Raw genomic sequence first — 144,179 nt, forward strand, 5'->3', positions numbered from 1 at the left:
TGTTGTCATTGGAAATATTTTGAAGAATTTGGCGGATTTTATAGCGGAGGCGAATCGTTTGAGGGTGATTGTTCTGGAGAAGGAGAGAGCGAGACAGCAGCGCATCAGGCATCGTAGACGACGTTTGTGGATCCACCCCATCACAGCCAAGAGAATGACGCGTGGGGTCTATTCTACACTCTGCATGGACCTTCGACGAAACCCGGATACATTTTTTGGATATGTTAGGATGAAAATGGAGAATTTTGATTACTTGGTGGAGCGCATTGCACACCTCATAAGAAAAGCGGACACCTATTGCCGCTTCTCTGTTTCACCCGCAGAGCGTCTGATGGTGACTTTAAGGTAAGCCACATTTATTGGATATGCTCGCATCAGAGCACACTTTCACTGCAATCTTGTTGGTGGTAGTTTGTATCTCCAAGTGTTATAGGTCAGTTTTGGTATGTAATGCTGTGATTTAAAACTAATTTATTGTTTTTTAATTCCCCACAGATTTCTTGCAACTGGAGAATCCCTTTCGTCACTGCATTTCCAGTACAGACTCGGGATTTCCACCATATCTGGAATTGTGAAGTACACATGCCGTGCACTGTGGGACTCCTTAGCTGAAGAGTTTTTACCAGAGCCCACAACAGAGAGGTGGATTGAAATTGCTGACAAGTTTCAACAGATATGTCAGTTTCCAAACTGCTTGGGTGCTGTGGACGGGAAACATATCCGCATTGTAAAGCCAGCTGGATCGGGATCGGAATATTTCAATTACAAGAAATATTTTTCAATTGTCCTCATGGCCATCGCTGACGCGGAATACAAATTTATTGCGGTTGATATTGGGGCCTATGGCCGCTCCAATGACTCTCAAGTTTTCAAACTGTCTGCCATGGGGCGTAAACTGTATGGAAACACCTTCCAGTTCCCACCACCTAGACCGCTGCCGCAAACATCTGGTCCACCTATGCCATTTGTCTGTGTAGGGGATGAAGCCTTCCAGCTGTCAGAACACCTTTTGAAACCGTACTCTAGCAGAGGATTGACAAGACCAAAACGCATTTTTAATTACCGCCTCACAAGAGCAAGAAGAATGGTTGAATGTACCTTTGGTATTCTGACAGCCAAATGGCGGGTCCTATTGACTGCGATCAACCTCAAGACAGAAACTTTGGACGAGGTGATCAAAGCGTGCGTGGTACTCCACAATTTTGTTATCTGCAAGGAACCCATTTCCATTGAGGACACCTCTGAAGAAACCACCTTGCAAGATTACCATGACATTACCACTAGAAGTTCTGTGACGGTTTCAGTAATGAGGGACAATTTTGCACTATACTTTATGTCACCTCAAGGCAGAGTACACTGGCGGGATGACAGAGTGTGAAAGATTTGTGCCCTAACCAAACTTGTGTACCTTCTGGACCAACAGTATATACCTTTGCCAACCAAAGTTGGCTATCTTGTCATGGTCTTACTATTTTTAGCTTTAGGCCACAGGTGTGTACCTGGTTGTGTTTTATGCAAAGTATTTCACCTTTTAACAAAAGTTGTGTACATTGTTAGGAAATCACCAACAATAAACACAACTTTTTAGGTGAAATACTTTGCTTCAAACACAACCAGGAACACAACTGTGGCAAAAAGCTAAAATTTACCCACAGTTATATACCTGGTTTTGAATACCTTTTTACCTTTGAAATACCCTGTATTTAACCTTTTTTTTAAACATAGTTCGCCGCAGAAAGAAATGACAGACAACCATTGTGAAACGATAATTTAACTTTTATTTAAATTTTTTGTTTTTTTTTTGTAAAATGTTTTTAAAGTGCAAAAAACTTTTTTAATAAAGGTTTTAAACCCAATGGGCATTTTTATTAAAAAACACACATTACAAATCTGTGTAGTGTGGGGTGGAAATACTGCTGGAGGGGCTGCGGGACACTTCGACACTGGGTGTGTGGAGAGAAGACTGGGATCGTGGTGGGGAAGGAACAGTTTGAGGTGAAGGTGTGGAAAAAGCTACAGAATGGGTGGACATGTGGGAGGCAGAAGAGGTGGTGGGCGGTGGAGTGGAGGGTTGGGCAGGGACTGTAGGAGCAGATGATGTTGATGGAAAGTTGTATGGGGAAGGAGTTTGGTACGGGGAAGGAGTTTGGTACGGGGCAGGTTGCTGGAAGTGGGGAGATGTCTGGTACTGGGGAGGTTGCTGGTATGTAATAGGAGGGGGAGGATGGAAAGTGGCTGGAGGGGGTGCAGATGTAATAGGAGGGGGAGGATGGAAAGTGGCTGGAGGGGGTGCAGATGTAATAGGAGGGGGAGGATGGAAAGTGGCTGGAGGGGGTGCAGGTGGAGGAACTACAGTGGTGGGAGGTGGAGGTTGGGAGGTAACCTGCTGTAGAGCACCGTGGCACGAATGCATTACATGCATCTGCTGGGTTGGAGATAGTGTTGCCATGCGCTCCACAACAGACCTGAAAAAGGTGTGGTTTGGCGAAGATCTTGCTTCTGAATGCATGGTTTGCAGAAGTGTCTTCACCTCCAGAATGCTGGAGTTGATCTGCTGAAAGCCTGCGGAGATTTGCTCTGACAAGACTTTTAGACAGTTCTGGAAAGATGCATTCAGATGCAAGAACTCTTGCGCATAACTCTTTTCCTGACCCCTCTGCCGCTGTCGCCCAGTACCCGCAGGTGTACTAGAGGTGGCAGGAGCAGAAGGGTGGGGTAAAGGGAAAGCGATCTCCTCACCAGCAGCTTCATGTAATGTAGGCGGCCACGATGCTCCTGTGCTGGTGGATGGGACAGATGGGTCGAATGTGTGGGAAGGCTGGGAAGGTGCAGATGTACCGGGGCGGTCGAAGTGTCCCTCGGTGCCGGTCTCCTCAGGGATCGCCTCAGAAGGGTCCAATCGTGCAGGCTCCCGAGTGCTGCTCACCGTGCTGTGGAATAAAGAGAAAAAAAAACAATTAAAATAGTGACATGGTATGGCCCTGGCTGAAAAAAAAAAGTTACATCTAAACATTTTTTTGTCACATGTGGTGTGTAATATTTACCTTCTGTTGAGCATTGTCTCCCGGAGGAACAACAGGGCTTGTGCGTACTTGTACTTGCTCCTGCGTCCTCCAGATCCACTCGGGGCCCGCATCTCTTTATTGAACTCCTTCTTGAAACGATCCCTCACAGACCGCCACTGATTCACAATTCTGTTCCCTGAAACGAGAAAGGAGTGGTTAGTATACAACATCAGTGTTTCACAAACTCCAGTCCTCATGGTCCCCAGGGGTCATGTTTTCAGGATTTCCATAGTAAATAGAAATCCTGAACACATGATCCGTGGGGACCACGAGGACTGGAGTTCGGGAAACACTGGTTTACATCAAGCAACCGGTACTGTATATACTTACGCTCTTTAATCTGGGCCCGAACATCGAGGTCCTCCCAGCGGCCCACAAGGAGCGAACAGATTTCCTCCCAGAGTCGTCTGGTAACGATAAGGTCAGCGTGGCGGCGGTCAGCCATATTCCAGAGCGGCTCCCTTTCTCTGATGAGATCGATGAGGTGGTCCACATCGAGTCCTCCATCCTCACCGTCAGAGTCGGGAGAACGCTGTGAAGGCTGTTAAAGAAAAAGACAAAAATAACATAATTAGCCTCCACAAAAGAAATGAAATAAAAAGTGCAAAAAAACAAAGCAAAAATATTTATACTTACACGCTGTGACCGCCGCGTTGCTGTCGCCGACGACCCTGGGAGGCACTGCGAGGACCTCTTGGCCGAGCACCAGATTGGGAAGACTAGAGAAGAAAACAAAAAATGTTATGTCTTTGGATGTAGGCATTTGTTTGCTGTGTGTGGTCTGCAGAACATTGTTTTCTATGTGTTGTGTGTAGTGTGATGTTGTGTTTCTGCGTTTGATGCAAAAAACTTACCAATTGTGAGCCCACTCCAGGTGTCTGTCCACCCCTTCCTTCTTCTTCTGGGAGCTCCTCTTCATCTTGTGATTCCTGTTTTGAAATAAAAGGCAATGAATAGACATATATTACAGAGATGATGGATTTTGGAAATAAAAACTTACCGTCAAACGCTGACTATGCGAGGGAGGGCTCCCAGAAGAAGATGTGCTGTCCTGTTGATGGCCAGACTCCATGGCTGTGGGTATTGCTGCTGCTGCTGTTGCTGCTGCCAGTGATGCCATTTCTGCTGCTGCTGCTGCATCTCTTTGGCGGCTGTTGAATAAAGAGAAACAAAGGGCCAATGAATATCTTGATATTCCATGGCCCTAGTTTGGAGGAATGGGGGATTTGATAATTACCGTCTCTCATCTGCTGCTGGACTCCCCTCCTCAGCATGTTCCATTTGCTGCTCCATTTGGGGTGGTGGTGGTGCTGATGGTGCTGCAGTGGTCTCCTGCCTTCTCCTGCTGCGCTTGTTTGCTTTCTTGGGTGGCATGTTGGGTGTGGCTGTGTGTCCCACTGTCTTGCTTTTATATATGTCTTGTGGGCAGAGCTACTGAGCATGCTCAGACCAAAAAAACCGGATCAGGCCCCCGGATCCGGCTTTCGCCGGATCAGGCGCATTGCGGCGCTCATAGGCTTTCATTGTGTGAAAAAGCCGGACGCGCCGGATCCGGAGTGTCCGGCTTTTTCGCCGGAGACAAAAAACGTTACAGTAGCCGTTTTTTCCAGACGCCGGATCGCGACACATTGCCGGATCCGGCGAAAACCGGATGAAACGCATGGCCATCCGGCGCGATCCGGCGCAAATGCAAGTCAATGGGGGGGAAACCGGATCCGGCATTGCATTTCGCCGGATCCGGTTTCTGTCAAAAGCGCCGGATCGCGCCTGACGGCGAAAACCTGATGTGTGAAAGAGGCCTAACAGTAGTTGCCAGTAGAGTTGAGCGACTTTTGGTTTTTTAGGGTCGCGTTTCGTTTCGTGAAACCCGACTTTTCCAAAAGTCGGGTCGAGCAAGATCGTCCGATTATAGGGAAAAGTCGGGGTCGTCCCGAAACACGAAACCCAATGTAAGTCAATGGGGAATAAAAGTCGGCAGTGAGAGGAGGACAGGAAACACACCTACAGTGCCCATTTGAATGCCAAAAGCATCAATTCTTCTTACTTAAGCTTGTCAACCTTAATTAACTTCATAATACAAGTTACGCACTGAAAAATGGGGGTTATTTGGCTAAAGTTGTGGGGGGGGGGGGGGGGCTGGCTGCAGGTTTTCATGTGCCCTGGGCGAAAGAGCGCCCCTTTAACACATACCACAACTCATCATGCTCCGATACGGCAGATAAATAGCGGTATAGTACAATGAAAAATACCTCACTTTTTACATCTCATGACGAGGCCCATCTATTTCTCCATACAGAATCATTGGTCCCATATAATGTTTGAAACAGTATATGATGAGCTCCACATAATGCTACAGTATATGTTGGTCCCCATGGATGAAGCTCCACTGTCTTATGGGCCCAAATAATGCTCCAAACATAATGGGCCCCATTTCTAATGCTCTAGTGTATAATGGGCCCTGTAAATGCTGCTCCAGTGTCTGATGTCCACCTTTGGAATGTTCCAGTGTATGGTGGGCCCCATCTATCATTCTCCAGAGTATAGTGCTCCCCAAAAATTGCTGTCCCAACATTGCAAACAATCAAATAAGTCTCCTCGCTAGGGAATCCCTGTACTTGTCTGGACAGGTGCTGTAGCTTGCTTAACAGCTCGCCAGCCGTTCTCACGCCCAGTATGGATTGCACGTGATTGCACAAAGGTTAGAAAGGGTACCGTATCCCTGGATAACATGTATGGATAGCGTACACATTCAAAATATATGTCTCAGGAGGCAGGCTCAGACGGTGTCAGGCACAGTATGGATTGCACGTGATTGCACAAAGGTTAGAAAGGGTACCGTATCCCCGGATAACATGTATGGATAGCGTACACATTCAAAATATATGTCTCAGGAGGCAGGCTCAGACGGTGTTAGGCCCAGTATGGATTGCACATGATTGCACAAAGGTTAGAAAGGGTACCGTATCCCCGGATAACATGTATGGATAGCGTACACATTCAAAATACATGTCTCAGGAGGCAGGCTCAGACGGTGTTAGGCCCAGTATGGATTGCACGTGATTGCACAAAGGTTAGAAAGGGTACCGTATCCCTGGATAACATGTATGGATAGCGTACACATTCAAAATATATGTCTCAGGAGGCAGGCTCAGACGGTGTCAGGCACAGTATGGATTGCACGTGATTGCACAAAGGTTAGAAAGGGTACCGTATCCCCGGATAACATGTATGGATAGCGTACACATTCAAAATATATGTCTCAGGAGGCAGGCTCAGATGGTGTTAGGCCCAGTATGGATTGCACGTGATTGCACAAAGGTTAGAAAGGGTACCGTATCCCCGGATAACATGTATGGATAGCGTACACATTCAAAATATATGTATCAGGAGGCAGGCTCAGACGGTGTTAGGCCCAGTATGGATTGCACGTGATTGCACAAAGGTTAGAAAGGGTACCGTATCCCCGGATAACATGTATGGATAGCGTACACATTCAAAATATATGTCTCAGTAGGCAGGCTCAGACGGTGTTAGGCCCAGTATGGATTGCACGTGATTGCACAAAGGTTAGAAAGGGTACCGTATCCCTGGATAACATGTATGGATAGCGTACACATTCAAAATATATGTCTCAGGAGGCAGGCTCAGACGGTGTCAGGCCCAGTATGGATTGCACGTGATTGCACAAAGGTTAGAAAGGGTACTGTATCCCTGGATAACATGTATGGATAGCGTACACATTCAAAATATATGTCTCAGGAGGCAGGCTCAGACGGTGTCAGGCACAGTATGGATTGCACGTGATTGCACAAAGGTTAGAAAGGGTACCGTATCCCCGGATAACATGTATGGATAGCGTACACATTCAAAATATATGTCTCAGGAGGCAGGCTCAGGCGGTGTTAGGCCCAGTATGGATTGCACGTGATTGCACAAAGGTTAGAAAGGGTACCGTATCCCCGGATAACATGTATGGATAGCATACACATTCAAAATATATGTCTCAGGAGGCAGGCTCAGACGGTGTTAGGCCCAGTATGGATTGCACGTGATTGCACAAAGGTTAGAAAGGGTACCGTATCCCCGGATAACATGTATGGATAGCATACACATTCAAAATATATGTCTCAGGAGGCAGGCTCAGACGGTGTTAGGCCCAGTATGGATTGCACGTGATTGCACAAAGGTTAGAAAGGGTACCGTATCCCTGGATAACATGTATGGATAGCGTACACATTCAAAATATATGTCTCAGGAGGCAGGCTCAGACGGTGTCAGGCCCAGTATGGATTGCACGTGATTGCACAAAGGTTAGAAAGGGTACCGTATCCCTGGATAACATGTATGGATAGCGTACACATTCAAAATATATGTCTCAGGAGGCAGGCTCAGACGGTGTCAGGCACAGTATGGATTGCACGTGATTGCACAAAGGTTAGAAAGGGTACCGTATCCCCGGATAACATGTATGGATAGCGTACACATTCAAAATATATGTCTCAGGAGGCAGGCTCAGACGGTGTCAGGCACAGTATGGATTTGACGGCCCAGATTACACAGCGGAGGAGCAGGGAGAGGTAAAGATTGCAAATGCTGGGGCCCTGCCCAAGCAAGGGGGGCCCACTCGTGGGCGTCGGTACTGGCACTGGGCCCCTGATAGTACAGCGGTGTGTCTGACGGCGGGTGTGCACCACCACCGTCAGAGACACTTGATTGCACTATGAGGGACCCTGTGCCAGTGCCCGCGCCCAAGAGTCGGCCTACCCACCTGTCCAGGGCAACGGCACTCGCACGGTGTCGTGCGGTAGGTGGTGACCCCGGCCATGGGGGGGGAGGCAACACAGTTAGGGAGTTTTAGAAAGTGGCATATGTTGATGTTGGACATTCAGCTGATGCAAAAGGCGAAATAGGTGAAGTACCAGGAAGAGGTGGACCAAAGCAAGCCATTTTTTCTGTCACCCTATGTGTCATCAGGGGAAGGTGGGACAAAATCCTTGGAAACCCATGCGTGGTTCATTTTAATGAAGGTTAGATCATCCACATTTTGGGTTGACAGACGGGTCCTTTTTTCTGTCAGGATTGATCCAGCTGCACTGAAGACTCTTTCCGATAGCACACTTGCAGCTGGGCAAGCAAGCTCCTGTAAGGCATATTGGGCCAATTCAGGCCAGGTGTCCAGTTTAGCAGCCCAATAGTCAAAGGGGAATGACCTGTGTGGGAGAACATCGATATGGGAGGAAAAGTAGTTTGTAACCATAGTTGACAACTGCTGTCTCCTGTCACTTTCCATCGATGCAGTATTACCAGTTGTGTGAGCGGTATTTGAAAAATCAGTCCACAACATTGTCATGAAACCCCTGTCACCAATGCCACTTCTGCTGTGTGCACCACGAACACCTCTGCCAAGCTGCCCCCGGCCCGTACGGCTCGTGTGAGAACCATCATCGCTGCTGTGTGCTGGGAATGCCTCAAGCAACCGATTTACCAGAGTTGCTTGTTTATTAGCCAATATTAGGTCAAGGTTCTCCTGTGGCATGATGTTTTGTAATTTGCCTTTATAGCGTGGATCCAGGATGCTGGCCAACCAGTAGTCGTCATCGTTCATCATTTTGGCAATGCGGGGGTCCCTTTTTAGGATCCGCAAGGCATAATCTGACATGTGGGCCAATGTTCCCGGTGTCAATGATGCACTGCGAGTGCTGGGTGGAGGAGCACTTTCTGGCAAATCCACATCCCTCCAGTCACGCACAAACCCAGTAACAGACCTTGCCACGCCAACATTTTCACTTGCCCCACGAGATGCATCCTCCTCCCCTAAGTAATCATCCCCATCATCCTCCTCCTCCTCCTCTTCTTCCTCCACCTCGTCCAGGATAGGTCCCTGAGCAGACAATGGCTGAATGTCATCAAGGATTCCCTCCTCCTCTTCCTCCTCATCAACATTGGCTGCAGACGCCTGCTCCTTAAGGTGCGTCAAAGTTTGCATGAGCAGATGCATAAGTGGGATGCTCATGCTTAGGATGGCGTCGTCTGCGCTTACCAGCCGTGTGCATTCCTCAAAACACTGAAGGACTTTACAAAGGTCTTTCAGCTTCGACCACTGCACGCCTGTCAACTCCATGTCTGCTCTCAAAGTGCCTGGCCGTGTATCCTCCCACAAATGCATTATGGCCTGCCTCTGCTCGCACAGCCGCTCCACCATGTGCAGGGTGGAGTTCCACCTTGTTGCAATGTCGATAATGAGGCGGTGGTTGGGAAGGTGGAGCAATCGCTGCAGCTTCTGCATACGAACGGAGTGTACAGGCGACCGGCGGATGTGCGCGCACAGTCTTCGCACCTTCTGGAGCAGGGCTGTTAACTCCGGATAATTTTTGAGGAAGCACTGCACCACCAGGTTCAAGGTGTGAGCCAAGCAAGGTATGTGGCTGAGTTTTGAAAGGGCTATGGCTGCCACAAAATTAAGGCCGTTATCACTAACTACCTTGCCTGCCTCAAGATGTACACTGCCCAGCCATGACTCAGTTTGTCGCTTCAAGTACTCGGCCAGCACCTCGGCGGTGTGTCTGTCGCCCAAACACATCATCTGCAACACAGCCTGCTGACGCTTTCCACTAGCTGCTCGATAGGGAGACACATCGTGTGCAACAGTGGCAGCTGCAGATGTAGTGCTCGTACGACTGCGCTCTGTGGACGAGCTTTCGCTTCTGGAGGAGGAGGAGGAGGAGGAGGGTCGAACGCCTACAGCCAACTGTTTCCTATACCGTGGGCTAGGCAGCACTGTCCCACCACCGCTGTCCCCTGTGGACCCTGCATCCACCACATTAACCCAGTGCGCAGTGATGGACACGTAACGGCCCTGGCCATGCCGACTGGACCATGCATCAGTTGTGAGGTGCACCTTTCCGCTCACTGACTGCTTGAGTGCATGGACAATGCGGTCTTTCACATGATGGTGGAGGGCTGGTATGGCTTTACGAGAGAAGAAGTGGCGACTGGGTAGGTCATAGCGTGGTACTGCATAGGCCATGAGTTCGCGGAAAGCTGTGCTTTCCACCAACCGAAAGGGCATCATCTCAAACGAGATTAGTTTGGCAATGTGGGCGTTCAAACCCAGTGTACGCGGATGAGAGACTGAGTACTTTCTTGACCTACTCATAGTGTCTGGGAGGGTGAGCTGGACTTGAGAGCTGCATATGGTGGAAGTAGCGGTGGACATGGCGGACTGAGAGAGGGTTGATGATGGTGATGGAGTTGGTGTTCTTTCTGATGGCCTAGAATCAGTCTTTCATTGATATAACAGTGGGATTCCCTGACTGCTGTGGTCTTGCAACGACACCTCAACATTTGCTGCTGTGCTAACCGGTGGGCTTACAGTGGGGGAAAACAATGTAGCGTTGCTGACTACCTTCGTTGTGATCAGTTGCACATGTGGCACTTGAGGTTTGGTGTTGTGTCCACGCTTGCAAGTGCATGCTGGTTAAATGTCTAAGCATGCAACTGGTATTCAAATTTTTCAGATTTTTCCCTCGGCTAAAGGTCTTTGCGCACTTCTTACAGATAACCTTGGCCTGATCATGAGGATTTTGTTCAAAAAAGTGCCACACTGCACTCTTCCTACTTTGGCAGACATTTTGCGGCCTAGCACGCTGTGATCTTTTGACCCTCTGGACAAGCTGTCCAGCAACTCTTTTGATGTTTGGAACCTGTCTTTGGAGTGCTCCGGGCCTGCCAGATAACAGCTGTTGCGATGTCGATGTCTGCTGTGGATGCTCCTCATCTGAGCTATTGGAAGCAGCACCCTCTTCCCCCAATGGATGCCAATCTGGGTCAACAACTGGGTCATCCATCACCTCCTCTTCTATGTCATGTGCACCTTTCTCTGTGTCACCGTGTATGGTGGTATAGTGTGCGGGAAGGGGCACCTGAGTCTCATCAGGGTCAAAATCTGGCTCTGTACACTGCGAGGACAATGTAGTGCTCTGAGTGAATGTACCAGCAGAATCATCCATCAGCAGCTGTGCATCAGTGCACTCCATGTCAGATTCATCTTGGCCTGGGTAATTCACCATTTGACTTGATAATCCAGGCATGGTATGTGAAAACAGCTCCATGGAGTAATCAGTAGTATGGCCTGCGTCATCCTTCAATCTTGGTTGGGGTGAAGGACACAAGGAAAGGTGTGGTTCATGAACATGAGCCTCCAATGACGACTCAGTGCTTTTACTTTTTACAACTGAAGAAGAGGAGGCGATAGAGCTGGAGGCTGAGTCAGCAATGTAAGACAAAACTTTTTCCTGATGCTCTGCCTTTAAAAGCGGTTTGCCAACTCCTAGAAAACTAAGCATTCAAGGCCTTATGTAGCCAGACGATGACGCAGGGTCAGCACCTCCTGCATTCGGTCCTATTTTGCTCTTGCCACTACCATCAGATCCACCACCAACACCATCATTACCAGCTGCCAACCCCCGCCCAATTCCACGGCCTCTTCCACCAGCCTTCCTCATTTTTGGTAGAAATGTAGACAAAATCCAACAAACTATATAGTAATGTAAAACAAGGTACAAGGTGTCTATAGGACAGGGGAGATTTAGAATTTCTGCACACACTTGTGGACAGTGGACACTTTTGGATTGTGTGAGGCCCACTGATATCTGAGCGCTATGTGACAGGCTCGATGGCACAGCTGCCTGTGACCAAAGTGACGAGAGGATAATGGAGATTTTGAATCTCTGCGCACACTTTTGGACACTGGACACTTGTGGATTGTGTGAGGCCCACTGATATCTGAGCGCTATGTGACACGCTCGATGGCACAGCTGCCTGTGACCAAAGTGACGAGAGGATAATGGAGATTTTGAATCTCTGCGCACACTTTTGGACACTGGACACTTGTGGATTGTGTGAGGTCCACTGATATCTGAGCGCTATGTGACAGGCTCGATGGCACAGCTGCCTGTGACCAAAGTGACGAGAGGATAATGGAGATTTTGAATCTCTGCGCACACTTTTGGACACTGGACACTTGTGGATTGTGTGAGGCCCACTGATATCTGAGCGCTATGTGACAGGCTCGATGGCACAGCTGCCTGTGACCAAAGTGACGAGAGGATAATGGAGATTTTGAATCTCTGCGCACACTTTTGGACACTAGACACTTGTGGATTGTGTGAGGCCCACTGATATCTGAGCGCTATGTGACACGCTCGATGGCACAGCTGCCTGTGACCAAAGTGACGAGAGGATAATGGAGATTTTGAATCTCTGCGCACACTTTTGGACACTGGACACTTGTGGATTGTGTGAGGCCCACTGATATCTGAGCGCTATGTGACACGCTCGATGGCACAGCTGCCTGTGACCAAAGTGACGAGAGGATAATGGAGATTTTGAATCTCTGCGCACACTTTTGGACACTGGACACTTGTGGATTGTGTGAGGCCCACTGATATCTGAGCGCTATGTGACACGCTCGATGGCACAGCTGCCTGTGACCAAAGTGACGAGAGGATAATGGAGATTTTGAATCTCTGCGCACACTTTTGGACACTGGACACTTGTGGATTGTGTGAGGCCCACTGATATCTGAGCGCTATGTGACAGGCTCGATGGCACAGCTGTGACAAAAGTGACTAGAGGATAAGGGAGATTGGATTGCTTTTAAAAAAGCAGTTTGCGGAGCAGTGGGTAAACAGCAATGCCAGTGTGTCAGGAAGCCTTAAAAGGCAGCCCAACAACCAACACCACTGATACACCACAATATAGCCTCCCCTTGCACTGCACACACAGTGACTTGTGTGTTATGCAGGCCAAATCGCTAGCAGCAGAAGCAGTTTTTTTGTCTTCTTCCCTGCCTAACGCTCTCCCTACAGAATCAGCAGCAACCTCTCCCTATACTAAGATCGGCAGAAGTAAGATGGCGGTCGGCGTGCACGCCCTTTTATACCCCCTGTGACGCCCACCAAAGCAAGCCAATCACTTGCATGCCCTTCTGAAAGATGGTGGTGACCCGTGCCTAGGTCATCACGTTGCCCACAGTGTCCGTGGATCCTGATTGGCTGAAAAAGAGCGCAAAACAAACTTTTGAAACGCGACTTTGGCGCGTAAGTCGCCGACCTCGTGGCCGACCTCATCCTAGGGTCGGGTTTCGTTTCATGAAACCCGACTTTGCCAAAAGTCGGCGACTTTTGAATTTTTTCGACCCGTTTCGCTCAACTCTAGTTGCCAGTAATGGTCAGTCTTTACCACAAGTGGGATGTTTAAAAATTACTGTTAAAGTGGGGAGGGTGGAGTTAAAATCTTAAGGTCTGATAGTTGTGGATATTGATCGACGAGAATGTAATCCCATGATGACTCTTGGTACAAATGTAATTGAAAATTGTCTTTCCGAGGTTATTGTCTTGTTGCAACAGGTGGATGACTGCTGGTTCCAGTGAACAAGGAGTCCTGCAGAAGGAGATCAAGGCCCTGATGCAAAGACAGCAGGTAGAACTCTCTGGCGGAGTGAGTGATGCTCTTTCCCCATTGCCCCATTCCCCAGATGTGAAATGTTGATTTGGTGTCGGGCAGCTATAGGTCTCAGAGGAAAGGATTACCAGGCATTGGTAGAGCCAGTATACTCTGATAGCAGGCCCACTGTCCTGACAGCCAGAGAGGTGGTTGATGTACGTAAAGGGAGAGTGCCTGTACGCCTTTTGAATTGTGGGGAGGAGGCCACAATGCCTCGGTATGCCACAGTTGCTAAGCTGCTCACTGTCAGTAATAATGCAATGCAGGCAGCAGAGCCCTTGGTCTCATCCGAGCAGGTGGAGGACAATGGCTCTGTAAAGCAGCTGGAGCAGTGGTGCCAATGGCATGTGTGGAAAGATGAACCAGGTGGTGATTGACCTGCTGAAGACCTTGCCTTTGGAGGAGAGGAATCTGTGACCAGAAAAGTTGCCAGATCTGGTAGACCTCTACAACCACATTCCTGTGAATTCCACCAACTGTACTCCAGCCTACCTAATGAGAGCGAGGCCGGGCAAACTGCCTATTGATTTGTATATGGGAGTCCTTACTGTTGTGAGTTCATTTTCCCCTTCACCATTGAGGTCTGATGAACTCCCTCTTCTGGTGAAGGAAGGTAGTGAGGCTGATTACCAAGCACCTGGGCAGGATGATGATGACTGGGTGACGGGAATTACTGACTAGATATAAGGCAGCCGACGCCCTTCTGCCTTGCTGGTGACCTCTCTGAGGGATTCTAGGAGACCAGTCTGATTCCTGCTCCTCAAAAGCTAAGTTTTCTGCTCTACTTTTTGCATTTGTGTTTTGGTTTTGTTTTGCATTGTTTTCCTTGATTTCTGCCATTCCCTGCTGGGGTGAGTTGAATTCCTTTTTGCTCTGTCTTCAGAAAATATAAACTGATATAGTCTTTTTGAAGTCTAGCGTCTTCAGGGCTTTTTTCCCTATCAGCTGTTGGCTCTTGTTTTGCTAGGGTTTTGGCGGATTACAGACAGCAGCTTTTCTATCCTGTCCTGTCTAGTTAGCTTGGGCCCCATCATTTGCTCAGCCTATCTTTCTATCTGTGTGAGTGTTTTTTCATCTTGCTTCACCGTCATTATATGTTGGGGGCTGCCTATTGCTTTGGGGTCTGCTCTGGGGCAGTTTAGATTTCCCTTTCTGTCTTTAGGCTATGTAGTTCTCCGGCTGTGATCGAGGGGTCTAGGGCACCGTAGGAAACCCCCACGGCTACTGCTAGTTGTTGTTGATAAGTTCAGGGGTCTGCAATCCGATAGCTGCCAACTTCTCTGGTTTTCTGGACTTAGCTAGTATTTCTGTTTTTGCCTCCTACGGTGACTCATTCATAACAGAATCACCAGCCATACCGCAGATCCTAGGGTACTCAATAGAAGGAAAAAATTGAAAAAAAAAAAAAGTGTGTATATTTTTTCCTCTATATCTCTGAGGCAGTAGGGGGAATTTTTTTTTCTCTCAATGGAGATAAAGCAATTGTCTGATCGTGTGGAGCAGCTCGCTGCGGAAGTGCGGGGAATTTCCGCCTACCTTGCTCATTCACATGCTGCTGAACCAAAGATCCCTACTCCTGATGTGTTTTTTGGGGATCAGTCTAAATTTTTGAATTTCAAAAATAATTGTAAATAATTTTTTGCCTTGAAGCCTAACTCGTGAGGGAGCTCTGCACAGCAGGTTAAAATTGTCATCTCTTTGCTGCGTGGCGATCCCCAGTATTGGGCGTTTTCTTTGAAACCAGATTATCCTATTCTTACTAATGTGAATGCATTTTTTCAAGCCTTGGGGTTGTTGTATGACAAACCTAATGCTATTGATCAGGCTGAAAAGACCCTGTTGGCATTGCGCCAGGGTCGAGATTCTGCAGAATTGTACTGTCAAAAATTCCGAAAGTGGGCGGTCCTTACTACCTGGAATGATAATGCCTTGGCAGCTCTCTTTCGGAAGGGTTTGTCAGAAGCCGTAAAGATACTATGGTGGGATTTCATGTTCCCTCTGGTCTTGACGATTCTATGTCATTAGCCATTCAGGTTGATCGACGTTTACGTGAACGCAGGACTGCACGAGAGGTGTTGCCACCTGTTGAACAAATGTCTGAACCTATGCAATGTGATAGAGTTTTGTCCAGGGAGCAACGTCAGGTGTTCAGAAGGCGTAATAAGCTGTGTTTTTTTTGTGGAGATGCCTTGCATATTATTTCTGTCTGTCCTAAACCAGAGAAACGTTTTGCACACACGTTTTCTGTGGGTGGTGTTCAACCTAAGTTTCTTCTGGCAATTACTCTGATCTGCTCCCTGTCCACATTTTCCGCCAAGGCTTTTGTGGATTCGGGAGCAGCCCTGAACCTAATGGACTTGGATTATGCTAAACGTTGTGGATTTCCTATGACACCTCTGCGGACGCCTATCCCTTTGAGGGGGATTGATGCTACTCCTTTGGCGAAAAATAAACCTCAGTTTTGGACCCAGGTGGTAATGCGGGTCGCCCCAGACCATAAAGAAAATTGCAGATTTTTGGTGTTGCATAATTTGCATGATACCATTGTTCTGGGGTTTCCCTGGTTGCAAATTCATAATCCAGTTTTGGATTGGAAATCTGCGTCTGTGGTGAGTTGGGGTTGTCGGTGTGCCCTTAGTGAGGCTCCGTTTTTTTCCACCTCTCCTCAGTCGCATGATGTTCCTGACTATTTGGTGGATTTTTATGATGTATTTAGTGAGAATGAGTCTGCATCTTTGCATCCTCATAGGAGTTATGACTGTGCAATTGAACTGAGCCCGGGGTGTAAATTTCCCAAGGGTCCGCTCTTCAATTTATCTGTACCTGAGCACGAGGCTATGCGATCCTATATTAAGGAGTCGTTGGAGAAGGGTCATATTAGACCATCCTCTTCACCCTTAGGTGCTGGGTTTTTTTTCGTGGCCAAAAAGGATGGTTCATTAAGGCCTTGTATTGATTATCCTGCCGTCAACAAAATTACTATTAAATATCAGTATCCGTTACCCCTGATTTCGGATCTATTTTCCAGAGTTAAAGGTGCTTGCTGGTTTACCAAGCTTGACCTCAGGGGGGCGTATAATCTTATCCGCATTAAGCATGTGGATGAATGGAAGATGGCGATTAATACTCCGGAGGGACATTTTGAGTACCTGGTGATGCCTTTTGGGCTCACTAATGCCCCTTCTGTCTTCCAGTGCTTCATGAACGATATTTTCCGAGACTTTGTGGATAAATTTTTGATTATCTATCTGGATGATACTTTGATCTTCTCCAAGGATTGGGATTCTCATGTGGAACATGTTCGGACTGTGTTCCGGATCTTGAGGGAGAATTCCCTGTATGTCAAAGGAGCGAAATGCATTTTTGGAGTACAGAGGATTTCTTTTTTGGGATTTATTTTGTCTCCGTCAACTATTGAAATGGACCCGGTCAAGGTACAGGCCATTTATGATTGGGTTCAGCCCACTTCTTTGAAGGCCCTCCAGAAGTTTTTGGGTTTTGCTAATTTTTATCGGAAATTTATAGCAAAATTTTCTAGTATTGCCAAGCCATTGACTGATCTGACTAAGAAGGGTGCTGATGCGTTGAATTGGTCTCCGGAGGCTGTTTCTTCCTTTCAGGAGCTGAAGCGAAGATTCACTTCTGCCCCGGTTTTGTGGCAACCTGATGTCTCACTCCCGTTCCAGGTAGAGGTGGACGCTTCTGAGATTGGTGCAGGAGCTGTTTTGTCCGAAAAGGATCCTGTAACATCTAAAATGAATCCCTGTGCTTTCTTTTCCCGAAAGTTCTCTCCATCTGAACGTAACTATGATGTGGGGAATCGGGAACTGTTAGTTATGAAATGGGCATTTGAGGAGTGGAGACATTGGTTTGAGGGAGCTAAACATCAAGTCGTGGTCCTCACTGACCACAAGAATTTGATTTACCTGGAGTCGGCCAAACGCTTGAACCCTAGGCAGGCTAGGTGGGCCTTGTTTTTTACGCGTTTTGATTTTGTGGTCTCTTTTCTTCCTGGCACTAAGAATGTCAAGGCTGATGCTCTCTCTAGGAGCTTCTTTGCTGATTCTCCTGTGGTGACCAAGCCTGCTACCATCTTAGGCGAAGGGGTAGTTCTTTTTGCCATCTCGCCCGATTTGAGACGTGCTCTGGAAGAGTTCCAGGAGGACAAACCTGAGCGTTGTCCCAGTGGAAAGTTGTATGTTCCTGACCAGTGGAAGAAGAGAGTGATGTCTGAAGTTCATTGCTTCCAGGTATTTTTGGTACTAGAGATCTGTCGAGTCGGTCTTTTTGGTGGCCCGCCTTGTCTCGTGATGTCAGGAATTTTGTGCAGTCCTGTGGGACTTGCTCCTGTTAAATATTAATAATCCGTTAATTTCTTATAAGACCCAGTTCTGTACATTGCTTTAGCTTACACGACATAGGCTATTTTTAAGCTTGGCTCATGGTAGAAAGACAGCTCCATATATGTAGAGACCATGTGCTTTAGGAGACGTATATAATTCATGGCTAACTGTAGAGGGCGCCTCTTCTTCCCTCACCATCATGAAAGACAGACGCAAGATGACATAACTCAACAGCTGGTATGTTACTTTAGTACGAAGAAGTCGAACAGAGAGACAGACGCCATTTGCCATGTGGGTTCCCGGAGAGAAAGAAGAATACATGCTGCTTTGCTATGAATAATGGACAATATCTCACCTCTTTTTATTCACCTGTTTTTCTGTAATAACCTTTCTTTGATGGAAGAATCCAAATAAACCACTATATTTTTATCTGGTAACTAGTCCTGAGTATTTTACAGGATATGCATTATTTTACATTGGAGAGCCAGCCAGATCTGAATTTTTGTACTTTTTTTGCGGATTTCCCTCAACTTGCACACACGGGGGATTGGACTTTGCTAACGTCAAATCATATGTGCAAGTTATCGCGAATTCCACTACTTACAAGAATCACATAGAACCTAGAAGTAAGAAGTACCAGATAGATTGAGAAGTACTACAAGTGCCAAAAGTACCAGACGTAAGCCAGACGTGTGAAGACAGGAACCCAGCGTTGTCCATCAAAGGAGCTGAGACATTTCAAGGTAAGATAAAATGGATGTCATTAATTGTCTTGCTAAGCAGAGTAAATTGAAATTTAAGTCTGTAGACAATTCTAATTCAGAAGTTTTATGGTTAAGTTTATATGCCGAGTGTGAACTCGAGAATCAGAGGTTAGATTCTAAGTTTTTCAATAGAGAAAGAGAGAGATTAAAAAATATTCTACAGATGGTAGATATATTTCATAGATCTGTGTCAGAGAAATCTAAAAATGATTGTGTAGAGGATAGTGATATTCCCGAGATTCACTGTAATGTGGAGAAACAGTTACAAGTAGCAGTCATTGAAGGTGACCTTGCAGACGTGGAACAAGATGGAGACGTAGGAGGAGACTTCAGAACTGACGTAGAGGACGTACAAGGGAAAGACGTACCACTAAAAATAGAAGACTCACAGGCCCAAATCCGAAGTAGCGTGAGGAGGAATTTGATAAAGATATGCCAAATAATTCCTGCTTATGACAACAAAATAGATGTTTATAGAAACTCTGAGATCTTTGAAAGTTGTACTGATAACTTTGATTTATCTAACGAGGAGAAGAATCAGTTGTTCAAAATGTGGATCCCTGTAAATTTTGCAAGGAGATTGTCTTTAAAGTTATCTGGTGAAACACATGAGAATTTAACTGATAAGGACAGATTAAAAATTCTCATTTTTTGTTCATCAAATGAAAATCATCCAGATATTGATATTCTTCAAAAATTAAGGATTGGTCGGAAGGAATGTATTTTTACGTTCATGTCCATATATGAACGTTTGTATAGAATGCTGAGTGAGAATGTCAAAACACCGTCCCTCATAAGGAGTTTTGTAAGCAAATTTTGGTTTCTAAATCCTGCATCTCGTGTTATTGCGTCACAAAAAGATTCTTTGTTTGAATGTGCGCAATCCCTCGATTTTGCCAGAAAACACGAGAATCATGAAAGGAAAGTAAATTGTGCTAATTTTGGAAAGACAGGCAGGGTAAAATCTTATCAGAAGCCTGTATTAGCAAAACCTTCTAAAATGAGTTTTCCCCAAAATCAAATCTACGAAGAAAGAAAAAGAAAATCACATGTTTGTTATAAACCATATGGAATGATGCAAAAGAACACCGAAAAGACACAAATTGAATTAAGAAAAATGATGAGTTTTGATTTTCTTTCTGTAACAAAGATGGCCGAATTTAACAGACAGAAACAGGTGGTGAGTGACATCATGGCCTGTAAACTGAATACTCTGCTCCAAGAATCTATCAGCTTTAAAATGGCAAGAACCTTTCAGGATATTTTTTGCAGAGAAATAAGTATGGGTGTAGGAATTGGTTAGAAAAAGTAATATATATTGTGTAACAGTGTTATACAATTAGTGAGTTATAGAGTATAATCCTGTAGTTTTATGGTTTGTGGATATATACATAGTCATACAGTATATATATAGAGTGTTTGTAGAAGTAGAAATAGTAGAACTGTATTTTTTAATGAAAATTAAAATCTACATCAGTAATAATATTTAGAATATGAATATGATATTAACCTTATTTTTTATGTTTCCTTAGAATTTTCATTTCAAAGCAGGACTTAATCGAGAAAAATTCTCTTCCAAGGATTTATGCCTTTATTTACACAGGATGTTGCAATAATTGCATGATTTTATATATATCTAACCCTTAAAAGGAAATAACTAATTGCTTTTTAAAATGTTCTGGGTGTGTGTTTTTTTTTTACTGCATGGTTTGAATGACAACCACAGCAGGGGAATTTGAACCTTGTTCTAATAATACAAGTATACCAGTATACTATGTCCCTGTTCCTTAGGAAAAGAATTTTAAAGGGGGAATATTCAAAGAAATATTAAGAGACTAAATTGAAATAGTTTACAATGCATTGATAATTAGGATAATTTGGGTTAAAATACGTGTATTAAACTTAATATGTGACACAGTCTGAGTGACAGTGACTGAGTGTATGAGCAGCTGCTGAGCGAGTAATGTGATACGTTTGTGAGACCTCAGGATCCTGAATGCATGAGAGAAAAAAAAAAAAAACCCCAAAGCTTTTATCTTTAGGAAATTAGAATATTAAGATACATAATGAAATATTATCTATACAAACATATATTTCTATAGTAATTATTATTTCTTGATTTAGTTAATTGTGGATAAGTGCAATCGCACAACAAAATAGAAAATAGTTTAGGAAGAAAATCTATTCTTTCCTTATCAGCTTTAGCTCTTTTAAACAGGCACCAGCACAGAGCCTGGTATTCACCAGCTGCATCTGGGAATAGTGGACCTTCCTTCTCTGTCCAAGTGTGTTACATTTAAATTAATTTTTCCAAAGGATAATTTTATGATATTCAAATTAATTTTGATGGTTACACATCTTCAGACAAATAATGGTATAAGCAAGTATAAATTCACATAATTTATACATTAATTATTTTTAATTTTGGTTTTGATAAATGAATTATTTCATGAAACAATATTTTTTGGTATTAAGGGAGAAATATGTTTTTTATCCTGACTACATAATCACATTTGATTAATACTTCTTCACACATTTTAATAGGAAAAAATATTAATAAGGTACAATGGTATAAGTATTGGGTATAATAACAAGTATTATAAAGAGTCATTTCTTTACACTAAGAGGAATTATATGCAAAGTTGCATGATTTGAATATTTTGATAACACAAGTTTATGACAATTATGAAATAATCCAGATCATGGAAATATTAAGGGTATATGTTACTGAAGACATAACTACTCTGCATCAACATAAAGGCCTTATTCTTATTCTTATTTTTCATTCTTATTTTTCATTATTTTTAATTCTTTCACCAATATTTAGTAAAGTAATATCTACTGAGAATATTGCTTCATTAAATATAGCAAACATATAGTTCTATTACTAAGGAAAATGTTTCACTTCTGAGTTATATGCAACAATTCTTTTATTCATTCATTCGCTCACTCATATATTCTTATTTTGGTTCATGGCTATACATTCCTACATATTATTAGTATAATAAATATATTCCTTATTAATAAAGATGAAAACACTGGTTACATAAAACACAGTGACACCTATGGGTTGAAAAAGGTAATTACACCTATGACATAAAAATGTTCTATCACATGAAAAAAATGGATAATAATGTATTATCACTTATTATTGGTTTATTATTTCAAATATTGAAATCCATATACAGTACAAATTCTGATAATAATTATATGGATATTACTGATTGCTATGGTACGCTGTGATATTATGGGATAGGGAAATTACCAGATTTGGTATAGAATAGGGAATGAAGACTTCAAGCAAGATACTGAAATTATGTTAATAAAGACTTTTCACATTTCTAAACTTCATTGATTTTTATCAGTTGCAAGAAGAAGAATGCCGCGATCCAGAAGTCTCAGAAGGTAACAAAGCTATGATTACTGAGTAATAGACTGTGTTAATTACAAATGCAGTATCCACCACTGACAGTCACAAGTGCAGTATCCACCACTGACAGTCACAAGTGCAGTATCCACCACCGACAGTCACAATTAAAGTGTCTAACCTGACAACCAGAGGACGATGATCCTATGATGCTGAGATGAACGGTGTTATCACGTTCTTATCAAGTTCCAGAGGTTTTCAATCACCTGAAAAGCTTCGATGAAAGCTGGTGAACAATGAAGGTAATTATCAGGAAGCTACAACCCTGACATATGTCCTGTGCATTAGGACAAGGACTGGTTATGGTGCTATGTTTAGCAAGGAAGAGTCATTTTAACCCTTGCTTTGCTGACCAAAGACGTCACACCTGTTCAAAGACCAGTACCGATGGAGGATTCCAGAATATCCAAGGCGAGCCAATGTAAGCCCAGGTTTTTAAAGATAACACTGCACAGATATTAAAGCTGCATAGACTTTGTTTTCGTATTAACATTTGAAATTATGGACTTTGATTTGATACACAACACATCTATATGCTATAAGAAAACTGTATTTTTAAAAGAACCAAGAAGAAGACAGAAGACATCAAAATGAAGACCAGATGACATCAGATGATGATGACTGGACCTGAGATGCTTCAATTTAGACTTAGGGAAGTATAATTATACATATTTTATATGAATATTGTTCACGGCTTACCATAACATGAATTCACATCAATTATGTCATTGAGCACTTATAACGGTAATCTAATATTATTATTATTATTATTATTATTATTATTGATATTAAATTATTTTGTCAAAGAAGAAGAAAAGAAGAAAGAAGATCTTGTTATATTTGAGGGTTCCAATTAATGTCTGTCTCCCTCAAAAGGGGGAATTGTTAAATATTAATAATCCGTTAATTTCTTATAAGACCCAGTTCTGTACATTGCTTTAGCTTACACGACATAGGCTATTTTTAAGCTTGGCTCATGGTAGAAAGACAGCTCCATATATGTAGAGACCATGTGCTTTAGGAGACGTATATAATTCATGGCTAACTGTAGAGGGCGCCTCTTCTTCCCTCACCATCATGAAAGACAGACGCAAGATGACATAACTCAACAGCTGGTATGTTACTTTAGTACGAAGAAGTCGAACAGAGAGACAGACGCCATTTGCCATGTGGGTTCCCGGAGAGAAAGAAGAATACATGCTGCTTTGCTATGAATAATGGACAATATCTCACCTCTTTTTATTCACCTGTTTTTCTGTAATAACCTTTCTTTGATGGAAGAATCCAAATAAACCACTATATTTTTATCTGGTAACTAGTCCTGAGTATTTTACAGGATATGCATTATTTTACAGCTCCCGGTCTAAACCTTGTTCTCGCTCTAGTGGGTTGTTGATGCCTTTGCCGGTTCCCAGGAGGCCATGGACCCATATTTCAATGGATTTCATCTCTGATATGCCTGTCTCTCAGAGAATGACTGTTATTTGGGTGATTTGTGATAGGTTCTCTAAGATGGTTCATCTTGTACCACTCCCTAAGTTGCCATCTTCCTCTGAGTTGGTGCCCCTGTTTTTGCAACAGGTGGTTCGCTTGCACGGGATTCCTGAGAACATTGTATATGACAGAGGAGTTCAGTTTGTGTCTAGATTTTGGAGGACTTTCTGTTCCAAGCTGGGAATTCAGTTGTCCTTCTCCTCTGCTTTTCATCCTCAGACCAATGGGCAGACGGAGAGAACAAACCAGACCTTGGAGTCATATTTGAGATGTTTTATTTCCGCTGATCAGCATGATTGGGTTTCATTTTTGCCCTTGGCCGAATTTGCTTTAAATAATAGAGCTAATTCTGCCACTTTGATGTCACCTTTTTTTTGTAACTTTGGGTTTCATCCTCGATTTTCTTTAGGGCAGGTGGAGCCTTCTGCCTGCCCAGGTGTTGACACTGTGGTGGAGAGAATGCACCAGATCTGGGACCAAGTGGTGGATAAGTTATCTCTCTCCCAGGAAAAGGCCAGCGGTTTTCCAACCGACATAGGACCATTGGTCCCCAGTTTAAGGTTGGTGATATGGTTTGGTTATCATCAAAAAATATCGCTATGAAGGTGGCTTCTCCTAAGTTTAAGCCTAGATTTATTGGACCTTACAAGATTTTGGAGATTATTAATCCAGTCTCTTTTCGTTTGGCTCTTCCTGTTACATTTAAAATCCATAATGTGTTTCATAAGTCCTTGTTGAAGAGGTTTGTTGAACCAGTTGTTCCTGGGGTGGCACCTCCGGACCCTGTATTAGTTGAAGGTAACATGGAATATGAGGTAGAGAAGATACTGGATTCCCGTCTGGCTAGACGGAGACTCCAGTATTTGGTTAAGTGGAAGGGTTATGGTCAGGAGGATAATTCCTGGGTCTCTGCCTCTGATATTCATGCCAAAAGATTGGTGCGTGCCTTTCATCGGGCTCACCCTGATCGCCCTGGTAGCATGAATGAGGGTTCAGTGACTCCTCCTCAAGGGGGAGGTACTGTTGTGAGTTCATTTTCCCCTTCACCATTGAGGTCTGATGAACTCCCTCTTCTGGTGAAGGAAGGTAGTGAGGCTGATTACCAACCACCTGGGCAGGATGATGATGACTGGGTTACGGGAATTACTGACTGGATAGAAGGCAGCCGATGCCCTTCTGCCTTGCTGGTGATCTCTCTGAGGGATTCTAGGAGACCAATCTGATTCCTGCTCCTCAAAAGCTAAGTTTTCTGCTCTACTTTTTGCATTTGTGTTTTGGTTTTGTTTTGCATTGTTTTCCTTGATTTCTGCCATTCCCTGCTGGGGTGAGCTGAATTCCTTTTTGCTCTGTCTTCAGAAAATACCTGACTACTGATATAGTCTTTTTGAAGCCTAGCGTCTTCAGGGCTTTTTTCCCTATCAGCTGTTGGCTCTTGTTTTGCTAGGGTTTTGGCGGATTACAGACAGCAGCTTTTCTATCCTGTCCTGCCTAGTTAGCTTGGGCCCTATCATTTGCTCAGCCTATCTTTCTATCTGTGTGAGTGTTTTTTCATCTTGCTTCACCGTCATTATATGTTGGGGGCTGCCTATTGCTTTGGGGTCTGCTCTGGGGCAGTTTAGATTTCCCTTTATGTCTTTAGGCTATGTAGTTCTCCGGCTGTGATCGAGGGGTCTAGGGGACTGTAGGAACCCCCCATGGCTACTGCTAGTTGTTGTTGATAGGTTCAGGGGTCTGCAATCCGATAGCTGCCAACTTCTCTGGTTTTCTGGACTTAGCTAGTATTTCTGTTTTTGCCTCCTACGGTGACTCAATCATAACACCTTCCACCCGAGGGGACGTCACCAGATGCTGACTGGGACACAGAGAGGCAGCAACAGTACCGTAGAGTACAAGAGTGTGTGGAAAAGAGCAGGAGAGGGTGTTGATCCGGAACAAGTGACCCTGGGGAAGACTGGAACACCGATGGGAGAAGACCCAGCATCGAGTGACACACTGAGTCGTTCTGACGGGCCGGTATTTGAAGTTAGGCTGAACGAGTAGAAGGAGTGCCTACCCGGGTAGTTCACCGTAGTATGTTGCAGCCCTGCCAGTCCCAAGGACCCAAGGAAGGAAAAGAAGCACCGCCTATCACCAATGCTCCCACTTCGACATTTCTTGACTTTGACAAAGAAGAAATGATGGGTTAGCCCCCAGACTTTAACAGTTCACTGTTTACCGCGCCCAAGGAAGTGAGCACTGAGGTGCCAATGCTTGAAGCGACAGAAACGGCAGACTCATTGCCTTCCATCAGTCAACCTGGATCACGCCGATCGGAGCGAACAACAGCTGGAGTGCCCCCCACCCGTTATGAACAAGATCAATTCATCTGGCAACGAATCACTCAAGGAGTGAAAGAATGCAAACATCTAGTGAAGGAGTTCTCACTCTTGGAATGGCGAGTTAAAGGAGAACAGGGGTGTAAGGAAGAAGACCGGGCTGTGGGTGACAATGAGACACTGGGTCCGGAACTGCCGATGCCGCATCCAGTATTGCGGGGGGGGGAGAACCCATGACCTGGAGAGGAGCGTGGTAAGCAAGGGGAGGAGAGAGGGTTTAGCGCGGGATAAAGTAAAGAGATCCCACCGGAGAAAAGGGAGAGCAGGCACCTGCTGCGCACCGTGGGGAGTTAGACCGTGCGGTAGTGAGTGTGATAGAACGCAGAGCAGAGACCCAGGACGGGCACCGCGTGAAGCATTGCGGAGCGGGTACACAGACGGGTGCCACGTGAAGCATTGCGGTGCGGGCATCCAGATACCGGCGGATGTGCAGGGAAGCACACGCCGTGTAGAAACTTGCAGAGAGCTTCACTCTTCTGCTCCGCAGTTCAATGAATTAGGGGCAAAACCATAGACTGAGAGCTGACGCCAGAAGCAGGACCGTGAGTTGGGCAGGGAAGTCTGAAGATGCAGCACCGACCTCCGCCGGCATCCCATCACTCAGACTGCAAGTGAGTAAAGGAAAGCGAAGTCACGATAAGTTGAACCTGATAAAAAAGGATTGTTGAGTTCAATAACCATTGCACTGTTTAAAGGAAACCTGTCACCCCCCCAGGGTGTTTTTAAGGCTGCATTCTGTGAAGGTGGCTCTTATGTTTCTGATCACTAGTAACACTGAAATATTGGCTTATAAAAATTGCGCCCCATATTTGCATTGAGTCCCATAGGTATGGTGTCTCCCCCTGTAATAGCCGTCTCCCAGCAGTCCATCACCCCCCTCTTGCGTCTGTGCGCCGCCTGTATTGCTGTTACATGCTCGGCGCCTGCGCGGTGCCAAAAGTTCTCGGGCATGCGCAGTGCGCGCTGCCAGGGTACTGACATCAAGCTATCGCGACTGAGTGTTGCGGAAGCCCCAGATCCCGCCCCGCAGTGTGTTATGATGTATTCACACTCCAGGGCTGGGAATCTGGCACCTGCGCAGTGAGCATCTGAAGCTGCACCTGCCCCCAGCTATAATGAACTGCGTGTGAACTCAGCTGCCAGGTCAGCTCATCAGATGCTACCGAGGGAGGAAAGAGAAAGAGGAGGAGGGAGATGGGGGCAGGCGCAGCTATAGATGGTCACTGCGGGGTGGGATCTAGGGCCTCCGCAACACGCAAGCGCGATAGCCTGATTTCAGTTCCCGGGCAGCGCGCACTGCGCATGCCCGAGAGCTGTTGGCACAGTGCAGGCGTCGGGCATGTAACAGCAACACAGGTGGCGGTGCACAGATGCAAGAGGGGGATGATGGACGGCTGGGAGGTGGCTGATACAGGTGGAGAAACCATACCTATGGGACTCAATACAGGTATGGGGAGCAAGTTATAAAAGTCAATATTTTGGCGTTACTAGGGATCAGAAACATAAGAGCCACCTTCACAGAATACAGCCTTAGTGCTATTGAAGGTGACTCTTTTACTTAAAAACGCCCTGGGGGAGGGGGGGAGGTGACAGGTTCCCTTTAACTTGTTTTCCCCTCCCTGATATCTGCCTGAGAGGAGTTCATTGTTGTTGATTAAGTAAATAATAGATAATCCCTGCTTAATTTCCTTTTTTTCACAAATAAACAAAAGTTATATTGAAGAAATTTCACCACTAACATGAAGTACAATATATCATGAAAAAAGACTCTTTCAAAATCAGTGGGATACGTTGAAGTGTTCAGGAGCTATAGCCTCATAAAATGACACTGGTCAGAATTGTAAAAATTGGCCTGGTCATTAAGTACCAAATTGACTCTGTCACTAAGGGGTTAAAAAAAATCGGATACTATACACTTAGCATTTGTTCTTTATGGATACATTGTAGTTCTGTAACATAGGAAAATGTAAAATGGTCTTGTACATTATTAATAGCCACTTTTGTAAAAAATAGATTACACATAGATAATAAGCCAGAAATTTTTTTACTGAGTTTTCTAGATGGGACTCTTACAATTTTTTATACTCCTGTGTGACCATGGCACTACTTTAATCCATAACCAAGACTATTATTTAGCTATAGATATGACTGTATACACAAGCAGATAGAAGTAATAATGGATGCCTGCTAATGACAGATTATATGCTCCGATATTAGAATGCTTGATGTAAGACATTGCTGCAGATATGCGGTACCAGTTGAGTTGCTCATTTAGCTTGTTCAGTGCAGTATGGGAAGTCCTCAATACATTTTCCATGTAGGTCAATTATGATAAAGTCAAGCAAACAGTTCAAGGTAATGACAAAGGTAATTGGTTTTTAATGAGAGGTTTTATTATAGGAATATAGGTGAACAGCTTGTTTGTACCTTGTTTTTCACCAAGAACAAGTCATACTTGATACTTCTTGTAAATAGAGATGAGCGAACTTTTTAAGGCTCAGTTCAGCGAACTCCCCGATGTTCGCCAAACAGTTCGTCAACCATACCTGAACCCCATTGAATTCAATGGGAAGCAAAACCAAACACATTGACGACACCTTAAGGGGGGCCGAAAAGCTTCACAAACAGCTCAAATTAGGGGCAAACACCAGGAAAAGTGGCATCAATTGACCAAGAGTACAAATAGTATAATTCAGCAGCATGGCTGTATGGGACAGGGCTTGGACCAGCATTTCTAGCCAAAACATTGATCAGTGACAGGTGGAGGCCTGGTGCTGTGAAAAGCCTGCCAAATTCAGGCAATACACAAAAGGAGACCTAACTTGGAGTCCAAACATTTAAAAAAATTAGAAGTAGACCCGAAGAAAAGTGGCATTAATTGACCCACAGTATAAATTTGATAATGGCACAGCAGCAGTCAGCCATGGGCCATTCATGAGTTATCAGGGTCTCAGCCAGCATTTAGAGCTTTGAATTTAAGCTTAAACTAAGACGAGGTGGGTGAGGGTCAGGTATAAGCTTGCTGTGCTAGGAGCCCTGATACCTTATGCAACAGCTCAAGCTGTTTTTCTGCTCAGCCACACTCCACACTCAGGTGCCACAGACATCTGTTTTGTAGAAAAATATAAGGATAGGAACACAGACTGATAATCAATTCACCCACAGTAGAAATTTGATAATGGCACAGCAGCAGTCAGCCATGGGCCGTGCATAAGGTAGCAGGGTCTGGTCCAGCATTTACAACTTTGAATTTAAGTTTAAATTAAGATGAGGTGGGTGAGGGACCGGTATAGGCCTGCTGTGCTGGGAGCCCTGATACCTCATGCAACAGCTCAAACTGCTTTTTTGCTCACAAATTTCAGCTTAGTAGACCACGAATGTTAGAAAAATTTAATGATAGTAACAAAGGTAGTTGACTGAAAGTAAGTGCAGGCCTGCCGGTCTGGGAGCCCTACTGCTACAGGCAACATACATGAATCAGACCCAACTAGGAGTGAGAGCGTTTCCAAAAAATTGTAACACGCCACTAAGGTGGCATAAATTTCCCAAGAGTACAAATAGTACGTATAATGGGCCTCTGGCACCCCTTTCACTACAGGCAACCCACCAGATGAAGACCCAACTTGGTGTCTCCATCACCTCCCACGGACAACAGAGAGAGGATCATTATCCTTTTCATCTCTTGACTGTTGCAAGCCCATCACCTCTTCCTCCTACCTTTGTTCCTGCACCTTCAGTAACAGCTTGTTTGGTACTATGTGCCCCCCTCGATTGCTGTAATCAACCCTTCCATGGCAACCACCTGTGCAACGACATTCCGGAACTTAGAGATATTGTTATCCCTTCTGCATCCTCCTCTGCTTCCACCTCTTCCTCAGGGACTAACAACTCCTCCCATAAACTATTCATTGTGTGCTCCAGCATGTAAATGACCAGAATAGTGAGGCCGATGACGCCATCATCAGCGCTAACCATGTCTATAGCCATTTTCAAACTGTGCAGAAGGGTGCAGAGGTCCTTCATCTGTGCCCACTCTGCAAGTGTGATTTGCACCATGTCCAAACTGTGTTGGCCCAGGTTATGCAAAAGAACATACTGCACCAGGGCTGGTCGTCGCTGACACAGCCGCTGCAATATGTGTAGAATAGAATTCCACTTTGTTGACACATCGCATATCAATCAGTTAACCGGTAGGCCGAAAGACCTCTATAGTGATGCAACTCAATGACCTGTGGGGTGCAAATGGTGGAAGTGAGCACACAGCGACAGTGCTTTCTGCAGCAGCGCATCCAGGCTGGGATAGTGGCGAAGAAATTGCTCTTCCACCAGGTTGAGAAAGTGAGAAATGCAAGGCATGTGTGTGAGGTTGCTCTGGCGTAAGGCTGCCACCAGGTTCATATCATTATCACACATGGCCTTCCCTGGCTCCAGGTTCAGTGGAGACATCCATTGCTCAAACTCGGCCTAGATAGCTGTCCACAACTTTTGAGCTGTATAACTGCAATCTCCAAGGAATATTAATTTGTACACTGCCTGATTGCGGTCAGACCAGCCTGTGCAGTATGGAGGTGAGGAGGATTCTCTCTGCACTGTTGTAAAGCATGTCTCATTAGGAGAGTGGTTGAAGGCACAGATGGAGGCCCTAGAGGTGGAGGAGCCATAAGCAGTGAAGGAACTGTTAGATACAGAGGGTTGTCCAGCAAGCCTTGGGAATTCAAAGATTTGTGGAGCAGCCCCTTAACTGCCTGCTCGCAAAGTCATCAGAGTAACCCAGTGCCCAGGGAGCGAAATGTAGCACCTCTACCCATGTTTTCTCATCCAGGTGTCATTGGTGAAATGCTTCCTGGTAGACAGATTTTTTCAAGGAAATGGGTGATGTTGTCTGCAATATGATGGTGTAGAGCAGGTATAGCTTTCTTAGAGAAGTAATGGCAACTGGACTGAGACGGCCATCAGCTTTCAGAAACCATCTGTATCCACAAGGCAGAAAAGCAGCATTTCCGTGGCTAACAGATGGTGAAAACAATAATACTAGAACAGATATTATAGTTATACAGACCACCATCAAATTAGAGACCCTATACCTTTAATATGCCTAATGTATTACGAAAATTATTCAGAATTGAGAGTCCTCAGTGGTTGATACCTTTTAATGGCTAACTGAAAAGATGGTAACACATTGCAAGCTTTCGAGACTACTCAGGTCTCTTCTTCAGGCTAGACTAATACAAAATCTGAAGAGTCACATATTTATGCACAATACAACACAGAAAAAATGCAATGGATAAGACAAGTGACGTGAAGCAGAACTATCAATATGGGAGAGGGAGAAACATAAATATTGGACCAGTACATAGATAAGGAGTCCGGATGTTTTATAGTCCTCTGATTGGGGTCTCCTAATGTGTTGTGATGCCCCCACCAGGTCTTGAAAGCAAATTCCTTAATTGATGTAAAAAGACATAAATCCATGTGACACATTCATTCCAGCACTGAGAGTGTCAAAGGTCATCATAAATTTATACTCCCAAACACGTCTCTCTCTCTGAGAAGTTACCTTTCAATACCAGTAATTTCATATCCATGTTGCTGTGATCAGGGATACAAAAATGTTTTGCCACAGGTAGATCCATTCTTTTATCTGATATTACGGACACTCCATAAATACTTTCAAAACACCAAAAAACAGAGTAATGGTCCATTTACAAATTGTTACAAAGTTTATTAAAAAAAAAAAAAAACTTCGATAAAAACCAGGTACATAATCATAGTCCCCCCGAGGGAGATAATATGGGTAAGGAGTTTTTTATTTTATAAAATGTTGTAACTATTTTTAAATGGACCCTTACTCTGTTTGTTTGGAGTTTGAATTAGATTGGAGATGGTGGTGTTCAAGCTCTTAGCTTTGGCATGTGTAGGAGGAAACAGCATTCTTTATGTAATCTCAACTGTAGGACCAAGAGCTGGCTGTTGTGCTGAGAGGGTGGAGTAGGGTGAACAGGGCAAACTTCTGGACTGTGACAGAGGTGCAGGTGGAGATGTTATGGTGGATTGAGAAAGATGTGTTGTGCTCGGTGAAACAAAAACAACAGGCATCTCCACTTCCATAACAGCGGACAGGCTCTCACTCACCGTGACTGTAAGGGGTAAAAAAAATTAAAAATAATCAAAGTTCTGCAGCCAGCGATCTGTGTGATAACACTTGCCACGATGAAGGAGGAGGAACCAGCAGCAGATATGGTTGATAGGCTGGCCTGTGATTGGTGAGGCCCGCTAGTCAACATTTTAGCGCAGTGAGATTTTCAGACCAATGCATGTTGATCATACATGTGCCGGTTCATGCATGTAGTGGTCAAATTATTGGAATGTTTGACTTTAAGGCAGAGGGGTCTCAAACTCGGCAGAGTAAATGGGCCGCACATAAAAAAATTTAAGCTGGCGGGCCGCATTCTTTTCAAACTTAATACAGTACCTCGTACACACACGGCTCTGCTCCATCCACCTCGTACACATACGGCTCCGCTCCGTCTAACTTGTACACACACTGCTCCGCTCCGTACACTTCATAAACACACGGCTTCGCTCCGCACACCTCGTACACACACGGCTCCTCTCCATACACCCTGCTCTGTACACCTCATACACATGCGGCTCTGCTCCGTACACCTTGTACACACGCAGCTGCACTCCGTACACTTCATACACACACGGCTCTGCTACTTCCACCTTGTAAACCCCTCCTGACTCCACACAAACTTAACTTTATCCAGCACCATGACAACCAGCACAGACAGCAGCGTCCTTTATACACTGAGGCCCCTGATCATGTGACCCCTGACCTCATCCCAGGTCCTGTGCACACAGAACAGCCATCGCGCACTCCTGAATGCGCACTTTCTACCTGTCTCAGGGAGTGATACATGTGGTGTACCGCAGATGCCTGCCTCAGGGGCTGCATGCGGCCCGCATGTTTGAGACCTCTGCTCTAAGGAGTCATTTTTTGCAAAGTTGGCAGATAACGTGAGGTGGGTCATCCTTTGCAGTCTCTAAAAAGGCCCAGGCTGAGCAACCCTTGCCGCCCCTGCAAACTGCACACTTGTGACCGATGCTTGCCACAGCTAGAGTTGTAAATGAGGATGCAGAGCTTGTTGAGGTTACATCACTCTGTGTCTGTGGCAAGCCACGACATAACCTCCGCCTCATCTGCTGAGCTAGTCAGGTGCATTCCTCTGGGTTCACAGGTCATCGCCCTGAGAGTCATCCTTCTCTTCTTGCCCTGACAGCACAGTACAGTCCGCATATGCCTCAGGTATCGGAGTCTCATCAGGATAACCTCCAACCCTGGGGCTTTATGTCTGGTTATGAGGGCCTGTATACTGCTCGGACCCTACTTCGTCCAGCCCCAGATCAACCAGGAAAAAGTTTTAGACATCGGTGCAGATGGTTTCTTCCTCTGGATTCTGTGAATCTTTGGAGCAGACCTCTAATGTCCATAAAATAGAATGTGTGAATAGCTCTCTAGGCTCGACCATTTGTGGTTCCCCATGGTAAGTTTGGCAAATGGAAAGCAGTGACGTGGGGTGAAGCAAGGGTAATTGGGGTGCCACATCTGAGGATTGTATGGTGTGTGATGTTAAGGTGGAGGAAGAGGAGGAGAGGTCACTTGATGCAGCAATTACCATCCACTGGAGCACATGCTCTTTCTAGCCCTCCAAGGTGTACAGCTGTGCAGCTGCCAAAGAAAGGGAGTCGAGTAGCTCGTCCAGTAACAGATGTTGTCAGTTGTCTTTGGATAAGATAAGACAGTGTTTGTTTAGTACAGCTTTCAGTAACATTAACACGTAACCCACATTTATGTTAAACACCAAGACTATCCCCCCTTCCACCACAACCTCACTTTTTCCCCCACTCATGTTGGATGTACCCTCCCCTCTTTTAACCAGCTGTTTCACAACCCTAGGCCCAGACCTGTCAGTCATCTGTCACTAAATTAATGATCAATATTTATTTTCTGAGATATTGTTGTGCAGGCACACTATAAGGGTATGTGCACACGGTGCGGATTCTGCTGCGGTTCCGCAGCGTTTCTGCACCTGCGGGTCCGCAGCAGATTCTGCTGCGTTGTACAGTAGCTTTATTTCCTATGGAAATAAAAAAAAAGCTGTGCACATGCTGCGGTTTTTTCCGCGCGGTTTTGCTGCGGTTTACAAACCGCCGCATGTCAATTGTTTGGTGCAGAAACGCTGTAGTTTTACACCTCATCCATTTTGATGGATTTACCTGCGGTTTTCTCTACAAGATCCACACACCCAAAAAACTACGTGTGCACATAGCCTTAGCCCAAGTGATTTTGATGAGGAAATGTGTCCTAGTGCTTGTATCCTAATATTAGCCCAAACATGATTTGGAAATGTGACCTCCTGACTGCAACACAGTATTAGCCCAAACGATTTGGATTAGGAAACGTGGATTCCTGCCTACAAAACACCATTAGCACAAACTCGCTAAATGCTTGAAGGTCAATTCCACATAGGTAGGATCCTGTCCTATTTATATGACAACTTGCAGCAGCAGTCTCTCTGTGCTGTTACACTGAGAAAATAGCATCAGCGAAACAACATGTCTGCTTTTTATATGGAGAGGGACATTCGTCAGGCAGTGACAGAAGCCCTTGTGTCTGAACGTTGTGAATGGTTTCTGTGCCCCGATTGGCTGCCGGAATCTAAACACATTAAGTTAATTAAAAAATAAATTACATTTGCCACTCCTCTGACCTCTACCCCACCACCTCCCCTCATTATCACGTCCCCCCGCGCATCATACTGCTCCACTATACTAGCCGAACACCTAACAAAAGCATTAGCGGAAACACTATTTACTAAATTGTGCCCAAGTTTTGCTGACTTTAAGGGAAAATGCTCAGGAATCTGAACACAAATCTGAATTAGCTATGTTTGTGCCGAATTGAGATTGGCGACTAAGTTTGCTCATTTCTAGGCAGCTTTTCTTTGGGTGCATGAAGAAGTGCATGGAGCAGGTTCAGGGTCATCATAAAAGAGCCATTAGTCAGTTCATGGCCTGGTTATTTTGCCACCTTTCTAACCAGGCACATTCTGGGTGTTTCGTATGTGATTTTTAAAAGATTTTATAATTTGTTATTCTTTGGATATTACAATTTTTTCTATCATGAGCCACGGCCTTAGTTTTTATATTCCTTGTTTCTTTTTTCTGACATCAAGGGGAAAATACATAAGGAAAAAAAATTGTCAGTTTACAGCTACGAAGAACCACTAAACAAATTTTAAATTGCGTTCCACTTCCTGTAGAAAGTGTATTAAATTTGTCAGACATTTTTTTCGATGGGCGACAGGGCTACACCCAGAAACCACATGTGAAGTGCTACTGCTTTGAATCTACATACACAAGCACTGAACAGAGATTGAGAAAGTAAACATGGTAGAATAGACTCTCTGGGAAGTCTGGCTGTGTCTGACAGCCAAGTCCACACTCCATCAGCTACCTGATCCCTTTAAAGCTGCTTACTAGTGATGTGCACAAGTGCTCATTACTTGTGTTTGCCTAGGGTGCTTGAGTATGCCTGTGTTTGTCAGGCAGTCCCTGCATGTTTTATGGCCATCTAATAGCAGCGAAACATGCGGCTGTGGGGACTCAAACTCGTTACTCGAACTCGTTGCTCGGTTCATACCCGAATGCCCTACGCAAACTTAAGTAACTAGCACTTGCACTCATTACCACTGCTTACAATTCATTGACGTTTTACAACATCAGTAGGAGGTAAAATGTGCACTGCCTGAACAAATAAAGTATATGGGCCATCCAGAAGTAATTAAACTGTGTGTGACTAAGAGGATTCTTTAGGGGCAATATTATTTGTGCCAAGGCACAAAAAAAATGACTTGGCAGGATTAGGGGTCTGGTTTATTTATATAAAAAATATATTTGCAACACCACAGTGTCCCTCTCATGTCCTGCGGAGTTGGGAGCCATGCCTGAGGCCTTCGGGACAGCACAGTTCTTCTTAACATAGAAAACTAAATGATTAATTTCTTTACTAATTTCAAGTTGCTAATCGACAAAATCTGTAAATTCCTAACTTTACTAGCACAGGAATGACAAGGTCACATTGTTCGTATTGAAGAGCTACATAGAACTGTCAAGAAAATTACCAAGAAAATTTACTCAGGGCTTTGAGTAATAATGGCTCAATAACGATTAGTAATAATGACTCAAAACCGGTCACAAAAATATATTTCACATACCTTAGAAGAAATATGAGCATGTGCATATGCACAAATGAAAACTCCATAATGCTGTAATCAAAGACCATGAGGGCAACTGTTTTCTTTCTCCTCAGTCTGACAAACGGAATATAAGAAACATCCTTAAACCAAACTTAAAAAACATCGTAACATTAACATAGTTATTAAGGTTGAAGGAAGACTTTAAGTCCATCTAGTTCAACCCATATCCTATCCTAACCTGCCCTAACATGTTGATCCAGAAGAAGGCAAAAAAAAACCCATGTGGCAAACAGTAAGCTTCACATTGGGGAAAAAAATTCCTTCCCGACTCCACATACGGCAATCAGACTAGCCCCCTGGATCAATGCAATATTAACCCCTTCACTACCAAGGGTGGTTTGCACGTTAACTACCGGGCCAATTTTTACAATTCTGACCACTGTACCTTTATGAGGTCATAACTCTGGAACGCTTCTATGGATCCCGGTGATTCTGACATTGTTTTCTCGTGACATATTGTACTTCATGTTAGTGGTAAAATTGCATTCAAATAACTTGCGTTTATTTGTGAAAAAAACGGAAATTTGGCGAAAATTTTGAAAATTTCGCAATTTTCCAACTTTGAATTTTTATGCCCTTAAATCACAGCGATACGGCACACAAAAAACTTAATACATAACATTTCCCACATGTTTACTTTACATCAGCACAGTTTTGGAACCAAAATTTTTTTTTGTTAGGAAGTTATAAGGGTTAAAAATTGACCAGCGATTTCTCATTTTTGCAACACCATTTTATTTTTAGGGACCACTTCACATTTGAAGCCACTTTGAGGGGTCTATATGATAGAAAATACCCAAAAGTGACACCATTCTAAAAACTGCACCCCTTAAGGTGCTTAAAACCACATTCAAGAAGTTTATTAACCCTTTAGGTGCGTCACAGGAATTTTTAGAATATTAAAAAAAAAATGAACATTTAACTTTTTTTCACAAAAAAAATACTTCAGGTTCAATTTTCTTTATTTTACCAAGGGTAACAGGAGAAATTGAACTGCAAGACTTATTGTGCAATTTGTCCTGAGTACGCTGATACCTGATATGTGGGGGGGAACCACTGTTTCGGCGCATGGCAGAGCTCAGAATGGAAGGAGCGCCGTTTGACTTTTTCAATGCAAAATTGGCTGGAATTCAGATCGGACGCCATGTCACGTTTGGCGAGCCCCTGATGTACCTAAACAGTGGAAACCCCCCCAAGTGACCCCATTTTGGAAACTAGACCCCCCAAGGAACTTATCTAGATATGTGGTGAGAACTTTGAACCCACAAGGGCTTCACAGAAGTTTATAACGTACAGCGGTACAATTAAAAAATCATATTTTTTCCACAAAAATGATCTTTTCACCCCCAATTTTTATTTTTCCAAGGGTAACAGGACCCTAAAAGTTATTGTGTAATTTGTCCTGAGTACGCTGATACCCCATATGTGGGTGTAAATGACTATTTGGGCGCATAGCAGAGCTCGGAAGGGAAGCAGCGCCATTTGACGTTTTTGGCTAGAATTGAGATCGGACACCATGTCGCGTTTGGAAAACCCCTGATGTACCAAAACAGTGGAAACCCCCCACAAATGACACCATTTTGGAATCTAGACCCCCCAAGGAACTTATCTAGATGTGTGGTGAGAACTTTGAACCCCCAAGGGCTTCACAGAAGTTTATAACGTACAGCAGTACAATTAAAAAATCATATTTTTTCCACAAAAATGATCTTTTCACCCTCAATTCTTATTTTTCCAAAAGTAACAGGACCCTAAAAGATATTGTGCAATTTATCCTGAGTACGCTGATACCCCACATGTGGGGGTAAACCACTATTTGGGCGTATGGCAGAGCTCGGAAGGGAAGCAGCGCCATTTGACGTTTTTGGCTGGAATTGAGATCGGACACCATGTCGCGTTAGGAAAGCCCCTGATGTACCAAAACAGTAGAAACCCCCCACATATGACACCATTTTGGAAACTAGACCCCCCAAGGAACTTATCTAGATGTGTGGTGAGCACTTTGAACCCCCCAGTGCTTCACTGAAGTTTATAACGTCCGGGCGTGAAAATAAAAAAATCGTATTTTTTCCACAAACATGATCTTTTAGTCCCCATTTTTTTATTTTCCCAAGGGTAACAGGAGAAATTGGACCCCAAAAGTTGTTGTCCAATTTGTCCTGAGTACGCTGTTACCTCATATGTGGGAGAAAACTACTGTATGGGCACACGTCGGGGCTCGGAAGGGAAGTAGTGACGTTTTGGAATGCAGACTTTGATGGAATGGTCTGCGGGTGTCATGTTGCGTTTGGAGAGCCCCTGATGTACCTAAATAGTGGAAACCCCCCACAAGTGACCCCATTTTGGAAACTAGACCCCCTAATGAACTTATCTAGATGTGTGGTGAGCACTTTGAACCCCCCAGTGCTTCACAGAAGTTTATAACGACCGGGCGTGAAAATAAAAATATCGTATTTTTTCAACAAACATCATCTTTTAGTCCCCATTTTTTTTATTTTCCCAAGGGTAACAGGAGAAATTGGACCCCAAAAGTTGTTGTCCAATTTGTCCTGAGTACGCTGATACCTCATATGTGGGAGAAAACTACTGTATGGGCACACGTCGGGGCTCGGAAGGGAAGTAGTGACGTTTTGGAATGCAGACTTTGATGGATTGGTATGCGGGTGTCATATGCGTTTGGAGAGCCCCTAATGTACCTAAACTATTGAAACTCCCCACAAGTGACCCCATTTTGGAAACTAGACCCCCCACCGAGCTTATCTAGATGTGTGGAGAGCACTTTGAACCCCCAAGTGCTTCACAGAAGTTTATAACGCCTGGGCGTGAAAATAAAAAAAACATTTTTTTCCGCAAAATTATATTTTTGCCCCCAAGTTTTTATTTTCCTAAGGGTAACAGGAGAAATTGGACCCCAAAAGTTGTTTTGTAATTTGTCCTGAGTAGGCTGATACCCTACATGTGGGGGTAAAACACTGTTTGGGCACATGGCAGAGCTTGGAAGGGAAGGAGCACCATTTGACTTTTTCAACGCAGAATTGGCTGGAATTGAGATCAGACGCCATGTTGCCTTTGGAGAGCACCTGATGTGCCCAAACAGTGGAAACCCCCAATTATAACTCCAACCCGAACCTCAACACACCCCTAACCCTAATCTGAGCCCTAGCCCTAACCCTAGCCCTAACCCTAGCCCTAACCCTAACCCTAACCCTAGCCCTAACCCTAGCCCTAACCCTAGCCCTAACCCTAACCCTACCCTAACCCTAACCCTAGCGGGAAAATGGAAATAAATACATTTTCTTTTAGTTTTATTATTTTTCCCTAACTAAGGGGGTGATAACGGGGGGTTTGATTTACGATTTATGGCGGCTTTTATGTTTGGCGGCTGTCGCACGCTAAAAGACGCTTTTTATTGTAAAAATAGTTTTTGCATCACCACATATTGTGAGCTATAATTTTTCCGTATTTTGACCCACCGAGTCATGTGAGGTCTTATTTTTTGCGGGACGAGTTGACGTTTTTATTGGTACCATTTTCGGGCACGTGACATTTTTTGGTCGCTTTTTATTCCGATTTTTGGGACGCAGAATGAACAAAAACCAGCGTTTCATGAATTTCTTTTGGGGGGGTGCGTTTACACCGTTCCGCGTGCGGTAAAATTGATAAAGCAGTTTTATTCTTCGGGTCAGTATGATTACAGCGATGCCTCATTTATGTCGTTTTTTTATGTTTTGTCGGTTTTTTGCAATGAAAACTATTTTATATAAAAAATAATTATTTTTGTATCGCTTTATTCTGCGAGCTATAACTTTTTTATTTTTTTGCGGATGATGCTGTATGGTGGATCGTTTTTTGCGGGACAAGATGACGTTTTCAGCGGTACCATGCATATTTATATGCGTCTTTTTGATCGCACGTTATTGCACTTTTTGTTCGGTGGTATGATAATAAATCATTATTTTTTGCTTCGTTTTTTATTTTTATTTTTTAAGGGGTTCGCTAAAGGGGTTAACTAATGGGACAGTTTTATAGGGCAGGTCATTACGGACGCGGCGATACCAAATATGTGTACTTTTATTGTTTTTGTTTTTTTTTATTTTGAAAAAATGGATTTATTGGGGAATATTTTTTTTTTTTTTACTGATTTATTTAGCGATTTTTTTTAAATTATTTTTAACACTTTTTTTTTTTTTTTTTACACTTTATTACCTTGTCCCAGGTGGGACATCGCTGTCCTGTGACAGATCGCTGATCTGTCACATCACAGATCACTGTGACAGATCAGCGATGTCACAGGCACTGCTGCAGACTTCCTCATGCCTGCGCTTTGCAGGCACTGAGGAAGCCAGCTTCCTCAGGCCCCCGTCGCCATCTTGGATCCGGGGGCCTGTAGGGAAAGAGCCCCCCGCAGCAGCGCTGCACATTGCGCTGCCGTGGGGGGCTCAGGGAAGCACGGAGGGAGCCCCCTCCCTGCCGATGCTTCCCTTTAACCCCCGGTACACCGCGATCGCGTTTGATCGCGGTGTGCAAGGGGTTAACGTGTCGGGGGCGGTCCGTGACAGCCCCTGACACATTGTGCCGGGTGTCAGCTATGATAATTAGCTGACACTCGGCCGCGATCAGCGGCGCTCACCACGTGGGCGCCACTGATCGCGATGACGTAATATTCCGTCCATGGTAATTAGGTCCATGGTCACATGGACGGAATATTACGTCAATTGTAGGTAAGGGGTTAAGGAAACTAGTGTATATACCCTGTAATATTATACTTTTCAAGACAAGCATCCAGTCCCTTCTTAAACTTTAGTAGGGAATCACTCATTACAACATCATATGGCAGAGAGTTCCATAGTCTCACTGCTCTTACAGTAAAGAATCCACTGGAGCCATAGGCGGAGGAGGACATGACTTGGGGATGGGTGGACCTTTACTCCTGCAGCTTTTTTGGTATAGTGGTGTAGATTTTTAAGCAAGAGGGATGTTGCTTTCAGAGGAAGAAGCCCAGTATGTCTGTGCCTGGGGGTTACTGTGAGGAGGGTGGGGCTTATATAGAGCAGGAAATCTGTGTCTCTTCCCTCTTTCTTGGACAGGATGAACAGGAGGAAGCATGTCTGCAGTTTCAGGGAGTATAATACTGGGGTTATCACCTCACACGACAGATGATAGGAGCACATTCACCTCAGACATCATGTACTAGTGTAGTATCCGCTCCTACATTATGTATGGGATTAAGATTACCTCAGCAATTCATGCAGCTGCCGTGTCCCTCATGTGCATGCTACATTTTCCTCACAGACTGTGAGACAACTTCCATGTGACCTCCCTGCAGACATGGTTCATATACTACTCTGCATTCACCTCAGACATTGTGTAGTGTGTACTAGGGTAGTATCCGCTCCTACATCATATCTGGGATCAAGATTACCTCAGAAATTCATGTAGCTGCCATGTTCCCTCACTTATTGCAGAGGCAGCTTTTGTGTGACCTCCCTGCAGACATTTCTGATATACCACATTACTGCAGTATTATACAGAGTCTTCATGAGTTCTGGGTTTATGTTTGATAGGACAGAGCAGGGACACATACAGCGTCTGCCATTACTATGGTGGAGCTGAGCAGTCACATGTATTAGAGACACTGGTGAGAGGGGCAGTCGGGGGATGGTATATGTATGATGATGAAAGGCTGCACTTCATGTCAGTGCACTGTATACTGACTGCTGTGTGCAGATTACCCCCCCATCCCAGTTATGGAGTCTGATGATATGTATGTGACCTCATCTCTGTTACATACACTGGATCTGCACACCCAGCCTCACAGTAACAGGTTACTCACTATATGTGGTATATGTGTAAAGGCTCTATTCCTGTGCTGTATACATGATATCACTCCTCACTCTGCTATATACGGATCATGCTGGGTATAGACATCCTGTGTCTCCAGGTTATTTTCCTGGCTGTACATATAACCTGGACATGACTTCCAGCTTAGTGCTTGATTTCTGTAGCTATTGCTGCCTTTATTCCTCCCCCTCGTATGTTGCATGATCAGAGTATACCTACCAAGAGCTTATTTTATATTACCTAAGATGGTGGATAGAACAGGCCTGAATGGATTATGTCTTATCATGTGTAAAATAAATAATCGGGGAGTAACTCGGCACATTTGAGTGGGCACTAATAACTCAGCACATGGCGGGCAGTGAGTGGGCACTAATAACTCAGCACATGGCGGGCAGTGAGTGGGCACTAATAACTCAGCACATGGCGGGCAGTGAGTGGGCACTCCTATTGTGATGCTGCACATTGCTCTGGAGGACACATCATGGGCCCAGTTTTCTGCCCTGTCTCTCGTCTATTGTAATTGTATGTAGTAGAGTGACTGACAGGGATACAGAACTTGCAGTTTTCTATCACACACCTATGGCTGCAGGCAGCTTATATTGGACCTACAGTACATATTTCTTACCATTTATGCGCAGCTGGTGATTAGAGTCTGTAACTGCTGTAGAGGAGCAGGCGGCTTCTCATTTATTGTTACAGCATATAACACAGCATTGCCCATCTCTGTCTATTTCTGGACCTTACGATGGGATATTTTCCATTATTAACCTGTTGTATACCTTGGTTGTAAATCTGCATGGTTTTCACCCTCATTTATCCCACATTTTGTGTGGTTGGAGGGGTCCTTGAAGTTGGTTAAATATGGTCTGGGGGATCCATTTGGATATGGTTTCCTCCTTTTTGAATTCAATATGGTTCTGGATCTGGTGAAAGGTGTAGGGGAGTTTCGGCAAGGGTTTGTCGGATCCCCAGGAAATTCAAGTGAACATTGGAACCCTTGTGGTTATGGTGCTCCCGAGCTGGTGGGGTAACTGCTGGGAGTAATTGTTGGTACATTTTATGTTCACTTTATGTTTGGTAATCACCAGATTTTTGGGAGCTTCAAGGACTCCTACCAGCGTGTTATTTATGCTTTGATGTTTTATTGTGTGTTTGTTTTAATAAAGGTGTGAATAATAATTATATTAAAAAAAAAAAAAAAAAAGGGATCAGTGTATACCCACCAAGTGCTTATTTTATATTACTTAAGATGGCGGATAGCACAGGCCTGAGTGGATTACCTGGAGCCTGGTGGTTGGGGGGGTCCTTGAAGTTGGTTAGAAATTGGTCTGGGGGATCCATTGGGATATGGACTCCTCTTTTTGGAAGTTAATATGGTTCTGGACCTGGTGAAAGGTGGAGGGGAGTTTCGGCAAGTTTGTCGGATCCCCAGGAAATTCAAGTGAACATTGGAACCCTTGTTGCTATGGTGCTCCCGATCTAGTGGGGTAACGGCTGGGAGTAATTGTTGGTACATTTTATGTTTGGTAATCATCAGATTTGGGAACTTCAAGGACTCCCCCCAGCGTGTTAATGTTATTTATGCTTTGACGTTTATTTTATGTTTATTTTAATAAGAACATGAATTTAAAATTAAAAAAACAAAACAAAAAAAAACAGTTATTTGTTTTCCTTTTAGTGGGTCCTTGGAAGTTATTTATAAATTGGTCAGTAGGGGTAACCATATTAAGTATGGACCGCTGGGGTGGGGTTCTTGGAGTTGACTCTGGATCAGCAAAAAGGAATTGGAAGTTAAAATTCTGGATCTGGCTTTTGGTTACGGCTCTGGACGGGGTGTAACCCGGGAGCTTTTGGTGGTTGGACTTCCTGGAACGGGATGTTTGGTGCCCTCGAGCTGGTGGTTTACGGCTGAGGGTAACGTGGATTTTTAAGTTCTTGTGTTTTTGCCAAATATTTAGCCAGAATTTTGAGGGCTCCAAGAACCCTCCCCTCATGTCGTATAAGATTGTGTATTTAATACTTGTTGTAAATGTTTATGTTATTTGTTAATAAACTGGCCGCTGACCCCCCCTGGGTATGGAAGGGTAACCATTTCAGGTATGGCACCCTGGTTTTGAGGGGTAATCATCTCAGGTATGGCCCCCTGGTGTGGAGGCTAACCATCTCGTGTATGGCCCCCTGGTATGGAGGGGTGACCATCACGGTATGGCCCCCTGCTCTCCACAAGCATTTATATTTTATAGGACCCCGTTAGGGTAAAGTCCCTGGGGTCATGGCAATCATATTTTGCATGCCTACAGAAGAAATTGGCTCCTCTGAGCCAGGAACAGCGGCTGGAGGGGAGAAGAGAACAAGGTTGTCATCTGGACAATGCAGTTATCTAGTGCATGAAACTGAAGAGCAATGTACCTAATCTGTGTGCCCTTGAGTCAGTGGGAGTGACTAAGGGTAAAGTAATCAAGTGCATTAACATTAAGGGCAATATGCCTATTCCTGATGCCCTTGAGCTGGTGGGAGTGGCTAAGGGTATAATCAATTGCTTTAACACAAAGGGCAGTATGCCTATTCCCAATGCCTTTGACCCAGTTGGAGAGGTCAACAGTAAATGTTATCAAGCGCATGAAAAACAATTACCGTAACAATGGCGTGGCAGTTTTATTAATAATGCCTTTGTAGACTTTTTCTGCTTTAGGTTTATTTAAATTACTACTTCCAGATATTCTGAACGTTATTTTATGGTCGGTTATAATGTTGTTATATTGTGTATAGTTTTTAATTACTCCCTATTTATAATATCTTTCTATTGATATGTTCATCACTTTTCGGGTAGTGATAGTAAGTGGGTTTAAGAAATTTTACTGCACAGCTACTGTAAATAATGGTGGTTTCAAGAACTAAAATTGTGATTTGGTGAATTGTTAGAGCTGGCTACAATACGTGCGGTATAATAGTTTTTTGAGGTATGACAGATGTCATTATACAGGTTTTCAGATTGTGGCTACGACCTTAATTATGGTTTACTTTCCACATTCCCCATTATGGGATCCTCATTGCAGGATGTTTAGCAACTGCTATTTTGCTGCAGTTACCGTATTATCAATCATAACTTGGTAGCATGGCATTGATAAAAATTAATCTGTCGGAGCTCTGGAATTTTAATTTTATTACTTGTGTGCACACACTTTCCATAGCATGTAGAAATGGTTGATGGCTTTGTTAGGCATGGTTGATGGGGGTCGAGTCCATTTAAGGTGTCAAATGGCCTCTCTTGGTGGCGGTTTATGAGTCAGGTGGAAGTTGCAGGCAAGTTAAGGTGGACTCATTTTAACTAATAGAGGATGTAAAACCTCATGGTGGTGAACAGGCTCGGCTTTGGTGGCCAGCCTCAAGGACGTTGTAATGGTAACGTCAATCAGGGGCGGGCACAGTGGTTAAGCACAGGAGTGAGGATAATAGGGTCATTGGTGCCCTGAAAGTTTACTGGCTCTGCTTGAATGGCAAGCCAGTGCGTGCCGCCCCTTTATGGCTGTCTGTCCTGGTTCGGTATGTCAGACAGCTGGGGATATCACAGTACTTGTGAATCCCAATGTACTAGCACTTCACCTCACTCCTACTGTGATTGTTTTAATCCTGTGATTTAAATAAAGCTGTGGCCATTTTGACAACCAAAATAATGTGTTGTGTATTTATTCTAGTGCCTAGGTTTACTGTAGTTATGGTGGTTTTAAGATGGAGTGGGGGTCCGTCCCATATCCATAAGTCAAGAATCCGCGTCTGTGAGTATGTTTAAACCTTCTTTCCTGCAGACGTAGAGGATGCCCCTGTCACAGGTCTAAGAGTAAAAAGATCATTAGAAAGGTCTTGGTATTGTCCCCGCATATATTTATACATTGTATAAAGATCATCCCTAAGCCTTCGATTCTCCAAACTAAATAACCCCAAGTGTAATAACCTGTCTTGGTATTGCAGACTCCCTAGTTCCCTAATAGCCTTGGTCGCTCTTCTCTTCACCCGCTCCAGTTCAGCTATGTCTTTCTTATACACCAGAGACTAGAACTAAGTGTGGTCGCACTAGTGACTTACAGTTGTGGCCAAAAGTATTGACACCCCTGCAATTCTGTCAGATAATACTCAGTTTCTTCCTGAAAATGATTGCAAACAAATTCTTTGGTATTATCTTCATTAATTTGTCTTAAATGAAAAAACACAAAAGAGAATGAAGCAAAACATGGATGATTTCACACAAAACTCCAAAAATGGGCCAGACAAAAGTATTGTCACCCTCAGCCTAATACTTGGTTGCACAATCTTTAGCCAAAGCAACTGCAGCCAACCGCTTCCGGTAACCATCAATGAGTTTCTTACAATGCTCTGCTGGAATTTTAGACCATTCTTCTTTGGCAAACTGCTCCAGGTCCCTGATATTAGAAGCGTGCCTTCTCCAAACTGCCAATTTTAGATCTCTCCACAGGTGTTCTATGGGATTCAGGTCTGGACTCATTGCTGGCCACCTTAGAAGTCTCCAGTGCTTTCTCTCAAACCATTTTCTAGTGCTTTTTGAAGTGTGTTTTGGGTCATTGTCCTGCTGGAAGACCCATGACCTCTGAGGGATACCCAGCTTTCTCACACTGGGCCCTACATTATGCTACAAAATTTGTTGGTAGTCTTCAGACTTCATAATGCCATGCACACGGTCAAGCAGTCAGGTGCCAGAGGCAGCAAAGCAACCCCAAAACATCAGGTAAACTACGCCATGTTTGACTGTAGGGACTGTTTTTTTTCTTTGAATGCCTCTTTTTTTCTCCTGTAAACTCTATGTTGATACCTTTGTCCAAAAAGCTCTACTTTTGTCTCATCTGCCCAGAGAACATTCTTCCAAAATGTTTTAGGCTTTTTCAGGTAAGTTTTGGCAAACTCCAGCCTGGCTTTTTTATGTCTCGGGGTAAGAAGTGGGGTCTTCCTGGGTCTCCTACCATACAAGTCCCTTTTCATTCAGACGCCGACAGATACAACAGTGTCAACCCGTACTATCTATACAGCAGTAAGTGAGGTTAAAAAATAACTTTTAATATATAACTTAAAAGCTCCAAAATAATGTCACCAATAGTGATTAAAAGGATGCCATTTGATGGGTAATCCCTAGAAAAAGATGGGAACCACCCAACCGCATCAATCAGACAGCAGACAGCATTTATAGTGGAAGGATCCATGTTTTGAGCTTTAGCACTATGGCACTTTGCAACAAGTTAGTCCCCTGAAGAGTTACTTGGATGAAACGCGTTGACATGATACATTAGCAACATTTTATATCCTGATTGATGCGGTTGGGTGGTTCCCATCTTTTTCTAGGGATTACCCATCAAATGGCATCCTTGTAATCACTATTGGTGACATTATTTTGGAGCTTTTAAGTTATATATTAAAAGTTATTTTTTAACCTCACTTACTGCTGTATAGATATATTAAGTTTTGGGGTGAGATATGTGTGTCATTTTTGACAAAAATTGGCATTCTTTTGCTGTATTTCTTGACACTGTTGTACCCTCGGACTGCAGGGCAGCTTGAACTTGTTTGGAGGTTAGTCGATTTTCTTTATCCAACATCCGCACAATCTTGCGTTGAAATCTCTTGTCAATTTTTCTTTTCCTTCCACATCTAGGGAGGTTAGCCACAGTGCCATGGGCTTTAAACTTCTTGATGACACTGCGCACGGTAGACACAGGAACATTCAGGTCTTTGGAGATGGACTTGTAGCCTTGAGATTGCTCATGCTTCCTCACAATTTGGTTTCTCAAGTCCTCAGACAGTTCTTTGGTCTTCTTTCTTTACTCCATGCTCAATGTGGTACACACAAGGACACAGGACAGAGGATGAGTCAACTTTAATCCATGTCAACTGGCTGCAAGTGTGATTTAGTTATTGCCAACACCTGTTAGGTGCCACAGGTAAGTTACAGGTGCTGTTAATTACACAAATTAGAGAAGCATCACATGATTTTTCGAACAGTGTCAATACTTTTGTCCACCCTCTTTTTCATGTTTGGTGTGGAATTATATCCAATTTGGCCTTAGGACAATTCTTTGTGTTTTTTCATTTAAGACAAATTAAATGAAGATAATAATACCAAAGAATGTGTTTGCAATCATTTTCAGGAAGAAACTGAGTATTCTCTGACAAAATTGCAGGGGTGTCAATACTTTTGGCCACAACTGTATATAGAGGTAAATTTATGTTCTCCTCATGAGCATCTATGCCTCTTTTAATGCATCCCATTATTTTAATTTGCCTTTGCAGCAGCCGTCTGACACTGGCCACTAAATGTGAGTTTGTCGACCACCCATACACCCAGGTCTTTTTCAGTGACTGTTTTGCCCAGTGTTTTACAATTAAGCACATAATTATACATCATCTTTGTTCTACCCAAGTGCATGACCTTACATTTATCCCCATTAAAGCTCATTTCCCATTTATCAGCCAAAGCTTCTAGTTTACATAAATCCTCCTGTAATACATAATTGTCCTCCTCTGTAATGAATACCCTGCCGCGTTTAGGGTCATCTGAAAATATTGAAATTATACTCTCTATGCCCCCTACAAGGTCATTAATAAATATGTTAAAAAGAAGCGGGCCCAATACCGACTCCTGTGGTATCCCACTGCTAACCGTGACCCAGTCCGAGTGTGCTCCATTCATAACCACCCTTTGTTTCCTATCCCTGAGCCAGCTCTTAACCCACCTACACATATTTTCCCCTATCCCCCATTGATCTCATTTTACGCATCAACCTTTTGTGTGGCACCGTATCAAAAGCTTTCGAAAAGTCCATGTACACTACGTCCACTGCATTCCCTTGGTCCAGTCCAGAAGTTACCTCTTCATAAAAGCTTATCAGATTAGTCTGACAGGAACGGTTCCTCGTAAACAAACAAACAAAAAAAAAAATCAAAAGATTTGTATTGAACACTAATAGTTAAGCTCATTTTAAAGCTGAACATCATATTCTTACATGCTCTGATGATACTGTAGAAATCTGCACATCTAATATTAAAAGTGAACCTGTCGCCATGTTTGACCGATATAAGTTGCAGACATTGCCTTTCAGGGCTTATCTACAGCATTCTATAATGCTGTAGATAAGCACCCAATCCGACCTGAAAGATAAGTTATTTTTCTTATTATACTCACCTGCGTGGCGGTCCGATGAATGTCGCAGGTCCGGTGCCTCCCATCTTCTTGCGATGCTGCCTTCCTGCTTGCTTCAAAGCTCCCCGGCATCGCGCTCCTGCGCAAGCGTACTTATCTGTCATGTTGAGGGCAGAGCAAAGTACTGCAGTGCGCAGGCGCTGGGCCTCTCTGACCTTTCCCGACACCTGCGCACTGCAGTACTTTGCTCTGCCCTCAACATGACAGATAAGTACGCCTGCGCAGGAGTGCGATGCTGGAGAGCCATGAAGCAAGCAGGAGGGCAGTGATCATAAGAAGATGGGAGGCACCGGACCCAGACCTGTGCCACCAATCGGACCGGACCGCCCCCCCGGGTGAGTATAATAAGTTATTTTTCTTATCTTTCAGGTCGGATCGGGGGCTTATCTACAGCATTATAGAATGCTGTAGATAAGCCCTGAAAGGTGGTGGCCGTATCTTATATCGGCCAAAACTGCTGACAGGTTCCCTTTAAAAGGGAGGAACGAGGCCACGTAAGGACAAACTTTTTGGACTTGAAATAATGGGTGAAACATTGAATGCTGCAGATGTACGCAAGATGGCATAGGGCTTTAAACCTCCAACAATTTAAATAAAGTATATCCCATAGTAAAATGCCTCCGACTAACAGCTCACTGTGCATTCCTACACCCTTCCCTCGGATCAGACTGTGAAGAGGGAAGAAAGCACCCAAGTCATCAGGAAGGACAGAACACAAAAGCTGTATTATGTTAGAGTCTAGCTAGAGAGGAAAGCACACTTTTAAGAGGGGGGAGCCAGATAGACTCTGTATTTCAAGAGTGAAGGAAAGTTTCTTCTCCTGACTTTACAAGGGCAAATTACACCCTACTCATCATCAGTGTCTGTAAGCACAAGGATGAAAAGATCTATTATGGGCTGAAATCAGTGCAAGGATTAGGCAGTGCTCCTACATGCCATCTAATGCAAATGACAGAGTTGGGACCGAGGCATCAAATCCAGCATGAATTACAGGGAGAGACAGACCCACATGAGAATAGTAAAAATATGAGCAGACAAAAACTGCATTTCAGGGTGTCTAAAAACAAATAAGGGTGACAAAAACATCTGTGCAAATTGTCTGTGACTTGTTGTAACGTGACCATTTTAGAGCTGTGATTTTCCTGTAAATAAAACAGCCAATTGGCAAACACGTCACGTGCGATTTGCATTGAAGCCTATGGCAAGCATGTCACATAGGACTTATGACAGCAACAGAAAATGCAATCCATCTGGAAACATTGGCGATTGTGTTGCAGTATGTCACAACTAGCAATGAGCGAACGTGCACAGATAAGGTGTTATCCAAGCATGCTCAAGTGCTAACCGAGCATCTTTGGCGTTGTTGAAAAATGTGTTTAAGACCCTGAGGCTGCATGTCTCACTGCTGTTCGACAGTCACAACACATGGATGGATTACTTGTTTGTTAGGCAATCCCTGTATGTGTTGTGGCTGTCGAACAACAGTGAGTCATGCAAGAGCGGGAACTCGAACATATTAATCGAGCATGCCAAAGTCACTCAGCACCCGAGCATGCTCTGATAACATCTTATCTGAGCACATTTGCTCATATCTAGGCACAACGCAATCCTAATATTCAATGTGACGTGCTGTGTAATGCTAGTCTAAAAAGAGGTGAGGATTGCAGGCTGAAATTTAATGCAAGCTCTTTTTTCCTTTTTAAATGGTGTCCCAATCATCAGCTGCAAGCTACAGTCCCAGGTCCAAAAGGTCCTTTGACACATGACACGTTGAGAATGATTGACTGCTCATTGAAATAGCTAGGCCAGTTACTTCTCTGTCAGTGTAGAGGTTGCTGCCCTCATTTGCTCTGATTTTAATATCTTACCTGGCCTATACATTACATCAGTTCCAATAAGTGCACGTTTATCCTGCATTGCTGGGGAACGTCCGGTGTAAACAGTGGCAAAAGCTAATATATATATATTTTGTATACACAGCTCTGGCAAAAATTAAGGGACCACTTGCAAATGTTCAGTTTGTCTGATTTTTCTCTTTATAGGTATATTTGAGTAAAATGTAAATTGTTCTTTCAATCTACAAACATTTGACATGTCTCCGAATTTTCAAGTAATATATGTTTTTCTTTTCTGAAAAGGAGAAGAGGTCAGAATTCAAAAATAAACAGTGCTTCCAGTCCTCAAATAATGCTTAAAAACAAGCTCAAAATCATTTAGAAACAATAATACTAATGTTTTAACTCAGGAAGAGTTCAGAAATCAATATTTTGTGGAATAACCATGATTTTTAAAAACAGCTTTCATGGGTCTTGGCATGCTTTCCACCAGTCTTTCACACCGCTTCTGGCGCAGAAATGTAAGTAGTTCTTCTTTGTTTGATGACTTGTGACTATACATCATCATCTTGATTACAATCCAGGAGGTTTTCAATGGGGTTCAGGTCTGGAGAATGGGCTGCCCATGACAGTGATTTGATGTGGTGGTCTCTTAATTTTTGCCAGGCCTAAGGTGGGCCAAAGGAGTAGCCATTGTGGCATACATTTGGAAGGTTTGCACACTATAAGGGTATGTGCACATGGGGCGGATTCTGCTGTGGTTACGCAGCGTTTCTGCACCTGCGGGTCCGCAGCAGATTCTGCTGTGTTGTACAGTACCTTTATTTCCAATGGAAATAAAAAAACGCTGTGCACATGCTGCGGATTTTTCCGCGCGGTTTTGCTGCGGTTTACAATCCGCAGCATGTCAATTGTTTGGTGCAGAAACGCTGCAGTTTTACACCTCATCCATTATGTCCTGCTGGTTTACCTGCGGTTTTCTCTACAAAATCCGCACACCTAAAAAACTACGTGTGCACATAGCCTTAATCTCAATGTATTGACAAATGTAATTTATAATGGTTTGCAATACAAAACACACACTTTTGTATAACAACGGAATTGTATTAGTGACATACTGTATGCAATGCAACGACGTAGCATAGCTTTACATATGTCAGCTTTACGTTCTGTGGTTAAGTTGGACAGAATGCAAAAAGGTGAGAATATCAAAAACAAGACGATATTGCACAATTCATATAATATAATAAGAAATACAAAATGGGAAACTAAAAAAGCCATTTCATCTGCTTTACTTCAGAAAAAAACTAAAAAAGATAAATTTCTGTTCACAATAACCATTAATTTCCCATCTGGAAAATCTTCGTCCTTGACATTTCTCCCCCAATAGAGTAGTTGAGGGTAACACTTAAATGCCTCGGGTTGTTTTCTGAAGGTGACATTTTGATGTCCCCCTTAACCTGTGTGTCCTGCTCTACTTGAACCTCTTCATCCAGGTACAGGATCGTTTGCTTCCAATGCGTTTCTTCACCATATGGCGACGTAGACAAGATGATGCCGCTTTCTCCTGGAAACTCAACTGAAAACCATATGGCAAATCCATGCATTACAGAGGACCCGAAGCAGCAGAATGTGAAGGAACCGGTAATGTTGCTAATATCATCCAGGGTGGCGCTGCTAAGATCTAGAGAGGCAAAATTCACAGGGTGCGAGAGGACATTCTCCAGGTACACCGAACACACGGTCATATCGTTACCCATGATACATTTCTTGGCAAAAGATTGGACACAAGTCATATCCACTCCATACATGTCCTTCACATCACTCCAAAAGTCCAAGCGGCTCTCCACGGTGGCGTCATTAATAGGGGCGATGAACATATTAGCGCAGTAGGGGAAAATGAGCCCTCCCGGCTTCAGCCATTTATCCCGGGCAAACAAAACGGAGCTGAGCATCGATTCATACATGAGACCATACCCCATCCATTCGCTAACAATGGCGTCCACCTGTCCGGGTATTTCGGCGGATTCCACCGCACTGTTGATCACTTCGATTTGGTCCTCCAGCTTGTTTTCTTTCACCACCTCGCGTGCCAGCTGCGACACCGCGCTGGCTTCCACAGCGTACACTTTACTAGCCCCAGCCTGGGCACAGAAAATACTCAGGATGCCAGTGCCGGCACCCACGTCCAGTACAGTTTTGCCAAGGAAGGTGTTACGATTGCGTGCGATAGCCACCCTATAGGCATGTGTGCGCACGGTGTCTGACAGCATTTCCTCATGGACAGTGATGTCCGAGTAACACTGGAAGTACTCATTGTCTTGCTCGGTCCTGTCATATCTTCTCTTTTTGGAGAATGCCATGCTTGCTGCCTGCAGCTGTGTGTGGTCACGGGGTGGCTATGAGAGGAGAGTGTGTGGCCACTTCCTGGTGGATGTTATTGGCTGCCAGCGGCTTCCTGCCCACCCCCTCCTGTTTTGCTTTCACTTTGCTCTCCAGCACATGTGCTTTTGTCATTTGATTCTCCTCTTCTCCCAGCTGCTGCTTTCACCCCTCCCTCCCCACTCCTCATGCAGAGAAATTTGGATTGTTTTTCCGCACAGCTGTTACCCTGGATCTGCAGAGATTCCTACGAATCATGCGGAATCTTGTTCGCCTCCACTGACCTAAGGAAAAATACATTTACAAGTGAACTCATTGCAGATGTTAGCACTCGGATACATGTGAACTGTTTCCATCTCATCTAAATGCTTGTTCTACGGCAGAGTACAGATAGAAAACAAATACCGCTCTGGCAAAAATTAAGAGACCACTTCCAAATGTTCAGTTTGTCTGATTTTTCTCTTTGTAGATATATTTTTGAGTAAAATGTAAATTGTTCTTTTTGTCTATAAACTTCTGACAACATGTCTCCGAATTTCAAAGCAATACATTTTGTATTTTTTTCTGACAAAAATAAAAAATAACAGTGCTTTCAGACCTCAAATAATGCAAAGAAAACAAGTTCAGAATCATTTAGAAACAACAATACTAATGTTTTAACTCAGGAAGAGTTCAGAAATCAATATTTTGTGGAATAACATGATTTTTAATCACAGCTTTCATGCGTCTTGGTATGTTTTCCACCAGTCTTTCACACTGCTTCTGGCGCAAAAAACGTTAGCAGTTCTTCTTTGTTTGATGGCTTGTGACTATCCATCATCCTCTTGATTACATTCCAGAGGTTTTCAATGGGGTTCAGGTCTGGAGATTGGGCTGCCCATGACAGGGATTTGATGTGGTGGTCTCTTAATTATTGTCAGGACTGTATATAGACTTAGCAGGGCTGAATTTGTCACACTTCTTTGGCTCTAGTAATGTTATCGGCTTACACGCAGTCCTATGTAAAACTGTCATTAACAGTGTACTTTGGATATCATGTTAAAGCCAAATGACTAATGCCATACCGTTTCTTTTGTAAAGGTTATACGTGAGGATTCATATGCAATCTCAGGAGACAGAAGGGGCCCCTGTACAAGGATAATTATAGGCCAATAGTTCATCATATTGCAGCACTTCACCTGGAGCTAGGTGTGGGCCCCACTTACCTCGTGGGTCCCTCTGCGGCTGCACCAATGGTATGTACGACCTACTGGCAGACACAAAGAAAGTCCCTTTTGCAAGAAAAGTATTTGGGCCCTTTGCAGTCCACTAATGCAAATTTCCACTTACTTTGGAGGTGGAAATGGACCCTCTTACCTCTTAGGTCCCTGATCTATCCATTTCCATTGGAAATACTGTATACCAGCATATCATAGTCTGTGATATTGCCAGCATTTGATAGTACAGAAAATCCAGTACTTTCACTACCGGAGATTTCTTTGATTTTTCGTTTTCCGCTCCTCTTCTTTCCAGAGCCATAACATTATTTTTCTGTCTATATGGCCATATGAGGGCTTATTTTTTGCGCGACGCGTTGTACTTTTAAGTTACATCATTGGTTTTACTATGTCTTGTACTCGAAAACGGGAAAAAAATTCCAAGTGCGGTGAAATTGCAAAAAAAGTGCAATCCCACACTTGTTTTTTGCTTGGCTTTTTTGCTAGGTTCACCAGATGCTAAATCTTACCTGCAATTGTGATTCTCCAGGTCATTACGAGTTCATAAACACCAAATATGTCTATGTCCTCTTTTATCTGAGTGGTGAAAAAAAATTCCAAAGTTTGCTAACAAAAATAAAAATCTTTTTTTTCGTGATCTGTGGTCAGGTGAGGGCTTATTTTTTCCGTGCCGGGCTGACGTTTTTAATGATACCACGTTTGTGCAGATAAGTTCTTTTGATCGCCCGTTATTGCATTTTAATGCAATGTCATGGTGACAAAAAAACGTAATTCTGGCGTTTTGAATTTTTTTCTCGCTATGCCAATTAGCGATTGTGTTAATGCTTTTTCCTATTGATAGAACGGGCGATTCTGAACGCGGCGATACCTAATATGTGTATGTGGGATTTTTTTTACCATTTTATTTTGATTGGGGTGAAAAGGGGGGCGATTTGAACTTTTAGGTTTTTATTTTTATACATTATTTATTTTTTTTTTTTTACTTTTGGCATGCTTCAATAGCCTCCATAGGAGGCTAGAAGCATGCGCAACCCGATCGGCTCTGCTACATATGGGCGATGAGCAGATCGCCCATATGTAGCAAATTTACTCCTGTGCTTTCAGCGCCGACCACCGGGTGGTGCTGAAAGCCATATGCCTGGAGCAACCAGAGGTCTCAGAGACCTCTGGTTGTCCAGGCAACATGACGCCGACCCCCGATCACATGACGGGGGGTCAGCAATGAGGTCATTTCCGGCATGGCGGCTGGAAATGCTATTTAAATGCCCGCTGTCAGCTTTGACAGCGGGATTTAACTAGTTAATAGGCGCGGGCGGACGGCGATTCCACTCACGCCTATTGCGGGCACATGTCAGCTGTTCATAACAGCTGACATGTTGCGGCTTTGAGGTGGGCTCACCGCCGGAGCCCACCTCAAAGCGGGGGACCTTACCGATGACGTACTATTCCGTCATCGGTAAGGAAGGGGTTAAAAGGAAATCTGTTATAAGATTTTTGCCACCTAGTCTGATAACAGCATATTGTAGAGGCAGAGGCCCTGATTCCAGTGATATGTCACTCACTGGGCTGCTTGCTGTAGTTGTGATAAAATCACTGTTTTACCAGCAGGAAATTATTACCAGAGGATTAGTAAAAGTGCTGCAATTAAGTCCTCCATATTCATGAGCTCTATATAACCCCGCTCCCACCACTGAGACAGGTTTTTACTTATGCACAGTGCACACAGAAAGCTGCCAAACTGTGGTGTGGGTGGAGTTATACAGATCTCAGCATGCAGAGAACTGGTGAATCTGCAGCAGATAAAACTGACTTTATATAAAAAAAAAAAAAAAAAAAAAAAAAAAAAAAATGCAGAAAACAGCACAATAACTGACACATTGCTGGACTCAGGGTCTCTGCCCCTGCATCATGTTGCTCTCAGAGAGAGATTGAAAACAACTGGTAACAGATTCTCTTTAAACCTACAATATAACGTGACATTTAACAATTAGTAATTGGCAGATTTAACTAGTAAATAAATTGCAGCAATAAATGTTGCAGACACATACTTCTGTACCACATGTCAGGTAACAAGTAATGCAAAGGATCACATTACGAACAGGTGGTAAGGCGCTAAATTCACAAATAAAAAAATGATCCAATTCTCATTTAGAATTTTTCACCTGTATTGTCAGCCATATGGTATCCATTTTTATACAATTAGCAGGTTTGAAAATTTGCAAGAACAAATACAGTTTTCCATGTTAAAGAACTGCAAAAAAACCAAAACAAAACTGGATGTTGGGCGGATGAGTCATGTGGGATCTGTTTTTTTTTCATTCCCACTGATTTAAATTAGTGTGCCTCATTCAAAAAATGCACAAGACTAGTGCATGCTGCAAATTTGTTTCATAGACATGTGGTCTATTTGAAAAAAATAACGATCATCTGAACATTGAATAACACCGTTCTAACTGCCATCAGTTTTTCACAATCACCCCTCGTGCCGAAAATACAGTTGCGTGAACGAAGCCGTATGCATTTTCTTACCTACCCTACAGATTTTGATTCTTCATAATATGTACATACCACACCATAGACAAATATAAACCTCACACAAAGGCATCAGTCACTGTATATTATATGCAATAATGCCAGCACTATCCATAATAAGGCACAACACTGGTGCAGTCTGGCCAAGATCCAGATTGCCCTCATTATAATCCACCGATGGATCCCACAGATACCAGATTTGAGCTGATGTTACCTAGGCCACAACCCATTTGAGAACATTTAGGGTGTGTAAGGGGCTGACATTGCTATGGACAGCAGAGACACGCTGACCCTTTAAGAGACAGCACCCCTTGGCTGATGCGATGGTACATTCAATTCTATCCTTCAAAAGACTGCTTTGGTTTGCTCTTTCAGCTATGGAGAGAGGAGGGGCTGTTTTTCCAGTGAGTGTTTGGAGCTGGGAGTCTGCAGGAGACTGACGTGAGGAGAAAAACGTGCAGCTTAGAACTGACTGAATCTGTGGGATTGTGTATACCCTTCTGGGGATAACGAAGGTGGTTTTCCTGTGTTACTGTGAGGAGCCACAAAGATCTACAAGGAAGGAATCAGAAGAGGAAGTTCACCGTTTCTAGGAGCAGGTTCAGAATCTTCACACAAGGATAAGACCACCTTGCACAGAGCTGCCAGAGAGGACATTGCATCATCTTGCAGAGAACTGCAGGGGGCCCCCAGGAAGGAACTGAGACACCAACTATACCGTGAGTGTTAACCCCATGTGCGCTCATGTTTAGGGCTTAAGATAGGCTGCAACAGACAGAGCACGGTAGCCGTGCGGCCGAAGTAGCAGCGGCCAGTCAGGCTACAGTTAGAGTAGCAGCATACTGTACTTTATTGTATTGTTTTGCCTTTTGGAGAAAATACACTGATCTGTAATAGTTGGTGCACCGTGCCATTTGTACGGCCCAGCTAGAGAATATCACTTTTGTAAATTGTTTTATGTCATTTCATACCCCTGTTTACACTTTCCTAACACTGAATTCCTTGCCTGTAAATAAACTAACCCTTTGTTGTTTGCACCTCATCTTGTGTACCGTAGTCTCCCTGCATTGTGGTGGTCCCCCGGCCATCGCTTCAAGTGTGCGCACACACTGTGGAATCTGCTGCGGAATTTTCTGTGTGGATTTGTCTAAATCCGCAGGTCAAAAGACCTGCGGTTTATCTGTGGATTTTCTGCGGACTAGCCTGCGGTTTGACACCTGTCATGGAGCAGGTGCCAAACCGCTGTGGAATCTGCACAAAGAAGTGACATGCTACGAATTTAAAACTGCAGCAAAATGGCGTGGAAAATTCAGCAACGTGTGCACTGCGTTTTTCATTTTGCATTGCCTTAAATGGTATTGTACACGGCAGCAGAAACTGCTGCGGATCCGCAGGGCCAAATCCGCTACGAATCCGCAGCATGTGCACACACCCTTATAAAGGCTGCTGCTGCTGCTTGGTACCTAGCAGCTAGATGCGAGGCCTGCAAAGCTCTTTCAAATAAAGGAGATGTAGGCTTCTTCATATTACACCATTTGTCTGAATCAATGTCTGGCTTTGACTCAAAAACAGTCAGGAAAATTTACCATGACAGTAATTTTTTGGTTTGTAATTTGTCATTTTTTAACCCCTTCACCCCCAAGGGTGGTTTGCACGTTCATGACCGGGCCAATTTTTACAATTCTGACCACTGTACCTTTATGAGGTCATAACTCTGGAACGCTTCCATGGATCCCGGTGATTCTGACATTGTTTTCTCGTGACATATTGTACTTCATGTTAGTGGTAAAATTTCATTGAAATAACTTGCGTTTATTTGTGAAAAAAATGGAAATTTGGCAAAAATTTTGAAAATTTCGCAATTTTCCAACTTTGAATTTTTATGCCCTTAAATCACAGAGATACGGCACACAAAAAACTTGATAAGTAACATTTCCCACATGTTTACTTTACATCAGCACAATTTTGGAACCAAAATTTTTTTTTGTTAGGAAGTTATAAGGGTTAAAAGTTGACCAGCGATTTCTCATTTTTACAACACCATTTTATTTTTAGGACCACATCACATTTGAAGCCACTTTGAGGGGTCTATATGGTAGAAAATACCCAAAAGTGACACCATTCTAAAAACTGAACCCCTTAAGGTGCTCAAAACCACATTCAAGAAGTTTATTAACCCATTAGGTGCGTCACAGGAATTTTTTTGAATATTTAAAAAGAAATGAACATCTAACTTTTTTTCACAAAAAAAATACTTCAGGTTCAATTTTTTTTATTTTACCAAGGGTAACAGGAGAAATTGGACTGCAAAAGTTATTGTGCAATTTGTCCTGAGTACGCTGATACCTGATATGTGGGGGGGAACGACTGTTTCGGCGCATGGCAGAGCTCAGAATGGAAGGAGCGCCGTTTGACTTTTTCAATGCAAAATTGGCTGGAATTCAGATCGGACGCCATGTCACGTTTGGAGAGTCCCTGATGTACCTAAACAGTGGAAACCCCCTACAAGTGACCCCATTTTGGAAACTAGACCCCCCAAGGAACTTATCTAGATATGTGGTGAGAACTTTGAACCCACAAGGGCTTTACAGAAGTTTATAACGTACAGCGGTACAATTAAAAAAATCATTTTTTCCACAAAAATGATCTTTTCACCCCAATTTTTATTTTCCCAAGGGTAACAGGACCCTAAAAGTTATTGTGCAATTTGTCCTGAGTACGCTGATACCCCACATGTGGGGGTAAACCACTATTTGGGCGCATGGCAGAGCTCGGAAGGGAAGCAGTGCCATTTGACGTTTTTGGCTGGAATTGAGATCGGACACCATGTCGCGTTTGGAAAACTCCTGCTGTACCAAAACAGTGGAAACCCCCCACAAATGACACCATTTTGGAAACTAGACCCCCTAAGGAACTTATCTAGATGTGTGGTGAGCACTTTGACCCCCCCAGTGCTTCACAGAAGTTTATAATGCCAGGGCATGAAAATAAAAAAATCGTATTTTTTCCAGAAACATGATCAATTAGTCCCCAATTTTTTCATTTTCCCAAGGGTAACAGGTGAAATTGGACCCCCAAAAGTTGTTGTCCAATTTGGCCTGAGTACGCTGACACCCCATATGTGGGAGAAAACTACTGTATGGACACACGTTGGGGCTCGGAAGGGAAGCAGTGACGTTTTGGAATGCAGACTTTGATGGAATGGTCTGCGGGTGTCATGTGCGTTTGGAGAGCCCCTGATGTACCTAAACTATTGAAATTCCCCACAAGTGACCCCATTTTGGACACTAGACCCCCCACGGAACTTATCTAGATGTGTGGTGAGCACTTTGAACCCCCAAGTGCTTCACAGAAGTTTATAACACTCGGACGTGAAAATAAAAAAATCATTATTTTCCACAAAAATGATATTTTTGCCCCCAATTTTTTATTTTCCTAAGGGTAACAGGAGAAATTGGACCCCAAAAATTGTTTTGCAATTTGTCCTGAGTAGGCTGATACCCTAAATGTGGGGGTAAAACACTGTTTGGGCGCATGGCAGAGCTTGGAAGGGAAGGAGCACCATTTGACTTTTTCAACTCAGAATTGGCTGGAATTGAGATCAGATGCCATGTTGCATTTGGAGAGCCCCTGATGTGCCCAAACAGTGGAAACCCCCAATTATAACTCCAACCCTAACCCCAACACACCCCTAACCCTAATCTGAGCCCTAACCCTAGCCCTAGCCCTAACCCTAGCCCTGACCCTAGCCCTAAGGCTGTGTGCACACGCTGCGGATTTTGCTGCGGTTCCGCAGCGGTTTTGGCTGCTGCGGACCCGCAGCAGTTTCTGCTGCGGTGTACAGTACCATGATTCCCTATGGGAATCAAAAACCGCAGTGCAGACGGTGCGGAGTTTTCCGCGTGGATTATCTGCGGTTTTCAATCCGCAGAAAGAATTGACATGTCAATTCTTTCTGCGGATTCTCCTGCGGTTTGCCATCTCCTCTATTGAGGAGATGAAAAACCGCAGAGCAATCCGCAGGTAAAACCGCAGGTCTTTTGACCTGCGGTTTCACCTGCGGATTTTACAAAATCCGCGCGGATGAATCCGCACCTACTCCGCAGCGTGTGCACACAGCCTTACCCTAACGGGAAAATGGAGATAAATACTTTTTTTTTAGTTTTATTATTTTTCCCTAACTAAGGGGGTGATAACGGGGGGTTTGACTTACTATTTATGGCGGTTTTTATGTTTGGCGACTGTCACACGCTAAAAGACGCTTTTTATTGTAAAATAGTTTTTGCATCACCACATTTTGAGAGCTATAATTTTTCCGTCTTTTGACCCACTGAGTCATGTGAGGTCTTATTTTTTGCGGGACGAGTTGACGTTTTTATTGGTACCATTTTCGGGCACGTGAAATTTTTTGATCGCTTTTTATTCCGATTTTTGGGACGCAGAATGAAGAAAAACCAGCGTTTCATGAATTTCTTTTGGGGGGGTGCGTTTACACCGTTCCGCGTGCGGTAAAATTGATAAAGCGGTTTTATTCTTCGGGTCAGTACGGTTACAGCGATTCCTCATTTAGGTCGTTTTTTCATGTTTTTGTCAGTTTTATGCAATGAAAACTATTTTATATAAAAAATAATTTTTGCATCGCTTTATTCTGCGAGCTATAACTTTTTTATTTTTTCGCTGATGATGCTGTGTAGCGGCTTGTTTTTTGCGGGACAAGATGACGTTTTCAGCGGTACCATGGATATTTATATGCGTCTTTTTGATCGCGCGTTATTACACATTTTGTTTGGCGGTATGATAATAAATCATCATTTTTTGCTTCGTTTTTTATTTTTATTTTTTAAGGGGTTCGCTAAAAGGGTTAACTAATGGGACAGTTTTATAGGGCGGGTCATTACGGACGCGGCGATACCTAATATGTGTACTTGTATTGTTTTTTTTTTTATTATTTCCAAAAAATGGATTTGAGGGAATATTTTTTTTTTTTTTTTTTCTAATTTATTTGGCGATTTTTTTAAATTTATTTTTAAATTTTTTTTTTACATTTTTTTTTACTTTATTACATAGTCCCAGGTGGGACATCACTGTCCTGTGACAGTTCGCTGATCTGTCACATCACAGATCACTGTGACAGATCAGCAATCTGTCACAGGCATTGAAGAAGACTTCCTCTTGCCTGCGCTTTGCAGGCACTGAGGAAGCCAGCTTCCTCAGGTCCCCGAAGGCCCCCGTCGCCATCTTGGATCCGGGGGCCTGGAAGATAGGAGCCCCCGGCAGCAGCGCTGCACATTGCGCTGCCGTGGGGGGCTCAGGGAAGCACGGAGGGAGCCCCCTCCCTCCCGATGCTTCCCTTTAACTCCCGGTACACCGCGATCATGTTTGATCGCGGTGTGCAAGGGGTTAACGTGTCGGGGGCGGTCCGTGACTGCCCCTGACACATAGTGCCGGGTGTCAGCTGTGATAATCAGCTGACACCCGGCCGCGATCAGCGGCGCTCACCACGTGGGCGCCGCTGATCGCGGTAGACGTACTATCCCGTCCACGGTCATACGGGCCCGGGTACCGTGGACGGGATAGTACGTCGGATGTCAGGAAGGGGTTAAAGTTTCTTGATAAACAAAGTTAGGGAGAGCAGTAGAACGGGAAGTTGCTGGTAATTTAAGCAAAATGTGTGTGTCACAACTTCTGTAGATACAAGTTGTCAAGAAGCTGCAATGGTGGTCTGTCCTTTCCATGGACCTATAGACTTGTATGGGTAATTTTGATCCGTATCTCCAATCAAAAATGGACATGTCTCCGAGATTTTTTTGTGGACATCTGGACCACAGAAAAACACTTGCTTGAATAGCACCATAGGCTTTGGTATTCTGTCCATAAAAATCACATCACATCTGATTGAGGCATAAATGTTACTCACAATTAGCAGTTTTGTGCTTTCCCACCAATATCCATTTTTTAGAGAGGAAAAGGTCTGCCGTAGTCCACCGAATGCAACGTAGTCCAGCAAATGGAAATCTGAAAAAAAAAATACAAAACACAGAGAAATAAAAACAAATTACCGTATTTTTCGCTTTATAAGACGCTCCGGATTATAAGACGCACCCCAAATTTTGAGGAGAAAAATAGGAAAAAAACTTTATTTTTAATAAAATGGTGGTGCATCTTATAATCCATGCGTCTTATTGCTTACCAGGGGTGGTGATGGAGGAGGCCGGAGTGGAACATTGCTGCTGGGATGAGGGGGTGTTTTGATGTGCAGCGTGCCGCTGCCGGTGTCTGTTACTGCCGCCGCCGTAATTCACACCTCTATTAAAAAAAAAAAAAGTTCCTACTCTGGTTCAACATACTCCAAGCCAATACTCTTTGTAAAGACTATGGGCCCTTGTTCTGAGGCTCCATAGTCTAGTCACACTGCGCGAGACCCAACAATTCTGATGAGCGGAGGACTTCGCTGGATTCGCTTGGACTACAGCGGACTGTGTCGGATTAATTTTTTCTTCAATAAAAATCTTGTATCACAATGACCCGGAGAATAAAGTCGACTAAGCACTTATACCGCATGAGGAGCGGCGTAAAAAATAAAACAATTACTTCACCTACTGTTGGTTTGTTCAGTCTGCCTCCCAAAGATCGCAGTAAGGCTTGGCTCTCATTTATCCAGCGCTTACCCCTGGGATTCCATGTAAATCTCTGAAATACGCAATTCAGACAGAACCCCCGTGGATGATTTCCTACAATGAGGCAAATTGAGGCACTGTGGACGCCATCTGTCCCGTGATCTGGTGGTGTTCGCCTTTTTAGGCGAGCAGAAAATTGCGGTTTGCCACCGTTTTGCGCTCCTCTGAAAAGAAGGACACCACTGAACAGAGTAACTCTGCTGCCTCATTATAGAGAATGGATCCCACAGGGGTTTCATCTGAATCTTGTCATTCGGAAAGCGCCAGATAATAGAATTAGGCTTATCGGTAATTCGGTTTCTAGAAACCTTCCACAACAGCATAGGAGGAAGTAGTCTCCATGCCCTAATGGGGGACAGGAAGCATGAGAGGTTAAAAAGGTCCCTCCCTCCTCCCTCTCACCAGTGACTTACAACTGATTACCATAGCACCGGTTACCTTTAAGATTCTCAGAATTTGTCCAAGAATACAGGGAGGGAAATAGTGGTGTCGTGGAAGGTTTCTAGAAACCGAATTACCGGTAAGCCTAATTCGATTTTCTCTAGCAACCTTCCACGACAGCATAGGAGGCATAACAACCTATACTGCACTGGGGGGGGGACAACGGCCTGAAGAACTTTTCGGCCAAAGACTAGATCCCTGTTGGATACAAGGTCTAATCTATAGTGTCTAGTAAAGGTATGTAAGGAGGACCAGGTTGCTGCCCTACAAATCTGCTCTGAAGATGCGCCTGCCCTCTCAGCACATGACGTAGAGGTAGATCGTGTTGAATGCGCCTTGATTCCAGCAGGGGGAGTGATGTTTTGCATCAGGTAAGCTTCAGAGATAGCCCTTCTAATCCAATTGCCAATGGTGTTCTTCCCCACTTTCTTCCCTCTGTTTGGGCCAGAGGTATGGATAAATAGGTTGTGTTCGACTCTATAGGGTTTGGTACACTCCAGGTAGTGGAGAACTATACGTCTTACATCCAGCGTATGAAACACCTCCTCTTTGGGGTTTGCTGGGTTCTGACAAAATGACGGAAGGATTATATTCTGTGACCTATGGAAGTCGGACACTACCTTCGGCAGAAAAGATGGGTCAAGAGAGAGAACTATGGAATCATCTCTAACAGTTAGGTAGGGTTCCCTAACTGAGAGCGCCTGGAGCTCTCCTACTTGCCTTGCTGAAGTTATTGCTACAAGGAAGGCCACTTTACAGGTGAGGAGCTGAGAAGTGCAGGATGACAAGGGCTCAAAGGGAGATTGAGTGAGTCCCGTAAGCACCACATTCAAGTCCCATGTTGGGACCGCTATTAGTTTCTTTGGATGAAGTCTAGTGGCTGATGTCATGAATCTTCTTATCCACCTGTGGTTGGCCAAGTCACAGTCGAACATAGAACTTAATGCTGACACTTGTACTTTCAATGTGGTAGGTTTTAGACCTAGTTCTAGCCCCCTCAGCAAGAAATCCAGGATACGAGAAATGTTAGGCATCTCTGGGTCAGGCCAGTCTGGTAGACACCACGAAGAGAACCAAATCCATATTTTATTATATATAGTGATAGTGACCGGTTTTTGGGATTTCTGGAGGGTCTTTTTACCGCCTCTGATAAGCCCCTGGCCCTCAGGATCTGGGCTTCAGTACCAGGCCACCAACCTCATTCCCCGGAGGTTTGGGTGATGTAGGGGGCCTTGCTAGCGAAGGTCATCTTCCATGGGTAGGATGAATGGTCCGTCTACCACCAGCTCCGTGATCAGAGAGTACCAGCTCCTCTTTGGCCATAACGGAGCTACTAGGATGGTTGGGGGTTTGATCGTCCCCAATCTTCTTCAGGGTTGCGGCAAGGATTGGGACTGGCGGGAAGGCGTACGCTAGATGGAACCTCCACCTGTGTGCGAAGGCATCCAGTCCCAGGGACCTGTCCCTGGGGTTCAGCAAAAAGTAGTTTTCCACTTGAGCATTCTCTCCTGAGGCTAATAAGTCCACCTCTGGGAGGCCCCACCTGTCGACCAGTTTCTGGATTATTATTTTGTTCAGGGTCCACTCGCCAGGCTGGATACATCTTCTGCTTAGGAAATCTGCCTGAAGATTGGCGGTACCCTTCAGGTGAATTTCCGTCAAAGAACGGAGGTGCTTTTCGGCCCAAGAAAATATTCGGTTTGAGAGGCCCTCCAGGCTGCTGGATCTCATACCCCCCTGGTGCCTGAGATGGGCCACTGTTGTTATATTGTCTGAGTAGACTCTGATGTGCTGGCCCCGGACCAGGTGTCTTGTTGCCAGTAGAGCTTCTTCCACTGCCTTCAGCTCTCTGAAGTTTGAGGACTTTGCACTCACTTTCTGGCTCCGTAACCCCTGGAATGGGTGACGAGACTGCAGCTCCCCAGCCTTTTTTGCTGGCGTCTGTTGTTACCGTGACTAAAGGGGTCTGAGACCAGTTGATTCCCCTACACAGGTTCTTGTGGTCCATCCACCATGCCAGCGAGGCCCTCACTACCCCCCCTGGGGTCTGGACCATTTTGTTCAGACAGGTGTGATCCCGATTCCAGTTTCTTAAGACATGGGACTGGAGCGTTCTGGAGTGGACCTGTGGGCTATGGACATAGCTGACCTGAGGGTCGGGGGATCTCTGTTCCCTGATCTCAGATCCTTGATATTATATATCCCTGTTGCTCCTTCGGGAGGAAGGACATTTGATTTTTTGATTCCAGTAGGATTCCTAAGAATTTCACCTCCTGGGAGGGTTGGACCAGGGGAAGAGTCTTGAGGAGATCATTTGCATATTCCCAGTGCTTCTGGGATAAGTGAAGAGTCTCTGCGAGCTCAACGATCACTGGGTTTTGGCCGTTGCAGCTGAAAAGAGGAAATCGGAAAACCAGGGGAAGAGTCTTGAGGAGATCATTTGCATATTCCCAGTGCCTTCTGGGATAAGTGAAGAGTCTCTGCGAGCTCAACAATCACTGGGTTTTGGCCGTTGCAGCTGAAAAGAGGAAATCGGAAAACCAGGGGAAGAGTCTTGAGGAGATCATTTGCATATTCCCAGTGCTTCTGGGATAAGTGAAGAGTCTCAGCGAGCTCAACGATCACTGGGTTTTGGCCGTTGCAGCTGAAAAGAGGAAATCGGAAAAACCGAAGAATTTTGGCTCATCTTTCATCGTTTTTAAGAAATCTCAAGATGGAAGAGGCCAGGAGCCATTTGGTGAGCTGCATTTCTTGCTACATGTTCACAGATTTACCAGTGGAAAAGCCAAACTTCACATGCCACATATGCAAGCTTGTGTCCCTGTTGGAGGAAAAGTTGCAAAATCTCGAAGAGAGGTTAGCTACGTTGAAGATCATTAAGGAAGGTGAAGAGTTCTTGGACAGAGCAGAATTATCTCTTCATGTTACAGAAAGAGAAGAAATTCGAAGTGCACCAGAAGAAATTCGAAGTGCACCTGAAGAAACAGAGGAATGGAGACATGTGACCCAGAGAAGCAGGAGGATCAGGAGGCAGTCAGCACCCATACTGCTCAGAAACCAGTACCAGGCTCTCACGCAGGAAAACAAACAATGAAGAAATACATCAGGATAAGACTTTGCCAACAAACAGCAACCTTGTACGCCTTCAGAGTCCTCCTGGATGGAGAAAGAAAAATGTTGTGAAGAAGAAACGGAGAGTGGTGGTCATGGGGGATTCCCTGTTGAGAGGAACAGAGGCCGCTATCTGCAGACCGGATATAACTTCAAGAGAAATGTGCTGTCTTCCAGGTGCAAAAATTAAAGATGTGTCTGACAGGATATCAGGACTCTTCAGACCTACAGATGACTACCCATTCCTGCTACTACATGTGGGGACAAATGACACCGCAAGAAACGACCTGGAAACCATCTGCAGAGACTTTGAAGACTTAGGCTGTGTGCACACGCTGCGGATTTTGCTGCGGTTCCGCAGCGGTTTTGGCCGCTGCGGACCCGCAGCAGTTTCTGCTGCGGTGTACAGTACAATGATTCCCTATGGGAATCAAAAACCGCAGTGCAGACGGTGCGGAATTTTCCGCGCGGATTATCTGCGGTTTTCAATCCGCAGAAAGAATTGACATGTCAATTCTTTCTGCGGATTCTCCTGCGGTTTGCCATCTCCTCCATTGAGGAGATGAAAAACCGCAGGGCAAAACCGCAGAGCAATCCGCAGGTAAAACCGCAGGTCTTTTGACCTGCGGTTTCACCTGCGGATTGTACAAAATCCGCGCGGATGAATCCGCACCTTTTCAGCGTGTGCACACAGCCTTAGGCAAGAAAGTGAAAGAACTGGGAGCACAGGTGGTCTTCTCTTCCATCCTCCCAGTGGATGGCCATGGAACAAGGAGGTGGAATAAGATTGTGCAGGTGAACAACTGGCTACGTTGATTGTGCCGTCAGCAACGATTTGGATTTCTGGATCACGGAGTGAACTACTTATATGATGGACTACTTGCTAGAGATGGGGTGCACCTTACGAAGACTGGAAAGCATGTATTTGGAAGTCACCTTGCTACACTTGTAAGGAGAGCTTTAAACTAGAACAACATGGGAAGGGAAGCAAAAGACCAGAAAAAGCCATACACCTGACAAATGCTATTGAGAACTCTGCTATTAGAAGTGGAAAGGAAGAACAAAGACGAAAGAATCTAATCAATAAAAATATTGGAGAAAGAGAAACCAATCACAAACTAAAATGTTTCTATACTAATGCACAAAGCATGGGCAACAAACAAGGAGAATTGGAACTACTAACACAGGAAAAGAAATATGATGTCATTGGAATCACTGAAACTTGGTGGGACGATACACATGATTGGAATACAAGACTAGAAGGATACAACTTATTTGCAAGAAACAGACTTGATAAACGAGGAGGGGGTGTCGCATTGTATGTTAGAAACGCGTATATCTGCACAGAGATTGAAGCTTCAGAGACGGGGAGTCCTGTGGAAACTGTTTGGGTAAGAATACAAGGACAGAACAATGGAAAGGGCACCATTGTAGGCATTTACTACAGGCCGCCTGTGCAAGCTGAAGATATGGATGAACTCTTTATGCATCAAATGGCCAAGTTCTCCCAAAAATATGACATAGTTGTCATGGGAGATTTCAACTATCCAGACATTTGTTGGGAATCTCTCTCAGGCAAAACTAACAGGTCAAGGAAATTCTTATCCTCTCTTGCTGACAACTTTATCTTCCAAAAGGTAAGGGAGAAAACAAGGGGAACTGCTACCTTGGATCTAATCCTTATAAACAGGGAGGAAATGGTTGAGGAGGTAAAAGTGGCTGGGACCCTAGGAGGTAGCGACCATGCTATTTTAGAATTTTGGATAACTAGAGGCGGAAGACCTGTGAAGACTCAGACATCAAAGGTTAGATTTCAGAAAGGCAGATTTTAAGGGATTCAGAAAGAGAATTGGAGGGATCCAATGGCTGGATATCCTTAAAGACAAAAATGTCCAGGAAGGATGGGAAATCTTGAAAAATGAAATTCTCAAAGCACAGTTGTTAACAATTCCGAAAAGAGGGAAGAATAGGAAGCATTTGAGGAAACCAGGATGGATGAACACAGAACTTAAGCACATGCTAAAAAGGAAGAAAAAAAAGTTTATAAAATGGAAGGAGGGAGGCATAGCTAAAGAAGAATATAATGCGGTCTGCAGAACCTGCAGAGCACAAATCAGATTAGCTAAAGCTGAAAATGAATTGAGGCTTGCAAGAGATGTCAAAAGCAATAATAAAGGATTTTGGGGATATGTCAAAAGTAAAAGAAAAGTCAAAGATGCTATAGGATTTTTACAGGATGAAAATGATGAAATGGTAAGACAGGATGTTGAGAAGGCTGAACTTTTAAATTCCTATTTTGCATCTGTTTTCTCTCAGAAAGGAAATGTAACATCAACTGTTATTCACTGTCCTATTAAGGGAATAGAAGAATCCAGGATATCTATAAACAGAAAGATAGTGAGGAAACACTTAGCTAACCTAAATGAATTCAAGTCTCCAGGTCCAGATGAATTACACCCCAGAGTACTGAAGGAGATAGCAGAAGAAATTTTTGAACCCCTCTCCATAATCTTTGAAAATTCTTGGAGAACAGGAGAAGTGCCAGAAGACTGGAGAAGAGCAAATGTTGTTCCTATCTTCAAAAAGGGGAAGAAGGTGGACCCAAGCAACTATAGGCCGGTGAGTCTGACTTCTATACCAGGAAAGATCTTTGAACAAATTATTAAACAACATGTATGTCAATACCTGGATAAGAATGAAGTGATTAAACAGAGTCAGCATGGGTTTGTAACTAATAAGTCATGTCAGACTAACTTAATTTCCTTCTTCTATGACGGTATCACTGATTGGGTGGATCAAGGAAATGCTGTAGATATAGTATATCTTGACTTCAGCAAAGCATTTGACAAAGTCTCTCATACAATCCTTATTGAAAAAATGACTAAGTATGGAATGGACAAGGCAACTGTTAGGTGGATTCATAACTGGCTTAGTGATCGGACCCAAAGAGTGGTCGTAAATGGCTGCACATCCAGGTGGAAGAATGTCTCAAGTGGGGTACCACAGGGCTCTGTCCTGGGCCCGGTATTGTTCAACATCTTTATCAACGATTTAGATGAAGGAATTGAGGGTAAACTGATTAAATTTGCTGATGACACAAAGCTAGGAGGGATAGCTAATACTAGAGAAGAGAGAGAGAGGATTCAAAAAGATTTAAATAAACTGGAGAAGTGGGCAGCAACTAACACAATGGTTTTTAACAGGGAGAAATGCAAAGTACTACATCTGGGCAATAAAAATGAAAAAAGCATATATAGAATGGGAGGAATAGGGCTAAGTGACAGCACATGTGAAAAAGACTTGGGTATACTAATAGATCACAGACTGAATATGAGTCAACAGTGTGATGCAGCAGCAAAAAAGGCAAATGCAATTCTAGGATGTATTAACAGAAGCATACAGTCTAGATCACGTGAAGTCATTATTTCCCTCTACTCCTCTTTGGTCAGACCTCATCTGGAATATTGTGTCCAGTTTTGGGCACCACATTTTAAAAAAGACATCAACAAACTGGAGCAAGTTCAGAAAAGAGCGACCAGGATGGTGACCGGTCTGCAAACCCTGTCTTATGAGGAAAGGTTGCAGGATTTGGCAATGTTTAGTTTGCAAAAGAGAAGACTGAGAGGAGACTTAATAGCTGTCTACAAATATCTAAAGGGCTGTCACATTGTAGAAGGATCTACTTTATTCTCATTTGCACAAGGAAAGACTAGAAGCAATGGGATGAAACTGAATGGGAGGAGACAGATTAGATATTAGAAAAAACTTTTTGACAGTTAGAGTGATCAATGAGTGGAACAGGCTGCCACAAGAAGTGGTGAGTTCTCCTTCAATGGAAGTCTTCAAACAGAGGCTGGACAGACATCTGACTGGGATGATTTAGCGAATCCTGCTTTGAGCAGGGGGTTGGACCAGATGGCCCAGGAGGTCCCTTCCAACTCTACGATTCTATGATTTCTTTATGTTCGGGATCCATCCTAACGACTGGAGAAAACTCAGGGTCTGAGTCACCTGTAGTTTCAGAGTCCGGTAGGAGGCTCCTATTATTAGTAGTTCATCGACGTAGGGTACAATACATATGCCCTGGCTTCTGATGTGGGACACAGCCTCCGTCATGATCCTGGAAAATACTCGAGGAGCAGCTGATATCCCAAATGGAAGCACGTTGTATTGAAAGTGCCTTATTTCTGGACCGTGGTGGACCGCGAACCTCAGATACTTTGTGGGAAGGATGGATGGGGATGTGGAAATAGGCATCCTTCAGATCTATAGTTGCCATAAAGTAAGACTGCTCTATTAGAGGAATGGCGGTCTTTACTGACTCCATTTTGAATTTGTGGTATGCAATGTGTCGGTTGAGGCCTTTTAGGTTTATTATTATTATTCTCGACTTCCCTGTGGGCTTTCTTACTAGGAACAGTCTGGAATAATGCCCTCTTCCTTGCTCCTTCACAGGGACCCGAGAGATGGCATTTGACTGTAGAAGCTGCAGAATGCCGGAATTTAGAGCTGGGGTCTCCCAAGATGGTAGGGAGGTGACTCTTATACCCCGCGGGGGATAGGATTCGAGTTCTAGCAGTAGGCCCTCTCTGATCACACTGAGGACCCAGGGGCTGTTGGAAATCAACTGCCAAGCAGGCAAGAAACTCGAAAGCCTTCCCCCCACCGGGATCGAGTCATTGTTTTTCTTGGGACTGCTGTTGCTGCTGCTGGGGGACCAGGATATTCCTGCCTCTCCCTTTAGCGTAGCTCCATCTTCCAGTCTTTCCCTTCCCTCGAGGTTGGGATGACTGATTCTGGGGGACTCGAAAAAGATGTTTTCTTGTGGTTCTCTGCTCTGGAAGCACCTTCTTTTTGTCAGTGGCTTTTTCCAGAATTTCGTCTAAGGCAGGGCCGAAGACATGTTCACCTTTAAAAGGTAAAGAGCATAGTTTAACTTTAGATGTAATATCTCCGCTCCACGTCTTAAGCCAGAGGGCTCATCTGGCAGAGTTTGATTGTACCATGGCTCTGGCAGAAGTATGGATCATCTCCATTGATGCATCTGCCAGGAAGCCCGTAGCTCTCTGCAAGATAGGGAGTGAGTTAAGGAGGTCACTCTGAGGTACCATGCGAAATATGGTTCTCTAGCTCCTCAATCCATTGAAAGAGGGACCAAGAGACACAAGTGGACGCAATTCCTGATTTTAAGGTGGCCGCAGAGGTTTCTCCATGTTTTCCTCAGGAGGCTTTCAGCTTTACGGTCCATCGGGTCTCTAAGCTGAGACGCATCATCAAATGGTAGAACCCTCTTCTTTACCACCCTTGCCACCTGGACATCGACCTTCTGGATGTCCCATTTAAACTCCTCTCCTTCCAGAGGAAATCTATGACGGAGCTCTGAAGGGACTGAGTAACGTTTCTTAGGGTATTCCCATTCCTGGGAGATAATGTCCGCTATGCTTTTATGAACTGGAAAGCCTGCTCGTTTAGGTCCTTCATATCCCCCAAACATGCGATCCTGTGCTGTTTGCGTGACAGGTTCATCTGCTAGGCCCATAGTGGCGCGTACTGCGCTAATCAACTCCTCCACGTATTCTGTGGAAAGGAGATACCTTCTAACGTCAGGTGCCCTAGAGGTCCCTGGTTGCTCCCAATTTTCGGAGCTCGAGTTGAATGATCTCTCCGACTCGGATTCTGAATCCTCCACCTGAATCCTCCGTTTTTTTGAAGGTGGTGAGCCCATAATCGGAGGGGGTGGAGGTGGGGACAGGGCGGCTAAAGAGGTCTGAACCTGACGGGTGACCAAGCTGCGGATCTCGTCAATTAATGACGGGTGCTTGGCCCTGACCACTTTATCCGTGCATGCCTGACATAACTTTTTCTCCCAATTAGAGGGAAGTTTCGTACTGCATATGGTACATTTGGCCGTTTTGCTGGATGTATTGGTGCTTTTATGGGCAGACTTTTCTCCCTATAAGAAAGAGGGTGAGAAGTATTTTAAGGACCTCTATCCCGGATCGCACCACTAGGACCCACCCCAGGTAACACTCACTGTGGCAGCGCTGGGCTCTGCAGATGCAGGGCAGGAAGAACCGTCCATGACAGCAGGGGATTTGCCTTACCTGTCGGCGTCTTCCGGCGGGTTAATGAAGCGTTAACCCCGCCCTCAGCGCTTCAGCTTGATTCCCCCTCTTCCTCCCTGGGTCCTGGAGCAGGCACAGCAGGTGCTGGCAAGCTCTGCGCACAGGCAGCAGGATGGGGGCCGCCATGACAGCGCGCCCTCCACATACCCTGGAAGTGACCCACGCGTGACTTCACTTCCGGATCTTCACACAGCACGCAGGGTAGGAGGAGATGCCGGAGAGCTGCGGGAGGCCTCCGTCGGGGATCACTGGCCCGCTTTACTCCCCAAAGGGGAGCGCGGGAGGGCCAGGAAATGGTCCCGAATGCAGGAGCAGACGGGAGCAGAACGGAGGAGGGGAGGCTGCGCCACCAACCACCATTGCCCGGCTTTGAAACATCTACAGGTATGCTATAGCAGCCGGCCACACAGCACACCAGACCTCTCCATGCCCCACAGGAGACAGGAAAGACACTGGTGAGAGGGAGGAGTGAGGGACCTTTTAACCTCTCGTGCTTCCTGTCCCCCATTAGGGCGTGGAGACGACCTCCTCCTATGCTGTCATGGAAGGTTGCTAAAGAAATATATGATCCCAAACAGTATGTAAAATGTTCCCAATAAAAGCTTCAACTCAATCCACTAAAAAAGTGTTCCCACTCAGGTCTGTCATCTGATAATGGAAATATAGGAGCTCACTTAATTTATGGGTGCGTGTCTTCAGAATCACATGCTGGGCAATACAATAGCAGATTCCTCATTTTCATTCAGCAACATCCACTGCTGCTTGTTTCTGCAAAACACCAATGGAATAAAAATTGTCACACAACCTGCAGATAAACTCCCAGTAGGGTAGAATTTCCAAAGTGGGGGTCACCTGAGGGGTATTCTGCTCTTCTAGCATTTAGGGGCTCTATATATTCTAGGAAAATCCGCACTCCAGGAGGCAAATAGTGCTCTGTCCCTCCCAAGCCTCATCGTGTGGCTAATACTGTACAGTCACATATTGCATATTTCCATGTTCAGCAGAAATTGTGTGACAAATTTTGGTGGTATTTTTACCCATTTCCCCTTGTGAAAATGTAAAATCTGGGGTTAAAACAACATTTTTGTGGTAAAAATGTATGTTCTATGACACACCCACGGAGTCAATATGAAAACTGCATCCTTAGATGAATTCATGTAGAGGTGTAGTTAATAAATGACACCACTTAGGGAGTATTTGCTATTCTGGCACCTCAGGGGCTCTACCAATATGACATGGCACCCTTAAACCATACGAACAAAATCTGAGCTCCAATATGGCACTTCTTTCCTTCTGAGCTTTGTACTGTGTCTCAAAAGTAGTTTTCGACCATATATGGAGTATTGGGGTACTCGAGAGAAATTGCGCAACAAATTTTATAGTACAATTTCTCATCTTACCATTGTGAAAATTAAAAAACATTGGGGCTAAACAAACATTTTGTGTTGAAAAGCCGGATTACTTACCGGTAATGCTCTTTTAATGAGTCCACGACAGCACCCACTGGAGGTATCGGATCCGCCCATTTGGAACAGGAAACCCTACAGGAAAGATAAAAGGGGCGGTCCGCCTTTCCTCCTCAGTTTTACGTTTCAGAGTACCAGAAGGACCGCCAAGGATTAGGCAATGTTCTCTTATTTTAACATCTTTCTTATCCATTATTTGGTTAATATACTTTAACTATTGATATCTTTAGGGGGGGAAGTGAGCGGGTGCTGTCGTGGACTCATTAAAAGAGCATTACCGGTAAGTAATCCGGCTTTTTACTCTTCGCCACGACAGCACCCACTGGAGAGATTCCAGAGACCATCACCTGGGTGGGACCACCGTGCCAAGGATAGTCCTGCCAAAGCTTAAGTCAGAGGTTGATGAAAGGTCAAGTCTGTAGTGCTTATAGAAGGTAGAAGGGGATGACCAAACTGCCGCCTTACATATAGTTTCAATCGGAACATCTCCCTTTTCCGCCCAAGAGGTTGCCATTGCCCTGGTGGAATGCGCCCTGATGTTCCCTGGAGGATCTTCGTTTTTTGCGGAGTAGGCTAAACGAATGGCCTCTCTGATCCACCGGGAAATGGTGCTCTTCGTGACTCCATACCCCTTCTTACAGCCCTGAAATGAAACAAATAGGGCCCTGCTCTGCCTCCAACTGTTGGACCTCTCAATACATTTTAGGACAGTTCTTTTGACGTCCAGAGTATGGAACTTCTGCTCTTCCGGAGTAGAGGGATTTTTATAGAAGGTTGGGAGGAGTATCTCCCGAGATCTATGGTATTTTGTTGCCACTTTTGGCAGGTAGGCAGGGTCTGGTTTTAATACTAATCTGTCTTGGTATTCTTGGAAAAAAGGTGGATCTATTGACAAGGCTTGGATATCACCCACTCTTCTAGCTGAGGTTAGTGATACTAAGAGGGCCATTTTAAGTGCTAAGTATTTGAAGGGTATTGTGTCGATCGGCTCAAAGGGGTCTACCGTTAGGGCGTCTAAGACCAGATTTAGATCCCATGTAGGGACGGAGGGTATGTGGATTGGAGCTATTCGTTCACATGCTGCAATAAAATGAGTTATCCACTTGTTGCCTGCTATATTATGGCCATATAGTGCTCCTAATGCCGATATTTGTACTCTCAGTGTATTTACTGCTAAGCCTAAGTCTTTCCCCTTCTGCAGAAATTCCAAGATTGGGATTATCGGAACTTCTGCTGTATGAGGTACTGTATGGAATTGAAGAAATTTTTTCCATATTCTAGTGTAAATTTGGGTTGTGGACTGTTTTCTACTTTGTAGTAGTGTAGTAATTAAGGACTCCGAGAATCCTCTTGTCCTCAATAACTGCCTCTCAAATTCCACGCCGTCAAGTGCAAGCTGAGCACTTGAGGGTGGAAAAAGGGGCCTTGGGAGAGTAGATTGGCAGTCGGAAGGATCCAAGGATCTGTTATTGACATAATCTGCAGCCACGAAAACCACGGTCTTTTTGGCCAGAACGGTGCTATTAAGATTATTCTTGCTTTGTCGTCTCTGATCTTCCAAATTACTTGAGGTAGGAGGATCAATGGAGGGAACGCATACGCTAGGTTGAAATTCCATGGAACTAGAAAGGCGTCCAGTATGTTTGGGTGATCTGACGGAGATAGGGAGGCAAATGTTTTTATCTGCCTGTTCTCCCTTGTGGCGAAAAGATCCACCTCGGGTTGTCCCCATGCGGCTACTATGTCCCTGAAGACCTTCCGATTGAGGCACCACTCTCCTTGTCGTAGAGTGTGACGGCTTAGGAAGTCTGCCTTTTGATTGCTCTCGCCTCTGATATGAAGGGCCGAGAGGGACAAAAAATAGTTTTCTGCTAAGTTTAAAATTCTTGCCGCTGAAGACATCAGAGTCTCTGATAGAGTTCCTCCTTGTCTGTTTATATATGCCACTGTGGTGGTATTGTCCGACAGGATCCTTACATGCTTCTGTTGGAGCTGCGGAAGGAAGTTGTATAGAGCATAGAACACTGCAGTCAGTTCTTTTAAATTAGATGCCATTCCTCTTTACTCCACCTTCCCTGATAAAACCCATTCTCCATGTGGGCTCCCCAGCCCTGGGGACTGGCATCGGTGGTTACGATACAGGATGGAACTATAACCCATGGAACTCCTGAACATAAATGGTCATCGTCTAACCACCACTCTAGGGAAGTCAAGACTTCTTGTGACAGGGTTATTTTGCTCTGTAAATGACCACTATGTCGCTTATCCTCCTGGAGGATCTGGTGTTGTAGCGTACGGACATGGTACTGGGCCCACCGGACTGCCGGGGTGCAAGAATTTAGTGATCCTAATAGTGACATTGCTCCTCTTAAGGATACACGTGGTTTATCTATAGCTGCTTGTATTTTTTGTTTTGTGAGGATGATTTTTACCTGGGGTAGTAGACATCTCTGGGTCAAGGAATCTAGTTGAAATCCTAGAAATGTCTGGAGAGATTGCGGATCGAGTCTGGACTTTTGGATATTGATGATCCAGCCAAGGCTCTGAAAAGAGGAGATTGCGTCAGTCACGCGTTCAGTACATTGTTTGACTGAATTCCCAATTACTAGGAAGTCGTCTAGATATGGCACAATTAGTGTGTCCTTTTGGCGAAGGTAGGCCATCACTTCTGCCATCACCTTGGTAAATATTCTTGGTGCCGTGGAAAGCCCGAAGGGCATTGCCGCGTATTGGAAATGATGAATCCTTCCCTCGACTTCCACTGCGACTCTTAGGTATTTCTGGAATCTGTTGTGTATAGGGAGATGATAATAAGCATCTTTTAAGTCAATCCCTGCCATTACGCAATTTGGGAAAAGAAGCTTTATAGTGGATCTAATTGATTCCATTTTGAACTTATAATTTTTTATAAATGAATTTAGCTTCTTTAAATTAATAATGTTTCTAAATGTACCATCTGGTTTAGACACCAAAAACAGGGGAGAGTAAAAGCCTCTACCCTGTTGTTCCTCAGGGACGTCAACTAAAACTTTTTTAGCTAGCAGGACTCGAATCTCGTCTTCGAGAGCCTTTTGCTGAAGTGAGGAATTAAGGCGAGTTATAACAAAGAACTCATAGGGGATCCGAAGGAATTCAATCTTTATTCCTTCCTTGATTATGTTCAAAATCCATGGGTTTAACGTAATTTGTTCCCACTTGGTAAAAAAAAATTTTAATCTACCCCCAACTGGTGGGTCTAAACTTTTAATTTTTATCTCTCCTATATGTTGGCCCTCTGAAGATGGTACCCTTCTGCTTTTCGTCTTTCGTGGCCCATCTATTCGTTCTGTCCGATTGTCTTCTTCTCCCGAATGGCCGTCTCTTAAAGGTTTTCCTATAAAACAGAATGGGAGAATCACTGAAGGCCTTTTTCCTTTCTTTTGCCTTGGCGAGAATTTCATCTAAGGCTTTTCCGAAGAGGAACTCACCCTCGCATGGGGTTGCACTAATTTTGGATTTTGACTGTGCATCCCCTTTCCAGCTCTTTATCCACAGCGCGCGTCTGGCGTTATTCACCAGGGCTGCCGACCTTGCTGCCAGTCTTAGGGTGTCCGCTGAAGCGTCTGCCATAAAGGCAGCTGCCCCTCTTATCAACGGGATGGCTGCACGCAGTTTCTCCCTTGACACTCTTTGCTCAATCTGCTGGTCTAATTGATCTAGCCATACCAGCATTGACCTAGCAGTACATGTGCTGGCTATTGCGGGTTTGAATACCCCGGTGGTGGATTCCCAGGACCTTTTGAGCGAAGATTCAGCCTTTCGGTCCAATGGGTCTGCTAACAATCCTGCGTCCTCGACCGGGATCGAGGTTTGTTTGGAAGTGGAGGATATGACAGCGTCCACCTTTGGTATTTTAGTCCATTTTAATAGATCTTCATCAGTGAACGGGTACTTCCGTTTTGAAGCGGATGGGAGAAAACCCCTCTGGTCGTGTTTTTCCCACTCCCTTTTGATGAGATCTTTAATTGCCGGTATCACTGGAAATGATCTCCTCTTTTTCTCTGCCAATCCCGCAAACATAATGTCCTGCGCGGTCTGGGCTCCCCTTTCCTCTTCACACCCCATAGTATTTCTAACCGCTTTTACCAGGTTATCTACGCTGTCCAGTGGAAAACATGCGCGTCCTTCCACCTCCGAGGATGATGATGAGGACGTGGATGCGGAGCCTGAGTTTAACTCCTGTTCTTCCTCTGACTCTGAACTAACAATGACCTGTTTTCTATGACTGGACTCTGCGGGAGTGCTGGCGCGGTTGATGGCTTGTATTTCCTCCCTAATTATGGCTCGGATATCCTTAGAAGATATCGTCGACCCCTGCCTGGTCTCTTTAATGCATTGTTTGCAGAGTTTTTTGGGGTAGGAGTCAGGGAGAGGCTCTGAACATAATGCGCATTCTTTATGTTTTGTTTTTCCTTTTTTCTTTGACTGAAGTGGGAGGTCAAAGGTAAAGAGAGGGGGGAGGGGGGGGGAGGAGAGGAGGTTAGCTTAATAGGTAGAGCATATACTTTGCACACTCACCCAGTGAAGCTTAATACCGGTTCGGATGGCTGAGACGGTTTGGATCGGGTTTCTGCTGCCTCGCTCCTGCGGGCAGTCTCTGTCCTGGCGCTGCGGTCCCTGGTGGAGTTGCCCCCAGCTGAATCCCCTGCTGGGGTCTGCGACTCTGCGGGGGACGACATGGTTCCAACGTTGCAGCGCTGTTTTATCTATACACTTATCGTACCCCCGGAAGTCGCCCTGTCACAGGGCGCATGCGCCGCGTCATCGCCATCTTACCCCGGAAGTTCAACCATTACTTACGGGGTATAGGAGCATCGGGCGCCGGCCCGCGCCACCGCTACTGACACGTGCGGCTCGCGCGCTCATGGCCTCACCATCCACGCTATACCCCCACCGATGGGGGGGGGGGATCCCCCGGATGCCAGACCGGCCCGCTCCCTGGTAAGACCGGGCGGCCCTCCCCGGACACGGCCATTACCACTATGCCACCAGACGAGGGGGGAGCCGTCAAACGGAGTCTCCCCCGACGCTGCTTCCGGACCGCAGCCCCTGCCGTTCCCGAAGAGACCGCACAGGCGGATGCATGGCCCAGGTAAAATCCTGCAGGATCCTGCTCCATTTGGAACAGGAAACCAAAACTGAGGAGGAAAGGCGGACCGCCCCTTTTAGCTTTCCTGTAGGGTTTCCTGTTCCAAATGGGCGGATCCGATACCTCCAGTGGGTGCTGTCGTGGCGAAGAGTAAAAATTAGATTTTTTTTTTATTTTCGTTGTAAATTTCTGTGAATTACCTGGGGGTTCAAGGTGCTCACCACACATCTGTATATATTCCTTGAGGGGTCTAGTTTCCAAAATGACAATACTTGTGGGGGTTCTCCACTGTTTAGGCACATCAAGGGCTCTCCAAACGTGACATGTTAGCGTTAGCTAATGATTGCAGCCAATTTTGGGTTCAAAAAGTCTAAACAGCGCTCCTGCCCTTCCGAGCCCTACTGTGCACCCAAACAATGGTTTACCCCCACATATGGGTTATCAGCGTTCTCAGGAGAAATTGCACAAAAAAATGTTGGTGTCCATTTTCTCCTGTTCACCTTGTGAAAATAAAAAGCTTGGGTCTAAAGTAAGATTTTTGTGAAAAAGTTAAATCTTCATGTTTTCCTTCTACATTGCTTTAATTCCTGTGAAGCACCTGAAGGGTTAATAAACTTCTTGAATGTGGGTTTAAGCATCTTGAGAGGTGGAATTTTCAGAATGGTGTCACTTTGGGGCATTTTCTGTCACATTTGCTCCTCCAAGTTTTGTAAGTTTTGTTGTAAAAATGAGAAATCCCGTCTCAACTTTTAACCCTTCTATCTTCCGAATGATAAAAAAAATTGGTTTCAAAAAAATGTGCTGATGTAAAATTTAATCACAGAATCAGTGGGAACCGTTGAAGCATTTCAAAGTTATTACCTTATAAAGTGATACTAGTCAGAACTGTAAAGTTTTACTTTGTCACAAAAGTGAAAACAGGCTTGGGGGGGGGGGGGGTAGAGGGTGAAGCAGTTAAAAAGGTGCAAATGATAAATCTGCAACAAACCCATATCCAGAGAAAAAAAAAAAAAAAATGAATTAGACTTACCGGTAATTTGGTTTCTAGTAACCCACCACGACAGCACATCTGAAGGATGTTACCCCTTTCCTAATAGGGACAGGAAATGACAAAGAGGTTAAAAAACCCCTCTCACATCCTTCCCCTCTGTGTTATTATAAAGGACCACAGGAGAAGGAATGCTTCAAATTATATTCTCTTTAAAGAACGAAAATTAAGCCAAGGGAGGGATTACCCATGCTATCATGGTGGGTTACTAAAACCGAATTACCGGCAAGTCTAATTCTATTTTCTCTAGTAACCTCCAACAGCACACCTGGAGCTGTACCCAAGAGTAATGTTTTAGGCAGGGACTATACCTCGGAGGACTTTTCTCCTGAAGGTTAAGTCCTCTTCTGACATCAGGTCTAGCCTGTAATGCGTGGAGAACGTATGGACTGAGGACCAGACAGCAGCTCTGCATATCTGCTCGATGGAAGCACTGGCTTTCTCTGCCTAGGAGACAGATATTGCTCTGGTAGAGTGAGCCATAAATTTCTCTGGTGGTGGAAGGCCCTGGACATGATATGCCTCCAAGATTGCTCTCTTGATCCAGTTGGCGATTGAGGATCTGGAAGTCTTTTTTCCCTTATTCTGGCCTCAAAGGTGAACAAACAGGCTTTGGTCTTTCCTATTTTTTTTCGTCACCTGAAGGTAATGGAGTACCATTCTCTGGACATCCAAAGTGTGGAACTGTTGATCTTTCTTATTTCCCAGCTCTTGATAGAAGGAGGGAAGAATTATCTGCTGAGATTTGTGAAATTCTGAGACTACTTTGGGACGAAATGACTGATCCAACCACAGAATAAGTTGGTCCTGCAAGATCTTCATGTAGGGTTCGTTGATCGAGAGAGCTTGTAATTTGCCCACTTTCCTGGCTGTAGTTATTGCTACCAGGAAGGCAACTTTCCAGGAGAGTGTCTAAATCTATGATAAGAAAATAAAAAAAAAACAAAAACAAAATCATTACTTGCAAAAATAGTTTTATTAAATACAGTATGTGAAGGTACTAGGAAAGGGAGGGTTGCACCAAAATGGCACATACGAGAAATAGGGGCACTACAAGAACTATCAACTATCACCCCTTGACAAAGGCTGCATAGCGCATCGAGGAGGGCACTTTTAGACTCATTCCCTGCTATTTGATCAGGTACATACTATTTATTATTGGGCTATGACTAGAGATGAGCGACTTTGCCTTTTTTCGGGTCGAGTCGGGTTTCATGAAACCCGACTCTCTCAAAAGTCGGGTCGAACAAAATCGGCCGATTATCGTGAAAAGTCGAAGGCCGACTGAAACACGAAACCCAATGCAAGTCAATGGGGAAGCAAAGTCGGCAGGGAATGGAGGACATTAAACACACCTACAGTGCCTATTTGAATGGCAAAAACATCAATTTTTATTACTGAAGCTTGTCAACCTTAATTTACTTCATAATAATAGTTACGCACTGAAAACTGGGGGTTATTTGGCTAAAGTTGTGGGGGGGGGGGGGGTAGGGCTGACTCCAGGTTTTCATGTGCCCTGGGCCAAAGAGCGCCCCTTTAACACATACCACAACTCGTGATGCTCCGATACGGCAGAGAAATAGCGGTATAGTACAATGAAAAATACCTCACTTTTTACATCTCATGACTGATATCCACTTTAAATTCTCCAATAGCTCCAAAAACGGACAGTATATAACTCCATACAGTATTATGAGCACCGCATAGTGCACTATATAGAGTAATGAGGCCCATATATTTCTCCATACAGAATCATTGGTCCCATATAATGTTTGAAACAGTATATAATGAGCTCCACATAATGCTACAGTATATGTTGGTCCCAATGGATGAAGCTCCACTGTCTTATGGGCCCAAATAATGCTCCATATATAATGGACCCCATTTCTAATGCTCTAGTGTATAATGGGCCCTGTAAATGCTGCTCCAGTGTTCATGTCCACCTTTGGAATGCTCCAGTGTATGGTGTGCCCCATATATCATTCTCCAGAGTATAGTGCTCCCCAAAAATTGCTGTCCCAACATTGAAAACAATTAAATAAGTCTCCTCACTAGGCAATCCCTGTACTAGTCTGGACTCCTCGTCGTCCCCATCTTCCATCTTACTGCACTTGGCTGTTTAGGCAGAGGGTGTACAAACGTGATGTCATTGCGCTCTCTGATCAGAATATCACTGTCAGGACACGCGGAAGACATCATGGAGGTGGAGCAGGGAGAGGTAAGTATTTCAACTTTGCAAGTGCTGTGATCCGGAGCAAGCAGGGGGGGCCCACTCATTGGCGACGGCACTGGCACAGGGCCCCTCATAGTACGGCGGTGTGTGGGGGTGTGTCTGACGGCAGGTGGGCCCTCGGGTGGGCCCTCCCACCGGCAGAGAGACTTTTGCGTACTATGAGGGGCCCTGTGCCAGTGCCGTCGCCCATGAGTATGCCCCCCCCCCCCCGCCTGCTCAAGGAACCTGCACTTTCATCTGCACCTTCCTCTTTGTCACCGTGTAAGGTGGTATAGCATGCGGGAAGGGGAACCTGAGTTTCCTCAGGGTCAGATTCTGGCTGTGTAGAGTGTGAGGGGAATGTAGTGGTCTGGGTCAATGTACCAGCAGAATCATCTAGCAGTGGCTGGGCATCAGTACACTTGTGGCGTCCCCAGGAGTACGGTCGCTACAGTGGCATTACCTTCCTCCTAGGGAGTGTGATGTCATGCTTGGGAGCAACGAAGGATCTCTCTAGCAGTTAAACCAACACACAACACAGTTCCCACTCCAGGCCAGCAGGGAGAGCTCTGAACCTGACTGCTGAGGAGCTGCTCTCTGTGGTCGGGAGGAGGGAAGTTAGGGCAGTCTGTGAAGGTAAGGGGAAGTGTGGACGTGAGAAGGGGAGCTGGAGGATGAGCAGAGTTAAGGTTCACTCCTAGCTGGAGCGCATGGTCTGGATTCCGGTCTCTGAGTTTGTAGGGACACTGACGGTCCCGCAGCAGAAACCGGAGGAAGTAGCAGCTGTAAATGCTTTGTACCCAAATAAGGCTCGGAGGCCCCAGCATCGACGTGTGGGAGCCAGAAGGAAAAGGCTACGGCTGCCTGCCATACAAGAAAGTTCCAAAAGAGTCAACAGGGGGAACTTCATTGAACTCAGCACTGCGAGTACCTCAGATAAGCGCTAGAACGGAGGCCACACTACCTATCTGCAGAGAGAGAATTCAAAATTGGCTTCCAGGCTGACCAACTCCTCCATCTGTACTCTGGGTCCTGGATGGCACTTACCAAGTACAGGTAAAGGAACTGCACGACTGTCATCTTTCTCCTGCGCCTGGTGCATGGCTCTGCTACATCCTGCACTGCACACCATCTACCAACTCTTTCATCTGCCCTGCGACTACGGCCCTACCTGGGCAGGGCTTCTACATCTTAGCTGCACCACAACATCTGTCCCAGAGAAGCAACACTGCAGCGCTGGTCAATCTAATCAGAAACCACTGGTGGCGTCACGTATCATTCACCTATAAACGTAATTAACCCCTTTGCATGGACGCCCAGGGCCATGGAACGGGTCACCACCACCGTGACACATCCCTGTGAGACACCGGCCCGGTACCGATTAACCCCACTGCCCTGGCTGGCCACCCACACTCCATGTCAGATTCATCTTGGACTTGGGAATTCACGATTTGACTTGATAACCCAGGCATGGTATGATAGAAAGAGCTACATGGACTAATGTGAAGTGTGGCCTGCTGCATCATTCACTTTTGGTGGGGGTGAAGGACACAAGGAAAGGGGTTCTTCCTGACCAGGAGCCAGCACTTGATGACTCAGTGCTTGCATTTTTTGAAACTTCAGAAGAGGAGGGCATATTTGCTGGAGTCTGTTTCGGCAATGTAAGCCAAAACCAGTTCCTCACGCTCCGGCTTTAAAAGCCGTTAACCTACTCCCAGAAAAGGTAGCCTTCCAGGCGTTCCAGAGCCAGACCATGACGCAGGCTCAACACCTCCTGCCTTAGCTGCTATTGTGCTTTTGCCACTACCAGCAGATGCACCACCACCACCAGCTGGCCCCCCCACGCCCACGTCCTCTTGCACCAAACTGCAAAATTTTGCAGAAAATAGACCCAAAATAACATTAGATATATGGCACTGTATCAGCAGTGTATAGCTCTATTCAGTCAAAGGATAATTGCCAATCTCCCTATATATTCCATCAGTCACACAGAGACGCTCACAGGCTCAGTATGGATTAGACAAGAATATAAAAAGAAGAAAAAGTGTACAGTATCATAAGATAGCCGGTATATATAGTATAGTTTAAACATTCTAAATCTCCGTAGATATTTGAGGAGGCACACACAGACACTCTCAGGCTCAGTATTGGATTACAACACAATCTAAAAAGCCGTAAAACGGTAATGGATCTCAAGAGTACAGCTGTACACAGTGTGTCATTGTTGTCAATTTCAGTATTTATTTCCACAGTCAGAAAATAACTCACTTGGTCAGTTTGGATTAGACCAGAATATAACAAGCAGTAAATGGGTAATGTATCACAAGAGTAGAGCTGTATACAGTGTTGGCGTAATTTTTAAATGTACATCTAAATTGCAGGAGTAACCCATAGACACTCACACGCTCAGGATTGATCACACCACAATATAACAAGATGATCCGCAAGAAATAATCACACATGTGGGACAATGTTACAGGTGTCAATGATACACTTAGAGTGGTGGGTGGAGGAGGACTTCCTGGCAGAAAGGGTACAGTATCACCAGATACCAGGTATATATAGCATACTTTAAACATTAACAATGTACGTCTATATAGCAGGAGTAGAGTTGAGCCACCCCGCTAGTGTTTTGGTTCGTCGCACAGGAGGCAAGTTCGTCGAACGTTCGAAGAACACCGTCGAACCCCATTGAAAACAATGGCAGGCAAACAAACACATACAAACACATAGAAAACAATTACAAAACACCTTTAAAAAGGTGTCCCAAAGCAGACAAAATGCTCAGAAGACAAAAATAACATGGAAAAGGGCAACTACATTTAGAAAAGAGGTGGAGGAGTAAAAGGAGGAGGTGGAGGAGACACAGATATAGGCTTGTCATGCCCTTATGAAGTCCAGAAAAGCTGGAATAAAAATGTAAAATACAAACCAAAAAAAAATTCTGAAATCGAATACGATCATATACCGTCAGATTTCCCACCAATAAATTATGCCAACTGCTGATGGGGTGGCGTTATTCCCACGAACCTCCAAACAGCGTCCATGAAGGCAAAGTGTTTGGTTTCCGGGGGCTGTATGATTGCAAAGCTGAACCTTAAAGGAATGTCCAAAAGGGCACCACCAGGAGTGGCGCCTGTGGCTTAGTTGGATTCCACCAGGGAAACCACAACCATACAAGCTACAGAAAAGATGGACAGATTGCAAGCTTTGTCAATTCTGTGTGTGGTGTGGTATGTCCGTTTGTAGTTGTGCTAGCGATTTCTCAGCTTTACTCCATTAACGACCGAGACTCCGGCACGCCCCCATGGTATGCGTCACGCTTACTAGAGGGATACGCGAGGTTCTGGCACGCGAGATCGAGCAATAACAGGTCTATCATGCCCTTACATGTCCGGGGCTGAATGCGCGCTACACTGAAAATACCAGCTTTTGTCGCTTACAGGTGCTGATAACCCGCTGAACACCGTTAGTGATGGGGATCTGGGATTCCAATTATTCCCCGCGAACGATGATTTCCCAGTAAGTGCAGGTCAACCACAATTATGGAATTAGGCCTAACCGGCATTCCTGAAAAAATTACATGTCCAAACCACAGGTGCTGTAGCTTGCTTAACAGCTCGGCAGCCGTTCTCAGGCCTAGTATGGATTCGACAACATTGTAGAAAGATGATAAAGGATAACGTATCACCGGATTACAGGTATGTATAGCATAGTTTACACATTAAAAACCTATTTCTATAGATCAGGAGGCAGGCTCAGATGGTCTCAGGCCCAGTATGGATTAGACGTGACTGGACAAAGGTAAGAAAGGGTACATTATCACAGGATAGCAGATATATAGCATAGTTTAAACATTTAAAATCTCTGTGTTCTCAGTATGGATTAGACAACAATCTAAAAAAGTAGAAAAAAGGAAATGTATTTGAAGCGTACACCAGTATACACTTTTGGTGGTATTTTTAAATATTCATATATATTTCTGTCTCAGTAAGACAGTCCAGCCTCTCCGCAATAGGAAATGAAATGCATACAATTACTGACAAAGTCTAGTGATTCTTAATTCCTAGATTTCTGCAATCACGGGAAAAACTTCTGTCACAATTCTCAGAGGCGATGCTGACCCTCAATTAATTTGTGTGTGGAGACAGTGAAAACATTTCTTTGGGAAGAAAGTGTTGCTGTATCGCAGTACCGTTGATCCCATCAGCGTTACTCATCTCCATCAAATTTTTATCACAGGGAGAGATGTAAACATGGTGCTCACTACCCATCATGATCTGTCACATAACTTTGGAGTGCAAAAGACAGAAGCCACAGGCCGTAGGCGATTCTATGGGATTGGCATGAGAGGGCATATTTAAAAAGGTGCGCCGGAATGTCACACATCTGGGAGTAGGAAAACTGTGAAAGCTGATGATAAACCACCACTGCATGTCACTGTGTGTCGATGTCCATAAGAAATGGAAGCCATTGATTATCTGAAGCTAGAGCCCGGCCAGCGGGACAGGGCATAGCTACGTCTTAACCATCATCTATCAGTTCAACAAATTTGTAGTGGCAGTCCCAGTGAAGGATTTGACAGCCCAGACTACACAGCAGAGGTGCAGGGAGAGGTAAACATTGCAAATGCTGTGGCCTTGCCCAAGCAAGGGGAGCACACTTGTGGGCGTCGGTACTGGCACTGGGCCCCTCATAGTACGGCAGTGTGTGATGGCGGGTGTGCACCCCCACCGTCAGAGACACTTGATTGCACTATGAGGGACCCTGTGCCAGTGCCCGTGCCCAAGAGTCGGCCTACCCACCTGTCCTGGGCAATAGCACTCGCACGGTCGTGTGCGCTAGGTGGTGACCCTGGCCATGGGGGGGGGGGGGGGGGGGGGGGAGGTCTACAAAATGGCATATGTTGATGTGGGACATTCAGCTGCTGCTAAAGGCGAAATTTGTCAAGTCCGAGGAAGAGGAGGACAAAAGCAAGCCATTTTTCTAGCAACCTATGTGTCATCAGGGTAAGGTGGGACAAAGTCCTTGGAAACCCATGCATGATTCATTTTAATGAAGGTTAGATCATCCACATTTTCGGTCGACAGACGGGTCCTTTTTTCTGTCAGGATTGATCCAGCTGCACTGAAGACTTTCCGATAGCACACTTGCAGCTGGGCAAGCGAGCTCCTGTAAGACATATTGTGCCAATTCTGGCCAGGTGTCCAGTTTAGCGGCCCAATAGTCAAATGGGAATGACCTGTGAGGGAGAACATCGATATGGGACGAGAAGTAGTTTGTAACCATAGTTGACAACTGCTGTCTCCTGTCACTTTCAATCGATGCAATATTACCAGTCGTTTGAGCGGGACTTGAAAAATCAGTCCACAACATGGTCATGAAACCCCTGTCTCAAACGCCACTTCTGCTGTGTGCACCACGAACACCTTCCAAGCTGCCCCCGGCCCCTACGGCTCGTGTGAGAACCATCACCGCTTCTGTGTGCTGGGAATGCCTCAAACGGTTTACCAGAGTTGCTTGTTTGTTAGCCAATATTAGGTCAAGGTTCTCCTGTGGCATTATGTTTTGGAATTTGCCTTTATAGCGTGGATCCAGGATGCTGGCCAACCAGTAGTCATCATAGTTAATCATTTTGGCAAGGCGGGGTCCCTTTTTAGGATCTGCAAGGCATAATCTGACATGTGGGCAAATGCTCCCGGTGTCAATGATGCACTGCGAGTGCTGGGTGGAGGAGCAATTTCTGGCAAATCCACATCCCTCCAGTCACGCATAAACCTTGTACCAGACCTTGCCATGCCAACGTTTTCTCTAGCCCCACGGGAAGCATCCTCCTCCCCTAAATAATCATCCCCATCATCATCCTCCTCCTCTTCCTCCACCTCGTCCACGTGACATCCCTGACAAGACAATTGCTGACTGTCATCAAGGCTTCCCTCCTCTTCCTCCTCGGCTGCAGACGCCTGCTCCTTAATGTGCGTCAAAGTTTGCATGAGCAGATGCATAAGTGGGATGCTCATGCTTATGATGGCATCGTCTACGCTTACCAGCCATGTGCATTCCTCAAAACACTGAAGGACTTTTTTTTACAGAGGTCTTTCAGCTTCGACCACTGCACACCTGTCAACTCCATGTCTGCCCTCAAAGTGCCTGCCCATGTATCCTCCCTCAAATGCATTACGGCCTGCCTCTGTTCGCACAGCAGCTCAACCATATGCAGGGTGGAGTTCCACCTTGATGCAACGTCGATAATTAGGAGGTGTTTGGGAAGGTGGAGCAATCGCTGCAGCTTCTGCATACGACTGGAGTGTACTGGCGAATGTGCGAGCACAGTCTTCGAACCTTATGGAGCAGGCCTGTTAACTCCGGATAATTATTGAGGAAGCACTGCACCCCCAGGTTCAAGGTGTGAGCCAGGCAAGGTATGTGTGTGCGTTTTGAAAGGTTGCCACAAAATTCTGGCCGTTATCATTAACTACCTTGCCTGCCTCAAGATGTAGACTGCCCAGCCATGACTCAGTTTGTCGCTGCAAGTAGTCGGCCAGTACCTCCACGGTGTGTCTGTCGCCCAAACACATCATCTGCAACACAGTCTGCTGATTCTTTCCACTAGCTCATCGATAGGGGGACACCTCGTGTACAACACTGGCAGCTGCGGATGGAGTGCTCGTGCGACTGCGCTCTGTGGACGAGCTTTCGCTTCTGGACGAGGAGGGTCGAACGCCTACAGCCAACTTTCCTATACCATGGGCTAGGCAGCACTGTCCCACCGCCGCTGTCCCCTGTGGATCCTGCATCCACCACATTAACCCAGTGCGCAGTGATGGACACGTAACGGCCCTGGCCATGCATCAGTTGTGAGGTGCACCTTTCCACTCACTGATTGCTTGAGTGCATGGACAATGCGGTCTTTTACATGAAGGTGGAGGGCTGGGATGGCTTTGCGAGAAAAGTGGCGACTGGGTAGGTCATAGCGTGGTACTTCGTAGGCCATGAGTTCGCAGAAAGCTGCGCTTTCAACCAAGCGATAGGGCATCATCTCTAACGAGATTAGTTTGGCAATGTGGGTGTTCAAACCCAGTGTACGCGGATGAGAGGATGGAGTACTTTCTTGTCCTACTCATTCTCTGGTAGGGTGAGCTGGACTTGAGAGCTGCATATGGTGGAACTAGCGGTGGACATGGCGGAGTGAGAGAGGGTTGATGATGGTGATGGAGTTTGTGTTCTTTCTGATGGCCTAGATTCAGTCTTTCGCTGATATAACATTGTGATTCCCTGACTGCTTTGACCTTGCGACAACACCTCAACATTTGCTGCTGGTGGTGTGCTAACCGGTGGGCTTACAGTGGGGGAAACAATGTAGCGTTGCCGACTACCTTCTTTGGGAGCAGGTGCACATGTGGTACGTGAGGTTTGGTACTCTGTCCACGCTTGCAAAAGCATGGTGGTTAAATGTCTAAGCATGCAACTGGTATTCAAAATTTCTCAGATTTTTCCCTCGGCTAAAGGTCTTTGCGCACTTCTTACAGATAACCTTGGCCTGATCATTAGGATTTTGTTCAAAAAAGTGCCACACTGCACTCTTCCTACTATGGAAGACATTTTGAGGCCTTGCACGCTGTGCTATTTTGACCATCTGGCCAAGCTGTCCTGCAACTCTTTTGGTTTTAGTAACCCGTTTTTGGACTGTTCCGGGCCTGCCAGATAACAGCTGTTGCGATGTCGATGCCTGCTGCGGATGCTCCTCCTCCTCTTCTGAGCTATTGGCAGCGGCACTCTCTTCCCCCAATGGATGCCAATCTGGGTCATCCATCACCTCCTCTTCAATGTCATGTGCACCTTCCTCTGTGTCACCGTGTATGGTGGTAAAGTATGCGGGAGGGGGCACCTGAGTTTCATTAGGGTCAGAATCTGGCTCAGCACACTGCAAGGACAATGCAGTTGGGTCGCCCTCCCAGGGCTGTGGGGTACTCGGTACCGGGCCGGTGTCAGGGGGATGTGTCACAGCAGCGGTGACCCGGTCCGTGGCCCTGGGCGCCCAAGCAATGGGGAGATGTAGTTAATGGTAAGATAGTTCGTGACGCCACCTGTGGCGTTTGGCAAATATGGTGTTAGGCCAACGCTGCATACAGATCCGCTGGGACTGATGGTATGTGCAGCTTAGATGGTAAAACTCCCCACAGGTGGAGCTGTAGTCCCAGGGCAGTGTAGATGTAGCTGGCACGGGGATGTAGCAGTGCCGAAAGTGTAGGGAACCGACAAGACACAGGAGTTGTAGTTTCTGTACCTTTACTGAGTATATGCAGTCCAGAGTCCTGATTACAGATGGTATTGGAGCAGGTTAGCCTGGAAGCAGATCAGGATTCTCTCTCAGCAGAAGGGCTGTGCAGTCTCCTTCCTAGCGCTTTGTAGTGTGAAGCACTCCAGTACTTAGTTACTCTGAAATGCCTCTCTTCAGATGTTCCTAGAACTTTACTTGTATGACAGACAGCTGTAGCCTCTCTCAGGGACTCCTCTCCTGAGTCCTGGCTCACTAGTCAATTGCTGTTGTGTCCCAAGTCTTTGCTGGGAGCAGGGCATTTACAGCCTCCTACTCCTCTGGTATCTGTGGTAGGACCGTCAGTATCCGTACCACAGTGGAGACCAGGCTCCAGTTCTGTGCGCTCTCAGGCTGAGGGAGCTCAACCTCTCAGCTTCGCACCCCCCCGTCTGCACACTTCACCCTCCACAGACCATCTGATCTCTTTCCCTCCTGGCCCTCAGAGGACACCCCTTTCCAGAATCCTGGTTCAGAGTTCCCCCTGCTGGCCCGGAGTGGAACTGTGTTGCATGCATTAGGTTAACTGCTGAAGAGACCCATCACTGCTTCCAAGCCTGGCATTGCCCTCCCCTGGAGGAGGGCAAAGCCAGTGTGGCGACCATACCCCTGGGGGCGCCACATTGTGCTCTGAGTGAATGTACCAACAGATAAATCTAGCAGTGGCTGTGCATCAGTGCACTCCATGTCAGATTCATCTTAGCCTGGGCAATTCACGATTTGACTTGATAAACCCAGGCATGGTATGTGAAAACAGCTCTATGGAGTAATCTGTAGTGTGGCCTGCCGCATCATTCAATTTTGGATGGGGTGAAGGACACAAGGAAAGGTGTGGTTCATGACCATGAGCCTCCAATGATGACTCAGTGCTTTTATTTTTTAAAACTTCAGAAGAGGAGGCAATAGAGCTGGAGGCTGAGTCAGCAATGTAAGCCAAAACTTGTTCCTGAAGCTCCGGCTTTAAAAGCGGTTTACCTACTCCCAGATAAGGGAGCCTTCGAGGCCTTGTGGAGCCAGATGATGACGCAGGCTCAACACCTCCTGTATTTGGTGCTATTTTGCTTTTGCCACTACCAGCAGATCCAACACCATCATTACCAGCTGCCAACCCCCACCCACTTCCTCATTTTTGGGAAAATGTACCCAAAATACAACCAACTATATGGTACTGTAAAACAAGGTACAAGGTGTATATAGTAGTGGGGAGTATTTGAATCTCTCTACAGACTTCAGGACACAGTTGGATTCTGTCAGGCCCTGTGAATATTACACCTCAAAGTAACAGGCTAATTCTGGAAGGTGTAAAAAAGGTGTATAGAGAACTGGGGAGAGATGGAATCTCTCTACAGACTTCAGGACACAGTTGTATTCTGTCAGGCCCTGTGTATTTTACACCTCAAAGTAACAGGCAGAAATTGCCTAGTGTATGAACTGGAATCTCCCTAGAGTGTAGGTCTGTAAGAACGGACAAACTCCTCGGCTTTTCCTTACAGAGTCACACACAGATAGCTTCAATTTGGCCGTGATAACAGCCGGTAAACGGTACTGTGTGAGGAGCGTACACCGGAGTACGGTGTGTGAAAAAATGAACACTCAGTACCTCACCAGGACAAAACAATAAAATTTGGATTGCTTTTAAAAAAGCAGTTTGAACACCAGTGTGCACACAGCAATGCAGGTAGCCTTAAAAGGCAGCCTAATCACCACCAGCGCTGCTGCACAAAAGCAAAAATCTTCACCTTTCACTGCACACTAACTACAGTGAAAAGCGTTATCAGCAGAAGCTTTTTTTTTTTTTTTTTTTTTTTCTTCTTTTGGCCTTCCTAACGCTCCCTACAGAATCAGCAGCGGCTCTCCCTATTCTGAGATCAGCATAAGTAACATGGTGGTCGGCGTGCACGCCCTTTTATACCCCCTGTGACGCCACACAATGCAAGCCAATCACTTGCATGCCCTTCTCAAAGATGGTGGTGACCGCTGCCTATGTGATCACGTTGCCCACAGTGTCCGTTCTTCCCGACTTTGGCGCGATGGTCGCCAACCTCATGGCCGACCTCACGCTAAGGTCGGGTTTCGTTTCATGAAACCCAACTTTGGCGAAAGTCGGCGACTTTTCAATTTTTTCGACCCGTTTCGCTCAACTCTAGCTATGACTGCTTTATAATTTTGCAGTATATCTATACTCGTTTGTAGTATTACGGGGAATGCAATACGTAAAATTTACTTTATAATTATTGATGGTCCTTGTAATGCCCCTATTTTCCATACGTGCTATTTTGGTGCAACCCTCCCTTTCCTTGTACTTTCACATAGTTTTATTAAATATTTTTGCAAGTAATTATTTGTTTTGAGATTTTTTGATTGTTATTTTCTTGTGCTATGATGTATTTTGGTGATTTATCCCCTACAGTCCATATAGGGTGTTATTAACCACAGAATACTAGTCATTGTACTTCAAATTTACCATATTTTGGTGTGATGCTATGTGGTTTCCATGAGGTCTTTATGGTTTACGTCTATGGATCACAAAAGCTCGAAAGGTGGTAGTGTGAGCCCCTTTAAGACCACATTGAGGTCCCAGGATGAAACCAAGTTCCTAGCTCTTGGACGTATGCGAGATGCTGCTGTCATAAACCTTCTAATTCATCGGTGGCCGGCTAACATTTGGTCAAAATATGAGCTTAGGGTCGCCACCTGGACTTTGAGGGTGCTAGGGCTGAGATCCTTCTCTAGCCTTTCTAGCAGAAAATCTAGGATCCGAGCTAAGTACAGCTGGTGTGGGTTAGGCCTTTCGGGTACACTCCATGAGATAAAGGTCTTCCATATCTTCTGGTATATGGAGTTTGTTACTGCCTTTCGGCTTTTCTGCAGTGTCCTAATGACCCTTTCTGACAATCCTCTAATCTTCAGGATTGAGAACTCAGAAGACAGGCCTTCAGATGTAACCTCTTGGGGGTCTGGATGAAATATTGGCCCCTGGTGGAGGAGCCTTCTGACGGGGGTAGCTGTACTGGTCCTTCTATCCTGAGGTTGGCAAGGGTCCCAAACCAGCTTCTTTTGGGCCAGAATGGTGCTACCAAGATTACCTTGACTTTTTCCACTCTTATATTATGTAGAACCCTTGGTAGGATTGGTAATGGAGGGAAGGCCTAGGCCAATCTAAATGTCAATGGGTGGGCTAATGCATCTACACCTAAGCAGGGATCAGCTGGATTTAGTGAATACTGATCCACTTGTGTTCTGTCCACTTGCAAATAGATCAACGTCTGGATGGTCCCACCTTCTGGTCTTTATCTGAAAGACCTCCAGATCTAGACTCCATTCCCCTAGATAGATTTCTGTCCAGAAAATCAGCCTGCACTTTTACAGCACCCTTTATGTGCAGAGCAGACGGAGAAAAGGTGTTCTTCAGACCACAAGAATATTCTGGCTGATATTGCCTTCAGGTCCCCGTGTCTTGTACTTGCTTGATGATGAAAGTGGGCAACTGTTATGTTGTCTGAGTATATTTTAACATGGGTATCCTGGACTAGTGTTACTGCGGTCTTCACCTTCTCTACTGCCTTCAGTTCTCTGAAGTTGGAGAATCGTCGGCTTATCTCATCTGACCAGCATCCCTGGAATACGTGTTGGAATACCATAGCTCCCCATCCTATCTCGCTGGCGTCCACTTTTATAGTAATCGCTTGGTCTTGTGTCCTCTGCTCAAGTTTTCTGTTTTTTAGCCACCATGTGAGTGTTCCTGTAGCATGGGTACTGAAGGAGCCACCAACAAGAGGTTGTCGAGGTATGGAACTATGCATATGTGCTGACCTCTGATGTATGCCATGACCTCTGACATGATCTTTGTGAAGATCCATGGGGCGGATAGACTGAATGGGAGGACATTGAACGGATAATGGTCTGTGTGCTCTCCCTGGGCAATTGCGAATCTTAAGAATCTCCAATAAGTTGGATGGATCGGGATGTGATAATATGCATCCTGTAGGTCTATTGTCACCATGACAAAATCCTGCCCAATCAGAGGTACTCTTGACCTGGCAGATTCCATCTTGAATCTTCTGTATGTTATATAACGATTCAGGGGTTTCAGATTGATTATAACCCGATGAGACCTGTTTGGTTTCTTTATGAGGAACAGGTTTGAGTAATGTCCTCTGTTCCTTTCCTTTTCCGGGAATATGGAGACTACCTTTGTGAATAATAGGTTTTTTACTCCCACTGTCAAGGTGGATTGTAGCTCTGGAGAGGAGAGTTGCGTTGACTATCGTTTATTGGAGATTATGAAGCAAACTATCTTTACTCCTTCCCTGACTGATGTTAGAGTACATTGATCTAAGCAGATCTTGTGCCACTGTGGAAGGAAGTCTGAGATACAACAGCCCACCGTGTTGGCGTCATGGCTTCTTTTGTCTCTGGGAGTGGCGAAGAAAAAGATTTCAGTCTTTTCCCCCCCTTTTCGGTAGCTCCAGCGACTCGACTTGCCCTTCCCCTTGTACTGAGATGTATGCTCTTGCTGGGGGCGGAAGCAAGGGCGTAACATCCCCGGACTCAGGGGTCGCTGGACAGTGCATTAATGCCTTGACTGGCGTATGGAGCCCCTATGAGCAGAGGGGGCCCGCATCGGGCCCCAGCGGCAGGGCAGGCTGGACGAGAGGGGGGGGTCAGAGACGCACCATGTCAGTGCTGACTCCCCCCCACCACATTGAACTATACCGGCGTCTATGACACCGGCACAGTTCAAAGCAATGATAGAGGAGAGAACGTCAGCTGACGCTCCCTCTCCCATCATTCCCCGCTCTGCCTCTGACACAGCGGGTGCGCGATGATGTCATCACCCTCTCACTGTGTATCAGGCACAGCAGGAGACAGGAGCAGCCAGCAGCGCTGGCACGAGGAGAAGATGGAGTGTTTTTGTGTTTTTTTTAATGCAACAGTGAATACAGCCTGGACTGTGGGGCCATTCTCAGGGGAGGGTGGGGCTGTATACCATGATGCTGTATACCTTGGGGGGTTCTGTGCTGTATACCATTTGGTGCTGTATACCATGGGGGTGCTGTATACCATGGGGGGGTGCTCTATACCAGAGTTACCCAACTCCAGTCTTCAAGGCCCACCAACAGGTCATGTTTTCAGGATTTCCCTTGTATTGGACAGGTGATGCAATTATCACCTGGGCAATACTAAGGAAATCCTGAAAATGTAACCTGTTGGTGGGCCTTGAGGACTGGAGTTGGGGAACCCTGCTCTATACCATTCAGTGCTGTGCTATGTACCATAGGGGCTACGCTATATGGTATAGCAAGTCATACACCTGTTCTCTGCTTTCATTCTCTATGTGGGGGTGGAGTTATGGGAGCAGTGGGACTGTGGACAATTCGAGGGATGGAGCCTGGGCTGGTCTCAAGGGGGCCCCAAAAATTTTGCCATTACGGGGCCCCGAAATTCCTAGTGGCAGTCCTGGGATGGGGGGGGGTCCCCTCATTAGAAAGTTCACACTGGGGCCCATAACTTTGTAGTTACGCCACTGGCCAAAAGAGTCTTTTCCTGGTCTTCCTAGGTTCCAGTAAGGACTTTTTTGTCGGAAGCCTTCTCTAACAGCTCATTGAGGGCAGGACCAAACATGTATTTCCCTTTGAAGGGGATAGAACACAGCTTCATTTTTGCAGTCATGTCCCCACTCCAAGATCTCAGTCAGCGTGCTCGTCTCACAGAGTTAGACAGCTCTGATGATCTTGCTGCCACTCATGAATTCTGCAGCGGCATCTGCTAGGAAGCCTGTTGCCTTCTGGAGGAAAGGCAGAGAAGCTAGGATGTCTTCTCTGGGGGTACCTGTGGACAGGTGTTCCTCCAGCTGCCCCAGCCCATGGTACATTGATCGGGCCTCACAGGTAGATACGGCGTTGGTATTAAGTAAAGATGCCGCAGTTTTCCATGATTTCCTCAGTAGCCTATCCATCTTGCGTTCCAGAGGGTCCTTCAACTGTGAGGCATCCTCAAATGGTAGTGTGGTCTTTTTAGCTACCCGAGCAATCTGGACGTCGATCTTTGGAATCTCTGACCAGCATGATGCAGTCTCGTCATCCATAGGGAACCTGTCCTTCATCTCCGCTGGAATGGCCAGTCTCTTTTCTGGGGATTCCCATTCTTCTAGGACCAAATCCCGGATGTTTTTATGAATGGGAAATATCTGCTTCTTCCTGGAACGGAGACCCCCGAACATTTCTTTCTGTACCGTCCGGGCAGTCTTCTCCTCCTCAATTCCCATGGTCCTCCTTACTGCCGTGAGGAGTTCCTCTATATCACCTGAGGAGAAATAATCTCTCTCCTGTTGGGAGACCTCTGGGTCCAGGATTATTTCGACTTCTTCCAGAGGTTCGTCTGGGATCGAAGCTTCATCTTGAGAGTCATCATCCCTTTCCTCCCCTAAATTAAGCTTCCTCCTTTTTGCTTCTGGAAGGACACTGGGAGAGAGTGCAAGCTAGGAAGGTTTTTATCTCTTGTTGGATTAGGTTCTTAATCTCTTCCATTAAGGATGGTTGCTCTTCCCCGATTACTTTTTCAGTGCACTCTTTGCATACTGTCTTCTTATGCTAGGAGGCCAGCTTCTTTGTACAGACTCCACATCTCTGTGAAGTCTAGAACTTGCTTCCTGGTGCAGGTTCCTTGTCCCCCTACAAGAAAGGGGAGAAGGAATAATGAGGGTATGTGCACATGCTGCAGATCTGCTAGTGATTTACAGTTTGGAGAAAAAAGGATTTAGTTCAGCTCACCCCTCATTGATGCTGCAGCAAGGTCCGAGCAAGGACACGTCTCCACTTGGACGTCTTGGAATACTTAGAAAAAGAAAAAGGAAAGAAATAGAAAAAGGAAGTCCAGCTCAAGGAGTAAAATCCAGAATTTTCTTTATTTCATTAAAATACAAGAATGGCTGCTACTCATTCTGAGTCTAGGAGCGTATACCACTCGAAACGCGTACAGAACCTCCTGGGCACTTTCTGTGCGGCTATCCCATGTCAGGGTAAAAACCACAATGATGACTATAGCAGCCATGCTTGTATTTTAATGAAATAAATAAAGAAAATTCTGGATTTTACTCCTTGAGCTGGGCTTTCCTTTTTCTATGAAATGATTTACAGTACACAAAAAAATGCTGTACACATTGGAAGAATGTCTCAAGTGGGGTACCACAGGGCTCTGTCCTGGGCCCTGTATTGTTCAACATCTTTATCAACGATTTAGATGAAGGAATTGAGGGTAAACTGATTAAATTTGCTGATGACACAAAGCTAGGAGGGATAGCTAATACTAGAGAGGAGAGAGAGATGATTCAAAAAGATTTAAATAGACTGGAGAAGTGGGCAGCAACTAACAGAATGGTTTTTAACAGGGAGAAATGCAAAGTACTACATCTGGGCAATAAAAAAAGCATATATAGAATGGGAGGAATAGGGCTAAGTGACAGCACATGTGAAAAAGACTTGGGTATACTAATAGATCACAGACTGAATATGAGTCAACAGTGTGATGCAGCAGCAAAAAAGGCAAATGCAATTCTAGGATGTATTAACAGAAGCATACAGTCTAGATCACGTGAAGTCATTATTTCCCTCTACTCCTCTTTGGTCAGACCTCATCTGGAATATTGTGTCCAGTTTTGGGCACCACATTTTAAAAAAGACATCAACAAACTGGAGCAAGTTCAGAAAAGAGCGACCAGAATGGTGACCGGTCTGCAAACCCTGTCTTATGAGGAAAGGTTGCAGGATTTGGGAATGTTTAGTTTGCAAAAGAGAAGACTGAGAGGAGACTTAATAGCTGTCTACAAATATCTAAAGGGCTGTCACATTGTAGAAGGATCAACTTTATTCTCATTTGCACAAGGAAAGACTAGAAGCAATGGGATGAAACTGAATGGGAAGAGACACAGATTAGATATTAGAAAAAACTTTTTGACAGTTAGAGTGATCAATGAGTGGAACAGGCTGCCACGAGAAGTGGTGAGTTCTCCTTCAATGGAAGTCTTCAAACAGAGGCTGGACAGACATCTGACTGGGATGATTTAGCGAATCCTGCTTTGAGCAGGGGGTTGGACCAGATGGCCCAGGAGGTCCCTTCCAACTCTACGATTCTATGATTCTATGATGCGGAAAAATCCGCGTGGAAACGCAGCGGTTTATTTTCCGCAGCATGTCAATTCTTTGTGCGGATTCCACAGCGTTTTTACACCCATTCCATTATAGGAATCCGCAGGTGTAAAAACGCATGCCAAATCCACAGGAAATCCGTGCTGATTTTGACCTGCGGATTCTGCCAAAATATGCAAAATTCCGCATAGAAATCTGCAACGTGTGCACATACCCTTAGGTTCTAAACCTACACACAGGAAATGAACACCCCGAGTTAGAGTACTCACTAGGACCAGGAGGGTGCTGGGACCTGTAGACACAGAGCGAGAGGAACCAGACATCATGCTGTTTACCACACAGTGGTCCTACCTTAGATGTCTTCCTTGTCCAGGGCTCCTTATGTGGGCGACAGGACTCCTGCAGCTGTCCGCTGATTAGAGGACCTTGTCCTTCTGATGTCCATTTATCAGGAGGGGCCCGCTGACACCATAGAATCGTAGAGTTGGAAGGGACCTCCTGGGCCATCTGGTCCAACCCCCTGCTCAAAGCAGGATTCGCTAAATCATCCCAGTCAGATGTCTGTGCAGCCTCTGTTTGAAGACTTCCATTGAAGGAGAACTCACCACTTCTCGTGGCAGCCTGTTCCACTCATTGATCACTCTGTCAAAAAGTTTTTTCTAATATCTAATCTGTCTCCTCCCTTTCAGTTTCATTGCATTGCTTCTAGTCTTTCCTTGTGCAAATGAGAATAAAGATGATCCTTCTACAATGTGACAGCCCTTTAGATATTTGTAGACAGATATTAAATCTCCTCTCAGTCTTCTCTTTTGCAAACTAAACATTCCCAAATCCTGCAACCTTTGCTCATAAGACAGGGTTTGCAGACCGGTCACCATTCTGGTCGCTCTTTTCTGAACTTGCTCCAGTTTGTTGATGTCTTTTTTAAAATGTGGTGCCCAAAACTGGACACAATATCTGTGTTGTAATTTGCCTATGCATTCCAGCGTTGAACTCATGAATCCTATCTGGATGCTGAAGCTTGCCAGCGTGTGAAGTCATATCCTGCCGCTGGCTTCAGACCCGGAAGTCTCCTCGCTTGCGCACCCAGTGTGACATGCTGCTCTGGATCCACTACACCAGAGGAGGAGAAGGGGTTGGAGAACTCAGAGAGGCCTCCAGCAGCAGAATCCCCCACAGACCTTACCCAAAGGTGTGTCCTGGAAGGGGGGTCCGAGAGTCCAGGATGGAGATGGGAGCAGCGCTCAGGGAGGATAGGTAAGTCTGCTCCCCAGCCTCAATCTCTTTCCCCCTGGTGACTTCTGCAGACACAGCACACCGTGGCTGACCTCTTCATCCCTAGTAGGGACAGGAAAGAACGTGGGAGGGGTTATTTAACCTCTGTCATTTCCTGTCCCTTTTAGGAAAGGGGAAAAAAAAAAAAAAAAAAAAAAAAAATTGAGCTTGGTTTGAGTTGGTACACATGCAGCATATAAATGCATGTTCACATGGCCAAAAAGCATACAAAACCTACAAAAGACAAAATGAAAAAACCCTGCTATAGTTAACCCTCCGTCAGGAACAATATTCGCACTAACTCGTAATGGAACAATGTGCCTGTCAAGCGCAGGCTAGAAAAATGCCTAGAATATCTAATTTTCTCAATTTCAGTGATCTAAAAGTGATCAGAGACCTTCATAGGGATGTAATAAAAGAGACTACACATTATCAGGTGCAAAACAAACCCATTTACTCAACATAAAAGTAATAACTTTGATATACACAAATTTCAAAACTCCTGAGAAGTACACTTTCATTTGTAAGAAAATCTGAGTTATTTATATGAAATATCCACAAACCTTTCTCTATCCATTCATAAAACAAGCTAAATAAACAAAAGTAATGACTAAAAACATTACATACCAACCTTAAAAAGTGTGATGTGTTCGGGACCAATGAGCCTGAGAAGCCAGCACAGCTATACCTTCCTGAAGCTCTGCAGACCAACTGTGGTATCAGGTTTCACACAGCAGCTAGAGCCAGGAGACTATCTAGAGGGAGGGGGTTTCCTGAAAATCTGGTGAGAAGGGAGAAATGAAAGTAGAAGAGCTGCGCCTGTCAGATCCATTGTTCCTGACGGAGGGTTAAATAAGTAAAAAGCAAAAGTGCATTTAAATCATACAGAGTTCTTAGTAATACTGTATTTGAGCAAACATAGCATAAAAGCCGTCCCACCATCGACAAGGTGACTGAGGTCGGGGCGGTCCAACACTGTCTAGTATTAATAACCTTATCATGTGTCAAAGTTGACGTCTGTGAGAATAAGGGCAGACAAGGACCGGGATCATTTTGTCTTTTGTAGTCTTTTAGGAAAGGGGTAACTTCCTCCAGGTGTGCCGTCGTGGGGGGTTACTAGAGAAAATGCTGAACAGTGTAAAATCACAAAAAAAGAGAAATAAGAATAAGTAATAGTGTATTTAGGCTGTGTGCCCACTGAGTTTTTGGTGAGTATTTTTGCTACATATTTTTGCTGTGTCAAAAAAGTAGAGTCTTAGGGTGTGTGCAGACGCTGCGGATTGTTCTACGGAATTTTCCGCGCGGATTTGTCAAAAACTGCAGGTAAATCCGCAGGTCAAAAGACCTGTGGTTTATGTGCAGTTTTTCTGTGGTTTAGCCTGCGGTTTGACACCTGTCGTGGAGCAGGTGCTAAACCGCTGCGGAATCCAAACAAAGAATTGACATGCTGTGGTTTTGAAACCGCAGCAAATCTGCCTGGAAAAATCTGCACCATGTGCACTGTGGTTTTCGTTTTCCTTTGATTTTAATGGTATTGCACACAGCAGCAGAAACTGCTGCGGATCTGCAGCAGTTTTGGTCCTGCGGATCCGCAGCAGAATCCGCAACATGTGCACACACCCTTAGAGTGTACAATACCATTAAAATCAATGGAAAACGAAAACCGCAGTGCACACGGTGCAGATTTTTCCACACGGATTTGCTGCGGTTTCAAAACCGCAGCATGTTAATTCTTTGTGCGGATTCCGCAGCGGTTTAGCACCTGCTCTATGACAGGTGTCAAACCGCAGGCTAAACTGCAGATAAACCGCAGGTCAAAATTACCCGTGGTTTTTGAGAAATCCACCCGGAAAATTCCGCAGAACAATCCGCAGCATGTGCACACGCTGCGGATTTGGCCGCTGCGGACCCGCAGCGGATTTTGCTGCGGTGTACAGTACCATGATTCCCTATGGGAATCAAAAACCGCAGTGCAGACGGTGCGGAATTTTCCGCGCGGATTATCTGCGGTTTTCAATCCGCAGAAAGAATTGACATGTCAATTCTTTCTGCGGATTCTGCTGCGGTTTGCCATCTCCTCCATTGAGGAGATGAAAAACCGCAGGGCAAAACCGCAGAGCAATCCGCAGGTAAAACTGCAGGTCTTTTGACCTGCGGTTTCACCTGCGGATTTTACAAAATCCACGCGGATGAATCCGCACCACAATGCGCAGCGTGTGCACATAGCCCTACAGTTCCAACAAAGTGGATTGGATTTCTGAAAATCTCATGCCAATCGTGCTTTTTTTTTTTTTTTTTTTTTTTCTCTCCACTCAATTTCTCTAGTGGATACTTTGAGTTTTATTGCAGATTGTCCCCATAGAATAGCAATAAATGATGGAAATCCGTAGGTAAAAAAGAAAAACGCATGTGTTTTTAGTGTGTTCTGCTGCAGAAAAATAAAAACACATGTAATTCATAAATAACTATATCAAAGTTTTTTCAAAGCCAAATACTAGGAAGTATCAAAAGCAAAAAATGGCTTTATTTAAAACCAGGCTTACCAACGAGATACAAAAAAAAGCAATAAAAAAGTTAAATTAAAAAGAAAAATGCAATGAAAAAAAACTGCAAGTAACCTAATAGGGGCTGAAAATCTTCAACAGCAAATAGTCATCAAAACACTTTTTTTTATATACAAAAATGTAAAAGATAAAAGAGTCAGGAAAAGCAAAAAAAAATAAAAAAAACAAAAGAGACTAAAACACAAATTAAAAACGATTTTCAGATTTTAAATGCATAGGTCTATTTACAAGCATTTTAAAATGTGCTTTGGCATAAAACACATTTTTCATAATACTACAAAAAAATCTTCTTGTATGAATAAAGCTTTAGGCCTCATTCAGACGTCTGTGAGGCATGAATATGTTCTGTGGTTTTCACAGATAAAACGTACCTTTGATAGTCTATGGCGCTGTTCACATATCTTTGTTCTTTTGCAGACTTGGTGCACTGCAATGAAAACAAAAAAATCCCACAGAAACGTCCATATTTGATCCGAGTCGTGGATCGAAATTACCCATCCAAGTCTATGGACCTGTGACAATTACAAGCAGCACACGGATTGGATCAGGGTGCAGCACAAGTGCTGGGTTTAACATTGCAAAATATGAGAAGCTGTGCAAGTTATTTTTTCCATTAGGCTATGTGCACACATAGTTTTAGGTGCTGTGGATTTGGAAAAATCCGCAGGTGAATTCTCAGGTCAAAAGACTTGCGGTTTACCTGCAGATTAGCCTGCGGTTTAGCCCTGCGGTTTCACACCTCTACAATGGAGAAGGTGTGAAACCGCAGCGGAATCCGCACAAAGAGTTGACATGCTGCGGATTTGAACCCACAGCAAATCCACGCGGAAAAATCCACAGCATGTGCACAGTGTTTCAATTAACCATTGAAAACAATGGTACTGTACAACGCAGCTAAATCTGCTGCGGACCCTCAGCTGCAGAAATGCTGCGGATCCGCAACGTGTGCACATAGCCTTAGTGAAAATCACTGATGGTAAAAACTGACCAACCCCTGAAGAAACAACAGCCAAGCGAATTTTGACGTATTTAAAACCATGTCTGAATGATGGCATAGGGCACCAAATGCAGAAAAAACAAACATCACACAGATTTGTATAATTCTGAATAAAATTGAGATTACGCCTCATTCAGACATCCATCTGTTTCCACCAAATAGTTCAGTTTTAATCAATGTACTGGATCAGATTTTCATCAGTTTTTTACCCCAAAAAATAAATTGCAACATTTCCTCCCCTCTATTCCAATTTTATAAGCACATGGCACATGGATTGCACACAGATGGAGGTGTGTGCCGGCACGCACACCCATAGACTTGAAGGTTAACTTTGATCCAAAACTCAGATAAAAAATGGACATGTTGCCACGATTTTGTTTTCTGGGATCAAATAGTCTGATAAAAAACCCAGACATGTGAACAGCTCCATAGATTATAACATATATGTCTTCTATTCATCAAGAACACTGATGATACATGTACATGGTGTACTGACATTTGCATGAAGCCATAGGCCGGGGTCAGACATGCGAGAAACTCGCACGAGTGTCGCTGTCAATACCCAGCACCCGGAGAGGAGCGTGCAGCTGCATGTATTTCTATGCAGCCGCATGCTCCAGTCCCGAGTGCAGGCGGCAGTGCCGGGTATTGACATGCGAGACTCGTGCTAGTTTCTCGCGTGTCTGACCCCGGCCTCAGGGTTCGCTCACATGAGCGTATTAATCAGATGTGTACAATCCAATAATAGAAGGGATTACACTCTGACCTACGTTATTCAATGAGGCTGCTCAGATCTGCGTACTTTTCACTCCGAAATTGGTACAGCGCGAGAAAAAATAAATAAAAGTCACATGAACCGTCAGTACAGCATCCGATTTTTAAGCAGACTTTTCAATTCTGTAGCATAAGAAATTGTAAATGATCCTGTAAATGATTAATATCTCCTGAATATAGAAAAACAGATCGTGTAAGGACAACACATGGATGACAAGTGAGAAAAAAATCGTCCCACTCTCCCGGATGAGATGTTTCTACAGTCGTGGGCCCCAGCCTTAGTATCACGCTGATCTGTATAGAGTCATGGATAACTCACCGCCATGTTCCTTCCCTGGAGCTCTGTTCCTGAATTGTACAATTAATTTGCTATTGCTGTTACCTGTGATCAATTAAATGCTAATGTTTTAAAACATCCTGACCAATTAATTAGGTCTTCAATGGGAAATAGGGCAGTGATGCTTCTTCGCAGTGTACCTGGAGCAAGGTGCCATGTTGGGCAGTAGCATTACATTTCTAGAGAATTGGACATATTATGTTAACATCGCTACTATCATACTATCAGAGTTTGAGCCAAGTATCATCTTGGTGTGACCCGATTCTCTTGCATGAGAGAATGGCAGCACAGGTGTGGAGAAGACTGAGAACTAAGGGTACGTGCACACGCTGCGGAATCTGCTGCGGATTCATCGGGCAAAATCCGCAGATAAATCCGAAGGTCAAAAGACCTGCGGTTTATCTGCGGATTATCCTGCGGTTTCACCATCTCCAAAATGGAGGAGATAGGAATCCGCAGAAAGAATTGACATGTCAATTCTTTCTGCAGTTTATAAACCGCAGATAATCCGGGCGGAAAATTCCGCTGCGTTTGCACAGCGGTTTCCATTTCCTATAGGGAATAATGGTACTGTACACCGCAGCAGAAACTGTTGCGGATCCGCAGCGGCCAATCAGCAGAATCCGCAGCGTGTGCACACACCCTAAGGCTATGTGCACACACTGCGGATTGGTCTACGGATTCTTATCTGCGGAACTGCAGGTAAAATGACCTGCGGTTTTGCCCTGCGGTTTGCCACCTGGACAATGGAATAGGTGGCAAACCGCAGCAGAATCCGCCGAAACAATTGACATGTCAATTCTTTCTGCGGATTCAAAACCGCAGCTTTTCCGCAGTTAAAAATCCACAGCATGTGCACAGCAGAATGTAAATCTCATAGGATAACATGCTACTGTATACTGTCTGCAGTTCTGCTGCGGCCAAAACCGCAGCGGAACCGCAGCAAAAACAGCAGCGTGTGCACGTAGCCTAAGGCTACGTGCACACGTAGCGTTTTAAAACGCTCACTAAAAACCGGACTCCTTCCCAGAAATCGCGCGTTTTTTTCCCGCGTGATTTCACCGCGATTTTACCGCGATTTTCGCGTGCGTTATTCAAGCACTTTCCAAGCGATTTGAAGCATCGCTTGGAAAGTGATCGACAGGTTGGTCACACTCGTCAAACATAGTGTTTGACAAGTGTGACCAGGTTTTTACTATTGAGGCCGCCTATGCGGCATCAATAGTAAAAGATATAATGTTAAAATGCTAAAAAAAAAAAAAAAAAAATCGGGGTATATTTACCTTCCGGCGTCCCGCGCTGCCATCCCGGGCCTCAGCGTTCCCAGTAATGCCTTGCGAGACCTGTGATGACGTAGTCTCGCGTTGCTATAGCGATCTCGCGAGACCGCTAGAGTCACGTGAGACTACGTCATTACAGGGCCTTGCCGCAAGGCATTACTGGGAACGCTTAGGCCGGGAATGCAGCGCGGGACGTCGGAAGGTAAATATACCCCGATTTTTTATATTTTATTCTTTTTCTTACAGGGGTATGGTACCCAGGGCCTGGAGAACAGTCTCCTCTCCTCCACACCGTGGGTACCAACCGCACATGAGACGCTTAACTTCCCGCATGGTGGGCATAGCCACATGCGGGAAGTAAGCGATTCTCATGCATTCCTATGAGTGTGGAATCGCGGCAATTCTTTGCGATTCCGCACAAAAGAATGAGCATGCTGCGATTTTTTCCGCGATGCGATTCCGCCGCGGAAAAAAGGGCAGCATTAGCACAGCATGTGCGGAGTGCCATAGGAATGCATGGGGTGCGTTCTGTACACGATTTTTAAGCGTTTTCGCGCCGAAAATCGCGGCAAAAACGCTTAAAAATCGCTACGTGTGCACACAGCCTAAGGGTATGTGCACACGTTGTGGATTTGTGTGCGGATCTGCAGCGGATTTGGCCTTGCAGATCCACTGCAGATTCTCATGCGGTGTACAGTACCATTTTAGCCTATGCAAAACAAAAACCGCTGTGCACATGCTGCAGAAAAACAGCGGTTTATTTTCCGCAGTATGTCAATTCTTTGTGTGGATTCCGCAGTGTTTTTGCACCTATTCCATTCTAGGAATCCGCAGGTGTAAAAACGCAGGCCAAATGCGCACAAAAACTGCAGAAAACACGCAGTAATTCTGCAGGTAAAACGCAAGTCATTTTACCTGCAGAGTCTGCAGATTCCACATGGAAAAATCCGCAACGTGTGCACATACCCTTAATCTGTCCTTCTTCTCCATTCTCGGAGTCTGCAGTTGGTGTTGAACTGCACTTGGATGACATCCATGTGCAGTCCAATGTTTTAGACGAGAGGAAAGCACCACTGCAAAAGAGCGCACACTGAACCAATATAGTGATACTAGAAAATATTTATTGATACAAAGAGCTACACATTAAAATCATGATAAAAACATGACAGGCATCCCAAAAGTACATAGCAATTAAGTATAAAACATAAAAAGCATATCTAAGATAATATAATTGCCTATACATAGTCTGACCCAGCTATAGCGATAGATCAGTAAACCTCCCTATTACTAGGCTCATGAGGACCATAAGGCCCTAACACTGCACAATAACTGAATGGAATCCATTCATTCCATATAGCCATCCATACTGACTGGTTTGAGTACATGGGCCATGATAAGCCACAAGGACAAAATCACCAATATGAATAAAACGCCCTATAGTAATGGGCAATGCCAAAGTATACCAAAACCAGACCACATCCACCTCATAACAGGAGGTTGAGAATTAGGCTGGGGTCACACTAACCGACGCAAAATACGGTCAGTATTTTACATGCGTAATACGGAAGAATGGCCCCTAAACAGTGCTCCGTATGTCATCCGTAATCAAGGTGTGGTCGCGTATTTTGCGCATGTCAGCATTCTTATGTAATCCGTATGGCATCCGTATGGCGAGATTTTCTCGCAGGCTTGCAAAATGGACATATAATGGAGCCCTATGACCAGGTTTATATCAGAAACCAAAGAATAGATATAGACACATAGAATGCATATATATATATATATGCATTCTGTGTATTCTATGTGTCTATATCTATTCTTTCGTTTCTTTATTAAACCTGTCAGTGTGAGTTTACTGTATAGCGCACTGAATTGCCGGCTTTACTAAAAGACACCTGGTGCGTATTACTCGCAAGTCACATGTGTGGTCCGTGTGTAATCCGTATTTTTTGCGCACCCATAGACTTGCATTGGCGTATTACGGCCGTAGTACGCTGACAATCGCAGCATGCTGCGATTGGCACGGACCGTAGAATACGGATGAGAAATATACGGCTGGTGCGAGGGACCCCATAGAGAATCATTGGTCCGTGTATAATGCGTGCTTTTTGCGCCTCTCACTCTCCCGTATTCCTCGCCAGTGTGACCCCGGCCTTAGGCCAATGCAAGTCTATGGGTGCGCAAAAAATACGGATTACACACGGACCACACATGTGACTTGCGAGAAATACGCACCAGGTGTCTTTTAGCAAAGCCGGCAATTCAGTGTGCGATACAGTAAACTCACACTGACAGGTTTAATAAAGAAACGAAAGAATAGAATATATACACATAAGAATAAGAATATATACACATAGAATATATATATATATATATATATATATATATATATATGCATTCTATGTGTCTATATCTATTCTTTGGTTTCTGTTATAAACCCTGTCATAGGGCTCCATTATATGTCCATTTTGCAAGCCTGCGAGAAAATCTCGCCATACAGATGCCATACGGATTGCATACGGATGCTGACATGCGCAAAATACGCGACCGCACCTTGATTACGGATGACATACGGAGCACTATTTAGGGGTCTGTCATCCATATTACGCATGTAAAATACGGACCGTATTTTGCGCTGGTTAGTGTGACTCCAGCCTTATTGTAAGGAGTAGACAAGTGGGTGTCCAGCCCAGGACCATTACCCCACGCGTATCGCCGCAATCCGTATGGCTTCGTCAGGGGAAGTGACCCCTGGGGAATGTTTTACACGCATCCATAGATTTGTATGGGTGCGCGTTGTTCAAATATCAGAGCCGCTCGCAGCATGCTGCCATTGTTCTCCCATACTGAATCAACATAAAGGCTCATACTCACATGTGATAAACTAGGACGAGTCTCACACGTCAATACCCGACTCTGCTGCCGGCACTCGGATCGGAGCGTTCAGCTGTATAGAAATGCATGTAGCTGAACGCTCCGATCCGAGTGCCGGCGGCAGTGCCGGGTATTGACATGCGAGACTCGTATATTTATCTATTTTATTTTACACCCCCTTTCTCTTTGCTAGGCCATGTAGCAAAACTGGCGTTTCTTTAAGGGAGATGGGAATTCCACATGCGAGCGGCTGCAGAGATCCTGAAACAATCACTGACCTCAGGGAGACCAGTCAAAGAAAACACTGCGGCAACAAGCAAAGGCGCTCAATCAGTGAAATCCTAGGTGCATTGCTCCCTGGGAAATACGAATATGCAAATAAAGTCCGTGGAGCCTCATTTAAGAGTCTCAAACACGGGACTAGCCAGATCTTCCTCCAGGGAAGGACCCAGCCTTTCGGAAACCACCAATACCACCATATTAAGTGGCCCTATATGTCAATATTCAGCTTTTTATGAGTTTACAGACAGATATGACAAGGGAAATACCAAGGCCAGGTATCCACAGACAGCTGTCCAATCGTCGTCCTCATTAGCAGGTGGCAGGCCTCTGTCAATTAGATCAGCTCCATTACCTCCTGTAACCACCAGAGGGAGCCCGGAAAGAGAACTTGCGACTCCTCTGCCAATACAACCAGCTCCACTACCTTCACTAGCAACCAAAGGCAGGCCAGAAAGTGAATTCACAACAGGAGGCAGTTGGTGGAATGGCAGACACGAAGCAAGAGACTGTGGGAGTTTGAGAGGGCCAGATTGACAGACGGTGACCAGAGAGGAGACCAGCGGCAGAGGGGAGATTTACAGTGGCCTGCGGAGAGGAAGCGCCGAACTTACCGACAAGAGACTGCCGATTCACTCCAATCCGGGGTCACGACCTGCCCGTGGTCGTCCGCAGCCTTTGCCGCTGTGCTCCAGCCCGTTGCGGCCTATCTGCCACCTCTCCCGGCTGCTGCCGCTTCACTCCAGCCTGTGGCTGCGGCCTGCCCGCTGCTGCCCCGCTTCAGCCCGCGGCTGCAGCCTGTTCATCATCGCCCACTGCAGTCGGCAGTTGGTGACCACTCCTTGCCTACGGAGAAACTCTTTGCCCAGGCCCAGGCCATGCACGTGGCCTGCCAACCGGCACTCCGGGTAACTGTGACACAACCCTGCTTGGGGACTGGAGTCTGATTGAACTCGCTAACTAGCGGAACCCCGCTGTTTCTACAAGGGGTTACCTCATCAAAGGACTCCCTCAGGGCCTGTTGTGCCCCAACTCCTCCTGGGCTCTGGGGTGCCAGAAGACTACGACAGATCTTCAGTAGCTGGGCCCAGCGGCTGCGACGCCAAAGCAGCTTCATCAGAGACGCCGAGGGATGTCAGGATGGATAAGTGACACTATAGGAAATAAGGACCCGCAGTCGGCCATATCGTGGCCCTATAGTAACCGGCCTTTGCCGGGTAAGTCGTGTTCTCTTTAAAAGTGTTTGTTTGTGCTGAGTCCCTGTGAGAACAATAGCTGTTACTTTGTTTTGGTTGCTTAGTATAGCCCTAGCGGCTTAAATTTATAAAAGTTTCTCCCCAAAGTACCTCTCAGTCTCGCGCCTCGTCACTGCATCCTGCGTACCTGCTATTACCTACATTTGGCGTAGTCGGCAGGATGCAGTCTCCGAGCGCAGACAACGATGACCCAGACCAGGGTAGGGCTGTGAACTCAACAGATAACGAGGGCCCCCGTTCCAGCATTTCGTTGGGGCTATGCTGAGCAACCTGCCTAGGTTTTCCGGCTCTAATACCATGCTATGGTGCTGGACAGAACGGATGCGGGGGCTCTTTCGGATGCACCCAATGACTCCTGACATGGAAGCCGAAGTAGCTCTCATGGCGTTAGACGGGGAGGCTCGGAATTCAGTTTTGTTGAGGCCCCTGGGACACTGCAACACCATTGATAAAGTTTTACAGATTTTAGAACAGGCCCATGGGGACCCAACCAATATGGGAGAGTTGAGGACCCGGTCGTTCAGTCGGATGCAGGAGGAGGGGGAGACAATCACCCTGTATTTGAATGTCCTCCAAGAGTTGCACACGGCCATCGAAAGGAAGGACGGCATAGGGTGTAGGACCTATTGACATTACACTATGCGACCTGTTGGTGACTGGACTGCGGGACCCATTAATAAAGCAGGCATTACGGGAGCAGGTCAGAATGAATCCACGTATGGACTTTTCAGAGGTGGGAAGTCAAGCACGCGCTCGAGAGCAGGAGCAGGGGATGGCGGTCCCCGTGGGGAAGGTCCGGAGTGTGGAGGCTTACGTGAACGCAGTTGAGGAGCCTCAATGGGTGGAGGAGATGAAACAAGAATTGAAGAACATCAAGGGCGAGTTGGCCGAAGTGAAAAGAAGGACTGAGTCCAGGACTGGATGGCCTAGTTTCAATCCCGGCCCCTGGGGGTCCCGCTCCACCAGGGGTGGTCGGTCTTCGTAGACCCGGTGCTATGAGTGCGGGGAGCCGGGCCACTTCGCCCGAGAGTGTCCGCGGCGCAGGAGATACCCACCTCGGCGGCATTAAACTAGATGGCTCCGGGCTGGGGGGACGCCGCTCGGAGCCAGAAACCACGCTTAGGGGTGGTGGAAGTCCCGAAGATTTGGTCGCAAAATGTCCGGTGGTATTGGCAGAAGTAGACGGCCGTGCCATCCGGTGCCTAGTGGACACGGGGTCACAAGTACCAACTATGCCTGCAACTTATTTCCGGCAGAATTTCCCCGAGGCATCGAGACCCCAGTGAGGACCCATGATCAGACTGGTAGCCGCCAATCAACTACCGGTCCCTGTTGCCGGGGTGGTATGGGTACAGGTGACGCTGTGCGGTAAATCCCTCGGCCGCAGAGGTGTGGTTCTGTCCCAAGGGGAAACTGATAAGCAGCATCCAATCATTCTGGGCATGAACATACTACGGGAGTTTGGCAATCTGCTCCTCAATGATCCCACGCACAAGATCCTGAAGCAGTGGGGTTCCCGCAAGGCCCAAGGACATGTATTCCAGCAGTTGGTGCGGGAAGCGCGAGTACATCAGGACTGCCAGGAGGGTGAGACTCTGGGCAAAGTCATTGCACCAGCGGCTCCCCTGCTTGTACTGCCTCCTGGGCAGACGGTGATGGCCCTGCCGATTCAAACCTCAATACCCTCGGAGGGCGTAGAGATGCAGGTGGAGCCATGCTACTCAGAGCACTTGCCTCCTGGCATACTGGTGGCCCGCTCCCTGACCACAGTGCAAAAGGGGACCGTCCTGGTGCGCTGCGTCAACCTTGAAGACCAAGACATCATCCTGAAGCCCCGGACCGAACTGGCCAAGCTAGTAAGGCCTTTTGAAGTAGTGCTGCCGGTCCCTGCGGTTCAATTGAGAGTGCAATCCGAAGACCCATGGGCAGTAACTATCCGGACTCTACAGCCTGCCGAGATCTCAACTCAGGAGAAGGGTCGAGACATCCTGGAACAAATGCGGGCCCAGCTCTCCGGACTAACTTCAGCTCAGCTTTCCCAGATAAAAACACTGCTCGGACAGTACCACGAGATATTTGCTAGTCATGAGGAAGATTTTGGATGTACCACCGCCATCACCCATGGAATTCCCATGGCAGGAGCGGCCCCCATCCGCGAACGATATCGACAGATTCCTCCACAGCTCTACCAAGAGGTGAAAACTTTGCTGGCACAAATGCTATGGAAGGGAGTTATCCGAGAAAGCCAAAGCCCCTGGGTGGCTCCCATTGTGTTGGTCCGCAAAAAAGATGGCACCCTACGGTTCTGCGTGGACTATCGAAAGCTGAATGCTTGTACCATCAAAGACTCTTATCCACCCCGTATAGAAGAATCCTTGTCTGCCTTGGGGAAGGTGACGTATTTTTCGACTTTGGACCTGGCCAATGGGTACTGGCAGGTGCCCATGTCAGAAGAAGATGGGGCTAAGACAGTGTTCATATTTCCCATGGAACTATTTGAGTTCAATCGGATGCCGTTCGGACTGGCCAACGCCCCGAGGACGTTTCAGCAGTTAATGGAGCGGTGTCTGGGAGATCTCAACTTCGAGGCCACGTTAATAAACCTAGACGATATCATCATCTATGCTGCCACGCTTGATGTGCGGGCCTTCCTGGGGTTGGCCGGATACTACCATCATTTCGTAAAGAATTTTGCATGTCGAGCTCGAGCCCTGCACGACCTGCTGAAAGGGGCTCCTGCTGGGGCAAATGGATGGACAATCCAGTGGCTACAACCCCAGGAAGAGGCCCTCCAAGATCTGAAGGCTGCACTCTCGGGTGCCCCGGTGTTAGCTTATGCGGATTTCTCGCAACCGTTCATCCTGCACACTGACGGGAGTCTTCACAGGCTAGGGGCTGTGTTGTCACAAGTTCAAGACGGCCGGGAGAGAGTGATCACGTATGGAAGCCGCTCACTTCATGATTCCGAGCGCAACCCTGACAATTACAGCTCCTTTAAGCTCGAGCTCCTCGCAGTAGTGTGGGCCATGACGGAGCGGTTCGCAGAGTACCTGGCGGGTTCCGAAGTAGCGGTGCCGACCGACAATAACCCGCTGGCTCATTTGGAGAATGCCAAACTGGGGGCTCTGGAACAAAGGTGGGTGGCCCAGATGGCGAAATTCAACTATAAGATCATCTATAAAAGAGGGTCCGAGAATGTACACGCTGACGCCCTCTCCAGGATTCGACATACAACCCTGGGGAAGAGTCGAGACGACGAACTGAAAGGGGAAGAGATATCGTTCGCCCTCACCGCTGCCGTACTCACAGCTGCCACCCAGAATGTACTCCCTCGGAGACCCTAAGGGGCATGCTGGAGCAATCCCGTGATAAATGGATCCAACAGCAGCAAGAAGACGAAGAAATTGGGCTTCTCCGGAAATGGGTAGCCACTGGCAAGCTGCCCACTGACTCCCAAAGACAGACTTTGACTCAGGACGTCGCTGATGTTACGACAATGGGAGAGGCTGGTTTTCAGAAAGGGACTATTGTATCGAAAAATGACATCAAGGACAACATCTATGACGATTTGGCAGGTAGTTGTGCCCGGAGCCCAACTTAATGAACTGGCTCGAGAAGCCCACCAAAAGGGGGCTCATTTCATAGTAACATAGTTATTAAGGTTGAAGGAAGACTTTAGGTCCATCTAGTTCAACCCATATCCTATCCTAACTTGCCCTAACATGTTGATCCAGAGAAAGACAAAAAAAACCCTTGTGGAAAACAGTAAGCTTCACATTGGGGAAAAAAATTCCTTCCCGACTCCACATACGGCAATCAGACTAGCTCCCTGGATCAAAGCAATATTAAGAAAACTAGTGTATATACCCTGTAATATTATACTTTTCAAGAAAGGCATCCAGTCCCTTCTTAAATTTTAGTAGGGAATCACTCATTACAACATCATATGGCAGAAAGTTCCATAGTCTCACTGCTCTTACAGTAAAGAATCCGCATATGTGAATATGCTTAAACCTTCTTTCCTCCAGACGTAGAGGATGTCCCCTTGTCCCCATCACAGGTCTAAGAGTAAAATGATCATTAGAAAGGTCTTTGTATTGTCCCCGCATATATTTATACATTGTAATAAGATCACCCCTAAGCCTTCGATTCTCCAAACTAAATAACCCCAAGTGTAATAACCTGTCTTCGTATTGCAGACCCCCTAGTTCCCTAACAATCTTGGTCGCTCTCCTCTGTACCTGCTCCTGTTCAGCTATGTCTTTCTTATACACCGGAGACCAGAACTGTACACAATATTCTAAGTGTGGTCGCACTAGTGACTTATATAGAGGTAAAATTATGTTCTCCTCATGAGCATCTATGCCTCTTTTAATGCATCCCATTATTTTATTTGCCTTTTGCAGCAGCTGCCTGACACTGGCCACTAAATGTCAGTTTGTCATTCACCCATACACCCAGGTCTTTTTCAGTGACAGTTTTGCCCAGTGTTTTACAATTAAGCACATAATTATACATCTTGTTCGTTCTGCCCAAGTGCATGACCTTACATTTATCCCCATTAAAGCTCATTTGCCATTTATCAGCCCAAGCTTCTAGAATACATAAATCCTCCTGTAATATAAAATTGTCCTCCTCTGAATTGATTACCCTGCAGAGTTTAGTGTCATCTGCAAATATTGAAATTCTACTCTCTATGCCCCCTACAAGGTCATTAATAAATATGTTAAAAAGAAGCTGGCCCAAAACTGACCCCTGTAGTACCCCACTGCTAACTGTGACCCAGTCCGAGTGTGCTCCATTAATAACCACCCTTTGTTTCCTATCCCTGAGCCAGCTCTTAACCCACCTACACATATTTTCCCCTATCCCCATTGTTCTCATTTTGTGTATCAACCTTTTGTGTGGCACCATATCAGAAGCTTTTGAAATGTCCATGTACCCCACGTCCACTGCATTCCCTTGGTCCAGTCCTGAACTTACCTCTTCATAAAAGCTTATCAGATTAGTCTGACAGGAACGGTCCCTTGTAAACCCATGTTGATATTGGGTCATGAGGTTACTCTTCTTCAGATACTCCAGTATAGTATCTCTTAGAAAACCCTCCGGGATTTTACCCACAGTTGAGGTTAAACTTACTGGCCTATAATTTCCAAGTTCAGTTTTTGTCCCCTTTTTGAATATTGGCACCACATTTGCTATACGCCAGTCCTGTGGTACAGACCCTGTTATTATGGAATCTTTAAAGATTAAAAATAATGGTCTATCTATAACTGTGCTTCCTGCAATACTCGGGGGTGTATCCTATCCGGGCCCGGGGATTTGTCAATTTTAGTGATTTTTAGACGCCGCCGTACTTCCTGCTGGGTTAAGCAGGTGACATTTAATGGAAAATTTTTATCCCTGATCATCATGGGATTTTCTTGTGTAAATGCTGTTGAAAAAAAGACATTTAGCATATAGGCTTTTTCCTCATCCACCATTTCACCCAGACTATTTTTAAGGGGGCCAACACTATCATTTTTTAGCTTCTTACTATTTATGTAGTTAAAGAATATTTTGGGATTATTTTTAATTTCTCTGGCAATGAGTCTCTCTGTCTCAATCTGTCTCAAATTTCAGAGCTTAAAAGAACTTGCAATGGTTGCAACAGATAATTTACCATCCACGCTTGCATGCTGTTGTGGACGAGACTTGCCGGACCTGCCGCCTATGCAAATTAACCAAACCGCCCAAACAGCGAGCCTCAGTACAAACAATAGTGACCTCAGCTCCCCTCGAGCTTCTGACGGTGGATTACCTGACCATTGGTCCTGCATTTCAGGGGTACGAACACTGCCTCATCATGGTAGACCATTTCACTAAGTTCGCTGTGGTCACTCCCATTCGTGACCAGTCCGCGGAGTCGGCCGCCTCCGCAATTTGTAGAAACTTCATACAAGTTTACGGCTGCCCTCAACAGATACATTCTGATCAAGGAGCATGTTTTTTTGGGAAAAATTATGGAGGAACTACACCGTCTCTACGGTATTGACAAATCCCAGACCATGCCATACCACCCACAGGGAAACGGGGCCTGCGAACGATTTAGTCGGACATTAGTCTAAATGTTGCCTACTCTGGAGAGTGACAAGAAGGCCTGTTGGCCCGAATATGTCCCTGAACTAGTATGGGTTTATAACAACCGGGTGCACCGAGTTACCGGCTATACCCCCTACTCCCTGCTATTCGAACGAGAAGGCAAAGGGATCAAGGAGGTAGAGTTGGACCCAGAAGAACCCCAGCCCTGGACCGGGGTATCATCATGGGTGCGAAATCACCGGCACCGGCTGCAAACTCCCAATCGAATTGTACATACCAAACTCCAAGATTTAGAACACCCAGGAAAGAATCTATCCCCACCTCCCAACCTCCAAATTGGAGACAGAGTACTCGTACCAGACCAAAGCCCTAAAAACAAATTAGAGCCACGCTGGGAAGAGAGTCCCTATCGAGTCCTACGCCGTATAAACCCTGAAGGACCTGTGTACGAAATACGACCCAAGAAAAACGGAACGCTGCCCACTCTCATTGTGCACCATAATATGTTACGCCCATTTACTTCCACTGACCTGGTACAACCTGAACCTACTCCTCAGGTCTCTGAACCCTTGCCAGTGTTCTGGGACCCGGACGACGAAGAAGACTTCCCCACCATATCCAGGGGCTCTCCACTCAATGACAACCAAACACAATTAGCCTGCCCGAACCAGCTAGCCCACCACCGTCCACCACCCCAGAAGACTCCACCCTAGTCGAACTAAGACGCTCCGAGCGGTCAACAGCCGGCAAACCCCCCGAACGATACGAACAGGACCAGTTCATATGGCAACAAAAACTGACATCTCTGCAGACCAACCCAAGTATACTGAGGGCCTCGCCTGAGGACTGGCAAGCATACAGGATGGGGAAGTGTAGGGAGGAGGGCCCCCGCAGAGTGTCCGGGCTGGAACCAAAGGGACCGCCATCTAGGTTCCTAAGGGAATTGTACCCGGGGAACGGAGAAGGAGAGTGGACTGCTGGGAGTGACAGGACAGCAAGGGGAGGGGCAAGTATAAAAGGGATGGAGCGCGCAGGGGAGGCAGTTGGCGGAACGGCAGACACGAAACAAGAGACTGTGGGTGTTTGAGAGGGCCAGAGAGACAGACGGTGACCAGAGAGGAGACCAGCTGCAGAGGCGAGACTTACAGTGGCCTGCGGAGAGGAAGCGCCAAACTTACCGACAAGAGACTGCCGCTTCACTCCTATCCGGGGTCATGATCTGCCCATGGTCGTCCGCAGCCATTGCCGCTGTGCTCCAGCCCATTGCGGCCTGTCCGCCACCTCTCGCGGCCGCTGCCTCTTCACTCCAGCCCGCGGCTGCGGCCTGCCCGCTACCGCCCCGCTTCAGCCCGCGGCTGCGGCCTGTTCATCATCGCCCGCAGCTGACATCACCTCGCTGCAGTCGGCATTTGGGGCCTACTCCTTGCCTACGGAGAAAATCTTTGCCCAGGCTCAGGCCGTGCGGGTGGCCTGCCAACTGCCACTCCTGGTAACTGCGACACAACCCTGCTTGGGGACTGGAGTCTGATTGAACTCGCTAACTAGCGGAACCCCGCTGTTTCTACAGGGGATTACCTCATCAAAGGACTCCCTCAGGGCCTGTTGTGCCCCAACTCCTCCTGGGCGCTGAGGCGACCATAGACTACGACAGATCTTCAGCAGCTGTGCCCAGCGGCTGCGACGCCAAAGCAGCTTCATCAGAGACGCCGAGGGACGTCAGGACGGATAAGTGACACTATAGGAAATAAGGACCCAAAAGTCGGCCATATTGTGGCCCTATAGTAACTGGCCTTTGCCGGGGTAGTCGTGTTCTCTTTAAAAATGTTTGTTTGTGCTGAGTCCCTGCGAGAACAATAGCTGTTACTTTGTTTTTGCTGCTTAGTATAGCCCTAGCGCTTAAATTTATAAAAGTTTCTCCCCAAAGTACAACTCAGTCTCGCGTCTCGTCACTGCATCCTGCGTACCTGCTATTACCTGCATGGGATAGAGGGGTGATGATTGTAACAGAGGTGTATGGGGGTACAGGCCGTGTGGTATAGAGGGGTGCAGACTGTAACAGAGGTGTATGGGGGTACAGGCCATGTGGAATAGAGGAGTGCAGACTGTAACAGAGGTGTATGGAGGCATAGGCCGTGTGGGATAGAGGAGTGCAGACTGACGGGTGTGTGGGGGTACAGGCCGTGTGGAATAGAGGGGTGCAGACTGTAACAGGGGTGTATGGGGGTACAGGCCGTGTGGGATAGAGGGGTGCAGGCTGACGGGTGTGTGGGGGTACAGGCCGCGTGGGATAGAGGGGTGCAGACTGCAACAGAGGTGTCCCATAGTATAGTATTGGACTGAGTGGTATCCAATAAAACATCGGATAGCGCCCGGCCGTGTTACATGCTTGTGTGAGCGAGGCCTTATTCAGACATCAGCGATTTTTCTTGTATACAAAAAATCTGTCAGATTTTCATTAGTTTTTCTTGTATGAAAAACAATAAAAATACTGAAGGTTTCTCATGTTTCTCCTATCAGTCAGTGAAAATGGACAGCACACACAGATGTTATCCAAGTGCTCTCCGATATATTTTTTTTCACAGACTTTGTAGAATTGCATTGACACATTTCATCCATGATATGGTTCAAAATCGAACTTGCCTTCATATTTTTACAAAAAAATATATGGACATGTGAACAACCATATAGACTATATTAGGTAACAGTTCCATCTGTGAGAAACAGTTTTTCACTCACAAAATCTGACATCTAAATGAGCCCTTTTTGTAAGAAATTTTTTATGGGATGAGTTGTAATAATCAATGACACCATTTACTTTACTACATTATGTACTGAAAAATAAGAATTAAATTCACTATTGGCTGAAATTGTTAACCCTTTCGCGACATGCGCCATACTAGTACTGCGCATGTCGTGTCTCCCCCCTCAGCGCCAGAGCCCACATCTTTTCCGACACGTCAACTGTTTTGAACAGCTGACATGTGCCCGAAACAGCAGCGGGTGGAATCAGGATCCACACACAGCTGTTAACCCATTAAATGCCGCTGTCAAACTCTGAAATCCGGCCCATTGGTGACCCTGTCACATAATCATGGGTCACGGATGGGTCGGCATGACAACCAAAGGTCTCCTGCAGACCTCTATGGTTGTCACTGCTGGATTGCTACGAGCACCGCCCGTTGGTCAGAGTTCATAGCAAGTCAGCAATTCTGCTACATACAGGTGATCTGATCATTGCCTGTGTGTAGCAGAGGTGATCAGGTTATGGCAGCTTCTAGTCTCCCATGGACACTATTGAAGCATGCCGAAAGTAAATAAAAAAAATTGTTTTTAAAAATATTAAAAAAATAAAAAAAATGTAAAAGTTCAAACCACCCCCCTTTCACCCCATTCAAAATAAAACAATAAAAAAAACACATTTTTGATATCACAGCATTCAGAATCGCTCGATCTATCAATATAAAAATAGAATTAACCTGATTGCTAAATAGCATCGCGAGAAAAAAAGTCAAAACGCCAGATTTATGTTTTTTGCTCGCTGCAACATTGCATTAAAATGCAATAACCGGCGATCAAAAGATCGTATCTGCACCAAAATGGTATTATTAAAAACGCCAACTCAGCACGCAAAAAATAAGCCCTCACCCAACTCAAGATCACGAAAAAATGATGCAATTTTTTTTAACAAACTTTGGAATTTTTTTTCCCCACTTTTTAATAAAAAAATAACCTATACATGTTTGGTGTATATGAGCTCGTAATGACCTGGAGAATCATAATAGTAGGTCAGTTTTAGCATTTGGTGAACATGGTAAAAAAAATCCAAAAAACAGTTGTGGAATTGACTGTTTTTTTGCAATTTCACCGCACTTGGATTTTTTCTTTTTTTTGAGTACACAATATGTGGTAAAACCAATGGTGTCGTTCAAAAGTACAATTTGACCCACAGAAAACAAGCTCTCATGTGGGGAGGAGGACCCCCATACAGTGATTGGGCTGGAACCAGGGGGACCGCCATCAGGGTTGTTGAAGAAACCACATCAGGGGGATTACAAAGGGAGACATGCGACTGAAGTTGTCAGGGCAACAGGGGGCGGGGCGAGGGTAAAAGGAGCAGGGGACGCGCTGAGGTGGCAGTTGGCAGAGAGCCTGACAGGAGAGAGGAAGCCGTGCGGCAGAGAGAGGACTGTGGCAACTGACGGTGTGGAAAAGAGAGACAGGCAGGAGACTGAAAAAGGGAAATTTGAGACTGACCGAAGGTTGACGCGTAAGAGACTCTCCCCGGGAGTTTCCCCCCACAAAGATTCAGATAAAGTGACGGCCGCTGATTCCCTCCGTGGTGTGACAGGACCGGGATCTCAGGCGACCGCTGCGACGACACAGCAATCCGGTACAGTGGCCAGGACACTGCCCCCCTGTCTTCTCCCACAGCTGCGGCCCCGTCATCACCGACCTCAGGGGACGTCACCTCGCTATAAGCGGCCGCAGAGCCCGTCCCGGTTACTGAGGGGACACTGAGCAGAATTTGTTAACGTTTATGTCTTTTTTTTTGAAACTGCGTCATGACCTGGCTGGGGAACGAGCGCCTCTAAACGGACGCCTGGGAGATTGACCCCCTGAACAGTTTCTTCAGGGCCTGTTGTGCCCCCACCGTGCCAGCCTCTTCAGGGCCCGTTGTGCCCCACCGACCCCATTTCTTCAGGGCCTGTTGTGCCCCACCGTGCCAGCTTCTTCAGGGCCCGTTGTGCCCCACCGACCCCATTTCTTCAGGGCCCGTTGCGCCCCACCGCCCAGTTTCTTCAGGGCCTGTTGTGCCCCATCGTTCCGGTTTCTTCAGGGCCTGTTGTGCCCCATCGTTCCGGTTACTACAGGGCCCGTTGCGCCCCACCGTCCAGTTTCTTAAGGGCCTGCTGCGCCCCATCGTTCTGGTCTCTTCGGGGCTGGACAAGCACAAGTCCTTCCGGGAAGTCGTGGATTACAAGGCAGCCACATCTGCAACCCCTGAGTGGTCGTGAACTCGAGCGACGCCCGGAAGGCTAAGTGTATTATAGAGAAAATAAGGACCCTTTTTGTTTTTTTTAATGTTGTTTTACGAGTCCCTGCGAGGACAAATAAGTGTTTCCCGTTTTGTCTGATTTAATCAGTTTTAGCCCTTGCGGCTTTAAAACTTATAAAAGTTTATTTCACCCCACATTCAGTCTCGTGTCTCGTCACTGCATCCTGTGAGCCTGCTCGAACCCTACACTTGGCGTAGTCGGCAGGATGCAGTCTCCGAGCGCGGACAGTGGTAGCCCCGAACATGGGGGAGCTGTAAGCTCTGTAAATAATGAGGGTCCCCGTACCAGCATCTCATTGGGGGCCATGTTGAACAACCTGCCTAGATTCTCTGGCTCAAATACTATGCTATGGAGCTGGACAGAGCGGATGAGGGGGCTTTTTCGGATGCACCCAATGACCCCTGACCTGGAAGCTGAAGTGGCACTCATGGCCCTAGACGGGGAGGTGCGGAGGTCAGTGATGTTGAAACCCCCGGGGCACCGCAACACTTTTGAAAAGGTGTTGCAGATAGTGGAACAGACCCACGGGGATCCCACTAATGTGGGAGAGTTAAGGACCCGACTGTTTAGCCGGATGCAGGCAGAGGGGGAGACGATTACTCAGTATATGAATGTACTCCAAGAGTTGCATACGGCTATTGAAAGAAAAGATGGGGTAGGGGTAGGACCTGTTGACATAACCCTACGTGACCTACTGGTGACTGGACTGCGAGATCCACTGATAAAGCAGGCTTTAAGGGAACGGATCAGAATGAATCCCCAAATCGACTTTTCAGAAGTGGGAAGTCAGGCACGGGTTCAGGAGCAAGAGCAGGGGATGGCGGTCCCCGTGGGGAAGGTCCGAGGTGTGGAGGCCTCCTCGAACACAGTTGAGGAACCTCAATGGGTGGAGATGAAGCGTGAATTGAAAAATATAAAGAGCGAGTTGGCTGAAGTAAAGAGAAGAACCGAACCGGAGACTGGACGACCCAGTGCTAATCCCGGTCCCTGGGGGTCACGCTCTCCGCGAGGTGGTCAATCTCTACCGGCCCGGTGTTATGAGTGTGGAGAACCAGGCCACTTCGCCCGAGAGTGTCCGCGGCGTGGGAGATACCCACCCCGGCGGCCATTAAACTAAAGGGCTCCGGGCTGGGGGGACGCCGCTCGGAGCCGAAAACCACAACTAGGGGTGGTGGAAGTCCCGAAGATTTGGTAGCAAAGTGTCCTGAAGTTTGGGCAGAAGTAGAGGGCCGGGCCGTCCGGTGTCTGGTGGACACTGGGTCACAAGTAACCACTATGCCCGCAGCGTACTTTCAACAAAACTTTCCGGAGGCAGCAAGGCCTCAGTGGGGGCCCATGATTAGACTAGTAGCCGCCAACCAACTGCCGGTTCCGGTTGCCGGGGTAGTGTGGGTGCAGGTGACGTTGTGCGGTAAACCCCTCGGCCGCAGAGGGGTGGTGCTGACTCAAGGAGAAGCTGATCAACGACACCCCGTCACCCTAGGCATGAATATTTTAAAAGAGTTTGGTAACCTGTTGCTTAATGATCCCACACAAAGGACACTGAAGCAGTGGGGTTCTCGCACAGCTCAGGGACAGGTATTCCAGCAGCTGGTGCGAGGTGCGCGGGTGCATCGGGACTGCCAGGAGGGTGAGGCTCTGGGCAAGGTCATCGCGACAGCGGCACCCCTGCTTGTGCTGCCTCCTGGACAGACAGTGGTGGCCCTGCCAATTCGGGCCCCGATACCTTTGGAAGGCGTAGAGGTGCAGGTGGAGCCGTGTCACTCAGAGCACTTACCTCCTGGCATACTGGTGGCCCGTTCCCTCGCTACGGTGCGAAAAGGAACCGCCCTGGTCCGCTGCGTTAACCTTGAAGACCGAGATATCATTCTGAAAGCACGGACTGTACTGGCCAAACTAGTAAAGCCTCTAGAAGAAGTGCTGCCCGCTGCTGCGGTTCAATTACGAGTACACCCCGAGGATCCTGGGGAGGTAACAATACGAACCGTACAGGCCCACGAAGTCTCGACACAAGAGAAGGGCCGAAATATTTTGGAGCAGATGCGGGCCGAGCTTTCTGGACTAACTGCGGCCCAACTTTCACAAGTAAAAGCATTGCTGGGACAGTACCATGAAGTATTTGCTAGTCATGAGGACGACTTTGGGTGTACCACCGCCATCACTCATGAGATCCCCACAGCAGGAGCGGCCCCTATCCGAGAACGATATCGACAGATCCCGCCACAACTCTATCAGGAGGTGAAAACTTTGCTGGCTCAGATGCTACAAAAAGGGGTGATACGGGAAAGTCAAAGCCCTTGGGCGGCCCCCATCGTGTTGGTCCGGAAGAAAGATGGTACACTACGATTCTGTGTTGATTATCGTAAATTGAATGCTTGCACTATTAAAGACTCATACCCACTGCCCCGCATAGAAGAATCTCTGTCTGCATTGGGTAAAGCAACATATTTTTCGACCCTGGACTTGGCCAGTGGGTACTGGCAGGTGCCTATGTCAGAAGAGGACAGAGCTAAGACGGCGTTCATAGTGCCCATGGGACTGTTTGAGTTTAATCGAATGCCATTCGGGCTGGCCAACGCCCCCGGGACATTTCAGCGATTGATGGAGCGATGTCTAGGGGATCTCAATTTTGAGGCCACGTTGATCTACCTGGACGACATCATCGTCTATGCCGCCTCCTTCGAGGACCACCTGAAGCGGTTGGGACAGGTACTCAGCCGGCTGCAAAAGTACGGGTTGAAGGTGAAGCCTCAGAAATGTCACCTATTTCGCTCTCAGATTGAGTATCTGGGTCATGTCGTTTCGGCAGAAGGTGTGAGGCCATCCCGGGAGAAGATTGCTGCTATCCAGGAATGGCCTACCCCCGAGACGGTGAAAGACGTGCGGGCTTTTCTGGGGTTAGCTGGATATTACCGTCGTTTCGTAAAGAATTTTGCATGTCGAGCTCGAGCCCTACATGACCTGCTGAAGGGGGCTCCCGCTGGGGCCAATGGGCGAAAAATCCAGTGGCAACACCCTCAGGAAGAGGCCTTCCGAGATCTCAAGGCTGCACTCTCGGATGCCCCAGTGTTGGCTTATGCGGATTTTTCTCAGCCGTTCATCCTGCACACTGACGGGAGTCTTCACGGGCTAGGAGCTGTGTTGTCACAAGTTCAGGATGGCCGGGAAAGGGTGATCGCATATGGAAGCCGTTCACTCCATGACTCCGAGCGTAACCCTGACAATTACAGCTCTTTTAAGCTCGAGCTCCTCGCAGTGGTGTGGGCTATGACGGAGAGATTCGCAGAGTACCTAGCGGGCTCCGAGGTGGTAGTGCGAACTGACAATAACCCACTGGCTCATTTGGAAAACGCCAAGTTGGGGGCTTTGGAGCAGCGATGGGTGGCCCGAATGGCGAAGTACAATTACAAGATTATTTACAAAAGAGGGGCCGAGAATGTTCATGCAGATGCTCTCTCTAGGATTCGACATACAACTCCTGGACAGAATCGAGACGAAGAATTAGAAGGAGAGGAAATACCGTTCGCTCTTACCGCTGCCGTGCTCACCAATGTTGATGCAAAAGTATCTTCCCCAGAGGCCCACAGGGGCATCCTGGAACAATCTCGTAATAAGTGGATACAACAGCAACAAGAAGATGAAGAAGTTGGACTTCTCCGGACATGGGTCGCCGCTGGTCAATTACCCACTGATACTCAACGACAAGCTTTGACCCAAGACCTGTCACTGATGCTGCGACAATGGGAGAGACTGATTATCCGAAGGGGATTACTGTACCGTAAGATCACTTCGCAAACAACCTCAACGACTGTTTGGCAGGTGGTTACGCCCGGAGCTAAACTACACGAACTGGCTCGAGAGGCTCACGAAAAAGGGGCCCACTTTGGAGTCAAAAAGACTTTGCAATGGTTACAACAGAAAGTTTATCACCCACGCTTGTCGGCTGTTGTGGACGAAGTTTGTCGTACTTGCCGCTTATGTGAATTGGCCAAACCGCCTGCTCAGAGGGCCGCAACACAGACGATTGTGACTTCAGAACCCTTGGAGCTCTTGACGGTGGATTATCTGCACATTGGTCCCGCATTCCAGGGATACGAACACTGCCTCGTCATGGTGGATCATTTCACTAAATTCGCTGTGGTCACCCCTACTCGAGACCAGACCGCGGAGTCAGCCGCCTCCGCAATTTGCAGAAATTTTATACAAGTGTACGGCTGTCCTCAGCGCATACATTCCGACCAGGGAGCATGTTTTTTGGGGAAAGTTATGGAGGAACTACATCATCTTTATGGGATTGATAAATCCCGGACCACACCATATCACCCGCAAGGGAATGGGGCTTGTGAGCGATTTAATCGGACATTGATTCAAATGCTACGCACTCTGGAGAGTGACAAGAAAGCTCGTTGGCCTGAATATGTTTCTGAATTAGTGTGGGTTTATAATAATCGGGTACATCGAGTAACGGGCTATACTCCTTATTTCCTGCTGTTCGGACGAGAGGGTAAAGGGATCACGGAGGTAGAGTTGGACCCCGAAGAGCCTCGGCCCTGGACCGGAGTGTCGTCTTGGGTCCGAAATCATCGCCACAGGTTGCAAACTCTTCACCGAATTGTACATACCAAACTTCAAGACTGGGAACACCCCGGGAAGAATACAACCTCCCCTTCCCATCTCCAAAGCGGGGACCGTGTGCTTGTACTAGATCAACGCCCCCAGAATAAACTGGAGTCACGTTGGGAAGAGAGTCCTTATCGGGTACTACGCCGTATCCATTCAGAAGGACCTGTGTACGAAATACAGCCCGAGCAGGATGAAACACTGCCTACTCGCATTGTGCATCGTAATATGTTACGCCTGTGTATTTCTTCCGACCCGAAGCAACTGGAACCCGTCCCGAGGACATCCGAACCGGAGTCCATATGCTGGGACTCAGACGACGAGGATTTCCCTCCAGTTCCCAAGGGCCCTCCACCCAATAATGAGCCAGTTGACACAATTAACCCACCGGCATCTTGCAGCTCACCGACGTCCACCACCCCAGAAGATTCCACCCCAGTCGAACTTAGACGCTCCGAGCGGTCAACAGCCGGCAAACCCCCCGAACGGTATGAACAAGACCAGTTCGTATGGCAACAAATATTGACACCTTTACAGACCAATCTCAATAGACTAACACCCTCGCCCGAGGACTGGCAAGCTTACAGGGTGGGGGAATGTGGGGAGGAGGACCCCCATACAGTGATTGGGCTGGAACCAGGGGGACCGCCATCAGGGTTGTTGAAGAAACCACATCAGGGGGATTACAAAGGGAGACATGCGACTGAAGTTGTCAGGGCAACAGGGGGCGGGGTGAGGGTAAAAGGAGCAGGGGACGCGCTGAGGTGGCAGTTGGCAGAGAGCCTGACAGGAGAGAGGAAGCCGTGCGGCAGAGAGAGGACTGTGGCAACTGACGGTGTGGAAAAGAGAGACAGGCAGGAGACTGAAAAAGGGAAATTTGAGACTGACCGAAGGTTGACGCGTAAGAGACTCTCCCCGGGAGTTTCCCCCCGCAAAGATTCAGATAAAGTGACGGCCGCTGATTCCCTCCGTGGTGTGACAGGACCGGGATCTCAGGCGACCGCTGCGACGACACAGCAATCCGGTACAGTGGCCAGGACACTGCCCCCCTGTCTTCTCCCACAGCTGCGGCCCCGTCATCACCGACCTCAGGGGACGTCACCTCGCTATAAGCGGCCGCAGAGCCCGTCCCGGTTACTGAGGGGACACTGAGCAGAATTTGTTAACGTTTATGTCTTTTTTTTTGAAACTGCGTCATGACCTGGCTGGGGAACGAGCGCCTCTAAACGGACGCCTGGGAGATTGACCCCCTGAACAGTTTCTTCAGGGCCTGTTGTGCCCCCACCGTGCCAGCCTCTTCAGGGCCCGTTGTGCCCCACCGACCCCATTTCTTCAGGGCCTGTTGTGCCCCACCGTGCCAGCTTCTTCAGGGCCCGTTGTGCCCCACCGACCCCATTTCTTCAGGGCCCGTTGCGCCCCACCGCCCAGTTTCTTCAGGGCCTGTTGTGCCCCATCGTTCCGGTTTCTTCAGGGCCTGTTGTGCCCCATCGTTCCGGTTACTACAGGGCCCGTTGCGCCCCACCGTCCAGTTTCTTAAGGGCCTGCTGCGCCCCATCGTTCTGGTCTCTTCGGGGCTGGACAAGCACAAGTCCTTCCGGGAAGTCGTGGATTACAAGGCAGCCACATCTGCAACCCCTGAGTGGTCGTGAACTCGAGCGACGCCCGGAAGGCTAAGTGTATTATAGAGAAAATAAGGACCCTTTTTGTTTTTTTTAATGTTGTTTTACGAGTCCCTGCGAGGACAAATAAGTGTTTCCCGTTTTGTCTGATTTAATCAGTTTTAGCCCTTGCGGCTTTAAAACTTATAAAAGTTTATTTCACCCCACATTCAGTCTCGTGTCTCGTCACTGCATCCTGTGAGCCTGCTCGAACCCTACACTCACATGGCCATATTGACAGAAAAATAAAAAAGTTATGGCTCTTGGAAGAAGGGGAACGAAAAACAGAGACACAAAAACGAAAAAGGGGTCCGCCATGAAGGGGTTAAAACGCTTATGGGGTGATTCACCAAAGTTTTTATGCCAGAAAACAGGCATAAAAAATGCTCTGAAAAGTTGCAACATTTTAGCGCCATGTGGAGATGTGCAAAAATGTTGTGACATTTGCTGTTTTCACACCACGTTGTAATAGCTCCATCAAAATGGGTACAGCAGGGGAGGAGTCATGGCAGGATTGGAGATGGCTACGTCCATCAAATTCAGGAAAACTGCCAGCACAACAGCAGTCTAAATGAATAAACCCCTAAGTTCTGCCATTGTTGTGTGAATGTTGTTTTACAGCATTCACTGGGTGATTAAAATTAATACTGTATAATATATAGATACCAAATTTGGACATGGATTTTTGAGGGGGGGACGGTTGGCAAATTCAGAGCTATACCCTTTTTCCTTATTCCATCGATGGAGCTGTGTGAGGGTTTGCCTTTTGTGAGACATGCTTTTGTTTCTATTGGTCCAGTTGTGGGGTACATAAGAAGATTTTTTTACTTTACATTTCTTGGCATAATGTTTTACATTTTTTTAAAATTATTTGTTACATTTCTTTTTTTTTAGTCCTCCCCTAGGGACCACATGGTTAGCCGACAGCCCATATGCCGGCGCGGTCACAGAGTGCGGCCGGAAACCGGAAGTCATGCTATAATGACGTGGCCGGGACCTTTCACCCAGAGCACTTCAGGGGGCAGGTACCAGAAGCTGCAGGAGATGCCAGCCGGCAGATCCCCTACAAGCACAATACTTAAGGGTGGATCGCTGGCCAGGCAGGGGCACTGTAGCAGCAAAGGAGGCACAGCAGCCCTCTCCACAGCAGCAGAGCCTGCAGCTACAGCAGCAGAATTTGGAGCCAGAGCAGCCACAGCGACCCCGACGCCAGATGCGACCACACCAAGATAGGAGTTACCAACGTTCCAGCGAGGCACTCTAGGAGAAGTCGGCACAGCTCTACCAGGATGGAAGATCTGCGGTCCCTAAAGGAGACCTTTTGGACAACATCCTGCCCCCTGTTCCGGTACTTTTCAATTTCCTCGGAGTGGTGAGTGAGCTACGAGAATATCATTTTAATAATGAAAATCTCTCTCCCTCTCTGGCTGACCTTACTGGTAGGAGCCCCCTAGAAAGTGTACAGGGAAGTTGAAGCACAGAACCTGAGCTCTGTGTGGCCAAGAAATCTATTCAGGATATCAGGTTTAGCACCTTGGACAAAAATCACGTAAAGCCTTTCATATGAATGAAAGATTCCTAAATCTCATTAGTAAGGAATGGGAAAAACCAGATAGGAAGGGCCCCCTGCCATCCTCCTTTAAAAGGAAGTACCCCTTCAAGGAAGAAGCTACCTCGTCCTGGAGTTAGGCGCCCAATGTGGATGTCGCCATTTCCAAGGCCTCAAAAAATTAATCCCCCCATTTGAGGTCTCAGAATTACTGAAGGACACTCTTGATAGGAAGGTTGTCCCCTTCATTAAGGCTACATGGGAGTCGTCAGCAGGGGCACTGAGGCTGGCCATCGCCGCCACCTGCACAGCAGGGTCCCTCATGGTCTGGCTGAATAGGTTGGAGGACCAGCTGAGCGAAAATTCATCCAGAGACCCCATTCTGGCCATGCTCCCAGTAAACAAGGGGGCGACGGCCTACTTGGCAGAAGAATCGGCAGACTCAAGACTGTCTGTGAGATCGACAGCATTACCTAATGCAGGCCGAAGAGTGGTCTGGTTAAAGGGTGCCAAGGGAATGTTCAGGCAAAGGAGAAACTGTGTTCTCTCCCCTGTGAAGGTCACTACTTATTTGGCTCAGCTCTGGATGACATCTTAGAGAAAGCTGCCGATGAGAAGAAAGCGTTTCCAAAGCCTCCTTTCTCGTTCTTCAGGCAGTCCTTCTGGAGGAAGAGGTACAGACGAAAGAAAACATCCGTGGAACATAGTAGGTGGGAGGATAAACTGAGGAAGTTCAAGGGCTTCTTGTTCGGTAGTTTTTCCCAAAGTGGTAGAAAGCCCTCCAAATGACTCTCTACCCCAGGTCGGAGGAAGGCTCTCCCTCTTCCTTCCTGCCTGGGAGAAAATATCATCCAGCCCTTGGATTCTCAACCTGGTGAGGGCAGGGTTGAAGCTGGAGTTTGGGAGACATCCACCAAACAGATTCATTGTGATGGCCCGACGTGGGTCCAGCTTGGAGCAAATAGTGCTAGAATCAGAGGTACTGAACCTCTTAGAGGAAAACGTTCTACAGGATGTTCCAGCAGGAGGAGAAGGGAGAGGCTTCTATTCTCCCATTTCTAATAAAGAAGCCAGATGGCGCATACACAACAATTTTCAACTTGAAATACCTGAACAAATTCCTGAACATTCCAAAATTCAAGATGGAGTCAAAAACAGCAATACAGCTCCTCTTTCCTGGTTGCTATATGGCCGTCCTGGACCTAAAGGACGTGTATTGCCATGTGCCAATACACGTAGCATTCCGGAGGTATCACAGGGTAGCAGTGCCAGTAGGGGGCACCATAAGGCACCTCCACTACAAGGCCCTCCCCTTTGGCCTGGCAGTGGCCGTTCATGTATTCACAAAGTTAATAGCAGAGGTTACGGCTCACCTCAGAGAAAGGAACAGACTGGTCATCCCATATCTGGACAACTTCCTGATAGAAGGCTGCTCCTTCACTCATTGCCACAGTCAACGACATAGCCACCATCTTAGAATCATAGAACCGTAGAGTTGGAAGGGACCTCCTGGGCCATCTGGTCCAACCCCCTGCTCAAAGCAGGATTCGCTAAATCATCCCAGTCAGATGTCTGTCCAGCCTCTGTTTGAAGACTTCCATTGAAGGAGAACTCACCACTTCTCGTGGCAGCTTGTTCCACTCATTGATCACTCTAACTGTCAAAAAGTTTTTTCTAATATCTAATCTGTGTCTCCTCCCATTCAGTTTCATCCCATTGCTTCTAGTCTTTCCTTGTGCAAATGAGAATAAAGTTGATCCTTCTACAATGTGACAGCCCTTTAGATATTTGTAGACAGCTATTAAGTCTCCTCTCAGTCTTCTCTTTTGCAAACTAAACATTCCCAATTCCTGCAACCTTTCCTCATAAGACAGGGTTTGCAGACCGGTCACCATTCTGGTCGCTCTTTTCTGAACTTGCTCCAGTTTGTTGATGTCTTTTTTAAAATGTGGTGCCCAAAACTGGACACAATATTCCAGATGAGGTCTGACCAAAGAGGAGTAGAGGGAAATAATGACTTCACGTGATCTAGACTGTATGCTTCTGTTAATACATCCTAGAATTGCATTTGCCTTTTTTGCTGCTGCATCACACTGTTGACTCATATTTAGTCTGTGATCTATTAGTATACCCAAGTCTTTTTCACATGTGCTGTCACTTAGCCCTATTCCTCCCATTCTATATATGCTTTTTTCATTTTTATTGCCCAGATGTAGTACTTTGCATTTCTCCCTGTTAAAAACCATTCTGTTAGTTGCTGCCCACTTCTCCAGTTTATTTAAATCTTTTTGAATCCTTTCTCTCTCTTCTCTAGTATTAGCTATCCCTCCTAGCTTTGTGTCATCAGCAAATTTAATCAGTTTACCCTCAATTCCTTCATCTAAATCGTTGATAAAGATGTTGAACAATACAGGGCCCAGGACAGAGCCCTGTGGTACCCCACTTGAGACATTCTTCCAACTGGATGTGCAGCCATTTACGACCACTCTTTGGGTCCGATCACTAAGCCAGTTATGAATCCACCTAACAGTTGCCTTGTCCATTCCATACTTAGTCATTTTTTCAATAAGGATTGTATGAGAGACTTTGTCAAATGCTTTGCTGAAGTCAAGATATACTATATCTACAGCATTTCCTTGATCCACCCAATCAGTGATACCGTCATAGAAGGAAATTAAGTTTGTCTGACATGACTTATTAGTTACAAACCCATGCTGACTCTGTTTAGTCACTTCATTCTTATCCAGGTATTGACATACATGTTGTTTAATAATTTGTTCAAAGATCTTTCCTGGTATAGAAGTCAGACTCACCGGCCTATAGTTGCCTGGGTCCACCTTCTTCCCCTTTTTGAAGATAGGAACAACATTTGCTCTTCTCCAGTCTTCTGGCACTTCTCCTGTTATCCAAGAATTTTCAAAGATTATGGAGAGGGGTTCAAAAATTTCTTCTGCTATCTCCTTCAGTACTCTGGGGTGTAATTCATCTGGACCTGGAGACTTGAATTCATTTAGGTTAACTAAGTGTTTCCTCACTATCTTTCTGTTTATAGATATCCTGGATTCTTCTATTCCCTTAATAGGACAGTGAATAACAGTTGATGTTACATTTCCTTTCTGAGAGAAAACAGATGCAAAATAGGAATTTAAAAGTTCAGCCTTCTCAACATCCTGTCTTACCATTTCATCATTTTCATCCTGTAAAAATCCTATAGCATCTTTGACTTTTCTTTTACTTTTGACATATCCCCAAAATCCTTTATTATTGCTTTTGACATCTCTTGCAAGCCTCAATTCATTTTCAGCTTTAGCTAATCTGATTTGTGCCCTGCAGGTTCTGCAGACAGCATTATATTCTTCTTTAGATATGCCTCCCTCTTTCCATTTTATAAACATTTTTTTCTTCCTTTTTAGCATGTGCTTAAGTTCTGTGTTCATCCATCCTGGTTTCCTTAAATGCTTCCTATTCTTCCCTCTTTTCGGAATTGTTAACAACTGTGCTTTGAGAATTTCATTTTTCAAGATTTCCCATCCTTCCTGGACATTTTTGTCTTTAAGGATATCCAGCCATTGGATCCCTCCAATTCTCTTTCTGAATCCCTTAAAATCTAGAGAGCTTAGGGTGGTGTTTAAACCTAGAAAAATCAAGGTTAGACCCACAAAGGACACAAATATTTCTAGGACTCTTACTCGACTCGTGCCGGCAAGAGTGTCATCTACCAGATCATAAAAAGGAGAAATTGCTCAGTCTCCTCTCCAGGTCAATACAGGATCTGATGATGTCCCTCCTGGGCTCTCTGACCTCATGCATCCCGGCAGTGAAGTGGGCACAAATCCACTTAAGAAAGTTGCAGGGTTATACATTTGCTCCTCTAGTAGTTACAGATAGTCCCTTCGGGAGGGGTTCCCGTAGTTCTCTCACATCACCAGCGTAGTTACCACAGATACCAGTCCCAGGGGGTGGGAGCACATCTGGACAACCATCTGGTTCAGGGAACATTGTCGGCAGTACAGAAGGAAGGCTCCTTACACATGTGGGAGCTTCTGGAGGTAGAGAATGCATTACAGAGTTTGCTACCATTACTATGAGGTCATCACGTCAGGATATTGTCGAACAACCAGGTCACAGTTGCATACCTGATTCATCGGGGGTAGAAGGTGCTCTGGTCAGATGAAACCAAAATCGAACTTTTTGGCAACAATGCCAACCGATAAGATTGGCATAACGGCAACACAGCTCATCACCCTGAACACACCATCCCCACTGTCAAACATGGTGGTGGCAGCATCATAGTTTGGGCCTGCTTTTCCTCAGCAGGGACAGAGAAGATGGTTAAAATTGATGGGAAGATGGATGGAGCCAAATACAGGACCATTCTTGAAGAAAACCTGTTGGAGTCTGCAAAAGACCTGAGACTGGGATGGAGATTTGTCTTCCAACAAGACAATGATCCTAAACGTAAAGCAAAATCTACAATGGAATGGTTCACAAATAAATGTATCCAGATGTTAGAATGGCCAAATCAAAGTCCAGACCTGAATCCAATAGAGAATCTGTGTAAAGAGCTGAAAACTGCTGTTCACAAACGATCTCCATCAAACCTCACTGAGCTCGAGCTGTTTGCCAAGGAAGAGTGGGCAAGAATTTCAGCCTCTTGATGTACAAAACAGATAGAGACATACCCCAAGCGACTTGCAGCTGTAATCGCAGCAAAAGGTGGCGCAACATAGCATTAAGTTAAAGGGGCCGAATAATATTGCACGCCACACTTTTCAGTTTTTGAATTTTCACAAAAATTTAAAATAACTAATAAATTTTGTTCAACTGCACAATTGTGTTCCACTTGTTGATTCTTCACCAAAAATTTACATTTGGAATATTTATGTTTGAAGCATGATATGTGGGAAAAGGTTGAAAACTTCCAGGGGGCCGAATACTTTCGCAAGGCACTGTATGTTTACACTACCTCTGAAGTCCTCTCATGCTCTGTAATCCACTGATGCGGAGAGAGGATCCACACTTTTTATCTTGAAGGTTTCTTGTCCTTGAGGACGGATCCCCTCTCTCATTGTTGCTGTCATGGGTTCCATAAAAACACATTACTGGTAAGTAATATACGTCTATCTTCAATTCCCTTATCTAGATCATTTATAAAAATGTTGAACAACACTGGGGCCAAGACAGAGCCTTGTGGTACTCCACTTGAAAAACAGTTCTAATTAGATGTGCAGCCATTTACTACCACTCTTTGAGTACGATCACTGAGACAGTTATTAATCCACCTAACTGTAGCCTTGTCAATCCCATACTTTGTAATTTTTTCAATAAGGATAGTATGAGATACTTTATTAAATGCTTTGAGGAAGAAAAGATATACTATATCTACTGCATTTCCCTGATTCACCGAGTCAGTGATTCCATCATAGAAGGAAATTTTTGGATAAAATGAAAGTAATATCTAGTATTTTTAATTATCACACTATGAGACACTTCTTTGCTACAAACCCATGCTGGCTCTGTTTAATCATTGTATTCTTATCCAAGCACTTACATGCATGCATTGGAAAATGCACTGTACTTGGCAATAAAAAACAATGGGGAAGCTCAAAAAACGCTCGGAAGATTAGCAGATGTTTTTTTTTTTGGAGCTTTTTGCCATAGTTTGCTTTTAAAATGCTTGCAGTTTTCATTACCAATGGAGTGAAAAACTATGTCCAGAAGGCATAAGTAAAAGTCACAAAAACCAAGGGAAGATCTTTCAAAAAACCTATGTCCAAATCCATAAGGATAATGTTCAAGAAACGACCAAAAAATATACAAAAGACAAATCAGGAAAAATAATTCCTGAATTGTCTGCTTGAAAAACTCATCAGATTTGCCCGAGTTTAAATGGTGTCATATGCACATAACCAATAGGTATAAAACACTGAGTTCTAGGTGTCTATTTAACTCATTTTTAGTTAACGCAAACACGAACTTATTAATGTTCAAGTGATGTCAACCTATCTGGATGGTACAATTTGGGTGATATGCAAGGGGTAATATTAAACTACTCCTATAAGTAAGTGTAGAAAAAAAAAATCAGATTTATTTATTTACAGCATGCACATTTTATGAGGTAGTAATGTTTACATTTTTGCATTATGGAGATCTTTCTTTTAGTTTTAAATAAATAATATTAATTTTGTCAATTCTCACAAATATAATCTCTTAGTTTTCAAATTTGCGGGGACCTGCTAATTTACTCTTCGGATTGATCTGCTCATCACTAGTACTGTTGTAAGAATATTTGCACTTTCTCCATGCACAGTCTCAAGAGCATAAATATTGTACCAGTAAATTGGCCATTTCATAAGGAGAACTAAACAGAACCATAGAAGGACATCAACCAAGCAATTAGAGAAGTATTTTCTTCTTTGTGCAAGGGGGAAGAAAAGGTGCATTGTCAGTGCCCTATAAATTAACCTTCAGCAGGCTACTAGTGTGCATGTTTCTTACCAAAGTGTTGAAACTTACCCCACTTCATGAGGCTGGCTAGAGGGCACGACATCATGCAATGGAACATGAGCATTGCGAGTCTCTTACTATGTGCCACATCCCTAGTACCTCTTCTGATTAGTAGACATCATGTTGCAGCACAATACTCTCACAACATTGTAGGGAGGAGGACCCCCACAGAGTGTCCGGGCCGGAACCAAGGGCAACGCTATCTGAGTTCCTAAGGAAACAGTACCCGGGGAACAGAGGAGTAGAGTGGACTGTTGAGAGTGACAGGACAGCAAGGGGAGGGGCGAGTATAAAAGGGACAGGGAGCGCGCAGAGGAGTCAGTTGGTGATACGTCAGACACGGAGCAGGAGACGGAGGGGGCGTGAGAGTACAGGAAGGACACTGACAGTTGAGAGAAGAGACCAGTAGCAGAGGGTCTCACTTCAGCCCGTGGTTGCGGCATGTCTATCAACGCTCACAGCCGCCTTCACCCCGCAGCAGTCGGCAGTTGGGGCCTGTTCCTCGTCCACAAAGACACTCTGCACACAGCCCCAGGCGGTTCGCGTGGCCTGTAAACCGCCACTCTTGAGCACTGCGACACAACCCTGCTTGGGGACAGGAGTCCCATTGAACTCGCTAACAAGCGCAACCTCGCTGTTACAACTGGGTTACTTCATCTCAGGACTCCATCAGGGCCCGTTGTGCCCCAACTCCTCCTGGGCGCTGGAACACCCGAAGACTACTCCAAATCTTCAGCAGCAGGGCCCAGCGGCTGCGACGCCAAGGCAGCCTCATCAAAGACGCCACAGCAGCCTCATCAAAGACGCCAAAGCAGCCTTATCAAAGACGCCAAAGCAGCTTCAACAGCAAAGCAGCTTTCACAGAGACGTCGAGGGACGTCAGGACGGATAAGTGACATTATAGGGTATAAGGACCCGTAGACGGCCATTCTGTGGCCCCATAGTAACCGGCCTCGGCCGGGTTAGTCGTGTTCTTTTCAAATAGTGTTTGGTTGTACTGAGTCCCTGCGAGGACAGCTGTTGTTATCCCGTTTTGGTTGCTTAGTATAGCCCTAGCAGCTTCAAATGATAAAAGTTTGCTTTTCAAAGTTCAACAAGTCTCGCGTCTCGTCACTGCATCCTGTGAACATGTGATGGTGTCTCCACAGTGTTGGATGTTGATCTCCATGAGTTCATTCATCCTCATTTTTCACAGTCTTCTACTAGGCATTGCTCCTACTGGCCAGTTTCCTACTCCACACTGATGAGGGGCAATACCCCGAAACAGCTGTCTGTGGATGGATACCATGTTTTGGTATAGGTGGTTTCCTTCATTGGAGACTGCCCTTCCCATGGTTGTTCCTTCCCGGAGAAAGACCTGGCTAGTCATTGCTTGCTTTTAGAAACATGTGATGGTGTCTCCGCGGCTTGTGTTTTGTATATTTTTACATATTTCCCATAAGGGTTGGGGGCATTGCTCTAGAATCACTGCGTTGAGAGACATGTGATGGTGTCTCCGCAGTGTTGGATGTTGATCTCCATGAGTTCATTCATCCTCATTTTTCACAGTCTTCTGCTAGGCATTGCTCCTACTGGCCAGTTTCCTACTCCACACTGATGAGGGGCAATACCCCGAAACAGCTGTCTGTGGATGGATACCATGTTTTGGCATAGGTGGTTTCCTTCATTGGAGACTGCCCTTCCCGTGGTTGTTCCTTCCTGGGGAAAGACCTGTCTAGTCATTGCTTGCGTTGAGAAACATGTGATGGTGTCTCCGCGGCTTGTGTTTTGTATATTTTTACATATTTCCCATAAGGGATGAGGGCATTGCTCTAGAATCACTGCGTTGAGAAACATGTGATGGTGTCTCCGCAGTGTTGGATGTTGATCTCCATGAGTTCATTCATCCTCATTTTTCACAACCCTGCTTGGGGACAGGAGTCCCATTGAACTCGCTAACAAGCGCAACCCCGCTGTTACAACAGGGGGTTACTTCATCTCAGGACTCCATCAGGGCCTGTTGTTCCCCAACTCCTCCTGGGCGCTGGAACACCCGAAGACTACTCCAAATCTTCAGCAGCTGGGCCCAGCGGCTGCGATGCCAAGGCAGCCTCATCAAAGACGCCACAGCAGCCTCATCAAAGACGCCACAGCAGCCTCATCAAAGACGCCACAGCAGCCTCATCAAAGACGCCAAAGCAGCTTCAACAGCGACGCCGAGGGACGTCAGGATAGATAAGTGACATTATAGAGTATAAGGACCCGTAGACGGCCGTAGTGGCCCCATAGTAACCGGCCTCGGCCGGGTTAGTCGTGTTCTTTTCAAATAGTGTTTGGTTGTACTGAGTCTCTGCGAGGACAACTGTTGTTATCCCTTTTTGGTTGCTTAGTATAGCCCTAGCGGCTTCAAATTATAAAAGTTTGCTTTTCAAAGTTCAACCAGTCTCGCGTCTCATCACTGCATCCTGCGAACCTGCTGTTTCTTACAACATTACAAAGAAGCCTTTTTATCAGAAGAGGCATTAGGGATGCAGCAGGTACTTCGATGTTCTCAGGGCTTTGGTCCTGTGAACTACCGAAGTGGCCGCTGGACTAGGGACCTGCAAATCGTTTTGCTCAACTCTAGTTATGAGTTTTGACTTATTATCAAAACATAACCAGGAGTGATTGGGCTGTGTTGATTAAAACAATTAATGTTTTTGGAACTGAAACTTAAGCAGTAAGATCCCTGAATAACCAATCTTTTGAGGGGAGGTTCTTAGATTTGTCCCTGGATATTAATCTTAGGATCACAGTAATATCTTAAACTACATTGCATGTAAAGAAAAAAATAATATACTGGTCACCGGGCGGGTATGGTTTCCTGGATCTGAGCAATTGACTCATAGTAATTAGGAAAAAAGTAATAGGAAGTAACACAAAGAAACTATAAAGATGGAAGGAGGCAGTCCACAGCACATAGAAAATGATGTTGAAGGCCAATGCTAATATCAACAAATCTTACTAATGAGTTAACCAACCTAGGAGCGGATGTACTATTGGTGGAACTGCACAGCGGCCTAAGATGTAAGGGGGCCATTTCCACCCCCAAAGCAGGTGGAATTGTGCATTATGATGAGCTATTTGACTGTCGAGGGCCCATGTTCTGTTCTTGAACAAGAGTCCTCTTCTCTCTGTGTCGGCTCATGTGTCCATATCTGGTTCTAACTGCCTCCATGTTTTCAGACAACCCCCTGCCCTACTAAACTTATCCTCTTCAGCCCCACTCAGAAGCTCACTGACCACTTGTATTCAGTGCAGGGTGCTGTCTTTCATGCCTCAGTTCCCACTGCAATTATGCTAATATAAATGTATGTTTTATATATCATTTGCTATGTTGAGAAGTCATGGGAGCAGTTCTGCCCTCTTAATAGGGCAAAGAATGTTTTATTATTGCTGGGTTAATTATAGCACTATCTAGTGGTGGCTGAATTTATAGCAGTGTCTTCAATAGCATTATAAAGCCTGTGACTTTAACAGAAGCAATGCACTATGGGATTAAAGCAGTGCTTTGTGGAAAGGAAGCAATGTATTCTGGGATGAAGAAGGGTCATTTTGCTTCTGTGGATCTCACAGGATGCACATGTTATTTTGTCCTCCTGTGTAACCTTTGTTTTTCCTGCAACTTCTCTACTTGAGTCACTACCCGGCTAAAGCGTATCTGTTTTACTGCGCATGTTCTATACTCTTCACAAATAATCAAGTTAGACTACAGAGAACAGCCTGCTTATTTTGGAAGACAGAGCTGTGGTTTATGCTGTAGGATGGATTGCACATCGTGTCAGCGTGCCTGAAGGCAGAATAGGAGCACTGTTCGTAGTCACCTGACAGCTTAAAAATGGCGAACAAACTTGGCGCAAACTATTCCATTTCCCAGAGCCCAAGGTTGCCCTGCCTTCACCCTTACAGGGATCTGGACATACGTAGGGGTCCCTGGGTGAGGGCCACAGAGTCAGCTGCTGTTCAGTGGGGCAAGCGGGCAAGAATGATCGTTAGGTTGCCAGGTCAGATCCAAGGGTCATGTCTGGGACAAAATTGTATAGTTAGTGGGTAGTCAAAAGTCAAGAGAGGGAACATAATAGGAAAATCAAAATAACAAACAGGAGCCCAACAAAGCAGTCTACACCAGGATAGCAACATTATTTACTGGTGGTGGGAACTGGCTCTCAAGGGTTTATATAAAGCAGGCCCACCCAGTGCTGACAGCAGATAGAAACCAAATTACCAAGATTAACCCAACAGCTTCTGGGCTGGCCTGAGCCACAAGTCCCAGGAATAAAATAGGATTGATGCCATCAAGCATCACCCCAACAATGGTGTGCCATTGCCAAGCAGAAAAAGGGACAGATGCAGTTAGAGTTGAGCGACTTTTGGTTTTTTAGGGTCGAGTTTCGTTTCGTGAAACCCGACTTTTCCAAAAGTAGGGTCGAGCAAGATCGGCCGACTACAGGGAAAAGTCGGGGTCGTCCCGAAACACGAAACCCAATGTAAGTCAATGGGGAATAAAAGTCGGCAGTGAGAGGAGGACAGGAAACACATCTACAGTGCCCATTTGAATGCCAAAAGCATCAATTCCTCTTACTTAAGCTTGTCAACCTTAATTAACTTCATAATACAAGTTACGCACTGAAAAATGGGGGTTATTTGGCTAAAGTTGTGGGGGGGTAGGGCTGGCTCCAGGTTTTCATGTGCCCTGGGCGAAAGAGCACCCCTTTAGCACATACCACAACTCATCATGCTCCGATACGGCAGAGAAATAGCGGTATAGTACAATGAAAAATACTTCACTTTTTACATCTCATGACAAGGCCCATCTATTTCTCCATACAGAATCATTGGTCCCATATAATGTTTGAAACAGTATATGATGAGCTCCACATAATGCTACAGTATATGCTGGTCCCCATGGATGAAGCTCCACTGTCTTATGGGCCCAAATAATGCTCCAAACATAATGGGCCCCATTTCTAATGCTCTAGTGTATAATGGGCCCTGTAAATGCTGCTCCAGTGTCTGATGTCCACCTTTGGAATGTTCCAGTGTATGGAGGGCCCCATCTATCATTCTCCAGAGTATAGTGCTCCCCAAAAATTGCTGTCCCAACATTGAAAACAATGAAATAAGTCTCCTCGCTAGGGAATCCCTGTACTAGTCTGGACTCCTCGTCGTTCCCATCTTCCATCTCACTGCACAGTATTTCAACCTTGCAAGTGCTGTGATCCTGAGCAAGCAGGGGGGGCCCACTCGTTGGCGACGGCACTGGCACAGGGCCCCTGATAGTACGGTGGTGTGTCTGATGGCGGGTGGGCCGAACCTGCACTTTCATCTGCAGCTTCCTCTTTGTCACCGTGTAAGATGGAACTGTATATGGGAAGGGTAACCTGAGTTTCATCAGGGTCAGATTCAGGCCGTGTAGCGTGCGAGGGGAATGTAGTGGTCTGGGTCAATGTACCAGCAGATTCATCGAGCAGTGGCTGGGCATCAGTGCACTTGTGTCGCCCCCAGGAGTACGGTCGCCACAGTGGCATTACCTTCCTCCTAGGGAGTGTGATGTCATGCTTGGGAGCAACGAAGGATCTCTCTAGCAGGTTAACTGATTGGGCGGCGTTATTCCCACGAGTCATGACCCTCCAAACAGCGTTCATGAAGGCAAAGTGTTTGTTTTACGTGGGCAGTATGGTTGCAAAGCTGAACCTTAAAGGAATGTCCAGAAGGGCACCACCAGGAGTGGAGCCTACGGTTTAATTCGACTCCACCTGGGAAACCTCAACCATGCCAGCTACAGAAAAGATGCACACATTGCAAGCTTAATTCCGTTAACGAACGAGACTCCGTCATGCCCCGCGGTCCGAGTCCGGCTTACTAGAGGGACACGTGAAGCTCTGGCACATGAGATTGGCCAATAACTGGTGTGTCATGCCCTTACATGTCCGTGGCTGCATGTGCGCTACACTGAAAAGGCCAGCGTTTGTCGCTTACAGGTGCAGATAACCCGCTGAACAACGTTAGTGATGGGGATCTTTGAATACAATTATTACCCGCGAACGATGATTTCCCAGTAAGTGCAGGTCAACCGCAGTTCCGGAATTAGGCCTAACCGTCATTCCTGAAAAAATGAAAAACTTACGTGTGCAAACCACAGGTGCTGCAGCTTGCTTAACAGCTCGCCAGCCGTTCTCAGGCCCAGTATGGATTACACGTGATTGCACAAAGGTGAGAAAGGGTACCATATCCCCGGATAACATGTATGGATAGCATAGTGTACACATTCAAAATATATGTCTATACATCAGGAGGCAGGCTCAAACGGTGTCAGGCACAGTATGGATTTGAAGGCCCAGACTACACAGCGGAGGAGCAGGGAGAGGTAAAGATTGCAAATGCTGGGGCCCTGCCCAAGCAAGGGGGGCCCACTCGTGGGAGTCGGTACTGGCACTGGGCCCCTCATAGTACGGCGGTGTGTCTGACGGCGGGTGTGCACCAACACCGTCAGAGACACTTGATTGAACTATGAGGGACCCTGTGCCAGTGCCCGCGCCCAAGAGTCGGCCTATCCACCTGTCCAGGGCAACGGCACACGCATGGTGTCGTGCGCTAGGTGGTGACCCCGGCCATGGCGGGGGAGGCAGCACAGTTAGGGAGTTTTAGAAAGTGGCATATGTTGATGTTGGACATTCAGCTGATGCAAAAGGCGAAATTGTTCAAGTCCCAGGAAGAGGTGGACCAAAGCAAGCCATTTTTCTGTCACCCTATGTGTCATCAGGGGAAGGTGGGACAAAATCCTTGGAAACCCATGCATGGTTCATTTTAATGAAGGTTAGATCATCCACATTTTGGGTTGACAGACGGGTCCTTTTTTCTGTCAGGATTGATCCAGCTGCACGGAAGACTCTTTCCGATAGCACACTTGCAGCTGGGCAAGCGAGCTCCTGTAAGGCATATTGTGCCAATTCAGGCCAGATGTTCAGTTTAGCGGCCCAATAGTCAAAGGGGAATGACCTGTGTGGGAGAACATCGATATGGGAGGAAAAGTAGTTTGTAACCATAGTTGACAACTGCTGTCTCCTGTCACTT

General features: G+C 45.7%; 2 protein-coding genes across 19 annotated transcripts; both read right to left on the reverse strand.

Annotated features, from left to right (window-relative positions):
• Positions 1–52,399: 52,399 nt before the first annotated feature.
• PRMT6 (protein arginine methyltransferase 6) lies at positions 52,400–105,984 on the reverse strand. 18 transcript variants are annotated; one of them, XM_073571691.1, is made up of 7 exons: positions 105,909–105,984; positions 101,886–102,035; positions 81,615–82,221; positions 74,336–74,429; positions 63,498–63,613; positions 63,225–63,322; positions 52,400–53,842 (listed from the first exon to the last, which is right to left on the reverse strand). In XM_073571691.1, the coding sequence occupies exon 7, from the start codon at positions 53,537–53,539 to the stop codon at positions 52,517–52,519; it is 1,023 nt and encodes a 340-aa protein (XP_073427792.1). In that variant the 5' UTR covers positions 53,540–53,842; positions 63,225–63,322; positions 63,498–63,613; positions 74,336–74,429; positions 81,615–82,221; positions 101,886–102,035; positions 105,909–105,984; the 3' UTR covers positions 52,400–52,516. The 18 variants fall into 18 exon arrangements, with proteins under 18 accessions (XP_073427792.1, XP_073427782.1, XP_073427796.1 ...); XM_073571681.1 differs by lacking the exon at positions 63,498–63,613 and adding an exon at positions 104,190–104,245 and having other exon boundaries at positions 105,909–105,941; XM_073571695.1 differs by lacking the exon at positions 81,615–82,221.
• Positions 77,167–79,956, reverse strand: LOC141085741 (uncharacterized). Its single transcript, XM_073571276.1, has 2 exons — positions 78,595–79,956; positions 77,167–78,500 (listed from the first exon to the last, which is right to left on the reverse strand). The coding sequence occupies exons 1-2, from the start codon at positions 79,229–79,231 to the stop codon at positions 77,167–77,169; spliced, it is 1,971 nt and encodes a 656-aa protein (XP_073427377.1). The 5' UTR covers positions 79,232–79,956.
• Positions 105,985–144,179: the final 38,195 nt, after the last annotated feature.

The sequence above is a fragment of the Dendrobates tinctorius genome, unplaced genomic scaffold, assembly GCF_039654945.1.
Source record: "Dendrobates tinctorius isolate UK_male_01 unplaced genomic scaffold, ASM3965494v1 ptg000029l, whole genome shotgun sequence".
Taxonomy (NCBI): domain Eukaryota; kingdom Metazoa; phylum Chordata; class Amphibia; order Anura; family Dendrobatidae; genus Dendrobates; species Dendrobates tinctorius.

What these genes read in the sequence shown, in the direction of transcription:
- LOC141085741 (XM_073571276.1), bottom strand. Translation starts at nt 79,231, where the DNA reads ATGGGGTGTGAAGAGGAAAGGGGAGCCCAGACCGCGCAGGACATTATG. An exon ending in TAGTGCAACCCCATGCGAGG is followed by an intron (nt 78,501 to 78,594) that starts GTGAGTTCCTCT and finishes TCTGTTTTATAG; the next exon opens with GAAAACCTTTAAGAGACGGC.
- PRMT6 (XM_073571687.1), bottom strand. Translation starts at nt 53,539, where the DNA reads ATGGCATTCTCCAAAAAGAGAAGATATGACAGGACCGAGCAAGACAAT.